Source organism: Lynx canadensis, chromosome C1, assembly GCF_007474595.2.
Source record: "Lynx canadensis isolate LIC74 chromosome C1, mLynCan4.pri.v2, whole genome shotgun sequence".
Taxonomy (NCBI): Eukaryota; Metazoa; Chordata; class Mammalia; order Carnivora; family Felidae; genus Lynx; species Lynx canadensis.
The window spans coordinates 153,219,380-153,354,815 of NC_044310.1; the positions used below are offsets into that span (position 1 = coordinate 153,219,380).

At 37.7% G+C, this 135,436-nt stretch overlaps 1 protein-coding gene across 2 annotated transcripts; it reads right to left on the bottom strand.

The window, feature by feature from the left end:
- Nucleotides 1–4,533: 4,533 nt before the first annotated feature.
- On the bottom strand, nt 4,534–120,991 carry GRB14 (growth factor receptor bound protein 14). Of its 2 annotated transcripts, XM_030327111.1 has the most exons (14): nt 120,753–120,991; nt 119,332–119,464; nt 47,222–47,378; nt 30,829–30,950; nt 28,817–28,891; nt 25,810–25,947; nt 20,516–20,626; nt 20,229–20,324; nt 13,643–13,723; nt 8,839–8,955; nt 8,677–8,749; nt 8,432–8,519; nt 6,149–6,242; nt 4,534–4,783 (listed from the first exon to the last, which is right to left on the bottom strand). In XM_030327111.1, the coding sequence occupies exons 1-14, from the start codon at nt 120,941–120,943 to the stop codon at nt 4,637–4,639; spliced, it is 1,623 nt and encodes a 540-aa protein (XP_030182971.1). In that variant the 5' UTR covers nt 120,944–120,991; the 3' UTR covers nt 4,534–4,636. The 2 variants fall into 2 exon arrangements, with proteins under 2 accessions (XP_030182971.1, XP_030182973.1); XM_030327113.1 differs by lacking the exons at nt 119,332–119,464; nt 120,753–120,991 and adding an exon at nt 66,363–66,568.
- Between the last annotated feature and the right edge of the window lie 14,445 nt (nt 120,992–135,436).

Consider the following 135,436-nt stretch of genomic DNA (forward strand, 5'->3'; position numbering starts at 1 on the left):
ATGCACCAATGACCTAGGAATCTTTTCATCTTCCTCCACTCAGCTGTGCATTAGCCCATTTCCTGTGCTGTCCAGGCAGGACCTCTAAAGCAAGTTCTCCATCTTCTATACTTCCCATCCTACCAATCACTTTCATTTGAGAGAAGAGAGATGGAATTTCACTTTATATTGTTCATCAGCCAAGTGGAAGAAAGCATGGGAATCTGTGAGTTCTGGTGCAGGCAGGGACAGCCCACAGAGTCCCTGTGGATGGACTGGTTACCCACACCCCCAATGTACTGTAACCATGGCTACTTCCATTAACAAAGTCTCACATGAAGGACTAAAACCAGCGCAGAGGCACAATGTATAATATATGCATAATGTGCCTTCTTGGCAGGAAGGACAATCAAGTGGTAGCATAGCAAAGGCACTCAGTGGTGGAAAGGACAATACTCCAGGGAGGTAGAATACCTAAAAGTACAATCACTAATGTAATAAAAAATATATATCAATATCTTAGATAGAATTGGATAGCTATGCACTTTACATGAATGATTTTATTTAACCGCCCCAACAATTTAAGAAGTGATGACAATAAGGGGCGCCTGGGTGGCTCAGTCAGTTGAACGTCTGACTTCAGCTCAAGTCATGATCTCGCCAGTTGACAAGTTCAAGCCTGGCGTTGGGCTCTGTGCTGACTGATGGCTCAGAGTCTGGAGCCTGCTTCAGATTCTATGTCTCCGTCTCTGCCCCTCCCCTGCTCATGCTCTCTGCCTCAAAAAATAAATAAACATTTAAATTTTTTTTAAAAAAAGTGGTGATTGGGGCGCCTGAGTGGCTCAGTTGGTTGAGCATCTGACTTCGGCTCAGGTCATGATCTCACAGCTCATGAGTTTGAGCCCCGCGTGGGGCTCTGTGCTGACAGCTCAGAGCCTGGAGCCTGCTTCGGATTCTGTGTCTCCCTCTCTCTCAGCCCCTAACCCACTCGCATTCTGTCTCTGTCTCTTTCAAAAATAAATAAACATTAAAAAATGTCTTTAAAAAGTGGTGATAATGATGATGGTGATCCCTTCTCTAGAAATGAAACTGATTTGACCAAGGCTACATAGCTACTATGAAAGGGGCTGGAATTCAAATCCAAAAAGTATGACTTCATGGCTATAATCTTAACTCTAGTTTCTAATGCCTTGTGTATTATGGGGGATTGAATTAAGAAGTGGTGATTGTTTGGGAGGAACTGAGTGGCTCAGTCAGTTAAGCATCTGACTCCTGGTTTCAGCTCAGGTCATGATCCCATGTTTGGTGGGATCTAGTCCTATGTCCAGCTCTGTGCTGACAGCACGTAGCCTGTTTGGGATTCTCTCTTTCTCTCTCCCTCTCCCCTTCTCTCTCTGCCCCTTCCTCGCTTGCTCTCTCAAAATAAACTTAAAAAAAAAGAAGTGGTGAATTTTTTATAATTATAAAGGAAATTGACTTGGAAAGGGCTAGCCACCTGATACTCCAACTGCAGAAGCAAATACTGACGCTGGTTAGAAATTCTCTTGGATGCCCTTTCTCAAGGTGGGGGATCTCTGCCATGAACTTTGGGGTGAGTATAGTTATGTGCTTAGCCAAGAGTCTTGCTTTTCTCTGGTTCACATCTACAATTTGTGGCCTGTGGTATATGTGATTAAAGACAACACAAACAGTGTCTGGGTTCCAAGCATGCCTAATGTCACAGACAGCAAAAATCTGGGAGCAGGTCAGGCAGGAGTTGATCCATCCCACAAGAGGCAGAGGCAGGTATGACAGTTTGGCTGAATGTTCAATAAATGTTACAACAACCCTGCATCTCAAGCAAATTATTCTATGCCTCCCCGGCGGGATGGGGGTGGGGGGTGGGTAACACCGACTGAGAATCACCCACTATGTTCTCTAGAGAATACGAGACAGAAAACTGGAGACCTTCCATGAGCAGAAGTCAACAAAGCCAGAAGACACAGCAGGCCATACTACAGCACCGTTTCCAACTGGGGTACATGTAAAACTGTAGCTATGTTTCTATAATTAGTTTGCTTTGAAATTCTGTTTTATTTTATGCATGAAAAGACATTCTGGGAAGGGGGGTCCATACGTTTCATCAGGCTGCTAGACAGATCCAAGGCATAGGAAATCTTAATAATGCTGGGCAACAGAGAGGACAGCTTTGTAAATAGAGGAGCCAGTTTGAACCACCAAGTTGTAACCATTACCAAGGACAAACTTTCCTTTTCAGAGAAGCCATAATCCAGGGAATAGTCTAATGTCATTATCATAATACAACTACCATGTAGAGTTGGCATTGCTGGTGATCAAAAGCCAGTGACCCCACAGGGACACTGATTAACTGATGTTGACCACCGTAATAAAGTTAACACAAAAATCTCCATCTAATATACTCAATCAGTCAGGGATTACACCATTATACAGGTGAAGCGAGTAGCTTTTCTGGGAAAGACTCCTAATAATTTTTATCTTGTTTCACTGGGTTTCCTGAATGCTTCACAATGATTACTTAGTTCTTCCATAAAAGAAAATAAAAACAACACAGTCTGCAGAGTTTCTTTCTAGGAGAGTAAGGCATACTCATTCCAACATATGAAAAGAAAAAAGAAGAAAATAGAGCTGATTTGTCCCAATCCTTATCCGAAATGGTGTAAGATAATAAAACTTGGCTGAATCAAATGAAAAATAATCCAAAGATAATTCACATTTCTCGTGGAAATCCATTTTAATACTGTACTAACTCTGAATGTGTCTGATATTTTTGGATTTAATTTCGTATTAGATTTACACACATGTACACACAAACATACACATTTAAAACCCTATTTATCAGAAGGAATCATGAAAGATAATGTCTACCTTTCCTCAGTAATTTTTCTGGACTCATGCTTTAAGATCAAAGTAAGCAATTACATACAACATCTGGGCTCCACAATAAATTTAGATTATGAATGAAGTCAGAGACACAAATAACAAAGACAAGCATAGATCGGTCAATTTCTGAGAGTCTAGTCTTTAAAATAGGACATTCTCTGAGACTGTAAATTTTAACTGGGTGCAAAATGAGAAAATGCATTTCAATTCAAAACACAAACTATTTTTATAAATTGGAAATAAGTCAGAAATACACAGGACTCTTCTGAAAGGTTGAAAGGGCCAGGGTGTTGACCTCTCACTCTTCCACGTAGAGATCCTGTGTGTCTTCTAAGCCCCGTGGACACCACCAGATGGCTATTTTATAACATCAGATTCATGTTCTAAGTTTCAGTGCTTTAAGAATTAGGTTTGCCTGGGCTGAAAGTAAACTGAGTATTTTCTATATTCCAGCATTTTTTTCAGTAATAATTGGCTTATTACCATTTCATAAATGTCTTCAGATGCTTTGTTGCCAAAAATATATAGCCTATATTTAAAACCAAAGTATGCATTTTTGAAATGTTTTAAAACAATCATCCTAACTTTCTTACAGTGTTGTTATAGGATCAGAGGAGATGGCACATTTTGAATGATTTTAACTTGGTGTTTTTCTTTTCTTTTCTTTTCATGAACAATGAATAGCCATCCACAAAAAGTGGGAAGAAAAGAATCACAGAATCCCAACAAAAACTTCCCAGATGGCCTCAGAGAGGCGATAAGGGAGGTAAGTGTTTCAAGTTTCCAAAGTCTTTGGTTTCCATAATGATGTTGCCAACTGAAAAGAGAGTAGACAGAGAATAGGACGAATTTGCCTATTAGGATCTTTATAGATTTTGAATCTTTGATCTCACCAGATTTGATGACAGGCCACAAAAGCATGTGCTAATTATATAAATCCTTTCCATATCCTGATCATTTTCTTTAAAAAGATAGCTCCAGTTAGTATTTAAGTGAATGAAATAAAACACAATCAATAATGTGCCACTAATAGGTACAATACCAGTGTTAAGTATTATAGGATAGTTAATGATTTAAAAACCTAATAAAAGTCATCCTGAAAAACCAACATACTTCAAAATAATTTTAAGCCAATACTTGAAAATATGATTTGATTTTAAGGTTACAATAAACTCAGAAAATATATAATTCAAAATACTTTTTTAGTTTTATTAACAAGTTGTGGGTAGTTTCTTTCAATTGATAGCTCAAGATTTTATCATTCTTCTGAAGTTACAAAAAAAAGTAGTGTAATTGAAATTCAGTCTGCAAATAATTCATTCTGAACCCTCTCAGTTTTTTCAACTTTGTGTTTAAGAATTCAAATGCTACTCTAATAAATGAGGACAGAAAGATGTTTAAAATATGCATATTTGACGAAAATACTATAGTTATATAAAATCACACAAGAACACACCAAATCATTTTTTCTGAGGTTTAATTTTAACTAATGAATTTTAGATGATAAATGTAATGTCAATTCAAATCTTTGCTTATCTGCAATGCACAGCTATTTTTTGTAACTTGTAGGTGAAATAGATTCTTTTCACCATGGCAATGTTTTCTCCCTTATTTATGGTCTTTCCTTGCCTTTTCTTTCTTTTTCTTTCTTTCTTTCTTTCTTTCTTTCTTTCTTTCTTTCTTTCTCTTTTATTTTTATTTTTTTGTGTCGTGAGTCCTTTTTCTTCAACAGTTTAACAAGTCACTTCTGGTTTGGCTAAAGAGCAATCCTAGCACAATAATGTTTCAACTTGCAAGGAAGAACGCCCTTATTGAGTTGATAGAACTCCACCAGCTGGATTAGGTCTGTAAATCTCGTGTGGCCATCATCCAGAGTGTGGAACAATTCACCATCGTCTTCCACCTACAGGAGGGAAAACAGCAGACTGGTAAGATGGGCAAAATACCCTCAAGGGCAATCATATTCTATTGCACACTGTGTCTTTTTATACTAAAATGGAAAAGTGGATGAAACTAAAGGTTAATGAAAAGAATGTTATGATGCGCTGACTTTCTGTTTGTAACTTCACTTGTATTTAAAAGAAATGTCATCTGATCCTAGGATCCAGAGCGTGGCTGCTCTACTTTCTACACCTCAAGTTCTCCTAACGTTCTATGGTTAGAATAGTACGACTATTGTGAATCAACAGTGAGAAGTCTGCACTATTCGGTGCAAAAGTAAACAAAGATTTTAATGCTCTCATCGACAGAAATTAATTTCCATACCTGAGTGTTGTCTACCTGACAGCTTCATCTATTCTCTAGAAGCAAATATTCATATAATTTCTACCAGTAAATTGATTCTGAAGCAATCAAACATTATGTGAATGGAATGACAGCTGCTTCTTCTCTTCCTCCTCCTCCTCCTCCTCCTCCTCCTCCTCCTCCTCCTCCTCCTCGTCCTCCTCCTCTGGCAGTGACGTTAAACATTAAATTAAAGAGGTCTTGTGACATTAAACAATTCATACTCACCCAAGGACAGTGAAGTTGGGAAGATACTTCATATGGAATTTGGATAATTCCAAAAAGAGGCCATTCAAAAGGAAATACTAGCAACTTAGCAATCTTAGGTAAAACGTTCCTGAAAGTAGACTGAATCTCTACTCCACACTACCTGTTTCCAACATATAGATCGCATGCATATACACATGCACGCGAGCACACACACACACACACACACACACACACACACACACACGGCATCAACAGAAGCAACAAAAATCCCAAAGTGAAGTGTGCTACTCAGAAGCAGAATTACAGAAAAATTTTAAATGTGCTCAGAATAGTTTAAATGTTCTCCAGTTCTGCAGCACCTGTGTACCTATCCATAATGATTAAAAGCAAAAATACAAAAACAAAACAACAACAATAACAAAAAAAGCCATGTTTGAGATAAGAAAGCAGAAAGGGTTTAAAAATAATGGTTTTTAAAGAACCACTGGTACAATTCAGAAAGAATCTCTAGTGGCCTTTTAACAATAGGTGGCATGGGGTCCATGCAATATTGGTAAATCATATTTCATGGAAAAAGGGAAATTTAATTTTTACAATTCCTGTATTTCTTATATTAATTCAGGCTCATAAAACCATTTCTGCCAAACTTAAGTCTAGTCAAAGCACAAGCTCCCTGGTTATATTTAATAAAAGATCCAAAGAAAACCAAAGTTTCCAAAAGCTTATGCATTAAGGTCATCTCTAATATACAAATGTGAAATCACAAATTACTTACTGGTATAATTTGAAAATGCTTTATTTTCTGTCCATGACTCATTGACAGTACGAAAGTTTTGGGGTTACTCTGACTATCCCGTACCAAGAAAACTCTAAGGAGAGAGAAGGAATTTCAATATGTTTCTACTTTACTCATGTATTTCATAAAAACAGAGCATGCAACAAACCTAGAAAATATATTTATAAATGTAGCCAGAGTTTTCCTTTACTGTGTATTCAATGATGGGATTATCCAACATGGTAAACAATCTGGTATAACATAATCTTGTACTATAAAACTGTCATCAGTGCTAATGTAATTCTAATAGGATAAATACACAGGGCATTTGTCAGATTTCTTGCTCACAATAAGCAATATAATGCTACGTTGGCATCAAAAGTTAGTACTACGTTCTTTTTCCATTGGAAGAACTGGGTATTCACACAACACCTTTGTGTAGAGAATGGGGCATTAGCATATTATTACTTTAACTTCTGGGTTATGTTAGTCCCTGAAAAGAGAAAATTATTTAGAAGGAAATCATTTTGAACCCCTCTCCAACATGGATCCCCCTTTTTCTTTTGATTCTGGTTCCTACTGTTACATACACAACAGAAAGTGAGAAATGCATATATTCTAGAAAATCAATCCTGAAATCATTTATTAAATGTTGAGCAAAATGTTTTGAGTAAAAGAAACACCCAAACAATGTATACTTCAATCATCAAGAATGCAGCAGAAAAGCCTCTATAATGTCGAGCTAGAAAAAACAAGGCATGGCCTAATGGCCTAAGAGCAAATGCTGCTAGGCGTGGATTCTTATTTACTGGTGATACTGTGCAAAACCAGCTTTGCGTTAATTGTTGGCAAACAGATTGTGCAAACAATCCCCACTGGTGACTCCAATACTAATCTCCCTGTGCCTGGGCAAAGAGGCAGCCAAATTTGAGCCATCACAGATGTCTGATGAGATTATCCATTCCATTTGTACTGTGTGAGATTCCGACATTACATCACTGGGAGATGGGACAAAAGGGAGTTTCACTGGTAAATCAAGCTGTGATTCTTTCTCCATTCCCGAGCGGATCACCGCTACCATCTAGTGGACTGCCTGGCATCATCACATCTTTCCAAAGGATGTACCCCACCCCCCATGTTTCATTAAAAATTTAAAAAATAAAATAAAATAAAGATAGTATCATTCTTTATGCATTGATTTCATAAAATTTATAAAGAACTAGGCTCCGAAAGTAGGGAAATTATAATCCTTCAAAACAGTTTAATGATTCTTTGTGAATTATTTCTTTTCTTGGTCTCATCGGATTGTAATTCTGCTGATTGCTCAAATTTATATCTAAAACGACTGTGCTCCACATAGAGAAGTATATTAAAATCTTCTCTTATTTAGAGTCTAGTGAAATGCTGACTTGCTATTAATAATCTTCCATGTGAAGATGCATTTTTATCCAAATGTCAGTATTAAATCACCTTGAAATCTTGTCATCATCTTAAGCCAACCCTTGAAGATAAAAGGCCCCATCAAGCACTTGTTTAAATTGATGCTGGTTTCATTTCTAGTCCAAACCTCAATACAACCCCCTTGATTTGTACTGCATTTGAAAAGAGAATTTTGCCAGCATTACAGGAAGTATTTGAAATACTCAGCGATCGGAGAAAAAGAAAATGCTTCAGAGTGTAAATATTTCATAATACAATTTACATTTCTCCTGTATCTTCCATGGTACCCCACCCAAAAATGACATGAGAAACACTTAAGAGAAACCCTCTTCTCATAGGTTTACACTACTTTAAGCTGTTAGAACTTGGAGAAAATAGGAATGTACATGGAGAGAAAAAAAATAAAACAAGCAGTCAAAATATACACAAAAGAGTTCATATACTCTGCGTCAAACTTAAAAACATATATAACATGTAAGATAATGTCATGACACAAATAATACTTTGGAATCCTATTACATGTTCAAATCAAAACGTTGACCCCTAAGAACAAGTTCAGTTTTAACTGAGATACTGGTGTTGGCACAAAATGGGTAATATTAGTGATCATTAGTTAACTGGCAGAGCATCCTATTCACTTATCTGTTTGTTGATGCACAGATATAAGCACGCATGACATAATAGGTTTTGTATAGATAACTGCTCAGATACAACGGTAACCACGCCTACAGAACAGAATCACTTCTGTTTTATGATATGCTGAAGTCAAAATTATGTGTATTAACTAAGTAATTACCAATTATAAGAGGGATCACAGTCACTACCATTCTAAATCAAACCTACCCATCCACAAGTCCTTGCTGAATAATCAATCGCTGTGCTTCATCTCTAGAAATTTTGTGGTGAAACCACGGCTGCGACCGGTGGATGGCTGAAGAAATACAATGGGGGGGGGGGGATACAGAGCTGTGTTTGAAATCCTCACAATTTAATTACATACACTTTCCACCACAGCCACTCAGTCCCCTCACCCATGTGCACGTCCACCCAGCCATTCATTCAGTCCCAGTGAACAGGCACAGACATACCCATGTTTGTGGCAGAGCTCTGGGAAGAGGCAGTAGGGCTACCATGAGTGGCCAGGCGTAAGCATCCTTTTTTCTGCACAAGGAAAGGGAAAACAGATTTCAACTTTTCGGGTAAGACAAACTCGAATCATAAATACTTTAAGAATGTGAAGTAATTTGTACCCTCCAAGCGAGTCCTTCTTCAACAGCAACTGAAAGGGCTTCCGTGGGATTTTCTATAACTCTGCTTTTCTGGCCTGAGAAGTCCATTGCTACTAGAGAATTCTCTGATATACTTCTCTGGGAAAAAACACATTTTTTTTAACATTAAGTTATCTTTGAAAGTTATCTTTCAGTGCTCTGCTGGCAATATGTTTCCACTCTAGAATGTGAATCCAAAGGTGGCTGGCAAGAAATTAAAAAGTTAAAAGTACATATTTAATATAAAATGGTGCTGTGAAGTATTTTGGTTAAATAAATTACATAGTTATTTGTTAAGATCACTGAATTAAATGTTGAGTAAAGAGATTAAAAGCTTTCAAAGTTAGCATGACTTTCTCTTAAAAGAACCTTCTCTCTTCCCATTCTCTGGCAAATTCTCTGGTAAAACCCTGTTTCTGGATATTTTCTTGAGAACACCAATTTAGAAAGGAGTAACTCTTCCTGTGGCTAAAAGACCCACCACTTCAGAACTAATCTCTGTTATGATTGGAGATTCGTCATTATCATTTAAATGTCAACCCTATCTGCTGATGAAGCAGCTGTTTTATAAGATTCACAGTGGACAAAGGTATCTGAGAAAGAAATAGTACTCATTTTATAATGGAACAAAATACAATATGTATCTTAAAAGTGTGTCACATCGAGGTTCATCTTACTTAGAAAATAAAATTTAGTGGAATAATGACTCCAGTAATTCCATATTAAAATTTTTATGATTTAATATATGAACATTTTCCATCTCGTGAGGATGAACACGGAAAAATGAGACCTGCAAAAATCAGTCTGACTAAAGAAGAACTGACGTACAAGGAAGACATCTCCAAACAAACATAATTTAAATGAACAATGAAGTCTTCCTCTGGCCATTGCTTTTTGTTTTCATATTCTCTGAAGGTGAAAATAAACTATCCCAAACGTGGATTTTAGTTTTACTCTTTGTTTGGTGAGGGCTCTACTCTGCAACCAGGTTTTAAACAAGTGTGCCATCCCAAGTCGGTCGTCCTAACACGAGACAATGATCAAGAGTCTCCGTCAGTTTGCTAAGAATTCAAACTCTCCCAAAGGGGACAAAACATTCAAGAACAGCATGGACAATGTTTAACACTGACTCCCCCTCGTTAACAGAGGAGCGAGACAAAAAATGGAGTTCTAATAGTAAAGGAAGAGCCGGTGTGCCTCTGGAGACTCGTGGCGTAAGGCCTTTTTCTAACTCCGCACATGCATCCGGCCCTTCCTAGCTTCATCTAAAAGACGGTAGTCAAATGTATGTATGCTTGCAAGAAAACCTGGTCCACACAAAACAATGGGGGGCTCACTTATCACCGCATCATACATCTCACTTCATTAGCATTTGCTATTTCCTCTTCCAACCCTGCTGTAGTGGTCCACAATCTTATTATGGTTCATCTTTATTTCTAGAGATCCGGCATGCAATCTTTCATTAGTTCCAGGAGCCTTTGTAACTGACAGCTGCTCTTTCCAGACAGATGCCGTCTCTGTAATCTCTATCTGCTGTCACACCTTACTTTGCCCTTCTCACCCCGTGATCTTCTGTGCCGGGCTGTAGACCAGTCGGATACACTTCTGCTTTGCTGACATTAATGAAAAGCCTCCACCTGCCCAAACCACAGAGTAACTAATCTCAATCATAATGATAGCTTTATCCTTACAATATCTCTACTTCATGTGCCAAGATGGGCTCTGTAATCACAAGGTCCTGATAACATAAAAATACTGTTAGGAAAGAAAAATAAACATAACCAGTTGTTCCTGTTCTTGTGTTTTTTTTTTCCTACAATACAATAGGATGAAATGTAAAACAAGATCCCATGTTCCATAATTACTTGACATTAGTAGGGAGTCTATAATACAAATAAATATTTTCATTTGCTACAATGACTACACTAGGGAAAACACAGGAATATAGCAAATGTGTTCTACTGAATAGCAGGTGGTGGATGAAAAATTAATAGTTTACCTTTGGTGGACAAAGAAATAGAAGTGAAGCAGATTCTGACTTGAACTCAAAAGGTCATTTTCAGCTCAATTTCTTTCATGTAAGAAAGCAATGTTGATAACATTCAGAATCAGTGTATTTCTCAAATATTTGTCCCTTTTTTCTAGCTCTTTCTTCTGGTGCAATAAACAGGGAAAGCCCTGAAAAAGGGTCCATGATTTTAATGACATACCTCTTTTTGCAAGAAAGAAGAGGCCTGGGTACACCCTGGATTATGCAGGCCACACTTTGAGATCGGATCCAGTCACTCCTAGTCAGCCTGAGACAGAAAATGTTTTTCAGGGAGTTTACGTAGGTGGCAACTAGTAGCCACACTCTCTGTCACCCCATTTGGAAGATGTTGATAAACCTGCAGCAGAGTCCTTAGCAAGAGAGCACAGAATTCCCTGATACCATTCTCTCCTCTGCTTCATACAGACTCATAGGGCATCAGAGATGCAACCAATTCCTGAAATTATGCAATTACCCCCCTTATTTTATACTGTAGGACACGAGTGACTCAAACAAGGTCACAAAGGCAGCTCAATGTAAATGCAGTGACAGATAGGCTCTTTCCAGGGTCATTTATGTACCACAGGGTGGAAGATAGAGGGAAGAAACTCACTTTTCAATGTCTAGCTCAGGGTCAAGAGTAAGGACTAATAAGGACTTGAGTAGACCAGTTTTCCCCATCTCATCTCTCCCATCAGGGCCATACTAACAGATCCTCCTTTAAATGAATCTTTGTGCTGAAAAGAACCAAATATATTTGGCTGCCTGAAATATCTGCTGATGATGCTCATTTCAAAGGCTGATAGGGGTGGCTATTATGTGCTATATACAGCTATGATGTTCATTACGGTAGGAGAAATTTTTTTCTTACTTCCCTTCTCAAAACGTATCCCTGGAGAAGTTAAGAATAGTGTTCCTTTAGCAATATAATTCAAGTATACTCGGTTTTCTGTGTTGCTCACTGAAGATAGTGCCTGGATGAAAACCAACAGAGGCAGGTGAGGGGCACTGACAGTCATTATAGAGGTCACTGATTCTTCCATGATAACCTAGAAAGGTGGGATTCTGTAGAGACTTCAAAGTAAACACAAATACCTCCCCAAACATCTCAGTTTCCTTTATGTAAGTTAAGAAGAACGGAGGTATAATTCTCAAGTGCTATTCTCTCTGATCTTGATAACTGCCATACAGGACAGATAGGTCCTCGCTACACAGGCCTCCTACAAAATCCCTGTCTCCAGCCAGATTCACTCAAGAAGCGTCTTTTCCTACACACTGTGTTGAAGAAGCAAAGTTATACTAACCAAGCTGTCGTGTAAATATGGATCAGCAACAGGCCCACTTTCAATGGACAGAGAGGCAAGAGTAACACCATGCTTATGACGCTAATGACCACGATGAGACTGGAAAACGCTTTGTTTATGATAATTTTTCCCTATGATTAACAGACACTAAGCAACCGCCTCCAAATGCATGGCTGCTATTAATGTGCTCATCCTAAAAACTTTAGATACTAAAAGAAATTTAGAAGGACTTAGAAAAGGAGTAAGATCATAAAATCCATTATTCTTTCTATGTATGTGGATTGAAAGATGAAGCTAAGCTGACAAACTATAAAAATACTCACCTAAAGCAACTGCTGTTATAAAAATTCATTACAGTCTTTAGTTTCTTATTTTAGGGCTTAAAAGTGATCTGATACAAAGATGAAAAGTTACTCTTCCATAACGAAAAGCAACGTAACCACAGATAGGAGTTTTTTTCCATATTAGTCTATCAGACTTAGTAATCAACATTATTTCATGCCTCATTCCTAGAATTGAGCATTTCATCTGCTACATTACATGTGGGGAAATGTGCCTTCCTTGGTCTCACAGTTATGAGGAGCAGATTTTTAACCTATGTGGAAATGCAGTATGTTAGCTGATTTGTAACACAGGCACATACACCCGAATTCCTAATATACTCAATATTAAGAAGCAAGAGCAAAAACAGTAGAACGTAAACTTTTAAGTTCAGAAATAAATTTCGTGTGTTAAGGCACAGTAAATTAAAATTCGGTTCTAAAGAAGGGAAAAGATGTGTCTGTGTGTATCTGCAAGTAAATATTCAAGTTGCATTTAGCATAAATCTGAGAAGTAGTGTTAGACTTTATGTAATGCAAGACCTACATTTTGGTTAGCAGTTTTTGGGTTTCCTGAAGAGCAGTTTGCTTTTCAAGGACGTAGACCTTAAAAATTTTGTTGTTAGAAAGCCAGAATGGCAAAAGAGCTCACCTGTGTGCACTTTAGCATTTAAAATTCCAAACTACTGGCAGCTTTATACTAGGCTGTGACAATTCCAGAATTAATATTAAAATAAATAAATAAACCCACAATGAAAATCAATAATTAAAGAAACATCTACAGTCTCAAGGAAAATATTCTATAAATCATATCAAAATGTAATCCTCCAATGTTGTAATGACACAGAATGACTCACATAACTCTTTCAATTTTCTTTAACATATAACATTATCTATTTTAATTGAATACTTTGTGATACTGGACTGCTGGGATTTGATCGCATAGGCTGCAATCATGTGAAATCCAAGAATAAATAATTCAATATAACATTATGTTAGATGGTGTCGTTACTTTACTTAACCAAAAGGACTTACGGTGTAAGTGTAGTGCAATGTACATCTATAATGCAATATAATTGCAAGTGAACAGAATGTAAATATAAAATATATAGATTAATAAATATGGTCCTTACCATGGGTGATATACTCTGAGAACTGCAGCCACTTCTACCTTGATATGGATGCATGTAATTCTGGTACAGCTGCATGCCATACTGCAGAACAAATAAATAAAAATGCATTCCCATCACTTTTACTACATGGGCAACTGATGAAAATTCAATACTTTAATTATAAATCATCAATATAAAAAATAAAAATTATAAGCTTTCCTTACAACAAATAGTAAAGCAATAACTTTGAAAGGTAAGCTTCTAGTGCCCTACAATGATACATTAAAAAGACAAGTGTTTTTTACTTGAACCCACCCTTAAAGTCTAGTTCAGCAGTATAAAAATCTGAAACGGACATTCTTACTCATTATTCTTAGCACCCTAGTGCCAAAAGCATTGGAGGAGTATATCACCTAATGATAAGAAAGCTCACTTGGGAAGGATGCCACTTTATGAAACAAGGACTCTGAAAACCTTACAGGCATCGTAAGCAAAACAGGGTAAAATTCACCATAACTCTTCAATGACTGATTGACAAATTATTATCATCTCTCTGGCAAATCCATAAACTTGGCTCTGTGTTAAAGATTCTTGACACTGTAGCATCCTCTAGTAACAAAACTCTTATCACATTGTTTCATTTCTGGCTCTAAATTCAGGGAAATCAAAATGGTGGGGAATCAGGCTGATCTCACGCAAACGGTCACAAAATACAATGTAAGTCGCAGAACCACAGCATCTTTATTTTCAGGAGGTAGCACTGTAAGACTCGGCTGCCAGGCTACACGATTAGATTAGAAAGTGGGTCTGGGCTGTAAGTAGAATACTAGTTTAAGAAACATTAAGAATGCTAGCTGCCATGACTCCTGGGTGGCTCAGCTGGTTAAGCACACAACTCTTGATTTTAGCCTGGGTCATGATCTCTGGGTTCGTGGGTGCAAGCCCCGCACTGGGCTCTGAGCTGACAGTGTGGAGCCTGCTTGGGATTCTCTGCCTCCCTCTCTCTCTGCCCCTCCCTCGCTTGCACGCTCTCTATCAAAAATAAATAAACTTAAAAAAAAAAAAAGAATTCTAACTCCCATGGTGTGCCTGGATGGCTCAGTAAGTCAAGCAGCTGACTCTTGACCTCGGGGTTCTGAGTTCAAGCCCATGTTGGGCTCTGCACTGAGTGTAAAGCCTAGTTAAGAAAAAAAAAAAGTATGCCAACTGCTAGAACCAAATTCATCTTGGAGGGTTCACCATCTGAAGCTAGAAGGTACTCCCCTAAGATTTACGCCACTTTCTTTAAAACAAAACAAAACAAAACAAAACAAAACAAAACAAAGCAAAACTACAATGGCACAGAGAGGCCTTTTCTTTTCTTTTCTCTGGCTACCCTCGACAATTCTCTCCATTTCACAGATTTGCGATGAACTTGAAAATAGGTCCTATATAAAAGATTGAGGAGACACCATGGAATCCAATCTCACCCTTAGGATGAATTCCATTTAAACATTCCAACAGAACTGTTTCTCTACTAAAGACTATTTCCGTAACAGCAATTCCAGCAAACTGGATATATTTGGTAATTAGGCAGAAATCAGAGGGCGGCTTGGAGAGTCTCTGTTTCCAAGATTTTGCTTTTAACATGAATACAAACCCACATTCATTTAAAATTCTCTATGATTATTTCTTTATCCAATTATTTCCCAACTTACAAAAATTATTTTTTAATTTACAGTTTGATTGACATTAATGGAACCTAATGAAATTTACTTTAAATCAACTCTAAACCTACCATAACTGTAAAAAGAAGACAGAGGAGCCTAATTCCTAGTCAAGTTCATTTTGGAGAATATACAATAACTTCTAACCAATATTTTCACAAGGTACACACATGCTGCTTGGTAAAAGCTTGGTAAAAGCCAGCTATCTACTAATAAGACTGTTTCCTTCAAAGATGTATTATCCCTGGTACCTGTAGTGTTAGGTAGTTGCTTCTGTGCTATTGGTCTTTAGTAGGCATTTAACTCTGGCCGAGGGATAGGGCATGAGTCACCTTAACATGTCCCTGTCCTACAAAGGGGCAGATAAGGGACCAAAATATGTTAGAAGCTGACAGAGTTCTAGTTGAAGGGAAGGGAAGAATATAACACATGTAACTAGGACACTGTACATGAGCAATTCTCAGATTTTCTATGAATCTATATTTAACTGGAACTTATCCAAAGAGAATAGGAGGATCTTCCTCTGACAACACATTAACAGTTTACATGTGTATATGAAAAAAAAGAAAGGAAAATAAAATTAGGAGGCCAAATTCTTGGAGGAGGCAGTATCTAGTAAGTAGCATGTAAGGAAAATCAGGGGCCCTTTCAGTCCGATCAGCACACAGACTCATGTCTCCCTGCGTTTCCAACAAAGTCCAATGATAATCTGGAAATACAACAGGCAACCAAAGGAGAAAAATCAAAAGACAACTTTAACACCAAGTGAGTCCAGGTGCACCAGCCAGGGGGATAAAACAGGTACCCACTGACGGCAAGCTGCCAGGGGAAACCAACTGACTCCCCTGTTAGAGCATTTCAAATTTGTGTTCTGGCAAGCCCTGCCTTCCTGTATCTGGATATGTTAAAACAGATCTGTTTACCAGATCTGTAAAACAGATCATATCACTTTCCCATTTGAAACTGTTAGGTGGTTTATCATTGCCTCCAGGATAAAGGTTCTCAGTGATGCCTGCCTCCCTCTCTGCCTCATCTGGAAAAGCTTTACCACAATTGAACACACACACACACACACACACACACACACACACACACACACGGGATACATATATAGTAGGCAGAATAATGGCCCCGATAGATGTCCACATTGTAATTCCTGGAGCCTGTGATTAGGTCAGGTTACCTGGCAAGGAAGAATTAATGCTGCAGATAAAATTAAGGGTGCCAATCAGCTGATGCTGAAATTAGGTGAGTATCTTGGATTATCCAGGTGGATCCAATATAATCATAAGGGCCCTTATAAGTGGAAGGGGAGGCACAAAAGAGAACTGAGTCATAGCATGAAAAAGTCTTGGCTCAATATTGCTGGTTTTAATGGTAGAGAAAGGGACCATGAGCCAAGGAATCTTGGCGGCCTCTAAAGTCGGGAAAGAGCACGAGAAATGGATTCTCTCTCAGTCTCTGGAAGAGAATGTAGGCTCTCAGATACCTTGTGTTTAGGACAATTAGACCCATTTCAGGCTTCCTGAATGACAGCGGTGTAGGATAATAAATGTGTGTTGTTTTAAGCCACTAAAGTGGTCATTTGTTATAGCACCCATAGAAACTAATACAATGGAGCATCTTTAAAGTGGACATTTGTGCCTTGAAAGATGGTTTAAAAAGAAATCAAATGAGAAGAAAAAGTGAAAAGGAGACAATCTTCCAGAAGCTAAGCACTCTGTATATGGAAGGATCAAAAAAAGCTTTTAATATATTTTATCAATTCTTAGACACACATTTCTTTTCAAATTTTAACATTCATAAATTTGCCTTAACTTAACTATGGCATCTTATATTCACTGTGGACCAAGTGACTTGCCATTGCCTGAAATGTTTGGTGAGATCAAAAAATCATTTGCATCAAACCTTGCAAGGGGGATGCCACTGGCTAGAAAGACAACCCCAGGGACCATGGCAGAGCACCTATCTGAGAAGTTATTCCTCCCTGAAGCTCCTGATGGCACAGAGCTAGAGAGTTTGTATGAAATATGGGTGTCCATGCTATGAGAAGAAATGATTCAGGAAAACCAGACTTAGAATTTGAAGTTTTATAGATAGCTCACACAATTTATTTCAGGTAGATAGATAGATAGATGTGTGTGTGTACACAAAATTGATAAAGGATGAAAATCTGCATCTATGAGTCTAAATAAATATAAAATAACTAAATGAAAATAAAAATCATAAGTGATATGAAAGCATATCATAATTTTACTGGCAGAATTCTACTTATGCAAAAAAAAAAAAAAAAGGTGTATCCTAGTAAAATCAGTTGCATGTTAGAAAGACTGCTTTAAGGAAGTGGGTAAAAAAAAAAAAAAAAAAGGAAGTGGGCTTACCATCTGCTCCTGACTTGGGTGTTTGACCTTGAGATCAAATTAGAAGGGAGGAAGCCTTGACTAACAAGGTTGGAAAGCATCTCCTCTACCAGCCTACCCTGATTTCCAGAGTTCTAAAGGAAGGAAAGAGAAAACCAGAGACCTCAAGGTACTTTCTCTACTGGGACTGTGATGAGTTAAAGGATTCCAAAGAATGCCAGCCTCTTCATCTATAAAAGGAGAAGACTGGATGAGGTTACTGGTTCTTAATCAGGCATACATCTGGAATTCACTCACTAAATCGGGATCCCCAAGGACGGGGCTGGGCCCATAGGACTTGAGAGTGCTTCTCAGATGATTCCAATGCATATCCCAAGTTTACTAATTACTACTTCTTTGTCTGGTTTGCAACACTCTTTAAAGTTCTTTTCTTTTTTACATTTTATGACAATGAGAACATAGAAGCAATTACTTACCATGAGGGTTTCAAAGAATCAAGACTCCTAAGCTTTGTTGAAACCAAAATCATGATAGTCATTTAACGGTTGACTATTGAAAAACAAGTCTCTTGTAATAAAGTAACTACGGCAGCTATCTGCCATAACAGCAAAAGGAAGCAAATTTCATAGTTAATCCAAAAGCTTCCTTTAAGCCATTTAAATGATGTTTCTTCCAATACCACTTCACATCCACTAGGATAATTATTTTTTTTTAAAGGAAAATAACAAGTGTTAATGAGGATATGAAGAAATTGGAATTTTCATATAGCGCAGGTGGTAAACGTTAGTCACTTTGGAAAACATTTTGGCAATTCTTCAAAAGGTTAAACAGAATTACCATATAACCAGCAATTCCACTTCCCGGTATATACCCTCAAAACTGAAAACAGGTATCCAAACAAATACATAAATACACATGTTCATAAGAGTACTATACACGATAATCAAAAGATGCAAACACCCAAGTATCCATTAATGGATAAATGAATAAACTGTCTTAACATATATCTATACATCTGTAAACACACACACACACACACACACACACACACACACTGGAATATTATTCAGCCATAAAAAGGGAATCAATTATGGACATGCTAGAAGGTGGATGAACTACAAAACAATATGCTAAATAAAAGAAGTCAGACACAAAAGATCAGATATTATATGATTCCATTTATATGAAATGTCCAAATAGGTAAATCCTATAGAGACAGACACAGGCATGGATGGTTGCCAGGGGCTGGGAGTCACTGCTTTATGGTTATGGAGTTTCCTTTTGAGGTGATAAAAAATTTTTGGAGCTAGACAGAGGTGGTGGTTGCACAACATTCTGAATGAACGAGATGCCATTGTATTGTTCATGTTGTTAATGTGTACACAGTTAGTAATATGTTCATAATGTTAGCATAGTTAATTAAAATAGTTAATTCATTTACTTTTATGTTATGTGAATTTCACCTCAATTACATAAAAGAATAAAAAAACATATACAATTTTATTTAAAAAGATAAAAGATAAAATTTAAAAAAGAATAAAAAGGGGCGCCTGGGTGGCGCAGTCGGTTAAGCGTCCAACTTCAGCCAGGTCACGATCTCGCGGTCTGTGAGTTCGAGCCCCGTGTCAGGCTCTGGGCTGATGGCTCGGAGCCTGGAGCCTGTTTCCGATTCTGTGTCTCCCTCTCTCTCTGCCCCTCCCCCATTCATGCTCTGTCTCTCTCTGTCCCAAAAATAAATAAAAAACGTTGAAAAAAAAATTAAAAAAAAAATAAATAAAAAAGAATAAAAAATAAAACTGTTTTCCAAAACTTGTAAGACAGCTAATAATTCTGATTCTGATTATTTTGCCCTTCTTCAAAAGGAAATGGTTGATAATTTTTATAATTATGAAGTTGTGTTAAATTTACTACCATACAAGTTTTTAAATTAAATATGTTTTCTATACATTCTAGAAGAAATCACTCTATGTCTCTCTTCCCCACATAACCTTTAGAACATTCTTACTCCTTTCAAAATGCTCACTAACAAACTATGCTTATTTAGGTTACAATTTCTACTTAGCACAAAGTGGATGTTTTCATAGTATACCTACAGTAAAATTTGCGTAATAATTTGAAGTAAACTATAAAACAATTTATACAACACTTAAATTAAATGTAAAACCATCACATTAAACATACTTCAGTGGGCACATTTTAAAATATATGTCACATTGGATTGTTGGCAATACGTTGAAAATGCATACTGAGTCATGTATAGAAGTTTTAATCGGTTACACTAGCTATCTATGTAATACTCTTTAAAAAATAAAATTCAGAGCATTTGTAAAAATGGAATACTTACTCCACACACAAAAGATAAATGCACTAGGCGATTCCACTCTACTCTGCAAATGTTTATCTTTTAGATAAAAAAAATAAAATACATACATTTGGGTACATGGACTCATAGTGAGTCTTCACATTTTGAAATACAGATGTTTTCACACTTTCATGGCACTCCCAGCATTTAATAGGAATTCACGCCTGCGACGAGATTACCTTAAGCAATCTAATCGCGGTCACCCAGCACGTCCTACTCTGCTCTTCTTCTGCACAGAGCATTTTCAGGTCTCGGGGCCCTCCCGCTTTGTTAGGCTAGAAGGCCACAGCACATTGTTTATCGTTAATGCATATCTTGAAGGTAACACCTGTTGAAATAAAAGCCACTAAAATTCTCCTATATATAAGAGAAAGCTGTCTCTTTTTAAAACAAATTAAAAGAAACTCAAGCTTACCTAAAAGGCTGAGGCTTGCTTTATTCATCTATCAAAATATTAAGCCTGTACCTTAAAGCAGAATCCATAGTTAGTCGGTGCTCCGTGTTTTTTTTTGCCGGCCAGTGACACATAAATATCACTATTGCCAAATTCGCTGAAAAACTGCAAATGCCGTGGTTCCTTTAAAAAAATATATACGTGAGTGTTGAAGTGAACACATATTTTGGCACACTCTCTTTGTGTTTCTATCATGTTGCATAATTTATACCTTGGCAAAAAATATTCCAAGTAATGTCACAGAAACAAAAGGGAAGAAAAATTAAGTTACTATATCCATAAAAGAACCAGAAGCTTGATACAATATTATTTGAGAAGTGGCCACTTGTTTGTAAGTTTAACTTCCAGTATACAGCAAAACATTTACCTTCCTATTTAAAGTTTTCTCTTTAGAGCCAAAGCATAAGAGACTCTTAAAAACTGAGAGCAAGCTGAGGGCTGATGGGGGTGGGAGGGAGAGGAGAGTAGGTGATGGGTACTGAAGAGGGCATCTTTTGGGATGAGCACTGGATGTTGTATGGAAACCAATTTGACAATAAATTTCATATATTAAAAAAAAATAATAAAGTTTTCTCTTTAACTACCATTTCAGGAATCTCAGGGAAAGAGGCAGCAAAGGATGGCTTTTGGAAATGTTTTCCTTGTCCAGGTTTCAAATAATGGTAGTTGAACAAAGGCAAGAAGCTTGGTTTGAGCTTCCACGGCAGTCAGAGAAGGAAGAGAAAGAGACAATGATTCTTGCTTTGTTTAGAAACCATCACCCCTCCTGTTTGCGTACTGCCCAGCACATCACAGTAAACAATGAAATAGGTGGCCTGACTACTTTTATGAAAAGAAGGAAGCCTGTACAGATGAGTTCAGGGAAATTACCTGGCAGTGGAATGTGTCTGATGTTCAAGGCAAAGTGGAAGGAATCATGAACAGCTATTTCTTCTCTGGGAAATCCATGAGATTTAAAGCTGGTCATGGGAAATCACTGGGTCATATTATTCTGTGACAGGTTAATAACTTGAAGAAGTGCTTAATTCTGGGGTTGAATGCATAATCTAAGCTGGCCAAAATGCATTTGTTCTTTAAAATCTTGCTACTAGTAGTGTGGTCCCAGACGAGCAGCATCAGCATCACCCGGGAGCTTATTAAAAATGTAAAATGTGTGGCCCCACCACAGACCTACTGAATCACAATCTGCATTTTAACAAGGCCTCAGGTTATTCACATGCACTGAAATTTGAGAGGCAATGCTCAAAACAAAGCAAAACAGAGAAGACAGAAAACCCAGAACATTCAGCAATTTGAGCAACCCATTCAGATCCAAATCCAAAATACTTCTAGTCATTTACCAGCAGGCTGTTGCATCCCTGATGATTGGTAGAGCGAGAGTGTCTGTGTATGCCACTGTTCCTCTGTGTGTCACTGTTAGGCATTTTGATCTAATGAATGACTACAGTTCCCAACTCCATGGGAGAATAAGGCAGAAAAGAAAACTGTTGAAAGAGACCCAGCCTCGCGCCCTTGGAACAAGGGGAGAGGAAGGAGAGAGATACTCTTACTGTCATGGCTTTTAAAACTATTTTTTGATAGAAACAAATGCTAGTAAAAATGTCTGATTTCTACGAAGAAAAGATAAAACCATCCCCCATCCACTGGTGCTGTAGAAGTCAACGTAGCTGAGTCATCTGGATGTAAGAAAAGGGCAGCTTGAGAAACCCTCGAAGGCTACAGAGGCATGATGGGTTTCATTTCTTGACAGATTTTTGCTCCATTACTGCAGACATATCAAGGTTTACAAATTGAGACCACAAGCCTGGGTTGGCCTGGTTAGCAAAGGCCACACGTGCATGTGTATACAAGGGGAGAGGTGAAGAGGGGCATACTTAGAGGTTTCCCTAAATAAAAGTCACAGGTACATCTCCGAGGCTTGTAGCGGTGCTGAACTAACTCCCACGCAGCCCAGATCTTCAGAAATTACAATAAATCAAGACCTTCTCACAGAAAAAGGATAGGAAATTGTATCTTTGCCAGGTAGAAATGTCGTTAGACATTAGATAACCTGCATAATTTATATTAAGGTCATAATCCTTGAGGTTACCTAATACCTTGAATTTCTTTTTTTGAGGGGAAATTTAAAATCATTTTCATGTATGGAACATGAGCTCATTAGACACAGGCCAGAGAGAAGAATATTATGTACTGATATACAGCAAAGTCAGACACTATGTTGAAAAGAGCTACAATATGGACTGAGAACAGATGTTTGATGCTTGTGATTTTGCCTGGCCAAGGGAAAGACCATCACAAGAAAAAAGGCATGGGTCCAGTAGAAGGAATCAGAGCTGTCTTTTATATAACGGTTGGGCAGGGAAAGGAGGGGAAGGCTAAAGTAAAAATATAATGGGCAGTTGATTTTAATGAGAAACCTGTTGAAGAAGTGAGAATTTAGAAATTAAAGAAACATTATCATATCTTCCAGTGAAGGTTCACTGGAAAAAGTATGATCAACATGATTACTGGATTTAGAAGCCACTTTTCTCTGATGTTAAAAGTAAAAAAATAAATAAATAAAAAAATAGGGGCACCTAGGTGGCTCAGTCGGTGTTCGACCCTGGCTCAGATCATGGTCTCACAGTTCATGGTTTCGAGCCCTGTGTCAGGCTCTGTGCTAACAGTGTGGAGCCTGCTTGGGATTCTCTCTCTCCCTCTGTCCCCGCCCCCCCATTCATGCTTTCTGCCTCTCTCAAATTAAATGAATAAAGTTAAAAAAAAAAAAAAAGATAACCAAGCATGTATTTGTTTAAAAAACATCTTCATATATAACTTCACACTTACAAACAAAGGATAAAAAAGCAACCCCACTAAAATTTAGACCAAAGAAAATCCTAAACCTTAATTACAGAAACAGGTAATTATTTATCCTGACGTTATTTATGGTAGAAAAATTTGAAAATTAGTTAAAATGTTCAAGAAAAATTAGTTTAATGCGTATGTATGACAGGATGCTAGGAGTCGAATGACATACACTTAAAAATAAAATACGTTTGTAAGAGAATGTATTACTAACTATTACTAAGTTAGTTGAGCCCCATTCCATCACTTAAACTTCAACGAAATACACACTCATATGCATGTACTCTTGCAAACAGCAACAAAGGAAAACCATATCTGAGGGAAAGCTCTCGAAAGTATGAAAGAATCAAGTATTACTCCTTGTGGCTCCGTATCTCCTGTTAGGACCACCACTGGTATATCTGGTCTCCCCATTAACTGTATTCTGGGCATTTCCATTTGAATGCTTCACCCTCAACACAATATATCTAGAGCTCAGATCATGATCTTACTTCTAAGATAATGTGATAGCAAACCTCCTATTCCTGTTTATTAAATCCTTGAGTGTTTCTTCATTTCCTTTTTTAAGAACGTTTAAAATGCTCCCTCTCCTTTCACATCAACAAGGTCAACAAGATCTAGCCACTTGCCATTGAATCTTGTATCCATCCCTTTTGCCACCCACACCCCCCTACCCCCACCCCAGCTCATCATAGGCCTAGGTTAGATCCCATCAGCTCCACTCTGCATTGCTGAGTGACTATCTAATTAGCATCTGTGTGTGCCTCTAGATAATCTCTCTTTCCCTGTGTCCCCCTCCACTCTCTGCTTCCTTAGCCCCCTCCCCTTCATTATTTTTTTCTCTCTCTCTCCCTCTCTCTGATTAAGCTCCCTATGGCCGTAGTAATCTTACAACTTGATTATCTCACTCTCCTGCTCAAAAATTTTCACTGGCTTCCTATAGTGAGTTGAATGATAGTCATCCCCCTCCCCCACAAAAGATATGCCTGTGCCCCCATCCCAAGAAACTGGGAATATAACCTGATTTAGAAAAAGGGTCTTTACAGATGTAATTAAGTTAAGGATCTCAAGATGAGACAATCTCAGATTATCTGGGTGGGCCCTAAATGCAGTGACAAGTGTCCTTATAAGACATGGAGAAAGAAGAGAAGGCCACGTGAGGAGAGAGTGAGGCCTCCACAAGCAAACGTGTGCCTGCAGCCACAAGTAGCCAAGACAGAAAATCCTACAGAAATTTAAAGAATCACATAATGAGAGAGAGAAATAAATAATAAATGAACATTTCCAGGATAAAAGGAAAATAGAAATTTGCAGACTGAATGCATATGGTGAGAATCAAGTAAGATACATCAGAATACATGCGAATGCACCTAGAAATATGGTCGGGGAAGTTACTGAACACCAATGATTATCACAATATTTGAAAAACAGCCAGAAAAAAAATGACAGATTACCAACAAAGAATCAACAATGTTGTTTGACAACAACAGATGCATTAGAACAGAATTAAAATAGTCGCCCATGAAAACTCTCAAAAGTAGTTTTACATGAAAGATAATCAATGCATCGCATAAAATGTCAGCACTCATAAAACAAGGCATAGTCAACACTGACTAGACTACACAGAAATACAGACAATGCAGCGCTGAGCACTGTGAAATTACATGTATGAGTGATGGTGCCTGTAGGAGCACACAAGTAGGTCTATGTGACTGCACAGGTATACACACACACGCACACAAAGGAACACATATATCCACCCTGATGGTAATGTACCTTCCTTTAGGAATCGACAATCTAGCTAAGGAGACAAAACCAACACAGACAAAGGAATTCAAGAGCAATTACAGAGTCAGCTGGGTGTTACTAACTGCATCAACAACAGAAGTTCAGAAGTGGGCAAGGTCAGCAGCATAACCTGTGGTGAAAAGAAAAGATGTGCACTACATTGGACCTCAAAATCTGCAACCAAGGATAAGGAAAAAGGGGGTGAATTTGGAGTAGAGAAGAAATGAGCACAGTATGTGGTACTGAAATAAGAGCATCCAGATTTCCATCACGGGGCCTATGTTGAAACTAGTGTGAAACAAAGCTGAATAGTCAGTTCTTAAATGGATTATGGCAGGGGTACCAGGGTGGCTGGGTCCGTGAAGTCTCCGACTCTTGATCTCAGCTCCAGTAATCATCTCACAGTTCGTGAGATCAAGACCTGCGTCAGGCTCCACGCTGACAGCAGGGAGCCTGCTCGGGATTCCCTCCCAGTCTCTCTCTGCCCCCTCCCCTGCTCATGTTGGGAGTCTCTCTCAGTAAGTAAGTAAATAAATAAATAAACATTTTTAAAGGATAGATAAATTGTAGCAAATATTTGGAATCTATAATTACCAACTCTTGATATAAGCAGTAAAAAAAATAAAACCCACTTTAACTTACAATTCATAACATATCATTGACATTTCAATTACCTTTGATGTCCCTTTTGTAGAAAAATATAAACCAGATCTTCTTAGAAGGAAGTAAATCTTTTTCCAGGACTTCTTTCCCTGTTCTTTTGCATGTAAGAAGCCATGGATTTCAGGATATGTGCTTGAACTCAGAAACATCTGGAAGAAAGTTAGACATTCTCATAGTATTTTTGAATCAATGATAGTGTAGCCTTATAGTAATCTTGTTAAGATTTCAAATATAACCATGTAAAATCTAACAGGGTCAATGCCACTTATACAAGCCATTATAGAAATGGCAATATAAATACAACGGAAAATAAATCAGTCTTTTGACAACCCAAGGCAAGTTCCAAATAAAAATATGTGCACAAAATATACATTCTAAGTGGTCAGTACTTAGCCAAACACCAAACTGGTAAGTTATTTAAGTGTCCATCTTGAAAAGCTAGATTTTGTCTAAGAGTTAAGTCCTGATACGTTTCTATGCTTTTCTATGCTCCTCCCTGAGAACATATCAGCTTCATCATAGTCAAAATAAAGACTCCAATCTTGACTTCAGTTATTCAGTTGTTAAGAAAGTTGGGCTGAGTTCACCTCCCTGATGAGGTAAAGCAGACAGTCTTTTCTTTGTCCACCAAGGTTCTCGATTGTGGATGGCTACGGCAGGTGTTTTCCAAAGAGAGCTGCAGCACCATCTCCCAGCCCACATGCTCTTCTGCAAAGTGATCTTGCCACTGACACATGAAGAGCTGGAGTCTGTTTCTCTACCTCCTTGAATCTGGGCACAGCTTCTGACTGCTTTGACCAATGGAATACAGCAGAAGTGATAGTCAGCTAGTTCCAGTTCTGGTCCTTAACTAGTCCTTCACTAGTTAACTCTTGGAAGCTAGCTGTCACATAAGAAATGTGACTACCCCGAGATGGCTCTGCTGTGTGAGACCCAATACAACTAGGAAAGCTCTTGAGGATGAGAACCCATGTGGACAGAGAAAGAGAGAGAGGGGAGAGAGAGAGAGAGAGAGAGAGAGGCAGGCAGGCCAAGAAGTACCAGGGACACACAGTGAACAGCTATCTTAGAAGGGGATCCTCAAACCTCCAGAGAGCCCATGTGCCTCAGAGATGACCCACCCAGCTAAACCCTTTCCACATTCCTGACCCGCAAAATTGTTGGCAAAATGTGAGTGGGCACTTAAGCCATTAAGGTTTGGAACAGTTTGTTACACAGTAATAATGAACTGAGACAGTAGGCATGTGCTGGTTGGGAAAGCGAGAATGAAAAGGAAGAGCTCTGTATGAGTGGCTGTGCTCTGCATCCTTAATAAGACAGTGGAAATGCATTAGCATCTCATTAAAAGAAGAAAACAGAAATCCCTATGAATAAACAAATGCAAAATGGAAAAACTGAAAGAGAAATTACTAGCTAAAATGATGTGACATATTTTAAAAGGCTACTCTGGGAAATGCTGAGAATAGATATGTATGTTTTTAAGTAAATTATTAAATTTTTTAATTTAATGAGCCACAGTTATTAATTAATTGACATGCAAAACAGGCAAGTAGGTTTTTTAGTTTGAGTGCTTTCCAAGTTATTAAACCAAACCAATTAAATTTTAAAAAGGGAGTCACAGAGGTCATACTAGAAAAAGAAGAAACGTTTTAAAAGTGGAAACATTGCCTCTGTGGAGAGAAAAGGTCAGAGGCATATGCAGGACTATCTGATTCCAAAGCTATGATTTTTCTTGTTTTTATAATTTCACATTAAAGTAATATAACTATATTATAGGAGAATTGGGGAAAGGAGGTGGAATAAAAACTCCAGCCCGCCACCCTGTATCCTAAGCCAGTAGTGAAGCACTGAGAGGGCCTGAGAGCGGCGGGGGGGGGGGGGGGGGGGGGGTCCTCAGGCATAGCTGCTGGGCCGCTGCCACTCATCCTAATATCCTGATGGGGTGTCTGTGAAACCCAGTAGCATATAAGAAGCTTTCAGGAAAATCTCTTGAGACTAATCACATTTTCTAAAATATTGTGAAGAGAGAAAATGAAATATAGCCTATTAAAAGCCCATAGAAAACAGATCTGTACCACCCATTACAGTTACCAGTATATTTAAATACCAATATACTTAAAGTAGTATCTATTATGGAAATATTAAAAGTTGTCTTCTTTAATGGTCAGAAAATATTGAGTGGGTCTGAGGATGCCTGAAGGCTTAGATCAAACAGTAACCATTATAAAAACATTGCTCAACATTAACCTGTTAACAATGGCAGAGCTTGTGATGTGAAATCTACTAATCTATGAAAAATAAAATAACTGAAATCATTCTTTTATTGTAATGAAAATATCTTTTAAAAATGATCTTGTAAAGCCACTTCCAGTTTGGCAGAAACGAGCCCAACAGATACAAAACTAAGGAGACTCTTAATTAAATAACTAGCATTCTTAATTCAGCTAAAACATTTCAGAATTCTGCTCAGGTATCCAACATGGTTATGACACGTCAGCATATGATATGTGTATATATATATATATATATATATATATATATATGTACGTATATATATATATATATTCTATATCTGTTTTTCTCCTTTCACTTAATTGCTGAATATTTTACCACAAATGGATTGAGAGCACTTATTATAAAAGTTAATACTAAATATCTGTCAGTAAAATGCCTACACTGTACTGAGGATTTTGATTTTTCAAAAAGACTAACATAATCTTTAAACACATCATAGAGCAAATTACTCTGCAAGTTTCCTTTCATGATACACATTCCTTTCACAATTGGCCAAAACTGGGAAGAAAAATGGGGTTAGGAGGCTTTCCTGATTTAGGGAATTCTTTATTCAGGTTTTGTTCTTTCCTTTCCTATTCTTTCTTTTCTTTTTAGTTTCACCTCCAGCAAAAATTAATCAGTCAAGGTATACCATTTCAAAATCTGGGCATGTATAAATATGGACCTTAAAGTTCCCCTTTATCATGCTGTTACTTAACATACTTCAATGGGAATATATTTTACCTGCAAAATCTGTGTGGGGGATATTTCACCATTGGTTTCAGTTGCAAAAGACACCATATGCTCTGGAAAAAAATACTGACAAAAAGATAGAGGTTACATTATCTCAAAAGCCATGCTAGAAAAGATTCAGTATGACCAATATAGTAAGCTAGAGCAAAAGTTCTCTAAGTCACTGTGTTGAAAATTCACCTGAAGTGTTTTGTTTTGTTTTGTTTTGTTTCTTTTTTAATGCCAGTGCCTGGACTCTACTTTCATGTATCTTAAGGGGAAGGTGTGGGTAGGGCCCAAAGATTAGCAAACACCCTCAGATAATGCAGATGCAGAGATCCACATACGTCAAGTTACCAAACACTGCTTTCACGATGGCAGCGTGCTTGCTCCCGTATCTCTTCCCTGAGTCCTACAGTCATTCTGGCTGGCAGGTGCTAGAGGATTCTCAACTCCATTTCACAAACTCAAGGCTCATAGAAGTAGACGGTATAACCCAGGTCATAGCCACATGTAGAGGAGCCAGGACTTACAATAGGGCCAGAGGCTAAAAGTCCAGTCCTTTCAACCTACTCTTTGTCCAACCTTGTTTAATCATAAAATTCACCTAGGACAGTTGTTTAAAATTGGAATTCCCAGGCTTCATTCCTGGGGTGTCTGATTCAGTAGGTCTGGGTAGGTCTTGGGTCCTATGCTTTCAATAAGCACTCTCTCCACCCCCAGGTAATTTTTATAATCAGACAAGTTTGGGAAAATATAGACCTCTATACTTCCTGGAAGGACAGGCCTTTACAACAGTTCTATTAACATTTGGTCTAATACTGTGTTCAATATTAGTTACGGCATTCCTGGCCTCTACCCGCTAACAGCCCTCCTGTCCCTCCACCCCAGTAGTGACAGGCAAAAATGTCTCCAGACATTGTCAAAACACCCCCAGTTGAGAACCACTGCTCTAGGTCTACAAAATGAGTGTACAGACCTGTTTAAATAATAATAATAATAATAATAATAATAATAATAATAACAACAACCATAATGATATATAACCCAAAACAAGCACTAAACCATATGCCTTTAACTATACTTTTAAATTCTTGCTTTTAACAAAGATTCACAACAAGAAAACAGTTTCCCTTCAAATTCTAATTCTATTTAATTTTTATTAGTACTCTTTTATTTTCTTTGTCAAAGATCACTCCATTATGTTTTTATTAATAGGTTCAAATAAAAGAGAACATAAGAGGTCTTTCAGGGTTTGAAAATATTCTATTATAGTATGTATCATATATTTTTCATAAAGGATCATTTCAATTCAATTATCCAAAACCTAGTGTAAAAATACGCTATAGCTGCAGAGACAAAAACAATTTAAAATAATGAGCCCAGGGGCTCTTTTGACTTCTGCAGATACCTAGTCTTCACTAGGAATGTGACACACATTTATTTTCTTTTAAAGAGCACTATAATGAAAGAAGTATTTATTGGATAATGCTCTGGTCTTTAGCTCATTTCTACTTAGCTCGGTAATTATTGCACTGAAAAAATATTTTGGAACAGCAAGATTCATGTCAATAATTTTTGGCTGAGCTATAGCACTCCAAACAATCATCAATCTGTTTTTACTTTAGAAATTTTCTTATTTAAATTTCCTACATTCTTTGAAAAGTGTTAAACTATAATATTTTGGAGCTGCTTGAAGATATCTAATAATTGATTTCCCAAATTAAATGTATATTTGTTTTCTTAAAAAGCAAGAAGAAGAAGAAATAGCTCCCCCAAACTACCTATCTGAACTTCTATGATCATACTGACTAATCATTGATAAAGTAAGAAAAAACATAATTATGATTTTAAAGGAACAGAATTCTGACCTACAATTTACCAAATAGGAAATTACATTTTATTTGTAGTTACCAAATAGGAAATTATACTTTATTCATAGTGATTCTTTTCTTCACAAAAAATAAAATAAAATTTAACAAATCCATTTATTTTCTCTAACTACTAATGGGGATTTCACTTACCATTGGGTTTTTAAAGAATTCATATTTGGCATAATTTTTTCTAAAGTATAGTTTATTTTCTTCTTCCATTCCCCAGTTAGATAGCACTTCCATCACCAGCTCGTGGTCTTCTATTGTTCTTTCTGTAAGGAATGTTTCAGTGAGTATGTCAACAGATAGATGCATGGATGGACAGATGAATGAATAGATAGACAGACAAATAGGCAGGTAGAAAGAAATGTGTGTGGACACATGTATCCATACAAATATATAAAATATATTATGTAGCTTTACTAAATACAGCAAATTTCAACTCAATTCTAGGATAGCCAGGTTGATAATATTTTCGGCAACTTTGAATTAGTAATGTTGATTTTTATACCAAAGCAGACTGTAACCTGAGGAGAAAAAATGACAGAATATCACAATGCACTTTTTGGTAATTCTCAATTCCTTTTATTGCCATGTAAATTATAATTAAGTTTGATAACAAATCTGCATTAAGAATTTAGGAGGTATTCTTTTTCTCCAGCTCATCGTGATGCCAAAATTAAAATATTTGCCTCAAGGTTGAACAATTCACCCTATTAAGAGACGAAAAATTTTGACAGGTTCAAAAATGCATTTGAGACACATAATCTGGATAGTTAAGAAAAATTAAAATAAATGCTTTAAAAGGAAAAAATTTAATGGAAGCACATACAATTTCACGAAACCTAATTTCTAGGGGCAATTTATGCTTTCAAAACTAATGTTTAGGCAACTATATTTTGTATTAACAATGAAGATAATTAGGTAGGGTGGGAAGGCACTTAGGAGGAAAGGTACTTAAATGAAATAGGCAGCGACAACTTTAAAGAGGTGAACATAACATACACAACTCGTATTTTAATAAGAAACCTGGTGTCTATAGCAGTGCTATTCAAAGAGCCCCAAACTGAAAACTACCCAATGCCTATCAGCCTGAGAATGAACGAATGAATAACTTGTGTAAATTTACACAGTGAAATACATACTACAACACACAACTGTATGGGTGAATTTCACAAACATGATATTAAATGAAAGAAGTCAGACACAAAGAATAGTACATAGTACATGACTACACTTACATGAAATTCGATACAGGCGAAATAAATCTGTGGTGTTAGAAATCAAGATAATAGGGATAGTGGGTGAGGGAGCAGGAGCATGACGGGAACCACTGGGTATGGGAAATACTATTTCTTGTTCTGGGTGTTGGATATCCAAGTTTATGTAACATTTGAGAGTTCATTGAGTTGTCCACATATGGCTTGTTCACTTTTCTTAAGGTATGTCATACCTCAATAACAGAAATAAAGAAACAACAATAAAGAAAAGTTACTGTGAAATTACTAATGTAAAACAGGAAGTGAAGAACAGCCAACTAAGGAATACAGAAACCCTCTGCTTTTTTTAGGTGCTTCTAGGACCTTTTTGGAAAGTATCGTGTCTCAGACATTCAACACTCAGTAGTGATCTGTGACCTACAACACCTGAACCCTTGAAAGTAAAGTCATACTTAAATGGAAGCTTATTCATCTGAAAGGAAATTCTCGTAAGAGCTCAATGAATATGGATGACTTCAAGTTAAGTGTGCATCAACACTCTGGGTTCTGTTCCTAACTCCAATGGCTCTTTTTCTGTCTCATTGACAAGCTTCCATGGTTCCTCCCTCCTAAGATGTCATCTTTGGCTCAAATTTTTTCTTTCCCTTTCTTAAACTAATTCACTCTCTTCTCTTCAGCCATCCCATCTGTCAAGTTCCTTGAGATGGAATCTCTGGCCACAGTTGCTTTCAGTTGTGCTCTAGTTCTAGCTGCTAGACTTTCCACCACCTCATACATAGTTTGTCTAAATCCAGAGTCAGTATAGTGATTCACCCAAAATATTAATTCCAGCAATGCCAATTCTGAGTATATAGCCAAAAGAAGCAAAAGCAGGGTGAGAACAGATATTTTTACACTAATGTTCACAGTAGCATCCTTCACAAGAGGTGGAAATACTCTACTGCCCACCAACAGATGAATGGATAAACACGTACTACAAACATACAATGGGATACTTAGCCTTAAAAAGGAATGACACATGCTACAACAGGGATGGACCTAAAAGATATTATATGTAAAATAAGAATACACAAGAACAGATACTGCATGATTCCATTTATAGAATGGTACAAATAGACAAATTCATAAAGATGGGAAGTAGAATGGTGGTGGCCAGGGACTAGGGAGCAAGGAGTTATTGTTTAATGGATTTGGAGTTTCACCATGAGAAGATAAAAATGTTCTGGAGAGGGACAGTGGCGATGGTTGCACAACAATATGAATGTACATAATGCCAATGAACTATGCTCTTAAAAATGGTAACTTTTATGTTATGTACATTTTATCAAAATGAAAAAATAAACTTGAAAACAAAGTCTTCTCCTTTTTTCTCTTTCAAACTGCTTTTTCCTAAATTCTCCTATCTCCATTGCGTCTTTATATCCACTCCCATGACCTCCACTTTTGCTATCCCCAGATACCAGAGATATTTCCCTCCAAGTGTCTTTCACACAACCAACAACCCCTCACTCATTCTCATGATAACAATCCCAATTTAGATCCTCACCTTTTCTTAACTAATCTCCAAACCTCTAGTTTCTTATTTTTGTAATCCAACCTGGACACTAATACTACAGCAAGCTTCATAAAACATATGTGTCAACGTGACCCTTGCTCAAAAAGCTTATCTACTTCCTACTTTCTATGGGATAAACCCATGGAGTCTAGCAGTTATACCATTCATTCATCCATCCATTTGGCAAATATTTCTTGAAGGCCTACCACGTGTCAGACATTCATCCTGGGGCTTGGAATTTTGTAGTGAATAAAACAGTCAAAAATCCCTGCCTCATGGAGTTTTCATTCTAATGAGAAGATACAGACTATAAATAAAATGCAACTCTTAAAAGGCAGGAATAAATACTACAAAGAAAAATAGAGCAGGGCATAGGAAAAGAGGAGGTCATAGGGGAAAGGAATTCATTTCAAGAGCTTGCCAGATAGATCTTGTTGAGAAGGTAATATTTGAACAAAGACCCAAAGGAGAAGGGGGCATGAGCCAAGCAGACACCTACAGGAAGAACAAGAACAAAGCCTTTGAGGCAAGAGCAACGTTCCATGTTTGAAGTATAGCAAGGAGGTTAATGCGGCTGAAGCTGAGTGAGCAAAGGGGCAAGTACTAGGAGAAGAGGTTAGAGAAGCAATGGTGATGAGCTAGAAGGAGGCCTAGGAAAGACCCTGCAGTTCATAGTGAAGCTCTGGCCTTTCCTTGGAGTTTGAGGAGAAGTCACTTTGAATAGAGAAATAATACGAACTGACTTATATTTTCATTGGATTGCATCGGCTGTGGAGGAGAGCTGATTTTAAAAGCTTCAAGGTGGGGACATCTAGGTGGCTTAGTCGGTTGAGCCGCCTGACTCTTGATTTTGGCTCAGGTCATGTCTCACAGTTGTGAGACTGAGCCCCACATAGGGCTCTGTGCTGACAGCACAGTGTATGGATCCTGCTTAGGATTCTCTCCCTCTCTCTCTCTCTCTCTCTCTCTCTCTCTCTCTCTCTGCCCTTCCCCCACTCACATGTGTGCTCTCTCTCACTCTATCTCTCAAAATAAATAAAAAACTTTAAAAAAAGACTTAAGGGTGGAAGCAGGAAGCACATTTAGTAGAATATTACAATTAATGAGGGGAGAGATGATACGGCTTGGATTAGAGTGGCAGCGGTGGAGATGTACAAAGCAGGCAGAACCTGGACATATTCTGAAGATAGAGCCAACAGGATTGGCTGACAAATCGGATAGGAAATGGAAAAGAGAGGGTAGTTAGGGGAGACACCAAGGTCCTCCACTCAAGCTCTTGGAAGGACTGTGTTGTTATCAATGAGTCTGAAAAACTATTAAGTGGGTTGGGAGAGTCAGCAGTCACTGAGATATCCCATGGGAAGCCACATCCCTAACAATCTCTCTATCCTTAATTTGGTCTCCTTCTCACACAAACCAGCTGATATTTTCAAGCTTATGAAACCCAGGTTCACATTAAAAATACTATTTGCTAAGCATGAGATCCGTATTTTTTGCAACTGCACAGGAAGAAAATTTCAATGTAGTCGGCAAAATGTTTGCTTGTTTGTTTTACCAACCTGTGTTTCTTTGTACCCATTGCTCTCTCTACCACTGAAGAAACATCATATGTTCTGACCTCAAGCTACACTATACAGAGAGGAAAAAAAAAAGAAAGAAACGCATTTCCTCTACTTTTGAACTTCACAACAGACCTTACCAATCTTTGACAAATATAAGTGCTTGGGGAGAATCATGTCTAGCCAATCCTTGATTGCTTCATACAAGGATCCACCTTCTATCTTCTGGGAAAGGAGCTGTAGTTAAGGTGTTGGTGAAGAAAATGACGGAGTAGAGACTGCGCTAGATAATAATAAGTGGATGGTATAGGTCCCAAGTGACCCTGTATCCTGTCCCCTTCCAGAATGAGAATGCTTTCAGGGTGATGAGTCGATGGTGATAAAACACCAGATAAGTTTAACAGTGGTATGTGGCTCAAACCAGAGGGTAGCCTTAGGAGACATCTCGTTTCCAATAGAAGCCCTACATCCAGCATGATGGAGAAGCCATAACTGAGGGCAACATCAGGGCAGATGAGTCCATGGCATCCCACTCTGAAGAAAGAGCATGGCAGTAGCACCACATCTCCAGCAGGTACAGGGAAGAGCTAAGACAAGAGTTCAGATTTAGGGGGCTGTATGGTTCAGTCAATAAGCTTGACAGGAACAGAACATGAACAGCGGGACAAGAGTTAGGCAAACACCTGTCCTGGGACTTAATGCCTCAGCAGAAGGTTGCAGAAGTGAAAGCAGGTCTGAATTTTCAACTGAGAATATTTTAATCCCGTATGTAACTCATTTACAGAACCTGAATTTATTATTAACACCAACAAGACTGAGAACAATCCACACAAAAAAATAAATACACAGAAGATTAAACTGTCTGCTGTGAAGAAGGCAGGAGGCTGAAAGTAAAAAAATTATTCAAATTATTGAAATAAAGGAAGTTACATTTTTTGTAAGTCTCCATCTGAGACCTTTCTCCTTGCCATATTTAATTCTTTTAATATTTTCAGTTCAGCATGCTGAACAATGGTTCCAAAGACATCTGGAACCTATAAATGTTGCCTTATATGGCAAAGTCTTTGCAGATGTCATTAACTTAAAAAGACTGAGAGGAAGAGATTACCCTGAATTATTGAGGTAGGCTCTAAATCCAGTCACAAGGATCTTTATGAGACAGCGACAGAAAGAGATATGACCAAAACAGAAGAGGAAAGGGCAATGTGACCACAGGGGCAGACTCAAGTGACACAGCCACAAGCCAAGAACAATGGCAACCACCAGAAGATGGACGAAGCAAGGAACGGATTCCCTCTAAAGACCCAGAAAGAGCCTGGCCCTGCCATCATCTTGATTTCAGCCCAGTGACATCAATTTTGGACTTCTCACCTCCAGAACTGTTACAGATTACATTTCTGTTGTTTGAAGCCACCAGGTCTGTGGTAAAGTAATATCACAGCTTCATGAGAGTTATATTTCCATTTTTCAGAACAGTGAACATCTCAGGATTTGAAGAGCAGCCAGGTGTCTGATCCCAAGTCAATGCTTTTCCTCTGCAAGTATTGCCTCTGCCTTCACTACAGCTCCCACTTGAGGGGCACCCCCTGCAGCCTCTGCTGGGCCTATTTATATCCTGTTCATTCTTTCCATATCAACTAATATCCTCTCTCATGTTCCTGCACCTCTCATGTTTCAGCTGCCTCAAATTCTTTTATTTTGAAATGTGTTCAATAAATATTTGCTAATTAAGTCAATAAAAAACTGCATTTTGAGTGTAAGGAGAAGGAAAATAACGGGTAATATTTCAAATCACATCAATCTTAACCTCACATGAAAGTAACATAAATCACTTGAATTTGGACTGCCCCAAAAGAAGAAATAAAACAAAAAAGGCAGAAAAGCCAAGCTGTATGTGAACAGCTATGACAAGTATGTAACGAAAAGCACTATCAAGTACTATTTGTGACCACCAACCAAGCAGTAGTCTACATGTAAACAAAGCCCAGAGTAACAATGTAGAAAGGAACAATAGAGTACAGTATTTGCAGAAAATTTCATGGAACCATAATACCAAACGCGTAAGTAATGCATTACTAGCATCAGGAAAACATTCTGGTAATCTTAAGAAGAAAAATTTCTTCAAATAAAGCTAGACTAACTAGAGTATGTGAGATAGGGCAAGACATACTTTGCATTCCTTCAAAGAGGATTTCTGGGTACTCTACTGAAAATTCAGAAAACACATAAGAAAGCAGACAAAGCCCAGAGGATCAGATGCAGCTATAGGTTCTCACCTCACACACTCCCCTGGTAATGGAGATAAAACTTGTCTAGTACACAACCTGGCTTTTCAAAATTAATAAGCATTTTCAATTTATATATTTGTATCCAAATTTGGATGCGCTGTCATATACCATCCTACAACCAAACCTCATTACGTTAAAGGATTAATGTTACAATAATCCAAATAACCCTAAAAGGCATAATTATCAGTTAATCACATCTTGCAGAAAATTCATGGTTTCTTTTTTTCAAGGCAGACACCTAACTAAATACAAATCTTAACAGGGAGGAGCTCAACATGAAGATACAAGATGCCTAGATGGATAACTTTGAAAGGAAAACAAAAAAGCTCATAAGGGGGGGGGGGTGAAAAGTTGCGGAAGACCGGCTTTGCTTTGCTTAGGTTAGGCCTGGGACATCATTACCAAGACCTGAGAACAGAGAAAACAAAACAAGTACTGGTCCAGAGGGCTTCTAACTAACTTTCCATTGACGCTTCCTCTTTAGCGCCATTCTAAAACCAAGTGGATTTTAACCAGAGGAATGATCCCACTGAATAACTTACAATGCACGTCTTAAATATCAAAAAGAAACAAATTAATTCTGCAACTAGAAGCTCTTTGCTGCAATACTTGAGAACAATTATATTAAGAACTGTCACCCAGAATGAATCCAGAGACTTTTTGGATTGTCTTGTGATAAATGACCCAGGTAACATTCTCATAAATTCATCATGACTCTTTCAAAGACCTTATTTTTAAAACTTCATAAATTCACCTAAAATACCGTATTAAAATATACTATTAAATCTTTATGGATACAAGTCTGCTTAGAAAACTTTTTAAAGTATTTTTCAGTCACTGGAAAGTGAATGACAGGGACTACATACCATTTCTGTGTAGGTAGAAAAATAGAAGAGAAGCCCTCTTAAATAGCTTCAAAACAGCATCCAAAAAAGAGAAAAAAGGGGGAAAAGTCTCCAAACACTAAAGAAAAGCTTTCTTGAAACTAAAACAAAAGCTTCATATCACTTTAAGTTTCATTTCTGTTTCTGATAGATCTGTGAAGTGTCACAGAAATACAATGAAACATTACCAAATAATAAGTACAGAAAATTCTGTTTCTATTTAATTTCAGAAACTTTTTCTTTAAAAACAAAAAGGAAGAAGAGAGGAAAGAAGTTTCTTCTGAAACTGTTGATTTCACTTCAAAGTCTTTTAAAAAAAACCTCAATCCTCCCAGAATGGAAAGTGTTCACCTGTGACCTTCTGCCTGGATTTCTTCGCTGAATCTACTGAAAGTACAGCGTGGGGCTCAAATAGAAACCTGATTCCCTACTCTTCTCATCACTTGATAAGAAAAGAAACAAAAGTGGCTTTTACCTCTAATTCGCCCAGAAAACAATTCTTTGTATACCTTTGTTACAGGAAACTCCAGGAGACAAATGATCCTTGTACTTCTCTGGGCTAGGTAGAAACTACATACATTTTGTCAATCTTATTTTCAGATAAAAATGAACAGCCTCTGACCAAGCAAAACAAAAACTGGAGAAGCAAAGAATTAAATAAGGCTCGATTCTGAAAGGTTCCTTAACCTAAGAAAACTACTTAATACCAGAGAGATCCCCTGGAAAAATTGCTACCACCATATTCAGCTCCCCAAGTACAATTATTAGGAAAATTATGACACTTAGTTTGATGGCTATAAAAGCCCTGAAGATTATTGTTCAACAAATTGAAGTAGTCTTCATATTAACTCAGACTCACCGATCACAACTTGTATTCATAGAAATCTTACTTTTCTGCAAAGCATTTGCATATACATTACCTCAAGCTGACTGGTAAATAACCGAAGAGTTTAGAAACTGCTTCCATAAATTCTAAGTTACGAAATACATCCTTTACAGACTTACAATAAATTTCCATCTGAGCATTGCATCTGATTTCTTTGGCTTCTTTTCCAAGTCTTTTCCTTCTATGTACGTTGTAATCCATCCTTTGAACTGCTTGATATAAGTACCTTATAGTTTAGTATGTTTTAGTTCAGAAACCATTTATTTGTCTTAAACCCTGGTTTACAAAGATGTATTCAGAGATTCATCTCTCATGGAACTACTGTCTAGTTTTCATAATATGACCACTATTAAGATATTTGCAGAAGGGGCGCCTGGGTGGCTCAACCAGTTAAGCGTCCAACTTTGGCTCAGGTCATGATCTCGTGGTCCGTGGGTTCAAGCCCCGTGTTGTACTCCATGCTGACAGCTCAGAGCCTGGAGCCTGCTTCAGATTCCATGTCTCACTCTCTCTCTACCCTTCTCCCACCCACACTCTGTCTCTCTTGCTCTCAAAAATAAATAAACATTAAAAAAAATTAAAAAAAAAAAGATAGTTGCAGAAAATGTTACAGCAGCTCAGAAGACGGGTAGTTGGCCCAACTTGGAGCTTCAGGAAGATGTCTTAAATCTTTTAAAATTTCTTAAGTTTTTAAAACTGTGTTTCTTTTTTTTTTATTCTAAAATAATACATTTCCACTATAGTAAATTTGAAAAGCATGGGCAGCTGACAATCACAATCCATTTTTAAGCTTACCAATCAGGAATTAGCACTTAACATTTCAGTATAATCCCTTCTTGTTTTTTCCCTGGGTCCATATGAATGTATGTATATGAAATTTAGGAGACACTGTGTGTGTGTGTGTGTGTGTGTATACATATATATATATATATATATATATATATATATACACATCCAGTCAGTCATCATTATGATTTTATATCTGCCCATATCAGTTTTCAAAGGGAGGACTCCAAAAACATGATCAAAAGCTGCATAACTTACATACTACGGATGTACTTTATTACATCCCTTGATTGCTATAACATTTTTCTAATTCATCGATATTGTAAATAACCCTGCTTGAACAGCCCTATACCTATTTCTTGGCCAAATTTGCTTGTTTTCCACACCCCAGTCCAGCATGTACTTGTGGGAACATCCCCTCCTGGGACACAATCCATCACGATCACTCCCAGTGTTTCTGGCACCACTCTGTTATTTTCAGGATTTGCAATTTCCTAAAGGATGTATAAGAAACAGTGGTGCCAGTAAGTACCCTAATTGTCTCAAGAACAGCAAGTATCCTAATTGGAACACAGAAGAGACAGACCTGTCTCCCTACCTGCTCTCAGAGGGAAGGGGCAACTCTACTTGATAAGGCTGAGCATGGGATGCCTCCTAATGCTTTTCTTTCTCTCTCTCAAACCATGGCACTACGTTAGCTGGCTGTCAGCTTGGACAACTGAGGGTTTTCATCTTGCTTTGTTTTCATAATATTTTTAGGAAATGGCTACCAGTTATACCTTACTATCATTTTTAACTAAAATTCCAAGTAAGCCTTGGAAGAGGCATAGCCAGGTAAAGATGGGTGAGAAAGAACTTGCTGAGAATCCTAACAGCACAAGCAAGGAAACCAAGGAGTGGAAACTGTAGTGTATGCGGGCGACTACAGAAACTTCTTTAATGTATAAACGTACAGGAAGAAGAGGAGGAGACACAAGGCTGGAGACAGGAGAGGTAGTCAGGTCATAGGTGTTACAAGCCCTGCAAAGGACCTTGGGCCCTAATGCATGAAGAATCAGGGCTGAATTCACAAGGATAACCTTGGTATGACCACAGGCAAAGGGACCTGTTATAAGGCTAATATAATACCTGAGGAGAGAGATGATAAGACCTGAATGCAGGCTAGGAGAACAGCGAGAAGGAAAAATCAGCTGGACCAGGAGGCAGATTTAGTTATAACTCTTCGCTGGTTCATCTTTTCTTTTCTTTTCTTTTCTTTTCTTTTCTTTTCTTTTCTTTTCTTTTCTTTTCTTTTCTTTTTCTTTTTCTTTTTTTGATGTTTATTTTTGAGAGAGAGAGCACAAACAGGGGAGTTGCAGAGAGAGGGAGGGAAAAGAGGATCTGAAGGTTCAGCGCAGACAGCCTCGAGCTGGATGCAGGGCTTGAACTCACGAACTGGCAGCAAGCTGGATGCGGGGCTCAAACTCATGAACTGCGAGATCATGACCTGAGCCAAAGTCAAATGCTCAACTGACTGAGCCACTCAGGCACCCCACTGGTTCATATTCTCTGCCTCCAGTCTTGGCGTGCCACCAGGACACCACGCCTCCTCAGAGCTCAGGTCAGTTTCAGCAGAGAAGGAAGCCTAGCGCCACATATCCTAAAAGCTTCACAATTATTGGTACTGGTGATAAGAGTGGTCACAATTCTGATGGCTGGTAGGTTACAAACAACGCTGAAAGTACAACCACATTTCAGCTCCAGACAACAGGAACAACATTTGTGCTTCTTTGGTAAAAAAGAAAAAAAAAAAAAAAGTAAAGGAACAGCTTCAAAGCAGGCGGCTGTGAAGCTCCTTTTTACCACTGTTGTGCACTGTTTCTGTCTTAAAGAGATCACGTGGGGACAGCTGCACACATAAAAATGGTTTCATTAAAAGCCTCCAGTCATTCATTTTGCTTATTAAAGCCACTCCACAATGATATTCACAATGGAACTCTCAGCTGTCCCCAGCAATGACACTAAAATACAATTAATTCTTCTTCCCGAGGAGTCCATAGGTATGCGCTTGAGGTATTGTGTTAATTGCCACTGCTTCATACCGTGGCTTCAATTAGGAATCAAAATGGGAGCAAGACAAACATGGATCCCATTAAGTTCCAGAGGACTTAAAACTGAAGTTTCTGCCCCCGCCCCACTCCCCCCTCAGTCCACTTAACACTGATTGTAAAAGCAAAGGGCTCCATCGGGGGAACCACAGTGACATCCAGTGGCTATGAAGTAAAACACACCAGTTACAAACCGTCAACACAGGAGAGAAGGGCAAACATTTGTAGATGTACTGATGTTTTAAATTCAATGTCTATAAAACTGTGTGCAACTAGAACCTCATCATAAGATGATCCAAAATCAGGAAAATCAGAGATTCATAACAAAATGAGGATGTTTAGCTGCCTTCAATGATTTACTCTGCCTATTAAAATTCTCAGCAACATACATTAATAATTATTGCCAGAGGATATGAACTATTGATAGTGTACCCAAAGTTCCAAAAGTCATGTTACCGTTTATGCTGTATACAAATTCAAGGAGAAGTCATTTCCAACATGATCCTCTTGCTCGGCCAGAAGAAATAACTGGCTGTGCTATAAAGTGAACAGGATAGATCGGTTTGCTCCCAATAACTTCAATACCACTTGGTAAGAAACATTTACCGAAAAATGTTCTGGAGGGTTCAAAATTTTAACTTGTACTCACATCACACATGAAAGAGACACAGAGTGAGACAGAGACAAATCAACCACAGAATCCCTGGACCGGTTGTCTACTGGGATGAGGAGAGACAAACTCATTTCAAGGGAAAACGCAAAGACTTTAAGAATGTAAAAGGACCTAGACTTGAGCAACATTTGACTCTGGGCAAGGTATCTCATCACTGAATCTTTGTATTCCTATATGTAAATGGAGCTTTAAAAAAAAACATATCTTGCAGGGTCACCATGAGGCTAAGTAATATGAACATCTATCAAGATTAATATTAAACCTCTCACTCTGTGCCTTGCACATATAAGATGCACATTAATAACAGCTATCACACACATGCATTTATATTAAAAAATACTAAAAAGATGGACGTTTCCTTTGCCACAGAAAATGCCACTCTGAAAACAGACTTTAGATTCCATATACATACTATACTTTGAATATCAAGTGCTCCTCCTTCTGACTTTAGTAATCTGTGGTGTGCTTTACTGGATCAGAAGCAACAACAATAGCACATTTATTTTAACAACATAAAATGTCTCTGAAACTTTCCTAAGCTTATCTTGGTCATTAACGTGAACTAAAGTACAGAAAACCCTTAACTCTCATCTATCCTACAAGTTACAACATTCTTGCCCATAATGCATCAGGGTCTCACCAATACTACACCTCATACGTGGGTAGACAATACCGTGAAGATGGTACAGTGGGGCATGAGCAACCAGCAGAAATTACATATGCGCCAGGATCAATCCAGAAAGCCACAGTTAATTTGATGTAGAAGCAAAATAAAGTGGCTTAGCCTCCAGAAGGTTGAATTCTGGCCTTCTTACCAGTATACAGCTGACCCTTGAACCATGTGGACGACAGGGGTGCAGATCTCCCCTTGTAGTAAAAAATCTGTATGAAACTTGACTACCCCAAAACTTAGTTACTAATAGCCTACTGCTGACTGGAAGACTTATTGGTAATATAAACAGTCCATGAATACTTTGAGGTTATATGTATTATATACTGTACTCTTACAATAAACTAGAGAAAAACGTTATCAAGAAAATTTATAAGGAAGAGAAAATAAATTTACAGTACTGGACCGTACTTATTAGAAAAAATCCACATATAAGTAGATTCGTGGACTTCAAATCCACGTTATTCAAGGGTCAACTGTACTTTCAAAACTAAATCAGGATCATATTTGCTCTCTGACTCCAAGACCTCCAGTCACTTTTTCTGTCACTCAATGGAAAAGTCAAGCCCCTCCGTGGCCTAAGAGACCCTACATGTGCTGGCTCTGTGGCTGCCCTACTGAAGTCCACTCCCTCACTCCCCACCTTATTCCAGAAGTGCTGGCCTCTGGCTGCTGCCTGAGCACAGTGCCACAAATATTCTCCTCCACATGATGTTATCAGGGACATCTTCCCTGATCCCTTTTTTTAAAGTGCGTCTCCTGGGGCACCTGGTGCCTCATTCCGTTAATGACTCTTGATTTCAGCTCAGGTCATGATCTCACGGTTTGCGGGTTCGAGCCCTGCATCGGATTCTGTACTGACAGTGTGGAGCCTGCTTAGGACTCTCTGTCTCCCTCTCTTTTTGCCCCTCTCCTGCTACTGCACACTTTCTCTCTCTCTTTCAAAGTAATAAAAATAAGAAACAAAATGCATCGCCCACTCACCCCCAGCATGCTCTTTCCTTCTTCCTGCCTTCCTTTTCTCCCAGTATAGGCTTTTCAAAAGTTCCAGCTTTTCAAAAGTTCGCATTACAACACTTTGCTTTTACAAAAGACCTACATTAGTACCTGTTTTTGCCAACCTGCAGAAATCCAAAGAGGATTTTCACTTTTACATAAAAAGGTGAAAAATGAAAATACCAATCAGCGTTTGCTTTGCAGCGAGCCCTTATAGAGGCAGCGTGCACCCTGGAGAGCAGCGACATGGCCCCGCCAAGCTCCTTCCAGGGAACTGCACTCAGCATCTCAGCATCAAGCCACCATAGCTTTGAACTTAGTCTGTGAGCATCTGGGCTTTATCTTGATTTATTCTGTGCATCTGTTGGCAAGATGCACCCTGAGACACCAGAAAATACTAAGAGAGATTATTTGTGGGGTCTGGGAATGCTCAAATATTGTTCCATATAAATTAATGGTAAATGCTTCTTTGCTTTATACAGTTTCAGCTTATGAAAGTTTTCAGTAAGAGCACTCTGCTTTTGGATATCAGGAGAAACCCATACTTATCATCATTTAAGGGGTTACAAATTTTAGTCATTTGCCTCTTATCTTTCTCTTCCCTCGAAAATGCAAACTCACAAGGGCAGTGGGTTTTTTCTTTTGTTTGTTCTTTTGTTTTTTTTTTTTTTTGTCTATCATGTTCATACTGCACCCCCACGATCTAAGGCTGGGTATAAAATAGTCAATAAATATCTGCTAAATTGTTTGAGGAAGGCAACAGGAAAAGGCAGGGAGAGTTCCTAGTTTTCGTGGAATCTGTAAAGTGAAATGAAAAAAAAAAGAAAAAGAAAAAGAAGAGGTATTTTTAAGCGCACACACGCATACACCCCCCCCACACACAAAAAGTCTACAAAAGTAAATGCACAGTATAATTACAGATTATGTTAAAATAGAGAAATTAGACAATAAATAAGTGAAGAAAATAGATATTCGTTAGCTACCATCTAATGTTTCAGTGTATCCTTACAGAAATAAAGCAGCTAATAAATAAATACAGATATGGAAGATGGTAAATCTAATATGCATCAGTATTTGGAGAGCATCATGCCTGCAGCTTTTCTACTATTTAAAGATATAATCTGAGTGAAAACCAAAAGGAGGAAAAAGAACACAAGAAGGCTGTGGAACCCCATTTCTTTCCCATAATCTTTGGCCTGATGCATGGTTGACAAAGCCATGAGACAATATTCTCACATCTTTGATTTTATTTCAGCATTTCCAGAAAATAGAGTAATGGAGAAACATATTTCTATTTGATGCCTAAAATCTTAAACTTAGTATGCAACTCAAATTAATTCTCAGCGTTCCACTTGAAGCCTCAACATTAAAAGACCTGTGCGTTTTATTCCTTAATATCACTTGCTGTGGTTTCAGTGATTTACAGAGTAGATTTTTATTATTGAGTTTCAAGCTATTTGTTAGGGATAAACTGCCGTGACTATAACCAAAAAAAAAAAAAAAAAGTTTTTTAAGTTGCTCCCAAAGAAAAAATTAATAGTATAGAATACTGTAATTTCATATGCTAATTAAGAGCATATGTAAACAAGATAAGTTTAGAATATGGCAGATGTCTATTGAGAGTCAACATCATACTTTAAGGAGATTAATGGTCATGAATAGAAGTTAAATTAGTCACAAATATCAACACAGAAAATATATGTTGAACTTTTTCTGCCCTGGGAAGGCAATGACAGCAAGTTGCCCTGGCCCATATAGCATACCTTCAGAATTCAGGTTTTCTGTGAATTTTACCTAAAATGGCAAAAAAAAAAAAAAAAAAGAATTTTGCAGATGTGATTAAGGGACCTTAAAACGAAGAGATTATCCTGGATTATCCAGGTAAACTCTAAATGGTACCATTTTTATAAGACAGAGGCGGAGGGTGATTTGACACAGACAGAGAAGGAAAATCCAGTGTGACCACGAAAGTAGGGACTGAAGTGACATGGCCATAGCCGAGGAATGCTTCCAGAAGCTGGAAGAGTGCGGGAACAGCTGGTCTTCTACAGCCTCCAAGAGAAGTGCATCCCTGCCGATGCCTTAAGTTCAACCCGACGATACTGATTTTAGACTTCTGGCCTCCAGAGCCACAAGAATAAAGTTTGGTTGTTGTAAGTCACTAGGTGTATAGCAATGTGTTAGAGCAGCCGCAGGAAACAAATATGGAATTCAAAGAATCGGATGGCATGAACATAACAAACCCCTTTCTTTTTCACTACTTATTAGGGGAACATGTTCTTTAACACTAATACCTGTAAAAATAAGAAAATGTGAAATAAAATTGTTGCCAAATTCTGTCTCACTCCAACAGAAGAATGAATATTCTTTTAACTTGTTTTAAAAAATGGAGGAGAAAGCCCTCTACATTTTACAACACAGAGCTGCATTTCCAATTTACAAAATATTTTTGAAGATTACTCTTTATGTTTATGACTTTAAAATGTAAAAGAGTTACTTAGTTCTTCTAGAAAAATTTAGGGTTTACACATCCATAAAGAGAAGCACCAGTGTAGAAATTTCCCGTGTCTTCACTACAACCAGTTCAAAAAGTAGTTCAGATAACAGCTTATTTTATTAACTTCTCAAAAAATGTTCACTGTGCTACCAACGATTATTATGGCATTTATCTTTCTATCAACTTGGACTCTGTGTTTTGGCTCCCAAATTTCCCTAAATCATTATTTAAACAAAGAAGTGTGCTAAATGTGTAATATTTCTACCCTTACTTTCATTTTGTGCTACATTCTTTGTGTCCCAACCAACAACACCAAAAATAAAGAAAAAGACTATTCATAATTCTCTTCTATTTTTCTACGTCTGAAGAAACTCTTTGCCATATGATTGAAGCTATAAGGAACAGAAAAGCAAGGATATGGACTACGGTTCTGTATCCTTACCTAGACCTATGTGAGGCAGATGCTCAAAAAGGGTCCAGCTGTGGTCATCAATGTAATGATTCTTCAGGATCAACAGCTGGCAAACATCTCGGGCAGTTATGTCACTGGGTACCTCTACAGCCCTGCTGGTTTCATCTTCACTGTATACTTTAATTACCTGTGTAGGTAGAAATAAGAAAATGAGCTAAAATAGTCTATTAAAAAATATCACTCTAATAAGTCGTCAAACTTATTGGCTGAGCTAATTACAAAGTCCTTATATGGATTCTTGTACATTTAATTTTCTAAAACACTGAAAAAATGTTGCCTATCCAAAACTTGTTCATAACATGTCAAATCACTATGTCTGACAACTTCTACTCTCTTCTCTTCAGTGTCTAAAGTAGAGGATGTTCAGTGACCATTTGCTGTCATTTCTCTACCACTCTGGTCTACTAAAAAGCTATATATCCCTTAACAATACTTAAAATTTTCCATTCCATATTTAAATCCTGTAATCCAAGTAACATGGGCTATTCATTCCCAGATATATACAGGTAGTAAAAGCAGTAAGTAAATCAGCCTTTATGGAAAGATGTCTCTATTTTCAGGTTCTTGAAACTTGGGCAAAGACTGGCTAGATGTGTACCAAATCATTTTTTCCCCCTTGCAATTAGTTGTATCCATGGGATTGAGTTTTAGTCAATGGAATGTAAGCACATTCAATGTTGCACTTTCAGGCCTCATCCATAAAAATCTCCCACATATTGTCCCCCATTGTTAGGCCACCCTCCCACTGAATGGAAATGACTACAAGGACCTAGAGGGAAGAAAAGCCATAGGACAAAAAGAGCCTTTATCCCACCATGACCACACGAAAGGTGTCCAACTAAGAACGTCCATATGGAACTTTGACATGAGCAAGAAATAAACTTTTATTGTGTTCACTTACTGTGAATTTGTATTTATATATCACAGCAGCTAATGTTACTCTAAATTATACAGAATTAGAGAGAATTTCATATACAACACTCCCCTTAACATTTCCCAAGTCGTGCTCTGTGTTAGAATTTCCATTATTAACTATGGTATGGTTGTATATTAATTAAATTAATTATAAGAAGATAAACACCTATGATAATGATATAGTAAGATCAACATTTACACACACAAGTGGGAAATGGTATGAAAATTCACTATAAGAAATACACTTGTTACAAAAATAGACATTTCAACATTTTTAGTAATTCAAACAAATGCAAATAAAAATGATTTATCAATTTTGTCCTACCAATTTTTTTTAATGTTTATTTATTTATTTTGAGAGAGAGCACATGCGCACAAGCAGGGGAGGGGCAGAGAGAGGAAAGAGAGAATCCCAAGCAGGATCTGCCCTGTCAACGCACAGCCCGATGCAGGGTTTGGTCTCACGAACTGTGAGATTATGACCTGAGCCAAAATCAAGAGTTTCATGCATAACCGACTGAGCCACTCAGGTGCCCTTGTCCTACCATTTTTTTTTTAATTGCACTTTATAACAGTGTGATGAAATACTTGCTCTCTTACAGTGATAGGAGTGATATAATTGGTAAAACTATTTTGTACACCTATTGGAAAGTATTCAAAAGCATTAAAAGGTCCATTCCGTTGACTCAGTAATTTCCCTTATGTAAACCATCTCAGTAAATCTGTCCTAAATGTGGAAAATGGCTTTAAGCATAGACATACCCAGCAAAGCGTTACATATAATTCTATTAATCTAAATATTCAACTATAAAAGAACGGTAAATGACAGTACTTTCATAGAATGGAATATTATATAATGTCTCACCATGTTATTCAAGGAAATGATATAGGAACTTTAAAAAATTCTTAGGTAAACGAAAATCATGACACCGAAGTATACTTTATGCATAGTACAGTGCAAATTTCCTTGGTAGACTGGCTACCAGGTACCTACCTGTCTTCTCTAACAATATTCTGGTTGCCTTTTAGAGCACACTCCCTCCCTCACCATCGGTCCTTGTGACCCCTGCAGCTCTCCTTCCAGCTCAGCCATGGAGACCTAGAGCTGCAGGGACAGGCTTACCAGAGCCAGCTGTTAAACACTCAGGAGCTGCAAGTCAGGCATCCAGCTTGAAATCAGCCGTGGTAGCAGCATGTATACAAAAACATGTCTTACCATACCGGTTCATACCACTGCCTCAGATCCGGATAGATAGTATCCAGACTGATCTACCAGCACCCAGAATCCCTCTGGCAACAGTTATTACTTCAGAGAAGGGCGTATGACCTCATCAGAGCCAGTCAGAGCCAATCTGGATATCTGTTCACATAACCGTAGAGTGGACCCTCTTTTCTATTGGGCAGACGTAGGATGAAGCTGTTATTGTTCACAAAGAGAAAGAGTGTGGGAAAATGAGGCCCACGTGGAGTAAGCCACACTAAGAGATGAAAATAATCTTGAGAATATCTCAGAGCCCCTGGAACAAGTGAATTTGATTTCTTTGTGTTTTTATATGTGCCGTGTCTACTGGTAACACCTACCTACTTTTCTCCCTTGCTGTAGCCATGGACCCCCTCCAGGTCAATCTCCATACTGCTGGCAGAAGTAACTTGCTTATTGCCAATCCAATCAGGTCGTTCTGCTACTAAGATTCTTCAGTGGCTCCTTGTTGTCCCAACTCAAGCAGCTCATCATATTTACTAAGACCCCTTACAAGGTGCACATCCTTTGCTAAGTGTTTTAATATAAGGCTGTCTGTCACAGACAGAGACTGTTGTTCATTTCAGAGAGCTTAAAGTCTAGTAGGGAAAGCAGTATTAAAAAAATAATAATTACCAACTAAAGCATAAAAGTATGGCATATTACTAATCATAAAATGGGGCTTAGGTTAGGGTGAGAGACCTGGAAGGTATCTGTGAAAAAGTGATAATGTAAGCCAAGACTTGAAGAGTGGGCTAGAGCCAGGCCAAGAGAAGGTGAGAGCATTTCAGCTAAGGGAACAGAAGTCCCTTGGGTAAGAAGGAATTTGGCAAGTTCTAAAGACTGAGAGGAGTCAGGGATGGCAGGAGCAGCAAAGAGGAAGGAAACTGAGGTGGTGGGTAGGATGGTGGTAATAGGGATATATGGTCCTAAGTTCAGAATTGACTTAAGAACCATCGAGCTTTTAAGTCAGAAACAAACCCATGGACACGGATACGCCTGGCGAGGGAGAAAAGGAAAAACAAAAGAAAAAGAGAATCTAGGACTGAACCCTGAGAAGTACCAATACTAATGGTGACTTAGAGGCAAGAAAGTCTGAAAGATAACATGAGGTAGAAAGGGACCCAGGAAAGTGGGAACACATGGAATAAAGCCCAAACTCTAGGATGCACACAACATGTACATTCTCCAGGAAACCAGCCTATATAACAGGTCATTCTACGATCCTAGCCAAATAGGTCAGGTACTTGTAAGCTGTTCTTTTTTAGTTGCATGTGAGGTACCCTCTAACTGGGATCAACACTCCAACCACCAACAACTTACCTTATTTGGCAAATTCCTACTTACTGTTTGGTCCCAGTTTCCATGGCACTTCCTCCAGAACGTCTTCCCTGACTGCCCAAGCCTTTGTAATTTATATTACTCTTTTACATACTCTTATTTTATAATTTTCTATTTGCAGGCCCTTCTCCTCAATTGTACTAATAAATTTCTTCAAGGAAAATCTCTGTTTATTTACCATTTGACATCATATTTCAGGTACCTGGCCCAAGGCAGCGTATGTATGGCTTAATAAAGATCTTCGGAACAAATGAACTTTGTACCCCTGAAGAGCCAAAGCGTTTTGACATAGTAAGTACTCAATACCTATTTATAAACTTTAATTTAAAAATATTTTGTCACAAAGTGTATGATTATTAAATCGTAATGCTCAGTAAATTCAAATTCTTCTCAATGATCCACAGATACACATGTTTTCTTACAAACAGTCCTAGGTAAGAATTGACTCAATATCGCTGTTTGTGGGCAGTTCTGAGTTTCGCAGTCATTGAGGTTGCTACATAAGGTCATATGAGAAAGGTCGTGAAAATACATCGCCAAGATCAGATGCAACTGTTTGACCTTTCACATCAATTCACTCGCTTTCTGGTTAACACATGTGGTTCACAAAGATCCCAAGATCTGCCTGTAATCTCCGTGTTTCCCCTGACTGCAAGCAGGGAGCCTAGTGTTCTTAAGGGCGTGTCCTGAGGACCTGTATCTGTGACAGACAACCGGTGGGATTCTAAGGGATGCTGTCCACTGCACCTCCACGTGCTCTGGCTGACGCTGACTGGGTCAGGCCCTGCTGCATGCTCCTGACAAAGACGACCACTCTTGAGAGGAAAAGAGGATCCAACCCTGTGACTGCTCCTTCATGTGCCACGATGATGAGCCACTGTCTCAGTTCCCTCAGAGGCCAGCTGGCAAATCTCACGTCAGGAGATGGGGGGCAAATGGGAATGACATGGAGGTCGCTGGGAAGGCTTCCCGACTACCCATGTTTTCTTACAGAAAACTCCCATCACCTGGGCTAACAGAAGTATGCCTCTTACTTTTCATGCTCTATTTTTTCTTATCTACTATATTTTTATATTAAAGGAAATAAATTAAAAAAAAAAAACACAACTAGAGACATTCTGAAGCCTAAGCCAAATTCAAGTAGTGGGCAAGAACTGAACAAGAGGCAAAGGAAAAGGCATCTAACCAATTAGGAAATGCCATTATTTTCTTCAGACTATATTACTGCAAATTTGAAAGAAACAGGTTGCCAAGAATGAAGACACATAAATTTAGAAGGGCTAGGCCAACTCAAATTTTTAGAATAGGTGCATGTACTCATTTTAAAATAAATAACACCCACTGGAAGAAAAGCTTGGTACTTTTGTTCGAGTTCCATTTTAAATTTGTATTTTTTACCTCTTATTTAATTGACATATATCCAAAGTACATATTTACCTAAGAATGATAAAATTATATTTTAATTGATATTCCACAGGAATAAATTCCTGTCATCTCTCAAATCTACTCAATAATTGTGAAAAATTCTTTATACCACAAAGGGGTGTCTTGGTTAAAAGTCTCACTTTATGAGTATTTATTTCTCCTTAAAATATACGAAAAAGGAAATGCTAATCTAATAAGCCTTAACTCTCTACTGGAGTTGAATATGCCTCTTGCCAAAAGTATTACTACACAAAACTGCCCTATGTAAGAAAAAAAGTCAAATCATCTGAAAACCTACATGACTAGTATGGATTAAAATTAAGTTAAAAACTTTTGTGATTAGGTAAAAACAAGTAGCAGGGCTGTTCTTAAGAATTATTAGAGCAACATAATGGCATCCTGTTTCCTCTACACACTGAGTGGTAACAAAGAAATTTTAAAATCATATAATTACGCTACTTAATAAAGGGATATTATAATTTCAAGTTCCGTGATCTAAATTCCCAGCTTGCTTTATAAAGTGAAAAACGGGGAGAAAAATATTATTCATACTAATTGATCATTTGAAATTACATAGCAGCAGGAAGAAATCCTGCCTGACACTAAAAAAGTATAAGAACTTTCTTTGTTGCATCAATGACCAGATAGATACTTGACTAGCAAGAGAGACATGCACTGATAAGGCCTGTCTATAACATCCCAGCAGCATAAACAGAGCGAGTGCCCAAGGACAGCCAACACGGTACACACAGGCTGTGTTTAGGAAGCCCTGCCCGGTCACTGTAATCCTGACAGTCAGAGCAACCTTGGCCTTTGGAGTGGTTTACAGTTTGAAAAACTTCTCTGGGAGCATATGGCAACTAGTGAAATAGTACCACATAGGAAAAGTAGCCCCCGCAGGGGATATGCTGAAATGTGGCTGAAGCAGATCTCTGTTTTGGCTGACATCCTCCTTATCAAGACAGTTCATACACTTTATACTTCAATTCCCCTGACTGCCCTCCATAAAAGTAAGTGGAGGCAAAAGATTAAAAAATTAACATAACCCATTTTCAAAGCGGTAGACACAACAACATTCAAATATACAGGGATGGCAAGAAATGGTTAACTTTTTAGAAGAAAGCTTGAGGCCCTTAAGGCCTCAAGACTAAAAGATATAAAATATTTAAAAATCAAACAACGGCCATTTCTGAAAAAATAAAGGGATCAAATTTGAAAGTCAATCCGATATGTATCACCTTGCCTCCAAAGCACACATGGTAATCATCTGCTACAATCACTGGAAATTCTGATTCTCAGAGCAGATTATTCATAAAGCCTTAGGAAAGCTCTAGGCAAGGCCCCAACGGGCAGCCGTTCTGCTCCTCCCTGCAGACCCCAGGAATGTGACGGTATGGTATAGATAGTCCTTTCTCAGCCCGGATTCATCCTGGAATATCTGAGACAAACTCAGGACTGCCATCTGATCATGCGGCAATGTTACAAAGCAGAAGGGAGCACCGGTGAGGAATTAATACAGGGTAGCTTTCCCCCATGTATCCTTGTTTTTTTTTTCAGAGGAGGGGGATGGAAGGTGGGATAATCACTCAGCAGGTAAAAAATAAGCATGGATTATGCATAAATACATGACCAAGAATCCACAGAATGAAGTGAGAAAAAATTTTTAAATAAAGAAAGAAAATAAGAAGAAAGAGCAAAAGAGGAAGAAAAAAAAAAGATCATTGGGGCATGGTTATCTCTTGTGCCAAAGTTTTTATTTTGGGAAAATTTAAATTTAACTTTTAAATTAACTACATTTAAATACTACATTTAATATTTAATTAGACACTGACTCTTATTAATTACTATTTAATTTACAATAACTTAAACATCACATTTAAATACTAAGACCTTACCATGAAGAAAGTATATAACTTCTAAAAACAAACATTAATTTATCCATTGTATCCACTAATTATCTATTTTGTTTACATATGGTTAATAGAAAGTAAGAAACAAGGCCCTTAGAGGTGTGACCTCAACTAGGTCCCAAGGAAAGTTTATTTTCTATAGCTCGTTAAAAGTTTATCATCCAAGTGCAATAGGATTATAAAGCTATCTTTTAATGTTTCCATTTTTTACTCTATTATTTTTAACAGATAGGCAATGTACCTAAATCATGAGAAATATTTTTATATCAAGGTCAGAGTGGCCCTGGATTTTTACATTCTTCTACATAAAGGAATGCAGTGTCCTAAGATAAGAGAAGACAGTCTCAGATATTTTGAATTAAGTAACTCACTGTGTTCCCTTGAAGGAAATGGAAAATAATATATTCATTATTACTTATTCCAAATCTCTAGCAAAATGGCATACTTTAAAAAACAAAAACTGTTCAAAAGGCCCTAACAGCTCAAGGAAAGCTACTGCTTCTTTATGGCCACTCTGTTTTATTTTTCTAATTGTCAAATATTTATTAAGAGCAAAAGAGTACATGGTTTAGAGAAGTCAGGTAGTAGGATGTCTTCCATTCTCTCCATTAAAAAAGATATTCAATAACACATTTTACTTGAGCATGAGCAGCACAGGTTCAATTAGTTATAAGATATTAACTCAAAATACGTATTGTCACCAATATCAGAATTACAGAAACTGACTGGCACAAACTTGTCTATTCCATACCCTTGTGGCTCCTTTCAGATCTACACCCTATAATCCTTTCCTTCTTCTCTAACTCCAAACATATTATTTTGTTTTTCTCAGTTTCTTGAAACAGCCGTGCTCCTTCCCGACACGGGGCCTTTGCATATGCTACTAGAGCTGCTTTGTACACTATCTCCCCACCTTCTACTTTCCATCCCTCACATGAGCCATTATTTCTGCGGGGAAGTTTCAATGACCCTCTCAGTTTAGGTCCAGGCCCTTCATGCCATGTATGCATGTGCACAACCACGTGATTACTATCCATCAACCTCCACTGCTCAGAATGCTGCATGACAGCAGGGATGATGTCACTGTTTTCTTCCCCTTGTGTCTCTAGCAATTAGAACAGTACCTGGCACACAGCTGATAATCAAAACTATTCTTATAGTGAAAAATGAAGCCATCATGCATAGCCCTGCAGGAGACAACATTAGGCATTCCAAAACAGTAGCTTTGAAACCTCATAGGGTTTGAAAACCTCCAGGGAAGAAAAAATACCCGGAGACCAAAGAGAAAACACAAGCAAAGCTTTCATGAAATCTGTGAACTGAATAAAGGTGGAGAAGGTGACTTCTCTGGCCCATTTCAATTCTGGTATTCTATGAGAATTCAAAAAAAAAAAAAAAAAGGTCAGAGGACCTCTGGGCAGGACAAATATTAAATTTTAGGAGTAAAGACACCAAGGACTGAAGAAGCAAAAAACACGCATGCAACAAGAGACAGACCGCTTTGCCAAGAGCAGAGGCACGAAGTTATGAGGAGCGGGTGAGGAAGCTCAAGTGTCAGGAGGCATGTTCGAGAAGGCTCTTCACCCAGCACTGCGGACCACAGGTTTCCATCGGTGCAAACCAGCAGGGAGCCCACCACGGAAGGGAGCAGTTTTCAGATCCACAAATGACAGAATGCCTTTTCCCAATGGTTGGAAATACAGAATTAAGTTTTAAATGAAAGTTCACAAGAACATGTGTACAAACTGGTAAGAGAATAATGGCAAACAACCACATGGTCACCTAACCATTTAGGAACCAGTTCAGCGACGAGTAACAGAACATCTACCCTACGAGGGTTTATTAACCAAACTGAGGCAGACGGTTCCGAGTTCCGTGAGGCAGATCCATCAAGTCACCAGTGACTGAGCCAGGCTCCTTCCCTGAGTCCACAGTCCTCTAGGTCACAAGCTGGATCACCCCCACACCATCTCTGTAAAAACTCTGAACTTGTCTACATTTGTATGCGATTTCATCTCAGTGGGGAAATCACAGGGCCTGAGTGGATAAACACTCAGAGTGGATAAACGAATTCAGAGTTAAAGGACCTGTGTTGCTGGGGTGCCTGTGTGGCTCAGTCAGTTAAGTGTGCCAACTCTTGATTTTGGCTCAGGTCACGATCTCACGGTTCCTGAGATCAAGATCTGAGTCAGGCTGTGCACTGACAGCATGGGGCCTGCTTGGGATTCTCTCTCTCCTCCTCCGTCTGCCCCTCACCTGCTTGTGCACACACACTCTCTCATTCTCAAAATAAATAAACTTTTTTAAAAAATGGCCTGTGTTACTGGAGATACATGTAGAACTTCCAGAAGTTCTGGATATAAATTCAAAATATACGGATGGAGATGTATGATGTATGAATTTGTTTCCCATCCAGCATCAAGCCAAAGGGGCCCGGCGTGGAAATGCCCCAACGTTGACATTGCAGGGGACTGAGCACTGCCACACCTGACAGATTAGAATAGTAACACTGTCACATCATGGCCTGGCCAGTCTCCCATCCAGGAGAAGAGACCCAGTGTGCAGGCCAAGGGGCACGCAGAAAGTCTCCCTGATACCCCTCTACCCTCTCTGAGACTCCAACTCTGTTCTTGACCCTTTCTGCCCTTCTTCTCAGGCCAAGATCTCTACAGGCTGCTCCTTCTCTTCTCCCTCATGGGTAGCCAGAAAGACTCAAGTGGGGGTTCAGTTTTGTGATTAAAAAACTGGAAGCCCTTTCAGTGTGCTCTGTTATGTGGCAGGGGGAAAAGGCAAAAGAAACAGCTCCAATTTCATTATAAAAGAAGGCAAACACTAAAAATAAAGTCTAAAGATGTCCTAAACCACGCACACACACATCTACATATGCATATATGCGTGTTATTTTAGGACCTAAATCCAATATGAATAAAGAGGGTCAAATCCCAAATCCCACACTAATGTTTCCAGTGACTTCATCAAAAGAGTGTTCTCTGAAGCCTCAGTGTTTTTAAAACTCATGTAATTCCTGTGAAGATGCCAGTGCTGACTAATTCGTCTTTGAAGTAAAAGAAAAACCTTCACAAGTGCTAATGCTTATTCATATTTAAAGCAGAAAACCACTGGTCATGCTTATGTTGGACACAATGTTATTCCAGTATCTCGTTTCAGGGTTTAAGCAATCATTTATTCCCAGAATACCCATAAGACATGTCTAGGCAAAAAAGTGAAAAAACAGTTTCACACAGTGAGAAGGACAAGTTGGGGAGGGGTGGAAAAAGTGTTAAGAAAAGGGAGGGGGAAACATGAAGAGTAGAAAGAAAATGTTTATTAGTGCCCAGAACACTGGACTTTTTATTGCAATTCTTGGGTTGTCTGGCATCAGTTGAAGCACTTTCAGGAAGTGCCTTATTTTACTAATTTTTAAAAGCACATCTCCTCACATTTAACTTGTCTGAAACTTGGATGTAACTTACCATCAGTGGTCTGTCATAGTTTCATTGGAAACATAGAACATAATGATGTTTCTTGTAACTTAAGGTGTCACAGGATCAATGAAATGTGCTATGCTGTCTTTCTGGGACATTTGGGAGATATTATTGTATAAACTTATAATAGCACACAAAATATCACTTTCTAGACTTAACACTCCCATGCTGTGTCAGCACTAGGAGCAAGTGATTTATAACCATTTTTGTAATTTTACCTTTCCTTCAATTTGCTAAATATTTATTTTATATCAGTGTAAAACATGTATAAAGCACATTTGTGTACAAGAAATACAGCCAGTGCTGCTTGAATCATAAAATATGAAAGGTCAAGAGGACTCTTGGACAACATCCACTGACGTCCTCTCATTTTACAAACAAAGAAGCCGAGACTGAAGAAGGTCTGACTTGCTTGGGATGCTAGCTGTTCCCCGGCACAGCCAGCCAGAGTCCCTTCTCTGGGCTCCGACCTGCCTCGGTTCTTGCCACTCTGCTCCTCCAACTTCCATGTGGCTGTAAGCCGCTGCTTCTACACGCCATCTCAGATGAAGTGCTAGATAACTAAAAACCACAATATAAAAATTCACGTATGTGCCAAAGCACCTTGCTTTTGGAATATCAAGACAGGTTGTTCCTTGTTTCACTTTTCTCCATATTAACTTGCCGGAAATCTGCATGCCCTGAAACAGCCAGCAGAGGGAGTCTTTACTTCTCAGCGTGTACAAATAGAGAAAATAACGATGTTTTGAAAATTACAACTTTAACATTCTTAACCCTGTGCAGGTACTATCATAATTACAAGCTTTTAAAATGTTTAAAGCTATTTTTAAATATTCTTAACAATTGGAATTTTTCAGATCAATCGTGTACATCCTAACTTCAATAAGGATTTTTTGGAATATATGTATACACACACACACACACACACACACACACACACACACTGTATATCAAGTCACCTCAGCAAGAATTCTTCCTGGAACTCAAGCTGGAGTTAGTCTGGTACTTAGAATGGTAATTTCAAAACATTTCTTTGAATCTTGATAGAACTACCCAAACTAATTTATCTTCTGAAACTATAAAATCCCTGGGGCGCCTGGGTGGCGCAGTCGGTTAAGCGTCCGACTTCAGCCAGGTCATGATCTCGCGGTCTGTGAGTTTGAGCCCCGCGTCAGGCTCTGGGCTGATGGCTCAGAGCCTGGAGCCTGTTTCCGATTCTGTGTCTCCCTCTCTCTCTGCCCCTCCCCCGTTCATGCTCTGTCTCTCTCTGTCCCAAAAATAAATAAACGTTGAAACTATAAAATCCCTGAAATTTTCACTAATATAACTGAATGTATACGTCTAACCGTACATGGCTGACTAGGAAGCGTTTATAATCACTTTCTAACAATGGTGTTTTTGCCAAAGACGATTTTTGAATTCCTCTTCTTTAGGAACAGTCTGAAGAGCAACTGTTTTTGATATCTTACAGGGGTAGAAAATCTTGACCCTACCCTCTCAGAGGGTTTAATATCTGAAATTACCAAAAGCCTTGCTTCTTTCTTCTGCCAAAAAGAGATTCTTATTTTCTAGACTTGGCTTCCGGTGCTGGGGAATAGTCAGGAGAGCCAGCCCTGAGACTGCCCCCAGGCAAGGGTCTGAGACTATTAATGAGCCTATTTTTAATCTGCCTTCCTTGCCAAATGTGGACCAGGCACTGTGGTTCACAGAACAATGTGGGTCATGGCCCTCATTCATATGGAGGTTCAGTCCAGGTGTTCATGGTGATGGTGGACTTTGCAGTCCGCTCTGTGATCAGATCCTCAACCACCAGGTTACGAGTTAGATTCCTCATACTAAAAATTGGCAAACTGCTGGCAAACTGATAGGGCTCAATTAATATAAGTGATTTTTACTGTAAATTTTTGAAAGCAAATAAGGCATTCAGTAAGTCTCAGAGGCTTCTCCAGAACTATTGAGCGCTGAGGAACTCTGACATAGGGTTTAGTCGCTACACCTTTAGGGCAAGATTGAGTACACAACCAGATAAAATGACAAGAGGAAGAAGAGAGATAGGCAGAAAGGTGAGACTGGTCCAACCAAAGGACTGCAAGAGAGGGCAGAGAGCTCTTAGTGGCAGATGGAAAAGGCCCCACCGCAAGTGAGCCCACGCGGCTGGGAGAGGTGGCCTCCTGCATGCACAGAGCTGGCCCGGAACTCAGTCCTGCCTGGTCACGGACCAGACGTGTGCTGTGGGCAGCACTTAACTCCTCCAAGCCTCACACTCCTCGTCCCAAACTGGAATTGTCCACTAATCCTGTAGGGTTCTTATGAGGACTAAAGAGAATGTGTAATCAGTGCTGGACACGTTAGAGCTGCTTTCATTTTATGGGTATGTGTTGAGGGCAGTGAGTACACAGAGTTGCCCACAGCAGCAAGCTGGAGCTGGATAAAGGTAATGACGATGCAGGGTGGACTCTGACTGGCTTTTCCCAAGGTATGAAACCAGGGGAAAAGGAAGTGAATGCAACAGGGTCGCGAATGTAGAGAAGGAAATGCCAATAACAGGTGAGTATTCAAACAGTCCAATTCTATTTTTTCAAACATCGTGTTTATTCAACTAACAGTAATTATATACCAATGTTGTACCTGCCCCATGTTGGGCACTTGAGTCCAGTGATGATCAAAAGTGACACCGCCTCTGCCATCATGTAGCTAACATTCCAGCAACATCACTTTTATCTACTGAGACAAATGTCTCTATATTAGGCACAATTTTACCGCTTTCAAATACATAACCCAGAAGTTCCTGCCTAATATTCCCCAGGACAGTGAAAAGAGAAATAATCGAACCTATCTAATTATATTTAAATCTATGGTCCCAGCTTAAAAGTAAAAATTGTCAGCATATAATAGTTGGATTATTATTTTTTTAATTCAGTTACAGCCCACCTAAAGTTACAGTAAAAGAGCTGAGGGAACCAGCATGTGAAACACACATTGCCTTCCTCTCCCTGGCTGTAATATATCAAGGACAACTACTTTTTGTTTGATTCATTTACTACAAGGATAACTACCTTAATAGGACAGGACACAAAACAATTTATGCTCATTGTAATAGCGAGATTTTAAACTGTTTATGAAACTAGTAAAACATGCCATTTCACAGATGGGGGTGGGGAAGAAACTCACATTTTTTCGAGCTTCTACTACGTGTCAAGTATTTCTAAATATTTATCCAACTGCTCTGTGAGGAAACATCCTCATCCCCAGGACAGAGAAAATGATCCTCAGAAAAGTTTCAAGGAAGGCACCCAAAGTCGCACCACTGGTCAGTGACAGAGCTGAGCTCGAACACAGAGCTGCCTGGCTCTAAAACACACCAACATTCTCTACTGTAGCTCACTTCCTAAAAACTCACTTCTCAGGAAAGGAAACATTTTGTGAAAACACAAAATCCATTTGTCTCTGTGGTACCCTTCCTAGGTGGATATGCAACAAAGGTACCCTGTATACAACAAAAAGGGCAGAAGAAAGGATGAGGTTTAGCAAGAATGAGAACTCCGTGTAGACAGAAATAATACTGTACTGGTTACCACTTTACAACCTTACCTTCCAACCAAGGAAGCCAGCCGTCTGTGGGTCTCCATTACCCTCCCCTGCTCAGGAAATCTACTCTCTCCCCCACTTACTATACCTTCTACTACCCCCATACAAGTAACAGAATACATTTGTTCAAAAAGCATAACCATAGAGACAGGCGCCTGGCTGGCTCAGTCAGTGGAGCATGAGACTCTTGATCTCGGGGTTGTAAGTTTGAGCCCCATGTAGGGTGTAGGGATTATTAAAAATAAAATCTTTAAAACAAACAAACAAAAAAGCAAAGCCATATTTTGTACCTGAAAACAATAAGAAAAATCCAAGGGAGAAATATTTATTGAATGTCTAATACGTTGGAGGCACTTGTGGTGGGGATGGCTAGCTGCCCACCAAGAATCACTGTTCCCCTCTCCCTTCCTGAAGAGTCCTGATTCTAACGAGAAGAACAGTGTGTGGAGCTCAAGGCCTCCACTTCTTGGCTCCCCCTGTATCCAGGACTGACCACATGACAGAATCTTGGCCAGTAAGATGAAGCAGAAGCTCCTGGTTACCTCAGGGTGGCAGTTAACATCTGACAGAGGAGGCCAGCACGCCCTTGGTGCTTCCCATTCTGTATGCCAGGAATGTGAGCAGGATGACTGGAGATTTGCATTCCTCTTTCCATAAAAGGAAAAGAGACCCACACTAAGGAAGATACAGCAGAAAGCAAGAAGAAGTTTGGTTGCCTGAGGACATTGTGGGGCTGCTACATTAGTTTTAGACTGAGTCTTCTGGTAAAGTGAAAGAAAAATAAATCTCCTCCCCGTTTAATGCACTGTCATTTCAGTTTTCTGGGTATGTGAAATAGAAATTCAGCTCGTAACTGACAAAGCACTTTATTTAAGGAGTCTCTTAAATTTTTAAAATCTAGTGGTAAGACAAAAATAAAAACAACAACAAATTTTGAAAACCAGATAGTACAAGACCTATACATTAACACACACACACACACACACACACACACACACACACACACACACGGTAACACAGAGAACACTAAAAGTCAACTCTAAATAGCCAGAAAGCAGAAGATACATAACTGTGGATGGCTAATGAGACTTCAGTATCATAAAAGATGATACTAAAATTGATGTCACATGGCAGTACATACTGGATTGCGAAGTAAGCAACAAAGGCATGTCCACTGATCCTGAATCAAGACACCACCAAGATAGATGTGCTGAGAAAGTCTTAAAAGCTTGAGCTGGGACACAGACAACAAACAGCCTTTGGGAAAGCAAACAGAATCCTGGAGTTGTCTATAGGCCACGGAGCACAAAACTGGGGGCAGAAGTACAGAAGGACAAACATCAAACACTGTTTGGAGCACAAGGAAGAAAGCCATGTACTGAGTGGAGGCTTCACAGGAAGCTGGGGAAGAAGCCACGGGGCACACAAGCCCTGAAGCTCAGTGAATGCTACACACATTTGGACTGATTCTGTATATATTTAAAAGTTTCTGGGCAAAATAGTGATATGATAATCTGTATTCTTTCACTTTTTACAAAACTATTTTTAGAAAGTCATAGCAATGATTCTAACTGTATGAGGAAGGAAATGAATATAACATAAACTATTCTCTTGTATAGACAGAGAATTGAATCTTTGGATAAATGGCGCTGCTCCATATTATACTCATGAATTTCAGATTTTCAAAAGGATTTGAATCTTAAGGAAAATATATTCAAGAAATTATCCCTTCTTTCTCTGAGACTTCAGAAGATGCTTTAGGATCTTGTGTGCTTACGAACATCTCATAATTGTGGTATGGATAAATAATGGAGAAATGCTTGTAAACATAATTCACAAAACTCTATAAATCTGATAGAGGCTTAGAACATGCCTACCCATAAAATCAGAAAATGGACATCTGGCCTTCTGATCTTGAAGGCTCTCTATAAAAAGAATAGGAATTTTATATTACACTTAATATATATTTTACAATGCTTGAGTCTTTTGTTAATTCTCTAGGACCTTAAAATAGTTTCTTGATGTACTGTACCAATCTAGAGCTCTGGGTATAAATGCTCATTCTCTCTCTCTCTCTCTCTCTCTCTCTCAGACACACACACACACACACACACACACACACACACTCTTTGCTGCTGACAATTGCTTTCTGAATAAAATGTTTTCTACACTAGAACATATGGGAGTTGGTGGAGGTGCAGAGGGAGATGAAAGGATTTGCCTAAGCTAATTCCAGACTAGAAGTTGAATGGCAATTATACACCCCATAAGGCAATTTCATTAACATATTAATTTCAGGAGGTAACACATATCTAGGAGAAACACACTGAAGTCACAAGACCTAGATTCTATTTCTAGCTTTGCCATTGACCTTCTGAGTGACCTTGCATAAGTCACTCAACACCCAAGAGACTCAGACTTCTCTCATCAGAAAAAAAAAAAAAAAAAAGATATAACCTAGTAGTTCCCTGAGAAAAATGCTATGAGGTAAAATATTCATTCAGAGCATTTGGTGAGGATGTAACCATTTCTGAGAGATATGATGAACCCTTCTTCACTAGAACCTTGGTGAACCAGAATCAAGGAAATAAGACCCTAATAGAATTGGAGGACACAAAAAATATCTTTCCTAAAATTCACTTGATAGAGAATCTACCAAAAATCCCTGTCCCTCAAAGATCAAAGTGTATTTGATCTTCTACAAAAAAAAAGAAAAAAAAAAAAAAAAAAAAGACCCATACTGTGTTACGGGCCATGTTTAAAGTTCAAGTTCCCAGCCACTCTCAGGAGAATCTTAAGGCCATTTAGATCACATACACAGACTGATAACAAAATTATCCCCTAGTGCTATTAAGCATTTTCAGAAATGCCCTCAGCCTTTCAAATGATTAGGATTCCAACTGGCAAATTATTTTTCAAGAGCCACTCATGCAGGATGAGCAAACTTTATGGCAAACTTACGCAAAAGGCACTTGCTGCCTTGTTAGGAAAACAAGAAGCTGCCCCCAAAACACTCTGAGAAATGCTGGTACCAATTTGTAAGATCACCTTAAATTTTGGTGCATATGGAAAATGACAAGTTAATTACAAGTATGGAATAATTTTCAATCTTGGAGAAAAAAAAGTCATGGTGCAACCAGAGCAGATGGATGTTTTCTAGTTATAAAAATGCCCAATTCCTAAAGTAAGAGATGTTAAGATTTTCGGGATAGTCTTCTAGATAAGGGGCCTTCTAGGGGTTAAAATGCCAGGACAAAGAAATAGCGTAAGTACCTTCAGCAAATGGTGATGTCCTAAATTACGTGGAAATTTAATACGTGTACTCGCTGGAAAGGAATAACATGGACTTGGGCACAATTACTTATGTGATTATTATAATAAAAACCTGACAAGCAGCTTATTATAAGAGACCAAGAGAAATCACAATGATGTGACCATCGGCAGCTCAGACTTAACACCAATTATAATCACAGCTTTCCAGAATATTCTTGTTCTGCTATTTACCAGTCAGTACTGGATTTTCTAGCCAAGTTTTATTCATACGAAGTGCCCTGGATTAAGTGCTCAAAGTCCTTGAAAATGACAGCATCTTTTTCTAATGTTTTAATACTCTAAAAAAAAAATAAATGGTTTAAATATTTTAACTATGAAAATACAAAATATATTATTTGATTCACAGAATTACAGACACAGGTAAGACTGCAGAAAGCTTTTAATGAAAATCCCTCAGCTATTATGTTACAGGTGAAGAAGTAATGACCGCGAGCTTAAGTGACTTGCCCAAGGTCACGCAGCTAGTAAACAGACAGCTCAGGTAGTATGCTTCCTACCACACCAGCATGTCATCCAAAAGAACATGATGGAAGCTTCTTGGTATATCAATTGGATCAAGAACTCAGACATAAGAACACACATTTGATACATATTAGTATACTCACATTCCAGTGAGTCAGGGAATCTATATATACAGTCACTATTAATGCTAAGTCTAAATCAAAATAAAGATTCAAGCTCAAAGCAAAGTATTTTCAATTAAATTTGCTCAAGATGAGAGAAAAAGACATGAAGAAAGATAAAGAACAAATGTTGGCAAAATCACCATATACAATTCCAATGCCAAATAAAATGTCCCTAGTGAATAAATGGTTGTGTAAGAAAATAAACTGAAAACCTAAAAATTAAAAACAATAAAAAAGATACTTTTCTTTTTTAAAAAAAAAACCTTAATTGTTACATTTGTCATATTTAAACAAATTAAACCATGACCTTTGACTTACGGAATACACTAATAGCTAACTAACAGTTAACTATTAAAAGTCAGGTACGGAAATAAACATTAGTTTCTAGCGTCACCAAAACCATTCAGAAAGCATATCGCCAAAAATGTGGGTTGGTGCTTTTGTTTTCTATACTGGAGATTTGATTCTTTAAGGATTTAAATGCATTGTTCTTATTTGGTGTATTCACCAGAAAAGTTTAGTATTATAAATACTACATCGCATGTTATACTTATCATTACCTTATAAAATACGATGCTGCAAGTAAGACATGGAAATAAACTTCACAAAAAAACAAAAGATACAATATTTTCATACACAGGATTGATTGCATTAATAATTAACAGAAACCTCTTTCACAAGGGAATATAATGGAAAGTTTTTCTTAAGCAAATAGGCAGCAACTCAATAGAAATTGGTAGAAACCAGAGGCTAATAAACCGGTGCCATATGGTTAAACAGTAAAACAATTATATAGTCCATTCAACAATGAAGATGGATGTATTATGAATTATAGGGAAACAAAGAAACTGCTTCTCAGTACACAAATATAAAACATAATAGCTAGCAGATTTTCTACTGAACTAAAGGCAAAGAGGCCTGAAGTTACAGAAGGAAAAAAAAAAAAAGCAAAAGCTTCAAATACTCTCTAAATCACAATGCCCTGAAATCGAGACCAAACTGCTTTTCCATGGAGTTTTTTTTTTGTTTTTTTGTTTTTTTTTTACCACAGAGACATTCTAGCACAGCATTTTCCCCCTTTTGTCTAATTTCAATAATATACCCTTTAATTACCTCTAGCCTCAATGAATGACAATCTCTCTCAGGATATGTAACTAAAGTTTCCAACATATTAATAAACACACGGTAGCAGAAAGAAAGAAAAACAGCAAAATGAAAAAAAAAAAAAAGGCAAAAGAAGTCACATACCCTTTTCTGTAGGACTATTGGCGTTATTGCAGGCAGAGTGACTCTTCTCGCACTCAGACTCATGCCTGCTCTTCGTAGAATGATCCCCTCTTGTAGATCATGGACGAAATGAAAGAAATCTTTTACAGTTACTACTTGGGAATCTCAGGGCTCAGTGCAAAGAAACTAGGAAAGTAATAAATGTCACTCTGCTTATGTGATTCCAATCTACCCAAAGCCAATTAAGGATGGCCGTGGGACAGGACAAGGCAGCAACCAATCAAAGCCGGGAAAACTCCGCCTTTGTCCTTGGAAACACATTCTGATACTTTTGTTTATGATATTTAAAGAACCAGATTAACAGGCATCTAGTTCACTTAACTTTTTTTTCCAAAACAGTGCAATTTAATGCCATCTTTGTTGACTAAGCAGTTATGTCTTTAGTTTACTAAAACATTTCAACATATGGCAGATAAGAAACTGTTTACATTGGTCTATTTAAAGAACTTAAATATGCAGATGAACTTAATTTACTTGTGCAACTCATAAATTTGATAAATGGGTCGATTGCTACATATTATATAAGGCACAAAAAATCCTGAGGTTAGAATTGGTCCCAAAGTATTAATTTACGTGTTATATAAAAGGTTATTAATATTCATTGATGCATTTCATTTCTTTAACAGCTAAAATTTTTGTATTATGGGCTTTTCAACTATCCTTGAGGTTACACACTTAAGTATTTCTGTTAAATATTACCGTAACAATCAACCTAGAAATAATGTTAAATTTAAAAAAGGCATTAAACCACAATATATGAATTGTAAATGCTTATCAGTTTTTAAAAAGCACAGACCTGTGTAACCTAGCATATTTCATTCAATTAAAAGTATTTAAGCAATAACCATTGCTCAATGCAAATTCAAAATTTTAACAGGCATTTGCCTTTTTTCTTAAAATAATTGAAAAGTAGAACATCTGGGGGGATTGGAGGAGCGTCAAAGTGAAATCATTGGTGGCTAACAAGAACGTTTTCAATGAAGTCTAAATGAAGATTAAAAGAAACACTCAAAATGATAAAAAGTATCACAGTATTGAAACTAATCAGAGCTACTGTAATTATAAGATCCCTGCTGTACTGATGACTTAACAAGCATCTACTTTGTGTTCTTCAACTGTGACACATGGAATAACCCACTGTATTCGGTACAAGGGAAACTCCTTGTAATTGCTAGATTACAAGGTGGCTGTTGTATAGTAACAAGGCAAAATGGAAGATTCTAGACATCTCAGACACAAACTTTCCATTTCATTATCTGGACTGCTACTAAGCAGGGTTCACTTTACTGCTTTATTTTGGGTGTGTTTTATATGCACAGTGATCTCCTGTTCCTAAAAAGAAAAAAAGACACTACAAACTCTAGGGTTCCCTACTTTGAATTTCAAAACCTACATAGATCCCTCACAATGGTAGCTAGGGAGGGAAATCCACTTAATATAAAAAGTCACAGGTGGATCTAATTTGGGGCATTCATTTGATCCTTATCCAATTAGGTTTATCGTGGCCTTTTAAAATAAAAAATATCATTAAAAATCTAGTAATACTAGGATGGGAGTTACCATTTGTAAAGTGAAAGATTCTGGTTTAACCTTGAGTCACTTTTTTGGCAGGCCAGCAATAACAGAGCCCACAGTAACTACGTAATGTCAAGATTATTATCTATAGTATTTGGCTTTTTCTTTCTCCTTTTCTCAATTTAGTCTTTGAATATTACAAAGATGTGTTATCTCTGGTCTCAAAAAAGGAGTTCCACCATCATCAAAGCAGTTCATGTCCCTAAATAATGAGGCAAAGTACCCACTATATGTTAGGCAGCGTGTTAGGTGGTAGGACTATATTGTTGAATAAGACACGGTCACCATCTCAAAGTGCAATAGAGATCATACATTTTTAAATTAAAAAAAAAAATCATACCCAGTACTGGGTTAGGTGAGTCTAATGGTGATGAGATGTCAAGTATCAAGGATGCGCCAAGGTAGAAGAAACTATATACATCATAGGTGAGATTACCACTTCAAGGAAGAAATGACATTTTCTTTGAAAAGTGATTGGGAGAAAAGAATACGTAGAACTTGATAGCTGATAGGGATACAAAGTGAGGTTCTCAAAGCAGAGTCTGCATTTTGAGGTCTAGGTGAGTGGGAAGTCAAAGATGCTGTTTCACTTGACACTATAGAGCTTTTTAAACACTAAAAAAATCCTTCAAGTCAAAATGATGCCCAGGATCTATATTTATTGCAGTGCAATATACCTGCCCTATAAGGGCTTAAAAAAACCCTTGACAGACAACTCGTGTGATAGGTCATCTCTTTGGAACACTAGAAAATTGAAGTTTAAAAAATTCCAGTGAAAACCATGAAGAGCAAAGTGTGGCATTTTGTGACTCTATGTTGCCAGAAAGGTCATTGTCTTTGAAAAATGAAACTTACATACACTTTTTCCTCGTCAATAGGCAAAAAGACTAATGAGATGACATTCACACTTAAGACAGGCAGAGTCTCCTTTTTCAATGATCCTTTCCAAGTGTTCATATTGACTGTGTTTTATCTTACTTCTTACTTATTATAGACACTGACTCAAAATTTAACTTTAGCCTATGCCTTTTTTACCATTATTATAAATGACTTTCACACTCACTAACCTTGTCACCTGACCCTTAGTTTTTTTCAGCTTCTGCAAAATGAGGATAAAAACCCATGGCCAACAATTTTAGAACTGCTGTGAGGGTCAAGAAAACCAAGCTTGTGTGGGCCTGGAAGAGACCGAGGCAGCTGCTGAAAATGCTTTGCTGTCACAGAGAAAGGGGCCTAAGATGCCCCTTTTCCTTAGACTGTGGCTCAGGTCCTTATTTCCAAAACTGAAATTTGATAAAACAGGATTTTGAGCTTAATACAGCAGGATCCACAATGAAATATATAGGACAGCACTGCACATTACTTTGGTTCTTGCTCAGTATTTTGATAGCAATAGAGTACATTTTGCCCCTCAAAAGATGCATATCAAGGTTTCAATTGTGGATTAAGAATACCAAAAAATAACTATTATTATGATTATTAATACAATATATGTGAGCACCTAATATGAACCAGGCACTGAGCTAGTTTTCATTGAATCCTTATAACAACTCTATGAGGTGGACACTAGCTAGTCAATAGATGAGGAAACAAAGGCCAGAAGAACAGATAGCTAAGAAATGGTTTCAGATATAAGTACATATTGCAAAAGAACCCGCCCAGGTTCACAAAGTGCGTAAGTCAATGAGCCACGGTGAAACACAGATCTGGCTTTCTCCAGGACACCCCACTATTCCACGCTACAATATTCTTTCCCACATTGTACTATATAATTTGATATAATATTAGCATAAAATATCACCATACAGTCCTTGTTTCTGATGTACCTAAGCATGTGTTATCTTTACTAAGTCAATAAATATGTGTGAAGGGCCTTACTAGGTGTAAAATACTATGCTATTTGCTGTGGGGAATTCAAAGTTGATAGCTCCTGATTCCTGCTTACCAAAGGAGCTGACCCATGACAACATGTAAACCATCAGTCAGAGTAGTGTACAAGGTAGGATCGGAGCAGAAGAGGATTCTATACAGGTACCAGCCAACCTCTAGGTTCCCAGCCTTTCCAACTTCTCCCACTCAACATAAACAAAGCTTCCTGTAGCTCCCAAAAGCACATTCTGTATGTCTACCTCTTTGTTCCTAACGTTTGCTCACTAAACCCCACCAATCTTTCAAGGCCCATGACGAGACATACCTCTTCAGAAAGTGTCACTGATCCTGTTCTTGTGAACATCTCTCTCTCTTTTTTTTTTTCCCCACTAGTTTACCTTAGAATTGACCGGTGGAGAAGAAGGGAGACACAATACACGCACATAAGTTACCTATTAAGGATTAGGAACTTTACATATGTTATTTTATTTTATTGTGACAACCTGGTAAAGCAAGTATTACTTAATCCTGTTTTACAGATTCCAACCATATCCATCTTTTCCATCCTCTCTCTTTACCTTTTGTCATACACTAATTGAGTCAAGCTACTATTTCTTATGTGTGTGCACTTTCCATCATTTAGAATGTGGGCTCCTGGGAGGTAAGAAAAGGTCTAATTTACCATCATGTTGACTTACCCAGTGGTTTTATACCAAAAAAATCAAATGCTATAAGACAGAAGAATGGCTCTTGATTAGTAAGTGCTACAAATACTTCTTTGGCCAAGAAATCAACCAATCACCTGCTTTACACAAAACATAACTTGCTCTGCCCCTTCGTCTTCCCCCTCTACATTGTGCTATCGTGCCTCCCATTCTGGGGCAGCTCATTGCCTCTCCAGGTTCATCATCTCCCACAAAATCTCAGATCAATACTCACCCCTCCAAGAAGTCATTCCCCCATCTAAATTATACTACTCCTTATTTTGTACGTTTAAAAAAACTTTTTTTAGTCTTTATTTCTGAGAGAGAGAGAGAGACGTTTATTCATTTTTGACACAGAGAGGGACAGAGAGACAGAGCATGAGTGGGGGAGGGGCAAAGAGAGAGAGAGAGACACAGAATCCGAAGCAAGCTCCAGGCTCTGAGCTGTCAGCACAGAGCCCAATGCCGGGGCTCAAACTCACGAACCACGAGATCATGACCTGAGCCGAAGTGGGATGCTTAACCAACTGAGCTACCCAGGCACCCCTGCACATTTTTAAAAATTAAACTTTTCTATTGCTCATGTCTTACTCTGCACAGACTAATCCATTGTTTTAATAACTAATAAATCCTTCCATAGGCCGTGGTTTTCTGCCTAATGAAAATACAGTCCTTAAGGGTGGGGCCCAGTCTCTTATTTCTTCTGCTGCTCCCAGAATACCTAGCAGAGTGCGTTCTGTACACAGTAGGCATTATGTTCAGTCACAATCAATGTGGAAAGACTAGTCGCTCCGGTTACATAGTGGACAAGCCTCCTTTCTCGTCTTAACAATTGCTAGCCTTATGATTTATTCTGAACAAAAGCACACAGTCTTCCTCACAGGAACATTTGGATATTCTTTTGCTACCTGACATAGTTCTACTAGTGGTCAGTAACGTAAACACTACATTTAACTGCTGTCCTAAGAACACCAATTTCAGATAAATCTTAAAATGTTTTATGATAGCAATTAATGGTCTAGATATTTAGACATAAACTCAGTACCTCAAGTTCTACCAGCTTATCCTACTCTACTAAAGGGCTTTGCTTCCCTGTGTATGTGACATGGCATCGGGCTTCTCACTTGATGAGGCTGATCTGATCTACCTCTATCCTATTTCTCCCTCTACTCTGACAGCTATTTCCTTCTATCAGGAATGGCTGGGATTTCTCACTGATTTAAAATCTGATAGAAAATTTCTTCTTTAAAAGAAATTACTGGATGAGTTATAAGCCCTAGTGATTATAAATATTACCAAACCAAGTTTCATTCAAAGCATTTTAAAAGTGCGTATGTATTCTATAACTGACATAGTTTCTAGGAGCACTATGCCTGCCTACTAAGGGACTACGGTCTACAGGAGGGCAGATGGACACTTAAAAATAATTTCAATAAAGTGTTAAGTTCTGTAAATGACTATAAATAAAGTGGTGGAACTATAAAAGTAAAAGAGCTTAACTTCACCATGAGACAGCAGACATGTTAACACTGAGTGAGAAAAAGATTCCAGAATGAAGGTAATTCCAGGTAAACAAAACATACACAAAGATGAATCTGGAGAAACATGGAGGGAAGAGCCAGATAAGAATGGTCATTCTATGTCACGTGGAAGAATCTGACTCTCATCCGCAAAGGTAGCAATATTTGTTAAGATGTGAATTTACCTCAGAGTAGAAGATGAAGTGTGCTATTTCTGAGAATCCTAACTAGAAGTTAGGAAAACAGTGAGACGGACCTAAGTGAGTTCAAGAGAGAAATGGAAATTACCAAATTAGAAAGGAGTCAAGATTTCAAAGATGACAAGGAGGTAAAAACAGCAGGATCAAGTGGCCAAATACATACAAAAGTCATTAATTGTTTCTTATATATGAGCTTACAATATAAGTTTTAATTAACAAAAGTATAGGCTATAAAAAAGATAAACATCCTGTCTATGCCCTTCGTATTTCATATATTTTAAGGTTTTCTGAAGAAAAATAGTCTTTGAAATTTTGGAGAGATAAGATCAAGAAAGAGCTGAAACAGAAAACCAGCACCTACCTCTCTTCATGCTCCCAAAACCTTAAATTGACAAGAAGAAGGAAGAGGAGCAAGAAAAAAAGAAGTATTTCCTTGGTAAGAAAAAAGAAATCCTATTTTTTTAAACGATTCTGGGATATAAGAAAGGTACTTCGGCCGTGCATTAAAAGAATTTCTAGAAGCAGGGTGCCTGGGTGGCTCAGTCAGGTAAGCATCCGACTTCAGCTCAGGTCATGATCTTGCAGTTTGTGAGTTCGAGCCCCGCGTCGGGCTCTGTGCTGACAGCTCAGAGCCTGGAGCCTGCTTCAGATTCTGTGTCTCCCTCTCTCTCTCTCTCTCTCTCTGTCTCTCAAAAATAAATATAATTTAAAAAAATTAAAAGAAAAAGAATTTCTAGAAGCTAGAAGGTCACTGGGATGAGAGTGATAAGAACACATGCAATTACAGCAGGAATTTATGTATCAGAGAAATAATGGTGAAGAAATTAAGTTTAGAGTGTATATATATATATTTTTTTAAATAGAAGTTTATTATAAATACTACGTAAATACTGAAAAGTAAAGGAGTGAAGAATCTGAGGCAACCAAAACGTCCCCAAAAAGAAAAAAAAAAAAAAGGAAACCTCTAAATGAGTAATTCCACATTAATAAACAGACAACCAAGGATTACTAAACATTTGAAGAAAATAGACAACAGGGAAAAATATGAAAATATGAACAAAAAAATAAACCCCTTCCCAAAATATCAGCAATAATTGAGAAGAAAATTAGAATTTTAAGTCTAATCGGACTCCTTAGATCAGGTGAAGATTCAAGGTGCTACAGCACTGATAAAATAGAATGCTGTGTTAACAGGAGAGATCAAAGAACCACAGACCATTCCTAGATATCATAAATAGTATGGAAATACAGTAACATATTAATATAATAAAACTAAAAACTATTAAGTGGCATGGAAGATAAAGTTGAGAGAGAGTCTCCTATAATGTAAAGTAAAGGTCAAAGAAAAGAGGAAAAAGGAAAAAACAAAACAAAACATCGAGGAACAACCCAGAAAGATAAACACAAATAAAATATGAGTCACAGAAAGAGTAAAAAAAAAGTGTAAGAAATAAGAAAAAGGCAGAAGTTCCCCGAGCTAATGAAAGTTATAAACAATTAAACTAAAAAGACCCACAGAAGGCTAAGTAATTTCAATGAAAAAGGAGTCACGTTAGATAAATAGTGGGAAATGGGACAATTCCAAAGAGAAAAGATAAAATTCCTAATGCTTCCTGAGAGAAGAATTCATATTTACCTGCAGTTGTGAATATCAGACTGGTATCAGAACATAATCCTATTTCTCATCAATATCCTCCATGAACATAAGCACAAAAATCCTCAAAAAAAATAATAAAAACCAGGGGCACCTATAATCAGTCAAGTGTGTGACTCCTGATCTTGGGGTTGTGAGTTCGAGCCCCATGGTGTGTGCAGAGATAACTTAAAAAACAAATAAAGACTTTTTTTTTTTAAAGGCAGAGAAAAAATAATAAAAACCAAAGGAAGTCAGAAATCCATCTCTGCAGGGAACATCATACCTCTGTAGCAGTGGAAATGATGATATTAAGAAAATTTCAGGGGCACCTGCGTGGCTCAGTCAGTTAAGCATCTGACTCTTGGTTTCAGCTCAGGTCATGATCTCCCAGTTTGTGAGTTTGAGTCTCATATTGGGCTCTGTGCTAACAGTGCAGAGCCTGCTTGGGATTTTCTCCCTCCCTCTCTCTCTGCCCCTCCCCCACTTGTGCATGTTCCCTCTCTCGCGCGCGCTCTCTCTCTCTCTCTCTCTCGCTCTCTCAAATTAAATAAACTTTAAAAAAATTATACTTTCCCATTTCCATTAACATAGAAGAATTAAAGACTGAAAAAAAAAATCAAACACAGAAATGAAAAAGGTTCTTAGTTTAGTACTTGGACCTTGACTTTCCTTCTCATAAACATGTTCCAAGAACCACCCATTCCTTGAAGATGAACAATATAATGGAACCACTGCTGAATCCATACAAGCATCCTAATAATGGAGAGAAAGGAGAAAAGGTACAGGAAAAACAAATGGCAGAAGACTGCTTGCAAGAAAAGTTCTGCCAAATTTCAGATAAAACTTGAGAGCATAAATTTAAACCAAGAGTAAAAAGGAATGAAGCAAAATCATGTATGTTCACCCACAAACCAGAAAATTAAAAGCAGCAGGGAATAAACACCACAACAATAAGAGGAGATGAAACATTGGCTGGCAGAGCTCAAGAGATTTAACTGCTATGTACTGAAATCTACAGTGAGATCAGAGGTAAGGTAAACAGATGACAGATACAAGAACAACCAAAGAGAGAAGAGAAACTGTTTTAAATTTAAGAAGCATTAGAAACAGAGATCTGAAGACAAGTTAAGGAGATCTCCACACCTATAACTAGAATCTCCATAGAAGAAAATCAAAATCATCGAAAGGAATACATTCATGAAGATAAAATATAAGAAATGTTTTTTTAATAAAACACCTATTGAAAGGGCGTACTTCCCCCAAGAAACACCTTTTAACAGTAAACAGTAAGATAACTTATCAAAGTTACTGGACTTCAAATGTAAAGAATCCTTGGACATCAAGACAAAAAAAGCTCTAGTAGCTGTAAGGGGGGTATCCACCAGGTGAGTATTTATCCACAACAGTCAACAACACGCTTAGGTGGACCCCACTGCCTCTGGTCACACCACTGGATAGAGTAATGCCTGTGAAATCCTTGAGCAGAGAAATATAAATGAGATTTTAAAATCTAGCCAAACTCATTCACTATAAAGGCAACAGCGAATGTTCAAAAGTTTTGAACATATGCAAACACATAAAATCGTGTTCCCATGGGATTTTGTTGAGGAATTTACTAGAAGATAAACTGTAGTTATCCAAGAGATGGCTGGAAAAATCAGAGTAAAAGGACTATAATAAATACCAAAACTACTTATGGGACTAAATCACTATGTCATTATGTTGCTATAATAAAATACAAGCAGTATAAGCCTTAACAATGCAGAAACCATAAAACAAACAAAAAAAAAGATGAAAGTCGAAGGAGGAAAAACATGGAATGTTACTCAGATCAAAAGATATTATTTAAAACTGATAAACCACAAAAGAATTTAAGTAAATTATTTTATAATGCTAAAATCAGCTGGTAGAAAAGGGAAGAGGAAGAGGAAAAATATTATTATCGCTCCTTACAGAGGATTAATAAATAAATCCTTAAATAAATAAGAGGATTAAGGTTTTTTATGTTGTTGCAGTCATGACAACAGAAACATAAACCTTTCTAATTAAAAGAACACAATGCTAAAAAGGCAGAACACATTGTGAATTCTTTTCCAAAAGCTGTAAGTTTTAAAATATAATATAAAATAAAATAACAGTATTCATACTAAACTTTTATGTTATCTCAGTATTTAATACAGCCAAACTTACTCACTGAAAGGAAAAAAAACACTGTGCATTTGAATTATTAAGCAGATTCCACTCTATTCTGTGGGAGAAAGATAGGTATAACTAACTGAGTTTGAAAACAAAAGAATGGGTGGAGAGAAAGGGGAAAAAAGGAGAGAAGAAGGGGTGGAGAAAGAACACAGAGAGGCAGATAGGGAGGGAAGGGAAGAAAGAACACAGTGGTCGATATCATGTAAGACTGAACCCAGGACAGCACTAAAAAAGCAATGAAGATGACTTCATAATGCTGAATTATGTGAATCACAATAAAATATGTTGATTATATCTAACTGTCATATAATACACACTTGTAAAGCATACAGTAAAGGAACTATAAGGAAAATCAGATAGAAACATTATTAACCAACCCTCTCAAACCATGAAGAACAAGCAGATTTTTTTTTTTTTTTTAAGTAGGCTCCATGCCCAACGTGGGGCTTGAACAGTCACATGCTCTACCGACTGAGCCAGCCAGGTGCCCCAAAGAACAAGCAGATTAAAAAGTAGCTATAAATATAAAAAATAGAAATAGGCTAATATAATTAATAATATAGATTTGACTGTCGCATATTGAATTCTCAGATTAAATCAGAGATTGTAACTTCTCTTTAAGAAAGTGATTTTAAAAATAAAAATTTGGTCACATTTTAGGTCACAGATAAAACCCCCCAAAATTTCTGATCACAATACAGCAACATGAAAATTACTACTAAATCTGGGATTAGGGAGCATCTAAAAATTTTAAGACTCTTCACATAACTAAGAAAAAACAGAAGTGGCAGAATATCTGTATAGTAGTAATAAGGAATACAATGGAAACACTATAAATCACATCTTATACTGCTAAAACGGTTCCCATATTGTAATTCACAGCCTTAAACAACATTTCTATTAATAAACAAGAATGAAAACAAATTCATTAGCATCCAAAAATTAGAATATATCATTAAATTAAACCTGAGCAAAGCAGAAGGAATAAACTAATAAAGACAAAGGGAGAAAGTAAACTGGTAGAACTAATAAACAAGATCTGTTCTTTGGGGACAAAAATAAAATAGATAGTTAGGGAAACAAATCTAGGAGATAAAATAAAGTACCAACATATAAAAGAAGAAATAATACCAGAGAAATAAAGAATTAAAAGAATATTGAGAAACTACTTTTTCCATTTTATGAAATGATTAATTCTCTAGGGCAGTATAATCTACATATATTGAATCCAAAAAAACCAGACAATTTGAAGACATCGGTTACCATAGAAGAAAGCTGTCAAAGAGCCACCATCCCAAAGGGTGGGCCAGTCCCAGACAGTTTTTTTCACAGATAAATTCCATGTAACCTTTAACAAAGAGATAATTTCCTATGCTAGTCAAACTGTTTCAGAGTAAAGAAAATGTGCAATTATAACCAAGGAAGTTAGAAGAACAAGATCAGTGAGGAGTGTCTTTTCATACCTCATATACCCGATATAATATAAAGCTGCAGTCATCCATTTCTTAAAAAGGCACTGACACATCCATGTGTATATGCAACAGCTGGTATTGAAAATCAATGGAGAAAGGGTAAGACATTCAAAAAAGATTGTGCGCATTTGAGTAAACTAAGGGTACAGGTTTCTTTCCCTAACCTGATATACTAAAATGGACTCCAAAATTAGAACACTAAGAGAAATTTCTAAAAATTAACTAATTCATAAACATGATGGAAGAAATAACCAAAAAAATGGTTTAATAATCTTGTGGTGGGAAAAGCCTTACTAAGTAAGACCTACAAGTCCTAAAAAAGGTTAATACATTTAACTCACAAATATTTGTAATGTTTATGGCATAAAAGACATACATAAAACTCAAGTGCAAGGCATAGACTGAGGGTATGTATGTGCAACATACTTAAGAGAGGACAAATATCCAGAATACACAAAGAGTTCCTAAAAATTAACTGAAAAACAAACCCTCAAATGAACTATGGGCAGAAATGGACACACAATTTAAACACACATAAACATATTATACCACTGAATATAAAAACTTGAAAAGATATTTCTACTAATAAGAGATATGTGTGTTAAAATAAGGCATTTTCAGTACTGGACAAAAATTTAAGATGGATAATGTCAAATAATACTGACACCAGTGTTAGGAAAAGAGTGGTACTCTGAAACACTAATGAAAGAATAAATGACAACAAACTTTTAAGGAAGGAAATTTGACAGCATCTATAAAAATCCTAAGAAGCCACAACCTTTGATATAAGTACTCTTTTTCTTGTTCTCTACCAACAAAGTAGCCTAAATATTCATAAAGGGATGTTTATAAATATATAAATGAAGGATGTTCACTCATCACTGTTTAGTAGAAAAAAATAGAAACAATTTATATATTGAAAATGGTAACATATTAATGAAATACATTGCATTGAGACTATGGAATTCTAGATAGCAACTGATAGTAGTAAGGTATGGATTAACAAAAAAGATTTTAAAATCATACTGTTGAATTTTTTAAATTACACAACAATAATGACCCTATTTGTGTAAAAACAAAGAAAATACCTAAAGTTTTATATACACCCACTAAGTATAAGAACGTAGAAAAAAAACTTAGAAGAATCCATGCCAAATTTTTAACAATGTGATCTCAAGGGAGGAAACTGAAATTAAGGAGAGATAGGATCATGAGTGGTTATTTTTAATGCATTTATTTTTATAATTTTATAATTATTTACTATTCCTGCAAAATTAAAACACAAAAAGCTATAAGGGGCGCCTGGATGGCTCAGTCGGTTGAGCGTCTGACTTTGGTTCAGGTCATGATCTCACAGTTCGTGGGTTCGAGCCCCGCATCAGGATCTGTGCTGACAGCTCAGAGCCTGTAGCCTGCTTGGGATTCTGTGTCTCCCTCTCTCTCTGCCCCTCCCCCGCTCATGCTCTGTCTTTCTCTGTCAAAAATAAATAAACATTAAAAAAAAAAAAAGCTATAAGATTCCTCAAGTTAAAGATCAAGTATTTAACAAAAGTAGAGTGCCATGAGCTCTGAACTGCTCAGATACTGCCAATGGCTCCTTAAGAATCTTTACAGTATTCTTTACTTTGGCAAGAATTTCTGGTATTGACATTTAATACATTCTATGGATATAATACCCATTTCTTTAAAATACATTTATTTAAGGGGTGCCTGGCTGGCTCCGTCAGAAGAACATTCGACTCTTGACCTCAGTGTCATGAGTTTGAGCCCCACTTTGGGTGGAGAGATTATTTAAATAAATATTTAAAATTTTTAAAAAATAGGGATGCCTGGGTGGCTCAGTCAGTTAAGCGGCCAACTTTGGCTCAGGTCTTGATCTCACAGCTCATGAGTTCGAGCCTAGCTTCAGGCTCTCTGCTGTCAGTGCAAAGCCTGCTTCAGATCCTCTGTCACCCCCTCTCTCTGACTCTCCCCAGCTCATGCTTGCCCTCTCTCAAAAGTAAACATTAAAAAAGTTTTTATTTAAAAAAATTAAAAATAAATTAAAAATAAAATAAATAAAATAAAACATACTGTATTTAAGAAATACATATTATTTATACAATCAGCAAATATTAAAATTGTCTATGAGATCATCTTGTATAACTTAGTTCCCAGGAATCCTTTCTAAACTCCTCTGGTAAAATGATCATTCAGCACAGCGTGAAAACCTCCAACTACAGAAAGATAATAACCACTGTGTGTTGAAATCTTTGTATCCCTGTACCCACTGGGTTCCCAGCAGGTTATTAGCTATTAGCTAAATGAAGAAGTGCTCTAGTTTTTTGGGTGGTACTCTCCTCTGGTACAGATCTTCAGGTACAGATCTCCTGTCTCTGTTTCTGCCTTGGAGCAAGTGAAACAAACTTGATTTTAAAGAGCAAACAGTGAACATCAGCCACAAAATATATTTCCACTACAGACACAGAACTACCAAAACTTGCACCTTCTAGCTACCTTCTAGCTTTCTCATTAAATTAGAAACTGGTCCCTTCTACCTTCTAAAGACTATCTCTTTGTCTCCTGTGACAGGCTGAATAATGTTCCTCACAGCCGAAACAGTCCATAATCTAATCCCTGGAAGCTGTGTATGTTATCTTACATGGTAAAAAGCATTTTGCAGAGGTGATTAAATTAACAAACTTGATAAGGGAAGATTATCCTGAATTATCCAGGTGGCCCCAAGGTATTCACCAGGGTCCTTATAAGAGGGAGGCAGGAGGGTCAGGACTAGGGAAGGCTATGCGTCAGCAGAAGCAGAGAGAAAGTGAATCAGATGTAAAAGCAGAAGAAGGGGTCAGAATGATGCAGGATCAAGAGCCCAGGAATGCAGGTGGCCTCTAGATGCTAGAAAAGGCCAGGAAATGGGGTCTCCAAAAAGAAAAAGGCCCTGCTGACACCCTGGCTTCATATTTCTGAAATTGTGTGCTGTTTGAAGCTACTAAATTTGTTGTAATTTGTTACAGCAAAGTAGGAAACTAATACATCCCTCTTTCCCTGCCAGCTTCTTAGGAGCCTTACTTGATACTCTCTTCTCTCTTTTAGTATTTAAGCTTTTCTCACCCAAAATTCCCCTCATTGGCTTTTAAACATATTGAAGCTCTCAGATTTAAAGACATAGGATGCTAAGGTTTCCCTCCAGCTAAAGCAGCTACCTTTTCTTTCTTTTACCAACAAAGTTCTCCAAATCTAATCTAAGGGCTCTACTCTGAAGGTCCTAACCCACCCTGTCACCAATGATCTCCTTGAAGCTAAGGAAAACGGACTTTTTTCATCCTCCATTCTATTTACCCTTCAGTAACATGTGGACAGTCTTGGCAAGCTTCTCCCTGTTGTCTCTCCTTCGGCCAGCTTATTCGAACCAAAACCTTCAATTACCACATTATAGGAAGATACTCACTAACTTCCATCTCTTGCTCAGATATCTCTGTGAAGCAGTATACCCATATACTTAATTGGCTGTGTAATATCCCCATTTGAATGACTCAAATGCACCTTGAACTCAGAAAATCCAAATCAAACTCATGATGTCACTGTCTACCACCCAAAGCTGATCCTCTTCTAGTATTTCCAGCTCAGTCAATGACATCACCATCAGCCATCTAGGTTCATAAGTCAGGAATTTGGTAGCAATTCTGACATGCCCCACTATTCACGTCCTATATCCATTTTTTTCACCAAGTCCTGCTAATTTTACTTCCTAAGTATCTTCAAAATCAATCTATTTATTTTTATCTCTGATAACACACTCTAGGAATGAAGTGGAAGCTTCTGATCTCCATGACCACATACCTCTCCTTCCAAATGGTCACTGGAATAGTTAATGGGAGAACAGAATTCTGAGTGCTTATAAAAAGATTCTCCTTCCTTAACAATTTCACCATGATTATCTGTCTGAGCCCCTCAAAATTAATATCTTTATGCCCTTTTCCCTGTTCATGTCAGTCACTCAAACCAGAACTCCTAGGTCATCCATTCTTGGGCCCCATATTCTCTACTTAGGATATGTACATCACCTCCTCTCATCTCATCACCCACATTTCCCCAATTACTAAAATCCTTTACCATTCCTCTGGATCTCACAGTTAATCAGGAACAAAATCCCATAAAATCCAACCACGTCTCTCAGTTTCTCCTTCTTCTAACTGCAACTGATTATCAGTGAAGATTATCAATGGCCCTGTTTCCATAAGTTCTTCTTGTTCCTCATTGCTCTTTTTTAGACACATCTCCCTTCCTCTTTTCTAAATTTGCCTACCTTTAAATCTTTTATCATTAAACTATACCACCCACTACTCCTCCTTATAGCAGTTATCTTTGGCCATCTAAGCTACTCTCACTAATGTATTGAGGTTATTCATCTGATCAGAGAATAGAGTGAATATTCTCAGGGAGAATGTGACTTCATCTAGAACTTGTTCAATTTTTCATACACAATGTCCAACATTTGATAAGAAGCCCACTGGCATCCAAAGTGACAGGGACAGGGTGGAAGAGGAGGGAAACAGACCATGAAAAAGATCTAGACATTGAAGTGACAAGATATGGACTTCAAAATAATTGCAACTAATGTTTTTAAGAAAATAGAAGACAAAAAATGGAGAATATATCAGAGAACTCAAATCTGCAAAACTGAATGAAATAAATATTGTGAAAAATTCTAAACATTTGTTTTAAAACACGGATATTTAAAAAATATTATTGAAAAGGACAATAATGGAATTAAAAACTCAAAATGGCCTTAAGAGCAGGTTGGATATAGCCAAAAAGATCAGTGAACTAGAATATCTCAGTAAAAATACTGACTGATACAGGAAGAGCAAAGTAGGAGGAAAAAAAGAGCTTTAGGTATGTATGAGGCAAGGAAAAAAGCTCATAATGGCTTCTAACAAAGAACCAGAAAAACAATATTTAAAGAACTTTCTTTACATGGTCAAAATACTCCAAAACTGGAGGGCATGGGTGGCTCAGTCAGTTAAGCATCTTGACATCAGCTCAGGTCATGATCTCTCAGTTCATGAGTTCAAGTCCCATGTCAGGCTCTGTGCTGACAGCTCAGAGCCTGAAGCCTCCTTCAGATTCTGTGTCTCCCTCTCTCTCTGCCCCTCCCCCGCTTGTGCACGCATGCTCGCGCGCTCTTTCTCTCTCTCTCTCTCTCTCTCTCTCTCTCAAAAATAAAAATAAACATTAAAAAAACAAAGAAAGCACTCCAAAACTGAGGAAAGCCATTAAGTCAGAGAATTAAGAAGCACTATGCATGTTAAGCAGACAAATATTTAAAAATAATAATTATGCTCAGCTAAAGACAAGGAAAAAATCTTAGAAGCAGCCTGAAGTGGGGAAATAACTTCGAAAATCCAATAATGAGACTTACAGCTTATTTCTTAACAAAAATAATAGAAGTCAGAAGACAATGAAAAGACATCTATGAAATGTTAATAGAATAATGCCAACCTAGAATTTTAAACACAGCAAAAATATCCTTCCAAATAAGGACATTTCTAGGCAAAAGAAATTGGAGATAATTTGTTACTGGAAGAATGGCACTAAAACAAATATTAAAGGGAATTCTTCAGGCAAAGGGAAATTGATTTCAGATGTTTTTTAATTGCAGAATGCAAGGAGCGCCTGAGCGGCTCACTTAGTTAAGTGTCTGACTTCAGCTCAGGTCATGATCTCTCAATTCATGAGTTCAAGTCCCATGTCAGGCTCTGTGCTGACAGCTCAGAGCCTGGAGCCTCCTTCAGATTCTGTGTCTCCCTCTCTCTCTGCTCCTTCCCCACTCATGCTCTGTCCCTCTCTGTCTCTCCAAAATAAATAAATGTTAAAAATTTTTTTTTAAATAATTGCAGAATGCAAGGAAGAACAATGGAAAAGTAAACATATTGGTAATTTAAAATGAATTCTGAATGAACATATCAATAAATTTAAAACATGTGCAGAATTAAAATATATGACAACATTAGCACAAAGGGTGCAAGGACAATATAGAGTTATGTGATCTGGGGCACCTGGCTGGCTCAGTCGAAAGGGCATGCAACTCATGATGTCAGTGTCATGAGCTCAAGTCCCAGCGTTAGGTGTGGAGATTACTTAAAAAAATAAAACTTAAAAAAAAAAATAGAGCTAAGTGGTCCAAGTAGCGGTGCCAGTACCACTTTTGTAAACCAAGGATACATGTTATAAAGTCAAGGGCAGTCACCAAAGGACCTGCAAAATAGTATAAAACTACAAAATAATAGAGTGAAATGTGAAATCATTAAATAATGCAAAAACACTGATTAGTCCAAAAGAAGGCAGAAAAGGAAAACTAAAAAACATAAAATAGGCGGGAAAAATGGTGAAAGGGTATACAATAACCATTTGAAGCAGTAAAACATTGTACTCATTTTTACATTAAAATTGAGATAATTTCTTCATCTAGTTTTCTAATTAGAAAAACAGTCTAGGTAAGTTGAATGAAGTAGAATTTTTCTTAGTTGAGAGTGTCTCCTTTACTAGTGCTGAAAATCATACTCCTTTTGTCTTCCTATAAATCTAACACAATTAGTTAATCTCCTTTGCACTTAGGCATCAAATCTAATTCTGTGTTAACATCCGGAGTTTAGAATGGATTACACTGGATTCAATTTATAAACTACAAAAGGTTTAACCCAATTTCAATTTCCATCATATTTTCATTATAAATAGCAAATTTTTATTTGGCCCAATAATACAAGAGTTTTATTCTACCTTTCTGATTGTGACAGAGATTCTCTGCAATGTGATAAAATAACATTTAGGCGACTGGCACTAATACTAATGTTGTGATGTCAGATTTAAAGTTAATCCTTAATTTCTTAGGGAATTTGTATCTACTCAAAAGCTTTGTTTAAAGAGTGAAACCACAGGGAGCTTCCCTCCTCTTGCTAGATCTGATGCTGCCTGATTCATGAGTTATTTAATAAAGCCAATTTGATCTTCAATCAATTAATCAATAATGAAAGGTGAAACCACAGAGTACTACATCTCTGGGTAATATTGAGATAACCTGTATTTGAACCCTCTTAATGATGGTATGACGTCAAGTAAGGTACTTAACTTCCCATGCTCAGTCTCCTTCTAGTGATAGTACATGGAAATATATGCATTATACATATTAGCTGCTAGTATCGTTGTATGTTGTTGTTAGCGTTATGTTGGAAGACTTAAGTTTTTGTCCACCGTCCTCTTTGTCCCTCGTCCTCTACCACTCTCAGAGCATCTATCCTTACCTGCAAAAGACATTTTTACAAAGTGGGCATTAAGTCTTTTTTTTCACTTATAAGGGGGAAAAAACATCAATGCAAACTTGAAAACACTCATTTCCTGAAAGAAACTAAAATATCTGTCCACTTGTCAAAGAAGTAAATCCTTTTTACTAGGAGTAAATCCCTACAATTTAAAAGTCTTTTTCAGGAGACTTAAGTATTGTTCTCTTAAGTATCATCATTATCGCAAAAATACGCAGGAATACATTGGCTTGCCACAATTCAATGTCACCCTGATGACTGAAGACACAAAAATAAAGCTTCTTCTTCCAAATATAAATCACACCACAAACTGCCATATAATGTCTTGCCCATTCCTCTTCTTCATATCCATCAAGAAATTTCTAGTGCCTTTATAAAAGCTACACCTTTCTTACAGGGAAAGTCACAACTTCAAGACCAAGATATTTCATGATCTTCAATTTCATGACTGGAAAAGAAGCAAAAGAAGGAATGAATGCATTTAAAAAAAATTTGTAATGTTTATTTATTTTTGAAAGACAGAGAGAGACAGAGCACAAGCGGGGTGGGGCAGAGAGAGAGGGGACACAGAATCCTAAGCAGGCTCCAGGCTCTGAGCTGTCAGCACAGATCCTGATGCGGGGCTCAACTCATGAACCGCGAGATCATGACCTGAGCCGAAGTCAGATGCTCAACAGACTGAGCCACCCAGGCGCCCTAGGAATGAAGGCATTTTACAAGAGACCCTTAACTCTAAGATTTATTACCATGGATCCCAAGTAACAAGTCAGTTTATTTTCAAACTATTTCTGCAGGCAAAACAGGTTAGATGGTATAAGAAATTTCATTAAAACGTGTAAAGTTTTCAGTCACAGCTGTATTATATTTGATTTTCATTTTTCTTCATTTAAACTCTTAAATGTATAGGACTAAAAGCTAAGTATTTCTCAAATATCTGACAGTATTCCTGTGTCATTAGCAAAGTGCTTATAGCTATTCATGAAAATCAAAAAGCAGTCGCAGAGACAACATAAAAGCTTCTAATCCAAATAGTCAACAAAGCACAATGTTGGTCCCTAGTCAGCTCCACTAAAATAAACAAAACGCTCCAAATTTACTTTGCTCCATGTAAAACGTTACAATGTAACACGACTGCAACGCATCCATTCACTTACTCATTCAACCCTATTTACTGGGCACAAATTACAAATGAAGCACTGTTAGACCTTAGCAGATCACACAGGAGTGTGACATAGTTCCTACCTAAAATCACTTCAATGCAGTATGTTAGATGCTATAAAGGATGCACAAGTCACGTGCTTTAGGCCACACAGAGAAGAACATGAGGTACAGAAACTGGAGGGAGCTTTGTCAAGGAAGAGGCTGTAGGTCTGGACCTTAAAAGAGGACTTCCCTGGAATAAACGGGTGGCAGGGAGAATTCACACTCAATAGGACAGCATGGGATAGATCTGGGAAACAGAGTGATATATTTTGATTAAACTAAAGGAATATGTACAGAATAGGAGGATGTAAGATTGGAAAGTTTCCCTGGAGCCAATCTTTTGGACAACTTGAATATTAAGTGTTAAAAGTCTGATGTTAATTTCATAGGCAATAGAATCCAATGAAGATTTTTAAGGCGTGTGACATGACCAAAGCTGTTCTTCTGGGAAGACTAATCTGTCAGCCATTCATCAGACGAACTCATATGGAAATACCATAGGTCCCCTATATTCTTTTATACACTTTTACCTTCTAACAGACTCTTGGTGTCGCCTTCCATTTAACATTCTAGCTCCATTTCCATATGTACTTTGACTCTTCTCTTTGTGCTGACCTCTGTATTTGCCATATAACACAGGCTACAGTATTCAAAGAAACCTTCAGAAATTAGCCAGTGCTACCTTGAGGAAGAACAGAGTCATGTCCAATAACCTTCATGCTAAAAACAGCCCAGACATCACTTAAGAGCCAGAAGTCTATATTTAGATTCAAATGCCTCGATCAAAATGATAAGCTTAGAGGAGCAAGCCATCTGAAGGAGAAAGAATAATTACCATATTGGGTACAGGCCTCCTGGGGATTATGATTTCCACTTTATAATAATGCAATTGATGATCAAAGATGTTAGAGGTTAACTCACTCAAAACCACAAGGCTGACATAATGCTTGGCAAAATTTGGACCCAGAAGGGGAAAACAGAAGAGAGAAAATAATGAAACACATAATGTTCTCTTAGCTGAATAAAAGACTGTAGGCTTGGGATTAAATGAGCCTACCGAGTATAGAGCAAAACAGTGTTTTCTGAAGATAATTTTAACATATTTTAATGAAATATCATAATCCCAACAATAAGAGAGAAACTGCAAAGCTTCCAGAGAGAAGATTAAGAAACCAATAAACAAATCAAAGCAAACAATCTTACTTACAAATAAACAGGAATCAGATTGGCAACAAGCTTTTTATCTTAAAAACGAGATGCTGAATGACAGTGGATTAATGCCCTCCAAGTTCTGAGAGCAAAATTATTTTGAACCTAGAAAGTTGTAACTAGCCAAATTATTAACATTGAGGGTTAAGAGAAGACATCCTCAATAATGGAGTCCCTTTCTCCCGTAATTATAGATAAACACCCTTTTTGTTCATTATCTCAGGTGCACTACTCTGTTCAAGACAGTTTTTACCCATAAAAAAGGGGGGGGGGGGCTTAGTGTTTAAAAAAGTTAGTTTACTGGAACACTGTATTCCCCGAACATGCTACTCCAATATTTTTATAGATGAGATATTTTTAATACTGGAACTGACATAATAATGTAATATTGTTTATATTACTAACTCTCATGTCACAAACTAACAAAAAACTTTACTGACAATAAAAAAAAAAAAAAAGGAAGGGGAACCTCTGGGTGGCTCAGTTGGTTAAACATCCAACTCCTGGTTTCAGCTCTGGTCACAACTTCACCGTTCATAGGTTCGAGCCCAGCTTGGACAGTCAATGAATTGAAACTCCAATAAATACTTTGAGGCAAAGATCTTTACTCATTTTTATTTTCCCTAGTTCGAAGTCTGCTAACCTTACAAATCAGAAACTGACAATTGGAATTATCTTCCAAAGCAAATTTTCATTCTAGATATCAGAACCATTATGAAGAATACTGCCCCTGACATGAACGTTTTCTCACAGAAGTAAAAATACTGCATCAGCTAGGGAGTGATGTGGGATCACCGCAGACAACATCGGAAGGAAGTGAGCACTCGACGGGTCTTTTCAAATACGGTGTCACGGCTACTTCTGCTATTAACCTCCAGTTCCAAAGACAGTCCCCAGCATTTGTTTACAACTTCACCCCTACTCATTCCGATCCTTCCACATTAGAACCTCAGTGGCAATCAAAATATTTCTTAAGCCAAATGAGATGGTCAACTTTCTCATCAATTGTTCACACAGAAATAAATCTATGTTTCCGGTCTTCACATATTCTCTAAAGGTAAGATTTAAACCTAGAGCCACTTTTAAAAAATATTATGCCACAAGGAGAACTGCTTTTATTATTTAAATGATCCACTTAACGGTTTTATAAAGATAAGAAAACTACTGACAATGCCCAGACAAGGGTGGGCAGGAAATGCAGAAATGTTGCCAACGTACCTCATCTTAACAGCAGCATCCTTATGTGCTCTCATTAGACTCTCCTGAGCAGATTGAGTAGAACTACTGAATTAAATAAAGGCCAAAGAATTTTTCTACTCAAATCAACAGACCATCTGGTCTGCTATGCTGTTTCTGCCAGTGGTCACAGCAGAAACTTTGAGAAAGCAAATGTGGACATCATTACAGAGTTGTATGTAGGCGGAAAGAGAAAAGCATTCTTCACTGTGATTGTGGGAGAATATGCATTTTGTGACTGCAAGTTCAAATATTTATGAGGAGTGACTATGTGATAATGATACTGATTTAGCAAATATACCAGAATATATAGACACAGCAAATGGGTGAGAGCCTTCAAAAGTGACAGTCTCAGAAGTTATTCAGGTAAACCTCACCATGTGGAGCTTCATTCCAAATTGTTTAAAATAAACCTTTTTTTTTTTTTTTCCAGCCACCTTTATCCATTGGACAGTTTATTAACAGACAAGAGACCATGATTTTCTGGCCTAAATGGGAGGAATTGCAAGCTATTTTAAGGAACATGGTTCTAAAAGTCAAAGCAGGAGTTTTGAAAATTCAGCTTGCTGCAGGGAAAGCTATTTTGAGAAAAAGACGGTTTGCTTAAACTTCTCATTAGACACCTTTATTAAAATTCCCAACTCAGATAAATCATTCCAAAAATTTCTTTTGGAGAGCATCCATTTAAAGGCACATATTAGCGGCATGACAAAATTGATGAGGCAGAAGTGTGTGTGGAATGAACACAGCACAGTATATAGAAATCTTTCCTGGAATCAATGCATACACTTACAGACATTTTACAGGAGCTGGAATAGACGACTGTACTCAAATGCTATTCATAACGATTTGTGGTTATTGTTGCTTTTGCTTTCACAATACTACCCTAGTAGGACATATTTAGTTCAAATTATCGCTATAACGATACCTTGCCCTTGGAAAAAATACTATCCTAGTTAAAATACTCTATTTGCAGTTCCGCAGAAAATGTGACAGAAAAAAGTTTTCAGACATCCTATATCCTTATTCTAACAATGCTCCTGTCCACAAGCAATTTTTATATTCTTCCTAGGAAATACCAAAATGTTCGGGTCCAGCAAGAAACTCAGAGCCTCATGAACTTCATATATTTGCTAGTGTGGGTCCTAGCATTGGCTTTAACAACTTTCTCAAAATCGGATAGTCACAAGGATGAAGATCAGTCACAACAGGAATGCTTAAAAGATGGTTATCGATTTCCAAGAACAAGCTAGTTGTTCCAAACTACCCAGCAGTAACACTACCACTAGAATCAATGTTGTCTCCCAGTAAACTGAATGAGACCCCACTCTTCCAGATGTATCAATTCTGGAATAAAATAAATGAACTGCATGACCTTAAACCACGCCAAATGAAGCTAAATCCAATAGTTTGGGCGGGGGGAGGGGAATGGAACTATTATTGCATTAACTATTATTGGATTATAATCTAGTGTAAATTGACATTTAATTTATGCTCTACATTCAGCACATGGCACCTTGACACTAGATGAATCCTATAAGACTAAACATGTGTCTTTTACAGCAGTTTCATGTAAACACACATACTTGGTTATGAAACTCCTTTGATTATGCTTTGTAGAAGTAATTTTGTTTTCTAAAAGTTCCGCAATTTCACAATCACATTCTTCACTATGTGAAAAGAAAGTATTAACTCCATTATTTGCTATTGAAAGTGCTCTAAAAACACAACTACACTGGTTCTATTCTAATCCACATTTGCAAAATGGCCTCTTGATTTATTCTGTGAACAGCTACATCATATATGTAATAAAATGGCAATGCTTGGCTGTAATCCTATATCAATTATGTAGTTTGTTAACCTAGTAAAATTATTTGGCCTAATGAATTTCTATCAGCGCTAAGAAATTGCTTTCAGCTCTAATATTAGGCTGATTAGAGATAATACACAGAAATGTCTGTGTATTTAATTGAGAGTTCCTCTCAAACTCAGCAGTTAATGAGATAAATTGGCACTTAAAAATACTCTTCCACATCCGTCTTCTGTGCAGAATACAGACTTTCTAAGACCAGGGATGGAAGAAAAGTGCACAGGGAAATTACACTAGCATTGGTATCTCACTGAGGTGACTTCCACTTCAGGAAGTAAGGGGTTTTGACTAAGGTATTGCACTGAAAGTATCTACAGAGCAACAACAGTCTTGGAATGTTTCAAGACTTAAGTAAATAAATAAGTAAAATAATTTCCCCTTCCCATCAACCCTGACATCAATAATAACAAGGGAGCCTTGGGCCCAGGCTGGTATCTTAACAGTACTAATATTCCTCAATAAAAGAAGGAATGAGAAAAGACTATCCTGCCCAGGTCCAACTGGGTCCTATACCGCCCACCCTGTCATTTTGCTAATTTTCAGAGCATTAGGATATATGAAGGCCTAGTGTCCTCAGTCCTCTGGCTATTGGTCTGAAGGCCAGAGGTTCCCAAAGGCCTCAGGTCAGTTTAATTCCCTGTCATTCCTCACTAATCCTCAGAAACTACTTCCTGATCCCACTGCCTTCTCCAAAGCAGTATCCATTATTCTGGGCAACTGAGCGGACATGCTTGATAAGCTTGGCCCAGAGCCTCTGTTTCATAGGCTACTGATCTCAGTGAGGCCTTTGGGACCCAATGCTGAACAAGCCAGCTCTGACTTGGAGGTCCTGCCTCTTGGACACCGCCAACCTGGAATCCAAGCAGGTGGCTGGCACCAGCCCCTAGACACACTGTGTTCATACAGCCCTCATCTTCACAGTCTGGCATTTGTGTGCATAGCAACCTGCTAACGATCTGAGAAATTAAAGGAAGAGTGGCACCTGCATTCAGGGACTCTGTGGAAAGATCAGAAAACATGAGTTCTATTCTCGCTTCTATTCCACTTGATAAATGATTATGGCCAAGTACTGGCAAGTAATTTAATTCACTTCGGTCTCAGTCTCTTTCTATATTTTTTGATGTTTATTTATTTTTGAGCAACAGAGAGACAGAGTGTGAGCGGGGCAGAGGCAGAGAAAGAGGGAGACACAGAATCTGAGGGAGGCTCCAGGCTCTGAGCTGTCAGCACCAAGCCCGATGCAGGGCTCGAGCTCATGGACCTCCAGATCATGACCTGAGCCGAAGTCAGATGCTTAACCAACTGAGCGACCCAGGCACCCCTCAGTCTCTACATTTGTAAAACAAGAAAACAAATCATTAATAGGGACCCTCTACTGCTAAAAGCTTATGATTTTAGATCAATCAATACACAGTATTTGATCAAAAATTTTTAAATTTTTTTTTTCAACGTTTATTTATTTTTGGGACAGAGAGAGACAGAGCATGAACGGGGGAGGGGCAGAGAGAGAGAGGGAGACACAGAATCGGAAACAGGCTCCAGGCTCTGAGCCATCAGCCCAGAGGGGTGATGCCCCAGCATCAGCGGGGCTCGAACTCACGGACCGCGAGATCGTGACCTGGCTGAAGTCGGACGCTTAACCGACTGCGCCACCCAGGCGCCCCTGATCAAAAATTTTTAAATTATGTTTAGATGCATTAAAAAGTTAGAAAAAGATGAGGTACCCAAGATGTCAGCAAGAGCTATTTCTAAGCAATGGGATTGTGCTTTTAGTTTTTGGTCAGTGGTTTTAACTCTATCTTTGGTACATAGTTTCTAGTTTTCCATAATATTCAATAGTTTGTTTAAATGTAAACACTTATTTAGAATTTAAAATATAAAATAAAATTGTATTATTTTCCAACTAAAAATTGATATGTATGATCAGTCAGGTAGGATTCTTCTAAATCACTAAACTTTTTTTGTATTGTTTTATGCTGTTTTAGCAAAGTTTTCTCATTTATATATACACAAAGCCTTTTGGAACTATTTATTGGCATGTAAATTAACTGAATTTGAAACAGAAAAGTCTTTGAGTAAATGTTTTTGTAGAACATAGTTATAGATGCTTGGAAAATGATTTCCTTGAAGGCAGCATCCTCATTTTGAATCACCGAATGCATATCCATTGCTGAATATACAGGAATAAACCAAAAGTCATAGAAACCTTTTAATAGTCTCAAGACTATCAAAAATTTCAAGATGTGTACAGATATGTAAACTCTTTTAGAAGTGGCAACATTTTCTGATGCAAACTTTACTATTCACTACAGATATTTTGGGAGGTGTATGGTAAGACTAACTCTCTTCTCTTTGCTTACTTTGCAAGTGCTTTGTATGTAGTTGAGCACTATACTCTATGAACTGTTTCTTCTATATGTGGAAATATTCCTTGGTTTATGAAAGTCAGCTTAAATACCCCACCTCTATTTTTCTATTCCTTTTTGCACTGTGCTGTCTCTCTCTCACTGCATATCAACTCTGCCTCCATACTCCTCCTTGATCTGTTATTCTCCAATCTTTTGTATTTCCTGGTGATAAGCCTTGAGTTTCATAAAAATGTCTTTGCAACTGTGTAAGAACCAATCCTAAATCATAAATTAATACAAATCCCTTTATGTTATATAGTTTGTACTTTAATGTACTTTCATGTAAAGATATCCAGAGAAACAGTTAAGCCAAAAACCAAAGTAAATAGAGTAAGTGTGTATGTGTATATACATATATATAACTATACAACTATATATAATGATTAATATTTACATAAATGAGTACAGAGGAATGTACAAAAAACATTGATAAAAGTGGATCTCTGTAGGGACTGGGGGAGACATCATGAGCCAATGAATCCAAGGATGGGGGCAAGATTTCTCAATGAGTAATGTTAATATAATGTGCAGTATATGTTATACTGAATAAATGAAAGAACAAATGTGTTTTCAATGTACTTAAAGTTTCAAGACTGTAGAACAATGCATTATCTCCTACTTGGCAAGCCTTCCCAAACAAGAACAATGAACACAAACACTATGGCCATGACAAAGAGACTAGGAAGCAAATCTAATCGTGAACTTAAATATGAAAACATAAATGTCTGAAAAAGTGGCAGATGACTTAGGAGTATGGAAGGAGGTCAAACCTGGAGGGCAAAAGCAAAGACAAGCAATCAAAAATGTCCTGCAAACTCTGAAATATTCAGCATTAGAAATATAAGCCATGTACATAGGATATGTTATTATTAGATATTTAAAAAAAAAAAAAAAGGTCATGGCCTACAAGTCTGTATAAAGGGTCTTTACACTCCCAAGTCCTCCCTCCAAGAGATGGAGTGGAAGAGACAGTAGGCAGGGGCAACATTGTCAGAGAACAGATCATAGAAGACCTTGTAAGCAATAGAAAAGAGCTCAGGCTCTATTTTATAGGCAGTGGACAGTCATTCAAGAATTAACGTAGAAGAGTGTCAAGTCCAGATTTAGGATTTTACAAAGAGTGCTCTAGTACCAACAAAAAGAAAAAAAGGATATGATCTTGGAGACCAGTTGATGGCATTTAGAGACTACTGAAATAGTGCAGAATAAGATCAGGAGTCTAGGAGCACCTGGGTGGCTTAGTCAGTTAAGCGTCTAAGTCTTGATTTCTGCTCAGGACATGATCTCACAGTTCATGGGATTGAGCCCTGAGTTGGGCTCCGTGCTGGCAGTGCAGAGCTGCTTGGTATTCTCTCTCTTTCTCTCTCTTTCTCTTCCCCTCCCTCTCAAAATAAATTATTTTTTGGGGCGCCTGGGTGGCGTCAGTCGGTTGAGCATCCGACTTCGGCTCAGGTCATGATCTCACAGTCTGTGAGTTCAAGCCCCGCATCGGGCTCTGTGCTGATGGCTCAGAGCCTGGAGCCTGCTTCCGATTCTGTGTCTCCTTCTCTCTCTGCCCCTTCCCTGCTCATGCTCTGTCTCTCTCTGTCTCAAAAATAAATAAAAACATTAAAAAAAAAACTATTTTTTTAAAAAAAATCATGAGTCTAATTAGAATAAGCTTAGTAGAAAATATAAACAAAGGCTGCATTCTCTGTTTGATACACCCACATAATAAACTTCCAACCTGGAGTACACAGTAGGTACTCCACTCCATGCACAATTGCAGATAAATTTTTGCAAACATGAGTGATTAAGCTGTGATAGAAAGACACAGCAACACTTTAATAAAATCTATAACATTAATAAGTCAAGTTTTAGGAAAACAAATTGAGTTACGCTTCATCTTTTGAAATACTGAATTTCCAATGAATTTGTACCCCAACAAAAGTCTGAAGAAGCCTGCACCTTATCATAAAGAACATAATTAACACCTCTCAAATGATTAAAATGTCAGCTTTCTTTAAGGGAAAAAAAAAAGACTAAGAATTAATGAAGATCCTTCATAAAAAGTTTCCTCATGTATAAGCTAAGTTTCTCTTAAAATTAACATTAGGGATTCTCTCAGTGCTGTGTTTTCCTTCTTGATTATTTAAGGAATTATTTAAAGTACATTTAGTCTAAGAAGATAAAAATAGCAAATAGTTTAGAATGGCTAGAGCAAAAAACTGATAAATACACAAAGATAACATTTGGTGGAATAATATGTTCTTCAAGTTGGGACTTTTTGGCATCTCCCTTTTACACTTCAAGTCAGGTTCAAGGAAACATAAAATACAAAATTATCTTGAACTTTTCAACACAATTTTTGTCTTATCCTGAGGAAAGGTGGAACTGTCACAGTGCAAATTATTCTGCTTGAGTAAAGAACTAGGGTTCACTTGTCATCAAAAAACACAGCTGAAAAAAAAAAAATGTTCCTAGCTCTCGTCTTTAATCCTTCAAATAAACTACAAACCTTGATTTACTTATCTTACTCTAAGGAATAGAAGTAATGTCAGATAGTCCCCTTATTATTAGTGAATTAACTACACCACGTTAATGGCTTTACATAGCTCCACTGTTTGAGGTATTGAAACAAAAGAGCCAAACAGAACATCAGTGAAAGTAAAAATATGGTGAAAAGAGAAAAACAAAGGCAAAATTTGACTTTAAAATATCATATATACTGGGGCACCTGGGTGGCTCAGTCAGTTAAGCATAACTTCGGCTCAGGTCATGATCTCACGGTTCAGTCGTGAGTTTGAGCCCCACGTCGGGCTCTGTGCTGGCAGCTCAGAGCCTGGAACCTGCTTGGATTCTGTGTCTCCCTCTCTCTCTCTTGCCCCTATCCCGCTCATGCTCTGTCTCTCTTTCTCTCAATAAATAAAATTTAAAATATCATATATACTTTCATTAAACACACGGGCTAGAAATGTGGATAACATGCATACACCCACAGGATTTAAAATAATCTTCATCAGTGCTTTTCACCCTCTTCCATAGCACAGGTAAATATAATCATAGAGAGAGATAATAACTATGATTGTGAACTTTAATTTTTATTCATTTACACAATAAATATTGCTAAGAATATCAAAATTATGTGAAAAGGGATTGTAGAGAAAAATTAGCTATAGTCCCTCTTACCAAGGGCTTATAATTCTAGGAGAAAACCCATAACTTGTCTTAATATATAAGCTGTAAAGGTGTTACTTACTTTCCCTAAATCTAAAAATAAACTAAAGGATTTAATTTAACTATACTAACAATTCTCAAGGCATAAAAGAAATTAGGTTGACTTTTAAGAGAAATAAGACAATGGGTGGAGAGGAAGGATGCAACGGTGGATGAGTAGATGGATGGAAGAAAGAAAGGACAGAAGGAGGAAAGAAGGAAGGAAGGAAAGAAGGGGAAAAGAGAAGGAGGAAGGGAGAGAGAGAGGGGCGGGTAAGAGGAGGGTGGGGAGAGAGGGGAAAGAGGTAAAGGAAAATGACAAGAGAAGAGAAAGCAAAAGAACAGAAAATTAAAGAAAATAGGAAAGTATAAAAAAATAGAGAGACTTTATTCTGTTGTCTATTGAGTTGAAGAATTGACACCTTGAAAGGAGGAAGTTACTGGAAAGGATGGAAATAAAAGCAAGTACATACCAGTCTCTAGGGTACTTGGAAGAAAGAGGGGAGGGAAATCACATAAGCGTACCTGAATTAAAAAATTTAACCAGCATCCTGAACCATGTTCCCTTTCTACTCCTCATCACCAAGTATAGCACACTCTCCAACTGCAAGCAGTCCCCATCACATTCTCTCCTTTATTGTTAGTCATAAGAGACATCTGCCACGAGCCGGTGCTAAGAGTAAGGTAAAGTGCTCACTCCCACTGCTCATAGAAAGAGTAGACCCGGTTCCTCTGCCAAAGACAAATAAAGGGGGAGACTGGACTGAGATTCACAGATAGCAAGCTGGAATTTGCAAACACTGTCACACAGAAAAATGATAAATAAGGTGATTATTTAAAAATTAGGCACATGATATATCAAAGTGAATTTTTTAAATCATGCTTCTATGGAAAAAATACATTCAGAAGAATAAACTGGACCACTTTCTTGCACCATACACAAAACAAATTTAAATGGATAAAATACCTAAATGTAAGACAGGAAACCACCAAAATCCTACAGGAGAAAACATGTAGCAACCTCTCTGACCTTGGCCACAGCAACTTCTTGCTAGCATGTCTCCAGAGGCAAGGGAAACAAATGCAAAAATGCACCCCATCAAGATAAAAAAAAACTTCTGTACTGCAAAGGAAACAATCAACCAAACCAAAAAGCAGCTGACAGAAATGGGAAAAGATATTTGCAAATGACATATCAAATAAAGGGTTAGTATACAAAATCTCTAAAGAACTTATCAAACTCAACACCAAAAATAATAATAATAATAATAATCCAGTAAAGAAATGGGCAGAAGACACAAATAGACTCTTTTCCAAAGAAGACATCCAGATGGCTCAACATCACTCATGGAAAGATGCTCAACATCACTCATCATCAGGGAGATACAAATTAAAACCACACTGAGATACCACTTCTCACCTGTCAGAATGGCTAACATGAACAACTCAGGCAACAACAGATGTTGGTAAGGATGCAGAGAAAGTGAAACCCTCTTACACTGTTGGTGGGAATGCAAATTGGTGTAGCCACTCTGGAAAACAGTATTGAGGTTCCTCAAAAAGTTAAAAATAGAAGTACCCTAGTACCCAGCAGTTGCACTACTAGGTATTTATTCAAAGGATACAAAAATTCTGATATAGAAGGGGCACATGCACCCCAATGTTTATAGCAGTACTATCGACAATAGCCAAAGTATGGGAAAGAGCCCAAATGTCCATCGACTGATTGAATGGATAAAGAAGATGTGGTGGTGTATATATATATAACACCACACATACATATATATATACACACACACACACATATACATATATATATGTATGTATATATGTATACACATACATACATATATATATATATACACATAACACATGGATATATATATACACATACAATGGAATACTACTCAGCGATGAAAAAGAGAATGAAATCTTGCCATTTGCAACAACATGGATGGAACCGGAGGGTATTATGCTAAGCAAAACAAGTGAGTCAGAGAAAAACAAATATCATATGATTTTCACTCATATGTGTGGATTTAAGAAACAAAACAAACATAGGGGAAGGGAAGGAAAAATAAAACAAGGTAAAACAAAAGGAGGCAAACCATAAAAGACTCTTAAATATAGAGAAAAAAACTAAAGGTTGCTGAGTGGAGGTGGGTGGGAGGATGGGTTAAATGGGTGCTAGGCATAAGGAGGGCCTTTTCAGGATGAATACTGGGTGTTATATGTAAGTGATGAATCACTAAATTCTACGCTTGAAACCAATACTACACTATATGTTAACTGACTTGAATCTACAAAAAAAACCCCCAAAAAACAAAACAAAAAACAAAACAAAACAAACAAAACAAAAAAAAAAACCACTTTACCATGACCCTAAAACAAAAAAACAAAAAAAATGCATTCAAAGTTTCCAAAATTACCAATGAATTTTTGAAATACAAAATGCATAAATATTGAAATTTCCTATATAGGAAATGAGCATTCATTATTTGTGCATGCTTATTTTTCTAGTATTATTACTATATTTGAATATTAAGTAAAACAGACATTTACTAGAATGTAACTTTTTATCATAGAAGTTAAGTAGTAAAGAATAATTAGACTGAGTATTTCTGAAATGAATACTGTTTTGGGGTCCTTTTAGAGGTTGTAAAACCTCTGTCATGGTAGCATTCTGTAGATGACCTCAGGGATGTATCGATAGGTCTTTACTGACCAGTTCGGAAGTGTAAAATTAATGATCTTATAGAGTCCTCCAGAGGCAAGAGCAACAAAGACAGATTAGAGGACTGTGACCATAACTGTCTGGATGACCTTGAAGTGAAAATGTCACTTCATCTCTCTGGAATGCAGTTTTTCCCTACCAAGGGGAATGGTTAAATAAGATATCCTCCAAGGTTCCTTCCAGTTGCCACCATCTGTTCTCTCTCGTTGCTCTGCCTTGTTCTGGCTATCCTATGGCTGCATAACACATTGCCCCAAACACAGTGACTTTAAACAATAGCCCTTTGTTATAGCTCATGCTTTTGTGAATCAGGAAGGCAGGGCTTAGCTAAGTAATTCTTCAGTTCTACACTGTGTCAAAGTATTCAGCTGGGGCTAGTCTGGAGGATCCAAGGTTACCTCACTCTCATGTGTAGCATCTTAGCAAGGATGGTTGTATAGATGGGCTTAGTTGAGACTACTGATCAGAGAGGCTACACATAGCTTCTCCAGCATGGTGGTCCCAATAAAGTCATACAAGGCTCATATAAGAAAGATCAGGTTTCCCAAAGAGAGTATTCTAAGAAACAGGTAATGGAAGCTGCCAGTCTCTTAAAATCTTGGACCAGAAACTGTCACAGTGTCACCTCCATTATATTATAAGTCAAATACTCAGACCCCTCCAAGATTCTAGAGGATGAGACAAGAATGTGAAGTGTAGCAAAGAATCTATAGCCATCTTTAATCCATCATAGTCTGTATCTACGAGTTGACACCAGCGGTGACACTCATTACTCTGTCCAAAGTTTCACAGTAGAAACTGAAGATAAAAAAAAAAAGAATAGTCTCTGCCTGCAAAAAAGATTACAATTTGACAAAAATAACGGCGAAGAAGACATTCCATTTCTGTTTAACATAATTCGAGTTGATTTATTCTATTGTTGCTAATAGAGCATTAATTGGTAAAAGAATGTATGGGAAAATGCCATATAAAACAGAATATCAAATTATAAACAAAAGTATCTATATATGCACTAAGTCTAGAAGGAAAGAGAAAAAGAATTTTAGGATATGGGACTCATTTCCAATTTTTAATCATATAATATGGACAGAATGACATATATCTTCCATTCTTAGGCAAAATATTACAGAATTCTATTCAACAAACAATCTGTAGGAGACATCTGTCAATTCTAGTTTTATAATCAACTAACCCTTCGGCATATCAGACTCTTAATTCCTACAACTAAAAATAAAAACCCAACCTATAAAAGATGGTAGCTAGAGCCACTGTTCAAATCATAATGTGAAAATGTGAAAAGAAACCAGAATTGTTTAAATACATAATTAAAATATTTTTCTTCATGTAATTAACTTATAAAAACTACCAATCACATGGCCCCTTCTAAAACAGATCATTTGTTTCAACAAATGATACTTCTCTAATAGTCTAAATGAAATAAATTTACGATGCAGAATAAAAAATGTGCAGAACAGAAAAATTCATATTAAAACAATCGGTCACAGGTTCTTTGGGTCATCTAAAGCATGCCCCCTCTGCTGTCTGTATTTAGAACTAACTACAGACAAGAATCTATTTCAACAGCGCCCCCGAGTGTGGTCGACTTGAACAACCACTTTTACAGTCATGGAGCCCTGACAATTCCCATTGCCATAGAGGTTCTTTATTAAACAACAAACACATCTTTTCTAAAACATTTTAAAAAAATTTTTTGTATAGTCGACATACAATGTTGCATTAGTTTCAGGTGTATAATACAGTGATTCAACATCTCTATCCATTCTGCTATGCATGCTACACCCCTTCCCTCTGGCAATCATCGATTTGTTCCATGTTTATAGGTCTGATTCTGCTTTTTGTTTGTTTATTCATTTATTTTGTGGGTTTTTTAAGATACTACTTTTGAGTAAAATCATATGGTATTTGTCTTTCTCAATCTGACTTATTTCACTTAGCATAATACCCTCTAGGTCCATCCATGTTGTCATAAATGGCAAGATCACATTTTCTTTTTATGGCTGCGTAATATTCTACTATATATGATATATACACCACATCTTCTGTGTCTATTCATCTATTGATGGACATTTAGGTTACTTCCGAATCTTGGCTATTGTAAATAATGCTGCAACAGACTTAAGGGTGCTTGTATCTTTTCAAAATAGAAATCCTCTATTTTTAAAGGTAATACGAGTTAAAATTCAAGCAAAAACTAAATCTAAACCCAATCCAGATCGACAGAAATAGACTCCCCAGGGGTGAGGCCCAGGAATCTGTACTTATATCAAATCATCTAGGTATGTGTCATTCCTGCTGAGGTTTGAGAATTGCCACCCTAAAGCATTTTATATAAAAAAACCTTTCTAAGGTTAAAGGGTAATCATATTGCTAAGTGAAGGATTGCTAACTTCTTTTTATTAAAAGGAATTTAATTCAATCTCAAAATATCTGAATCATTTTTTAATCTGTTCTTCAAACACCAGTAATCTGTGCACCAGTGTTTACAGCCCTGCATTTATTGTAATGATGGGCGTCTGACTTGCTGATGGTGACATATCTGGCAGGACAGTTTCACTTCCAAATCTCCGCAGGTGACCTGGCTTCTGTCCAAGGGGAAAAAAAGGTTGAGAAAATACTTTCCTCTCCACTTCATCTACTTTGTCCAATTGTTCACTAGGCCACAAGGCAGGTTTTTTACTAACCTAAATCTCAATTAAATCCCAGGCAAGTGTCTGTCAATGAAAATTAATTTAACACCCCAGAGTACAGCTAAGCTCTTTCAGTCAGAATATATCCTGATTTTCAAATGATCCAATTTCCCTGGTAGTTTCTAAAAATCATTCAAAATCCTACAAATTAAAAAATAATAATAGGGATTTCTGACATTTCCTGAAACAATAATAAAAAGGATTTTTGGTATTTCCTGAAAGCAATACACCAATACCACAAGAAAAACGCTGGAGGTAAAGGAAGATCAGAATATATTATGATTGAGACTCATGTGCAGTTTAAAACTTTTTTTTAAATTTTTTTATTGCTTATTATTTTTGAGAGAGAGAGAGACAGAAAGCAAGCAGGGAAGGGGCAGAGAGAGAGGGAGACACAGAATCGGAAGCAGGCTCCAGGCTCTGAGCACCCAGGACAGAGCCTGACGTGGGGCTCAAACCCACAGACTGTGAGATCATGACCTGGGCTGTAGTCAGCCGCCCAACCGACTGAGCCACCCAGGCGCCCCTCAAGTGCAGTTTAAAACACTCTTTATTACTGTCACAACTCATGTTTCACTGTATAAAAATCTGTGGTACACAAAGGGGGTATTTATATATACAGTTTTTACATAGAATTCTACCTATCAATTTGTGTTAGGTACTCAGGGCTAGAACTGAAATCTGAAAATTTGGGCTCAAGGGGCACCTGAGTCACTCAGTCGGTTGAGCACTGGACTTCGGCTCAGGTCATGATCTCATGGTTCATGGGTTCGAGCCCTGCATCGGGCTCTGTGCTATATCTCAGAGCCTGGAGCCTGCTTGAGATTCTGTGTCTCCCTCTCTCTCTGTTCCTCCCCTACTTGTGCTGTTTCTCTGTGTCTCTCTAAAATAAGTAAATAAATGTTTAAAAAAAATTTTTGAAACTGTGGGTTCAAGTCCTGTCTCTGTCATGCACCACAGTATGATTTAACTCTTGATCTCTGACCCTCTTTCCATCTTTAGAACTAAATAAAACTCACTCATATACTTACAGCAGCCATTTATAAAAGGATAAAAATTATAACATGTTTGAACGTACCTTGCGAACTGTATCATCACTGAAATAAAGGAAGTTTATATGCACCCTTAGAAACCAGTATAAGAGAAAAGAAGTTGGACTGCCTTACAACTGCATGGGCTTCCACAATCCAGGATACAGTCTTCACAGTTTTGATGAATTGTTTTTCTCAAAGAAGGAAATAGCATTCCTATATTTAAAGTTTGCGTGATTACCACAATTTTATATACCTGGAAATAAGCTAATCAAGTCCGAGCTAATGCTGAGTGAAAGGAACCTTTGGAACGACGTAGAATTAGTTAGGTTCCATCAAGCACATTGGTGACGCTATATAAGAGTTAGGTCTCAGCAATGCCTACCTCTAGAACTGTACCCTTTAATATTATTCATAGTATGGGCCTGGTCTATTAAAAAACATTCTTTTTTTTTTGTTGTTTTCAAATGTTTTTTAAAGTTAAAAAAAAAAAGAAAGAAGGAAGAGGAAGGAAGGAAGGAAGGAAGGAAGGAGGAAGGAAAAAAGGGTTTCCAGGATTCTGTATATCTCACCATCATAGGGCAGTCTGAGTTTAGATCCTGCCTCTGTCACTTCCCAGCTATGTAATTTTGATCAAATATTATCATATTTCTTAAACCTAAGTGTCCTCCACTTTAAGGTGGATATGATGATAGTGTCTACCTCACTGATATACTGGGAAAAGGGGATGTTATAAAACTTACTATCTTCTTAGCACAGCACCTGGTACATAGCAAGAGCTGAATAAATATTACTGATAATACTAATAATCACTAAGTTCTTACTACTTAAGTAAGCCTCCATACTGATAGGGCAAAGGAATTTCTAGAACTGAAGATATCTTGGTGTCTAAAGAATAACTGAGAAATGCCTCGTGATGCCCTGACAGACCAGATGGAGTAAGGCCGGAATGATAACATAAATTATACAGTTGAGGGGCGCCTGAGTGGCTCAGTCAGTTATGCATCCAACTTCGGCTCAGGTCATGATCTCATAGCTTGTGAGTTTGAGCCCCGTGTCAGGCTCTGTACCAACAGCTCAGAGCCTGGAGCCTGCTTCAGAATCTGTGTCTCCCTCTCTCTCTCTGCCCCTACCCTGCTCATGCTCTGTCTCTCTCTGTCTCTCAATAATAAACATTAAAAAAAAAAACTTTTTTTTTAATTATACAGTTGACCCTTGAACGATGCAGGCATTAAGGACACCAACCCTCCACACAGTCAAAAATCCATGTGCAACTTTTGACTCTCCTAAAACTTAACTACTGCTAGCCTACTGTTAACCAGAAGATTTATCTGTAACATAAACAGTTGATGAACACATATTTTATAGATGTATTATGTGCTATGAAGCTCACAATAAAGTAAGTTAGAGAAAAGAAAATGTTTTTAAGAAAATCATACGTAAAAGAAAATACATTTGGGGCGGCTGGGTGGCTCAGTCGGTTAAGCGTCCGACTTCAGCTCAGGTCACGATCTCGCGGTCCGTGAGTTCGAGCCCCGCATCGGGCTCTGGGCTGATGACTCAGAGCCTGGAGCCTGCTTCCGATTCTGTGTCTCCCTCTCTCCTCTGTCCCTCCCCCATTCATGCTCTGTCTCTCTCTGTCTCAAAAAAATAAATGTTAAAAAAATTTTTTTTTAAAAAAGAAAATACATTTGTAGTATTGTATTATATTTATCAAAAAAAAAAAAAATCCTGGGTGGCTCAGTCAGTTAAGCATCTGTCTTCAGCTCAGGTCATTCATGATCTCACAGTTTGTGAGTTTGAGCCCCATGTCGGGCTCTGTGTTGACAGCTCAGGGCCTGGAGCCTGCTTCAGATTCTGTGTCTCCCTCTCTCTCTGCCTCTCCCCTGCTCGTGCTCTGTCTCTCTCTCTCTCAAAAATAAAAATAAACATTAAAAAAAAAAATCCTTGGGTAAGTTGGACCCACACGGTTCAAACCCATGTTGTTCAAGAGTAGACTGTATATATACCAAACACAATGACTAGTACAAAGAAGACACTCAATAAATATTGGTTGAATGGTTTAGCAACATGTTAAGAAAACTCAAAGTATGACTAATCCACTAGTATACTTGAGGGCAGGTTAACGTGGCAAGTTTCATTGTTCATTCTCGAATGAAGATATTAATGTCATCTATTCCGATGTGATATGAAGCAAAGCTGAGAGGGACAATTACTGTAATAAAAGAACACAATTCGATAATATCTTGACATGTTGGGATAATGGATCAAAATTAAGAATTAAATAGGGAAAGGTAAAATCCTACAAAAAATAAAACAATTAAATTTTATTCTAACAAATTATATACAACTTTGGTTTACGTGTAGTTCATAAGAGGGCATTTGTATAGGGATTTTACTGATCACCAGCAAAATAAACTTATCATCATTAAAAATGCTCAAGGAGACTATATGAATGATCATCTATCAGATATTTTAGAAATGAATCCTACTTTGGGTAAAAGTGCCATCCGAACCATCTATTCATTCAAGTATTTACAGTGGACCTATGATGTGGCAGGCGCGATGCTGAGGTCTGGAAATGCGCTGATGTCCAAGGAGACTTGGCTCTTGCTGCCACTAGAGAAGCTTCCTGGAGAGCAGAACACTGATAAGTAAACAGACTGCTAATGCAACAGAACTGACCTGGGAGATTTTCTCAAAGCAGGGCACCTAACACAGAATAAAGTCAAGAGTTGTTTTTCCAAGAGGACTTTGTAACCATTCAGATGAGGAGAGGAATAGTGAGGGGACTAAGAACTAAGATTTTTGACTTCTAGTATGAGTAGACTATGCCACTCCCAATGAAGGAAGACAAAGAAGGAACATATTGAAGAGGAAAAGTATTAATTCAGTTTGGAATATGCAAAGTTTGAGATGTCGACAGACTGTATAACTTAAGATATCCAGCAGACAGTCCAGGATAAATAGTCTGGATTTATATGTATATATTGCAGTTGAGGCCATGGGAGGAGATGAGATTACCCAAGCAATAAAATGAAACTAAAAAGAAAACAAAAAGTTCTAGGTTAAAACCTGAAGGAAACCAACACTGAGATCCTACGACAGAGGCCTATAAAAGGTAGAAGTCAAGAAAATTTACAAGAAGTGAAGAGTAGTTAAAAATGCCCCAAACTGCTGGGATATCAAAAAAAGCACTAACGAAGGTCTTCAGAATAGGGTGGTCTTCAGAGACTTCAGTGAGAGCCACTTCCTGCCAAGCTGCCGGAAAGTACAATAGAAAACACACTCAAATGTTTAACAACCCAATCTCCTCAATATTCATGATACAGGTACCAATGAAATCAGAGAAGCTTTAGGGAGAAAGCAGTTTGGTTAGAGAAGTGCTGGGAAGGAAAAGACAGTTGATAACCAAACCTCCTGAGGATTACAAAAAGTCACTTCCCACAACAACTGAAAACAACATTAGTGTTTTTCAAATTTTTCCACCAGAACCACTGAAGGTGCAAAAGAAAGCAACTTGCACAGCCCTTGCCATCTCTGGGTAGGCAATGACGCTGAGGTATTAACTTTGATGTTAAAAATTCACATAAATTGTGCATTCTGCTCATAAAAACAGGAGGGTTGATTTTAATATAAGAATATTTCCCCCTATTTTCAATTAAAATGATCGTTCCAAAAAGGTGTTCCATGTTTATCATGCAACTTCCCATATGGCCCTCCCACAGTCCTCACACACCCCATATGCATACACGCATCATATACTCCCACTTTGAGAAATATGGAGGAGGTGCTTCATTCCACAAGAGTGACATCCTATGGAAATCTCTGCAGAAAGCATCTGCCAGAGACCAAGTCCCATGAACTGCTACAAGACCTGTAAACACTTCTTCCTTTCATTTTTCTTAAAAATACCCTCTTCAACCATCAAAGTATGTTTCAGACATCCTGGAATTTGATGGCTACAACAATGTTGAAGGGACTTGAATAATACATCCTCTTCATCTTCCTTAACTAATGAGTCATTTATCAAGTACCCTGTACATGGAGGTTGACCCAATGCCTTCAAATATTTAGTCACTTTTCTCTAAACCTTTCCCATATATTTCCCAAGGTGCAGACATGGTTTTGTAAAGAGGCCCTTATGCTTTTGGGACAAAGACAGGTTCAGCCTAAATGAGGTCATTAAAACAAAACATCAAGTTCCCAGTGCCCTGAGATTCCAAGCCAATGACCTACAGAGTGTTCCAGCTGATCTTAATTTCCCTGGCACAGCACAGTAAGAGTACTGTAATATGCAAATGTCTCTAAAGAGAAACTAGATACTGGCTCAAGTCTTGCCAATACACAGTTAAATAATACCAAAGTGCTCCTTTCATCTGAATACTGGGCTTCACACACATGTGTCACCCTTCCCAAGAATGAAAGTAATCTTCCACTATGAATGTGGGTTGATTGAAAAGCTTTTACTGGACTCAGCCCCATAAAGTATACGTGCTTTTTAACTGGCGCACATGGGCTGGTTGAGACTGAAAACGCTCACAAGGGGACCAAACAGACAAAGAACAGAACTTATTCTGAGCACGGGTAATCCAAATTTAGAATGTGCTAAGAGTGGTAAATCAATACTCAAACGTTTATCCTGATTCAGACCTTGTTAACATCTAACAATATCGGACCCCTCCCAGTTACAAAAGTTCACTTTTCTAAGTTTCCTTGCAAATTCTTTATCCATTATATTAAAGTATTAGTACGTTCCCAAATATTCCCTCACTCCTTCACTTAGTAATAACCACCTCTTCTGTGTCTTCCCCATTCATTAATTCATGAATTTATTCTTTGACCCAGCAAAATTTATTGAAGGCCTATTAAGTGCCAGGCATTGTTCTATCTGCTGGAGATGGAATACATAAAATGAAGTCTCTTACAGGGACTTGTTCTAGTGGGAAAAGACAGAGAATAAACACATATATGTGTGAACATATAAAATGCCAGATGCTAAGTTCCAGAGAGAAAAAGTAAGTTGGATAAGGAAGAAAAGACAGTACAGATGTGGTAGAAAGCAATGTCAATCTTTGAATTTCATCTGAGCTAAAAATTCATTCTTTTTTAATGTTTATTTTATTTTTGAGAGACAGACAGAGTGTGAGTGGGGGGGGGGCAGAGAGAGAGGGACACAGAATCCGAAACAGGCTCCACGTTCTTAGGTGTCAGCACAGAGCCCGACACGGGACTCAAACCCATGAACAGTGAGATCATGACCTGAGCCAAAGTCAGATGCTCAACCAACTGAGCCACCCTGGGGCCCCTAAAATTCATTTTTAATGATACATCATCCAATAAATCAATTAGGGCTTTTATAATGTAACTGAAAACAATGAATTGAAAACTATCAGACTTGAAAAAGATTCATTATTAATCAGATTCATTCCCTTTCTCAATTTCTAAATAGTTTATCAATCAATGAGATTACCCAAGATTAATGATATGTTACTTTCTCACTTAAATCGTTTAAAACTAATATACTCAGAAAAATTTGGGGGGCAAAGTGCTAATTTTATTACCCTTGGCCAATCAAACATAACAGTGAGGCTTTTGCATGATTTCTTTCCAGTTTTTTAAATAAAAATGCCCATTATCTTATAATGTGCTTTAAATACATTTTCATCAAAAGTTTAGGGCTGTAAATTTAGTTTATTCAATTTAAGGAAAATGTCAACCATATAATTGGAAAAGATAGTCGTCACTCTCAAATCAGTCAGCCAAATCAGACTTATATTCTATCAGATAAATCCACTTTATTTTCAACTCAAATAAAGGTATCAATATGCATTCTGAGAAAAAAATATTAAAAAAACACTGAAAATTAATTATAGATTATATCTTATAAAAGAAATAGCTGAATACAGTCAAAATTAAAATATAGAACTAAGAGCTCTAAGTGTATGAATAAAGTGCTAGAACATGGAATTCTCTGGTAATTGTGTTAAGTGACATTCTACTTTTTAGCTTGGGATGTAATTAAATAAAAAACAGGTATAAAATTAGCAATAACTCCATTAATTGTAATATTCATCGATAAATATTTCTTATGATTTTAATGAAAACAAATGATGTATATACACTAAAAAATTAGTCTAACAGCCAGTATATTTGTTATTAAAAGAAAGTGGAAATATTCAAGTATTTTATGATAGAGGCACCTGTGTGGCTCAGTTGGGTGAGGGACCAACTCTTGGTTTTGGTTCGTGATCTCTCACCATGGTGGGAATCAAGCGCAAAGCCTGCTTGGGATTCTCTCTCTCTCTCTCAAAATAAATAAACTTTTTAAAAAAAATCCTGAAAATAAAAAAGTGAAAATTGTTATCAGTCCCATCACACAATCATATAATCTGAATTCAGAACATTTCACCCACTAACCCCAATTCCTCATTTCCCACCATGTCTCTCCTTAACAGAAACTGATTTTTTTTTTAATTTTTTTTTCAAAGTTTATTTATTTTTGGGACAGAGAGAGACAGAGCATGAACGGGGGAGGGGCAGAGAGAGAGGGAGACACAGAATCGGAAACAGGCTCCAGGCTCTGAGCCATCAGCCCAGAGCCTGACGCGGGGCTCGAACTCACGGACCGCGAGATCGTGACCTGGCTGAAGTCGGACGCTTAACCGACTGCGCCACCCAGGCGCCCCAACAGAAACTGATTTAAGACACAAAAAGACAGGAGCTCTTTCTGATTTGTGGTGCTTTGATTAATCATTAAAGGAAGCTTTCCCTATGTGTGATGCCCTGGAGGTTTACATGCCCCAGGATAATACACCAGGTGAAAATGTTATTATGAACACAGGTGGGTTCTCAGAAAGGTAAGTTTTAAGAAGTACATATGGAAGATGAGGATCCAGTAACTAATTCTCTTAACTCTATGAGTTTGCACATCCCTTGGTAAATTTTATACATTCAAGGGGTACATGTCTCTGCATTTCTACATCATGAGCACTGGCCCGTCATCCACCAGTGATATAAATGTTAATAATTAAAACATCTGCTAATACCTACTACCCCTTGTTCTGACAGACTCATATTATAAGCCAAATTGGTATTTCCACTTAATTTTTCTAACGTGGGCATTTTTAACACACAGTAAGTGGAAGAAAGTATACTGCAATCCACCAAATACTTTTTACTTACAATCTCATTAAATAAGAATAATGTACCAAATCAGAAATATATCCATAAATTTTGTTACATATGACCAAAATTTCCTATGTGTAACTATTAATAGAATTAGAAAATTTTTTAAATTTGATGAAGAGAAGGAAGATAATCGATCACCACTACAATAAATACGTCAAATACAATTTGTTAAAATTTATTTGAACTATTTGTCTTTAATAATCCATTTACTCATTTGTTCTTTTAATGAAAGAACCCAAGAACTAGGAATGTAAGATATTCCATCTGGAAGGAAAAACAATAAATAATTAGACCAAATAGATAAATGCAACAATTCATATTATGTTAAGTAAAGCCAATGAAATGCACTGGAAAATGTGGTGGCGTGGTGGGGGAAAATAAAATAAAAAAACAGTGTGAAGGAACACTTTAGATAGTCCAGTCAAAAAGGCCTCCTTGATAAGTCATTTTATATTGAGACCTACCTAAAGAATAAAGAGGAGTCAGCTATGTAAAGAGCCAGGAAGAGAGGTTCCAAGCAGATAAAAACAGTAAGGCCAAAGACTCTGAGGTAGAATAAAAGATGCCATATTCACAAACAGGTAGGAAGGCCCCTGTGCCGTGGCCACAATATAATCAACAAAATGTAGAATGCAGATGAGATTTAAGAGGTAGACAGAAGTCAAATCATGTAGAATCCTGTAGGCCAAGGTACAAAATTGAATTTCATGCTAATCTATCACAAAGTTTTCAATCAGGCAGTGACATGATGTGATCTACATTTTTTTGAGAGAGAGAGAGAGAGAGAGAGAGAGAGAAAGAGAGCATGCAGAGGAGGGGGCAGAAGGGGTGGGGGAGTAGGAGAGGGAGAGAGAGACCTAAGCAAACTCCATACTCAGCGTGGAGCCTGACACGGGACTCAATTCTACAACCCTGGGATCATGACCTGAACCAAAATCAAGAGTCAGACGTTAACCAACTGAGCCACCCAGGTGCCCCAGTGTGATCCACATTTCTAAGAGATCACTTTTAACAAATGTATGAAGAATGTACCCAGATAGACTAAAATAGAAGCACAAAGGCCATTTATGAGCCCCCAGTATGTGAGAAGACAGTGGCTGAAGCTGGGATGGCAACAGTGAAGATGGAAAGAAGTTCATGGATTCAAGTATATTTTGGGAAATATGTAGCAGTACTTGACATAAGACCAGAAAGAGGTCTCCTTGATTTTGGCTTGAGCAACCAAATGGATTACTTGAGGGAGGAGCAAGAGGAACCTGGAGAAGGACTTAAAGGTTATGACCACCTCAACCCTTCAAGCCAAGCAGAACCAGGTACATTGGACCTATGCCACCCTCAAATGTTTCGCATCTCATTTCATATCCTTATTTCTAAGTTTCAATATAACTTCACCACCTAACTTGGAGCCTCTCAGATATGGCCCCTTCTGACTCTGTTTCTACTATTTGGAGCTTGACTTTGACGTGCAATTTCCAGTTTAGCTAGCCCCTCCTGCCCCTATCATTTCTATAAAGGTGGCTCCTGTGCTCCTTGTCCCATGACACCCAATGTGCTCTATATCACAGGAGGTGTGGTGACCATGTGGGAAGATCTGAACAAAGGCTGACGGGAAACTTCTGGGGCCAGTGGGACCAAAGGAACCTCCTAAGACTCCTGTATCTACTACAAGGAGTCATCCTGTACTTTAAGAGCCACCAGAATCATTTGCTCTAGGAATAGAATAAAAGGGTAGCATTCACAAAGCCCAGAAAGTATGGGCAATAGGCTTATATCACATCACTGAGCAGCAGCAGGATATTATTAAAAACTAGGTTTGCAGGTTTCTGGTCCAATATTTTTAATCATGTCATACTGTCTCCTATCCTTCCACAGAAACAATATTAAAAATGGCACCCAGGATGCTGTAAATGTACCATACTTTGGAACTATTATGGGTTAAAAATTGTTACTGACTCCCTAAAAACCTCACCACCACATGTAACATTACATCTACAGACAAATATATGTGAATAAACAGCCCACTTATAAATGAGCTTTTGGAATAGGTACATGCATTGGTAAACTAGTTAAGAATATTAAGCCTCCCAGGGCACCTGCCTGCTCAGTTGGTAGAGCATGCAACTCGTGATCTTGGGGTTTAAGTTTGAGCCCCACATTGGGTGTAGCGATTACTTCAAAATAAAATCTTTAAAAAAAAAGAATACTAATATTCCTATTTATGTTTATTTTCTCTGTGGCTTTGAAAAAATGCTAAATGAGTGGAGCCAAAGGGAAGGAAAAGAAGTAAAAGATGCTCTCCCTATATCAGTTCTCTTACTTCTCTCCTAAATTGATTCTGAAAGGCTCCCTTGCCTTGGTAAAGACTTGTGGCCATTTCCAGGTTCTCCACTGAGCTATCCCTTAAACGGAGTGCCAAAAGGACAATGCCCAAGTCTGCCTATCCCTGCTCAAATACACATCAGTGTATTCTTACACAATGGAATTTCTCACTTTTCTATATAAGCTGACATGTTTAAAAGCAACATCCACAAGACTGCAGAAAGCTTTTTTATATTAATTAAGATCCACATTTATATTGAACCATGAATGGCTCCAATTTTCCTTCTGTTGACAGAACATAATATATACCCCTAGGGAAAAATAAACCAGAAGCTGAGCTTTCAGAGAAGTGAAAAATAAGACCCATATTGCAGATAAAGGTTGGATTGCAAATGTACCCTGCAATTTCACCAAAAATTAGAGGCAACCTTCAAACTGGAAATAAAACCTTGACAAGCAGATCTGCTAGGAGATTTAAGTTTTAAAATAGGAAGAGACAGCTGTCTTCTGTTATAAATGAAAGTAACTAGCATGAAGTAGGGAGAATCCTGTGTCGGTAGCTCCTGTCATCAGAGGCTAAAATGCAAGCACAAGACAATGGCCAAGCAAGATAAGCATAACTCAAGGGTGGCATGAACTGAAACCACGGTCAAGTAAATATGCTTCAACTGAATTAAGTGAACTGAAGGAAAGAAGCAAACACTGTAAATTGTCTAGGTCAGTTAGCCAAATGAACTGGTAAATCACCATATATCATAAGGATATAGTAAGAATTTGATTTTGTGTCCACTGTTTTTTTGTTTGAGGTCTTGTTTTCCCTGGGGCACTAGCTGTCCACTGTTTTTCTCCCACCTTCATATGCCATACCCATTGAAGCTGGACTTCTTGCCCACAAAACTGTTCCCACAAACTGCTGAGCAGTGGTCCACGTTCTTGTGTCCCTTTGGCCACAGCTGACTGAATAAAGAGCTGGGCACACTGGGCTAACAACTTTCTCCAGATGTAGACTCCAGTCACTTACCAAGTGCTAAACCACAAATGGGAGGAAAGATTTATTCCAAAGAGATGGCCATTTGGGGCCATGTGCACTGATGTGCCATCAAGACAAGCAAGATTGCAGAGAAATGTGAGAGGAAATGGACATAGAAGAAGCAGAGGTTATGTGCTGTATTTGTGGAAGAACAGAAGAGAGAGAATGGAGAAAGTGTCTGCCTTGATTTTTGCTGACTTTCTACTCCCCGATTCTGATCTCTCATGAGATCAGTGAACTTTTGGCCTGCAGATACTATAACATAACCTTTCAGGCTAGTTCATGTGAGGCTGTTTCCTCCAAACAATCAATACCTGGATAAAATAACAACTAAAGTCCATTTGTAATATTCCTACTTTTTCTCAACTAAATGAAATTGTCCACAATTTTGAAAGGTCAGATTGCCCGACAGTCTGAAAGTGACAGGGAATAAGAATACCCGTGATTTTCCAAATATATGTCAAAGAGAAGAAAAAAAAAAGTCAAATCCTTATGTCCTTCACCAGGACATTATTATTCAGTGGGTTTTATAAAAGGCCTGAGTATCAACATTTTTAACAAGCATCCCTGCTGTTTCTGAGGAAGGTGGTCCAGTGACTACCCTTTGAGAAGCACTGCTCTAAAGCCTGCTTCAGATTTGCTACAAAGATCTGTGTACTTTCAAATTCCTCCCAAGAAAAATGATATTCATCAAGTGCCAACATTCAGAAGTAGCAAATTGCTGTTGGAAAGACATATTTGCTTGAAACCCTAATAGGAGCAAGTATTGTTTCTATTATTTTTTTCTGCATATAGAAGATATTTGCATTTCATTTCACATTAAATGGGATTTTGTAAAATGGCCTGGGGGTACCTAAATACGACTTATGATGCTGTTTCCATCTGAAAATGAATTTAAATTTCCAAAGAGCTAATTTAAGGACTTTTGAAATACAACCAGTTTATAATTTGGAGATTTCATGTGTCATTCCAACTGAGACAATTAGATTATGAATGGTTTTAAATGATACCAAGGAATTATTGTTATTTTTGTTAGCGAATAATGGCATTTTGATTATATAGAAAATGTACTTTTCAGAGATGCATACAAAACTAGGTGGGGATTCAATGAGAGGATGTTCAGGATTTATAACAAAGACGATAAAAAATTCAAAAAGAAATAGATGAAGTAAATGAAGCAAAATCTTTATAATTACTGAACGTGGAAAATGGGAATATGAGAGTATAACTTATTGTTCTCTACTTCCGTGAATATTGGAGAAATGAGTATAGAAGAGTGTGGTTAATGCAGCAGCCACACCAAGATTCCTACAGAACTATGCAAATTGGGTTAATTACTCGCATCACAAAGGAGTGACATCAGAGACCCTATAATTTGGGGAGAGATGAACTTGTCTTTTGATAGTCCCTGATATGAGAGAGAAAAAAGAAATCAAAGGCAGAACACATGGAAAAGTAATTTCTTAATTATTTGAAAGATATTTTTTGTTTTTCTCAGATGTACAAAAAGGCTTAACTCAATACAGAATAGATCAGAAACAGTTTGGTAAGGTGCAAAAACATTCACAACCAATATTCTTTTTGATCTCCCTTTATTTCAACTGTGGGATCATGGGCAAATCATTTCTGGTTTTTGCACTTTTAAAAAAATCATAAAATGTGGATATCAGACCACTTCTTGGCACTCTTCTGTGGACTGTAAACTACATACAAAAGCTGGTTATTAGTAATACCAATAAATCCTAGTTGGTGATAAGCCAATTATTTGATCATATCAAGTAAGACAGAGAAGAAAGCTAGAGGATAAAAACACAAAGAAATAGTTATAGTTGAAGAAGGAAAAAACAAAAATCTAGGTCCTTAAATGAGTATTAACCAATGGTACCATCACCCCTGCTCTGGTATTATGAGCGATTATAACCAACAACACTGGCATGTTTATTCCTTGTGCTACTCTTATGGTCCTCGACTTCTGCGGAAATTGTGCCTTCCTAAAAAAAGACCCTTTAAGGCCTCAAGAAATGCAATTGTTGGTCCTTGCTGTGTACTGTGAGCCACACAGCATTTCTTAGCCTCAATTTACTAATCTGTCCACTAGATGATCTCAAAGTTCTCTTCCAGCTCAAACATTCCATAACACAGTTTTTCATAGGTGTCTTTTTATCTTTAAAATCTTCAGATACTTTATGTTGAATAAGTTATACTAACTACAAAGTCCTGGGAAGCAATTAACCAGGCCTGCTACACAAGCTGAGTTTGAGCAGAAAAATTACCTGACAGTAGACAAACCCAAGACAAGAACTAATTTTTCTGTAAGGGCTAATGATCTCTTATTATTTCCCTTTCTACAAACAGTAAGTGCTAAGGGATGATTTCCTGGTAAATTTCAATCAGAAATAGAAGAGGGCGCCTGGGTGGCTCAGTCAGTTAAGCCTCTGACACTTGATTTAGGCCAAGGTCATGATCTCACGGTTCAGGGGATCCAGCTCCACGTCAGGCTCTGTACTGATAGCATGGAACTTGTTTGGGATTCTCACTCCCTCTCTCTCTGCCCCTCCCCCACTCATGTACACATGTGTGTGCGTGCATGCTCTCTCTCTCTCAAAATAAATAAATACACAGGGGCGCCTGGGTGGCTCAGTCGGTTGAGCGTCTGACTTCGGCTCAGGTCATGATCTCATAGCTCATGAGTTCAAGTCCCGCATCGGGCTCTGTGCTGACAGCTCAGAGCCTGGAGCCTGATTCAGATTCTGTGTCTGCCTCTCTCTCTCTGCCTCTCCCCCGCTCATGCTCACTCTCTCTCTCTCTCTCCCAAAAATAAATAAATGTTTAAAAAAATTAATAAATAAATAAGTATACATTAAAAAAATAAATAGAAGAAAAAGAGAAATTTAAACCATAAGTTAAGTCACTTTTAATATAAAGCTTAAATTACAAGTAATTTTTCTGGACTATGTATATAAAGGAATCTGCTTTATTGATAAACACAAGGAAATATGCCCAGGCAATATATCTGAACAGCATTATAAAAAGAAGCAGAGAGAATAAAGAATCCATATTCTATCTCATTCCAGCTCTTATTTTACAATAAAAATACTGAAAGCCTACAGTATTGTATACTTTGAGACATTTTATTATCAAACAGAGATAAAGCATATCCTATTTGGGCTTCAATACACTTTATCACTTATGCATTATGTAGGTGTCTCAAATTGTTAAAAAAAAGTATATATATATATATATATATGTGTGTGTGTGTACACACATATATATATATATATATATATATACACACACACACACACACATATATATGTGTATATATATAGTGTGTAAAATGATTTTTGACTCTGGTTTTGAAAGACCACATGAAATTTAACATTTCTAGTCTAGATTCTTTCAAACTTTCTGGTCAATTATTCGTAAGTAACAAGCGCAATCCTTCACTTTTTCTACAGGGAGAAAAGAATTGCTAAAATGACTGGCAAGGGTAAGCCAAACAAATGAAAGAGAAAATATTAAGAGAAGAGACCCAGGGCTCTTGCAATGTGTCAACCGTAAATAACAGTCAATGGAAACCTACCACATCCAGTCATTTACATCATCTCAAGTGAAGGTCAGAGATAATCGGGCCAGAAATACCATCTAGTAAAAGGGTAATCTGTGTCACAAAGATATTGAGCTTGGGGAATTACTGACATAGAGTCATCTGTTCCCAAAGCAACACTCAGTCCAAAGAACTGAGCATATACAAAGGAATAAAAACAAAGGATCCGTTCTAAATGCAAAGCGTAGGTGGAAAACATAAGAGAATGTAAAAAGAAACCTTCCTCTTCCCCAACTTTGGGACATCCTTCTCTTCAGAGAGATCCCAACCCTTGAGCAAAGGAAGAGATCAGCATGCTGGGCCCTTCTCAGGTGGGAACACCTCTCTGGGACTGGTCTCCAGGAGTCGGGCCAGAACGCTCTGTTCATGAAACAGCACAGCTGTCTGTGTGGGTGCAGTGCTCTCTCAGAAGGTCACTGTGGAAACAGGACACAAGGCCAGAGCAGGAAACCAGCCGGAGTCAATAGTAACATAGCACCCTTTTCCCATTTTGCGATTTGCTAAACCTGATCCAAAAAAATGTTGTCATTCACCAAGACAAGATGTCTTAGCCTACAATGATAACTGCATACACTTAGGGCACACCCTGACCTGACCCTAACACCTGTACCCATGCTCTCTTTTTTTTCTCCCTCTATTAATATATTTTCTCTTTATTCAAAACAAACCTTGCCCCATCGACATCTCTCAGACACAGGCATTCTCCCAGCATTAATTCTCAAAATTAAAGTGAGAGTAAGCCCAGACCTCTCCCTCTCTATTCCCCTTCTTCTGTTCAACTCCAAAGTCATAACCCAACCTCAAATCCAAGCCCCATCATGGTAAACACCCTTTGCATGACATTTTTGCTTAGCTCAGTCCCCCAGGGCCTAGATTGGTGCAAGAAACACAGAGGGCCCTCTATTAATAGGGAAATAACCTATCAAATTCCCTAGCTGACTATTATGTCACCATCGGGCGTTTCCTTTTCCCATTCTGGATCCCACAGGCAATCCAGAATCAATTTTTCCACCATCATGACACACGGTCAAATCTATCACCCATCTTCCCATCTTATATCCTGACCTGAAAGCCAAGCTCTTAAAAGGCCCAGATATTTCGGGGGGGGGGGCTGTTTTTCTCTTGGGCTCTGACTTTAAAACTCATCCTGATAATAAAGCTCTCGAGAATCTCCTCCTTGTTCATCTCCTCATCCAAAGTCACAGTCCCGCCCACTTAAGGACTTGCCTCCCCCATCAAAGTCTCTAATTGAGAACATACCTCTGCTCCGGGAATATTTACTCCCACTTTCTCCAGTCCTTTTCCAAAAAGCACATGCACCAATTAAACTTCAAACCGCCCCCATCAAAAAAAAATTATATATATATATATATATATATATATATATATATATATATATGCCTTGTTATACCAGGCTTCCATCAAAACCCAACAGTCCATGGAATGCTTCCCTACTGTCTCTATTATCGCTTTATGTTATCAAGAACTCATCTATTTCCTAGGGTATTTCCTTCACTCCTAAAACTGTAAACATACATTACTGAACCCATCACAGGAAGTAAAAGTCAGAAAAAAAGGTAAGAGAACAATAGATGCAGGGAAATGGTCAACTGTCTTTTCTCCACTTACTATCCGTCTCCTCACTGCAAACATCTGACTGTTTAAATTTATTGCTTCTATCCCCACAAGAACAAGGTACATTTTGCCTAGTGAAGCCTCTCTTTGTTTTGCTAATTCAAAATTGGGAGGGAGTATATTAAGAAGAGACGGGATTATTCTAGGAAGCATTGATTTTTTTTTTTTTTTCCAAATGTATAGTCATTAAGGATCTCTCTCCATAGTTGTTTGGTCCTGGAAATCTAATTTGCCTAAGTCAGTCTCAAACTAGAAACTGAAAAGGAAAGCAAAATCATATAAAATAAAGTCCATCTTCTGGGGCACCTGGGTGGTTCAATCGGTTAAGCGACTGACTAAGGTCCAGTGTCGTTCTTGGGTTCGAGCCCTGCGTAGGGCTCTGTGCTGACAGCTCAGAGCCTAGAGCCTGCTTTGGATTCTGCATCTCCTTCTCTCTCTGCCCCTCCCCTGCTCGTGCTCTGTATGTGTCTCTCTCTCTCAAAAATAAACAAACATTAAAATAAATAAGTAAATAAAAAAAAAAGTCCATCTTCTAATTATCACTAAGAAGTCATCATCTGCCTTCTGCACCCAGAAGCCTCCAAACTGAGGAATTCACTGGTTCACTGAGGAGTCCACAGATTCACTATCCCACTCTCCTTTAGTAAGTGAGGTTGCTTGGGTTGCAAATTGGAAGATTATGGAAGGTATTAAAGAAACCAATCTGTTTCTTACCCCAATACCATTGCCTTCCTCCAATTTATGACTAAAAATTGATAATCTATTACCATATATAACTCTCCCCAGCTACCCTGTAAATAATAACAGCTCCCAGACTCTGTACTTTATATATATATTCTCTCATTTAACCCATCCTAAAAGCTCAGTAGGTAACTTTTAACATGCCCATTATATAGCTGTGAAAACTAAGGCCTTAAAGGAAAATGATGCCAAAAACTTTGTCAGCCAATAGTCATTTAAAATAGACCATACTAATCCTTTGTTAATATTACAAATTACTGAATACCTTAAAAACTGTATGGATTTAGAGCTCCTAAGATTTTTGAATTAAAAATTTTTAAATGCATACCTGTTTTTTCCTTGAATTTGCTTTGGGAAACAGGCCTGCTGACAACACAGATGTAAATGGAGAACAGCATAGCTCAGGAAAAGGGTTTGGAATAGATGGCATTTCCAGAACATCAAGATCTTTCTTTTTTCTCCTACACCAAGAGAACATAGGATGTAATTTACATAAAGCGGAATGAATGTAAAACTTAATTGCTGACAGGATTAAGAAGTTAAGGCCAACATGTACCACTCTGTGATGACACTAATATTATATAAAATGTACAGCAAAGATCTGTGATGTACTTCCTGTGGGTCAAAATAAAATATGTTAATTGATATAAATGAATTTTCTATAGTATTCCTATCGTTTTTTTTTTTTTTGGCCTTAAAAAAAAAATTGCCAGGCATAGAAAGCCTATTTCCAGCACTTTTGATAATTTTCCTGAGGCTGAAATACTATATAATTATTGATGCAAAAACCATCCTGAGAAGTTAGACATTTTTATGCATCCATTAAATTGACCAACTCTACAAACATTTAGTGAATTCATCCCTATGCTATTTCACTAATCACTTTTGGAAGTTATGGTTTATTAATTATAGCTGTGGTTCATCTCACTTCAAATTTCATTCACAATGTTGCCCACACACAGTCTGTTGATTTTTCAAGTGCTTATAGATACTAAACCGCAAGGCAGTGTTTTTGAAGAGGTAAGTGAATAGAACTTGCTAGTATAAATGTACTCTAGTCCACTGCGGAGTAATTTTAACTTCAGTGAAGTTGAAGCACTTTGAAAATCTGGGGGGAGAAGTACCATTTAAATGTATGAATATAAAGGACTACAGATTTTTGTATTGTTGCAGTCTTTTTCTTTCCTGAAGTATGTGCAAAACTGTGAACTCTAAAGGCACTTAGTGCTGAATGCTATGGAGATTGGGAAACCTTTTAAAGCCTCTATTCTTTCCTGCTGAACAGCAAGACTGCTCAAATGTCAATCCGTGCTTTGCCTCTCCAGGGTCGCTGTAAGATTCTATGTGGGAGGTGAATTCATTTATGCTCCGATTTTTTAAACATATAAAATAAAAAGGATTAGGGGTTTGTTTGTTTGTTTGTTTGTTTGTTTGTTTTGTTTTGTTTTCAGTGCAGGGCCACGAAGAAAGGAAGTGGGGTGGCCAGCCTGGCCTCCTAGTTCACACCGATGGGCAGAGGTGAGAGAGACCAGGAGCTCTCAATGAAACGGTGATGCTATTTATAAGGCGCTGGGAGATCGCAATGTCCTGCCGAGCCGGTAGAAGCCAGCTTAAAGGGAATTGTCTTCAGAGACTTTCACAAACTTGGCCCAGCTCTGGGCACATGGCTCACCCCCTAGGACCGCCTCCTCAGCCCCTCGCCGGCTGCCAACCCAGGACACTCCCCCGCGCCCTCGGAGGGCTGCCTACCTGTCTGCAGCACAGCCGCGGGTCCCGTCCGGAGGGGGCAGGAGCGCCCGCGCTTGCAACCAGGGGGCAGGCGCCAGGTCGCGGGCGTCGCCCCTCCCCTGGGCAGCGCCGCACACCTGGGCGGTCAGCGGCGAGTCCCGGGCAGCCGCCCTACCCGCGGCGCTCTGCCCATCTTGCAGGGAAGTGGTCATTGTCGTCGGCCGGGGGTCTCGGGTGTCACGGGAGACCCGGCGCTGGGGGAGGAGGTAGGCCGGGCGGACGGGCAGGCGAGCGGGAGGAGGAGGGGAAGCTTCATGAGAGAGAGGCAAGGGGTACGGGGGGATAGAGACGACATGAGATAGGGAAGGGATGGATAAGGAAGAGAGGCCGAGCAGTACAGGTACGATGGAGGCGGGGGAGGGGAGGGTGAGGGGAGCGAGGGGGGGGACTGAGGGAGGAGAAGGCAGATTGGGTGGGGGAAGCAAGGAGGAGGCTGGAGAGGGAGCGGAGGGGGAGGGGATGGGGAGCAGGGAGCCGGGACGGCAACGCACCAGTCCGGGAAGCTCAGGGGCGATGGCGGAATGTGACCGAGGCCCGAACTCGGCACGCGGCTGCCGCGACGAGGACCGGCCGCCAACTCACCCAGTGGGCGCCCGATAGCGCGAGGCTGAGCCCAGGGGTCAGGGCGTCGGCCCGCGCCGCTGGAGGCGGGGACACCCCCCCCAATGTGAGGCCGGCGCCTCCCGCGGGGCTTGCCCGGCGGAGCGCAGGCGGGGCCGGGGTCTGGGAGGCGCTGACCCCCAGACCCTTCCTTTCTTCCTGCTCTGAGATCACCTAAGCTGTAGCTGGGCCGCCATGACAGGCCCCACCGTGCCAGGAGGCCAGGGGCCATGGGGCTAGGTTTGCCCCAGTCCTTCCCCCACGTGCCTGTCTTCCACTCCTGCAGCCCTAGACGGGGCGGGGGGAGAGGGGTGGCTGAGGGAGCAGAGAGTACAGTCGGCGCAGCAAAGGAAACTACTGAGGTGTTTGAGAATTCTTAGTAAGGCATGGATAATCTTGAGGGTGTCTTGGGAATTAGAAAAAATATTAATTTTCTTTTAATAAGAGCAGCCCTCGGTTTCTGAGTCTCCCCTCGGCCTTGTCCTAGTCCACCTTCGCGACAGCTTCACGAATTCGATGTTTACCCCATTTTACAGGTAAGGAAAGTGGGGCTCAATAGCTTGTGCAACATAACGCTAAAAATCGGTGCAGTTAAGCTTCCAACTCAGAAGATCCCTTCTCAAAAACCCAGACTATGCGAAATGGTACAGTAGTGCCCCCTTCTGTGATTTAGCTTTCCTTCCTTTCAGTTACCTGTGGCCAACCTCCCTCTAGAATAGATGACCATCCTTTTGTGATAGAGTCAGAAAGTAGCTTCCTCTCAACGCTCATTCACCTCGCTTCATCTCGTCAGGTAGGCATTTTAACATCTCACATCGTCACAGGAAGAAGGGTGAATACAGTACAATAAGATATTTTGAGAGAGGCTACATTTACATAACCTTTATTATAGTATATTGTTATAATCGTTCTATTTTATTATTAGTTATGATTGCTATTCTCTTACTGTGCCTAATTTATAAATTAAAATTTGTCATCAGTATGTATGTGTAGGAAAAAACATAGCATATACAGTGTATAATATATGCATATAATATGTATTATATAACATACATATATGTATATAATGTATAATACATATATTTATATTATAAATATAATACATTATATCACATACCTAATTAGTATAGGTGATTCATGGTGGTATTACCCATGGTTTCAGGTATCCACTGGAAGTCTTGAAACATATTTCTGACATTAAGGGTGGACTATTGTAATTACATTAGGCGCACCCTCTGAAATTCAGCAATCCTATTCTGAAATTCTGGGTGCTGCTCTATTTCTGTTCTTCCCGTATATTCCACCATCCCAGTGCACTGTTGAGGATTTCCAAATGTTTTACACACTCTTTGTTCTTTGACCAAATTAGGTAACATCTGTCCCTGGCATTTGTTTCACCAGGTTTTCTTAACCTCTACAACCCCTGCCCAGGGAAAGGCAAACACTGCCTCCTGAAGAAGTGGGCAAAACCCTCTCCTCCATACACACACACACACACACACACACACACACACACACACACACCATAACACCAACCACTGCTAACAGCCAGGGATCACTAACTCCCAGCTTGTGAGGAAACCCGGAGTACTCTGTGGAGGCAGGAAATCTTTGAGTCGAAGAGCTTATGGAATCCAAGTTCTTCATTTTTCTGATGTCAAAATTAAGACCCAATAAAGAGCAGTATTGATATTAGTCACAGAAGTGAGTGTGGTCTCCAAGATATTATATACAATGCAATAGCCATGCAAGAACAAAACGTTAATCTCCTGAGGGATAAAATTAATAATACTTAATCATGACGAAAGCTAATATGTATTGATGCTGTGTGCCAGGTAAAGCCCTAACTCACATCCAGTTCCCTCCTGAATATGGTCTGGATTCTATGTGTGGGTTTTAAAAGAGTTTCATGTAAAAGAAACAGATATATTGAGGACATTCCAGCAAAATAAAAAAGAGGTTATGGGGGCACCTGGGTGGCTCAGTGGGTTAAGCATCCGACTTCAGCTCTGGTCATGATCTCGCCGTTTGTGAGTTCAGATCAGGCTCTCATCTGCCAGCACAGAGTCCACTTTGGATCCTCTGTCTCCCTCTCTGCTCCTGTCCCACTCAGGCAGGTGCACGTGCTCTCTCTTTCTCAAAAATAAACCTGAAAAAAAATTTTTTTTTAAAGAGGTTATGTATTTGAAGATAACTTGAACTAAATACATTTAGGAGTACCTTGGTGGCTCAGTTAAGCGTTGGACTTTGGCTTGGGTCATGATCTCATGGTTAGTGGGCTCAAGCCCTGAGTTGGGCTCTGTGCTGACAGCTCAGAGCCCGGAACCTGCTTCAGATGCTGTGTCTCCTGGTCTCTCTCTGCCCCTCCCCCCACCCCCCGCGCTCGCGCGCGCACGCGCTCGCTCTCTCAAAAATAAACTTTTTTAAAAAAAATTTTAATGTTTATTTATTTTTGAGAGAGAGAAAGCACGCGGGCATGAGTGGGGGAGGGGCAGAGATCGAAGGAGACACAGAAGCTGAAGCAGGCTCCAGGCTCCAAGCTGTCAGCACAGAGCCGGACCAGGGGCTCAAACTCACAAACCGGGAAGTCGGACGCTCAACCGACTGAACCACCCAGGCGCCTCTAAATAAAGTTTTTAAAAAGCCATAATTTTTTTTTCTTTTTTTTCTCCTTCTCCTCTGTCTCCTCCTCATTCACCTCCTCTTCCTTCTTCATCATCATCATTATATTCATCCAAAACTCTTACAGGCAGCCATTTCTCCTCTAAAATGGTATACTTTGAGCATGTAACAGGAGGGTGAATCAGTGGTTGGAGTTTATTCCTGCCCTACTTTCAACAACTCTCTCTTTCTCTCTCTCTCTCTCTCTCTCACACACACACACACACACACACACACACACACAAGCAAACTGTCTTTTTTGTGAGAGAAAGGTTAGGTGGAAACTTTATACCTTTGGAATCACTAGAAATACTATTTCCCAATAGTGTATCCTGCTCTACTTCCCAGTATAAATGTTTAACCTTAAGGAAGAGTGTTCATTTGTTGGAATGAGATCTCAATTGTGTCTCCCCTCTCTGGGCATTTTCTCATTTAGTGAAAATCTTGGGAGTATCCATTTGCAGGTTTTATGCGCCTTCTCTAATCCCCATGGCAAAAATTATAATACCTGCAGTCATTAGGGGCAAGAACAAAAAGAACAAGTCTCTGAGGAATGCGAACCTAAATCATTGTGTCTCATAGGTTGGTATAAAATATTGAATTTACTCCTAGATACCTTGAGGCTCTGTACCAAGAAGTATTAGAATTAGCTCATTCACATTTTTGAAGCAAGCCAACAAAAGAACAAGTTTTTCTATCAAAGAGGTTTACAAAAAAAATGATTCTAAATAAAGAACTGTGCAATATAAAAGCAGAAAACTATCAGACCTAGTACAGCCTGAGAGAATACAGAGGCATTTTTTTTAATCAAAAGGGAAGTTTAAAGAGGAGATTTTGCTTCCCATAACTGACAAATATTTCTGAAACAAGAGGCAGGTATGTTGGTACCAAGATTTCTGAAACAGCAAAGCAGATACCTTGGTACCAAAAAGCAAATCCTCCCCTGAGTGGCTGCTGTCCTTTTTGACTTGAGCCTGTAAAATTGCAAAGGAAGCAGTTTGTCTCCTGAGCCCCTCCCTGACTGCGAGTTTTGTCTGTCCCTTTGCACCTCCCTTTCCTGTCTCTCCCTAAGGATCCTAGCCTTTCTACCCTTCAAGGAAAATGTGTCATCCTCGCTTTACTCTCTCCCTTATTCATCAAATCAAATTTCTGAGGCCTTTATGGCGGGAAAGATAACATACATACAGAAAAGAAGCTCAAAGACAAAATTGTATGATGACTGATCACAAGGCAAACACTAATGTCAGGTCATGAATTGCCTTGTCAGTTCTCTAAAAGCCCCTCCCTGCTATCAGATTTTCATGGTAATCAAGTCCTAGTTTAACCGTAAGTATCCACCCTAAGCACAATAAAGTAGGTTGTCTGTTTTTGACCTTTATATAAATGGAATCATATTGTATGACCCTTTCATGCTTGACTTGGTTCTCTTAAGGTATTATTCACAACGTTCTTTTTCAAGTAGCTGTGGCTCTTTCATTCTTCTGTGAAATTCTTCTATTTACATTCTTGCATGTAAATACCACAATTTAGTTATCCATTCCATACCTGATTCCATACTGATTAGCATTTGGACTATTTCCAGCTTTTGACTATTATTAATGCCGCTGCAATGGATCTTTTGTATCCATCTCTTGATGCACATGTGTATGCATTTCAGGATGGTATATATGCTGGAGTGTCATTGTGAGGTCATGGTATGTGTATGTTCGGCTTTAGTAGATACTGACAGTTTCTCAGATTAATTGTGCCAACTTCACCACCAGCAGCAATGCATAAATTTCCCCAGTTCTTCACATCCTTGAGGATTGGAATATGATTAGAATTTTCACAGTAGACATTCTAGTTGAGTATATAGCTGTAGGTCCTGGTGGAATTTGACCTTTCTTGATGAATGATGAGGTTGAGTACTTTTTCAGGTGATTATTTGCCATTTGGACATCCTCTGTTGATAAGTACCAATTCAAGTCTCCTGCCCATTTTTTTTAAGTTTTATTTATTTTATTTTATTTTTTTATTTTGAGATAGAGAGAGAGAGAGTACACACACCAGGAAGGGGCAGAGAGAGAGGGAGGAGAGAATTTCAAGCAGCCTCCAGTCCACACTGTCAGCACAGAGCCCAACTCGAGACTCAATCTCATGAATCGTGAGATCATGACCTGAGCTGAAATCAAGAGTCAGATGTTTAACTGACCGAGCCAGCCATCCAGTGCCCCACCCCTGCCCATTTTTATGTTGTTGTCTGTTTCTTATTCTTTTACAAAAGCTCTTCATATATTCTAGTTACCAGCTCTTTGTTACGTTTTGTAAGTGTATTCCTCCATTCTGTGTCTTATATCTTATACCTCTTAATGGTATCTTTTGACAAATTGAAGTTCTTAAGTATAATATAGCCAATTTTTATGATTATATGTTTATATCCTGTTAGAATTTTTCTGTGTATATTCCAGAAATTTATTGCTTTGCCTTTCACATTTAAATCTGTGATCCACCGAGACAGCTATTTTTATCCTAGGGTATGAAAGTGTGAAGGTGTAAAGATTGTTTTATTTTTTTCTGTATAAACAGGTAATTTTTACAGCTTCATTCATTGAAAGGATTATCTGGTCCTCACAAATTTCCAATGCCTCTTGTGTCATAATTTAATTGCCCACTTATCCATGGATCTTTTCTGGGCCCTCTCTTCTACTCCACTGATTTATTTGTCAATATTTATGCCAAAATCTCATTGCCTTAATTACTATAATTTACAAAACCTCTTAATTTGAAAGCAAGGAATTTTATTTTGCTTCTCAATTTATTAACTTTAGAATTATCTTTACAAGTTTTACAAAGAGCTACAGGGATTTTGATTGGATTGCAATAAAATCTGTAAATTGGTTTAGAGAGAAATACTATTTTTATGAGACTAACGTTCTCAAGCCATGAAATTTGTGTCTTTCCATTTGGTTATACCTTTAATTTGTTTCAATGATGTTTTGTTTTTCTGCATAGATACTTTGCACATAGTGTTAGACATGTTCTTAGATATTTGATATTTTTACTAATTTGGATGCCTTTTTTAAATTTAATTTTCTATGATTTGTTGTGATGAGAAAAACAACTGATTTCTGTGTATTGATCTTTTTATCCATACAATTACTTTCATGCATTAGTTTTAAAAATTTAATTGAAAACAGTTTTAGGTTTTCAATGTACATGACCATATATTATTTATGAATAATGACAATTTTATTTATATCTTTCTAATTTTCATATCTTTTATGTCTTTTTCTAGCCTTACCACATTGCTTAGGAATTTGAATACAATGTTGTATATGAGTGGTGATAGCATAGATTTTAGTTTTACTCTTGATCTCAAAGGAGTAGATATTACATAAAATATTGTCATACTTTTGTCATAGATATCCTTTATCAGATAAAGGAGGAAGGCTCCCTCATATTGGTTTTTGCTAAAAAATTTTTTATCAAGAGTGGATATTGAATATTATGAAACAGCTTTTCTGCATCTACTGTATTGATGGTTTTCCTCCTTGGAATAGAACCTCCTTGGTTCTATTAATTATGTTGATTTTTTAAATTATAAACTAAATTTACATTCATAGAATAAGCCCTATTCATTCTTGCTTACATATTTTTGATGTTTGCTGATATTTTGTTTACAGTTTTTGCAACTATGTTCATGAGTCAGGTTGGCCTGTACTTTTCTTTTCTCATGTTCTTATGAGGTGCGGGTATAGGGTTGTGATGACCTCAGAGATAGGAAATGCTTTTTGTTTTTCTTTCTTTATAAAGAGTGAATATAACATTGGTGTTATTTGTTCATTTATTATTGATATAATTTACTTGAAAGCCATGTGACCCTGTGGTTTCCTTTGTGGGAAAATTTTTAATAAATGACTCAACATCTTTAATATTTACAAGGCTATTCTGAATTCGTTTTACTTCTGGTGTTGATTTTGACAAGTAGTATTTTCTATGAATCTATCTTGTTCATCTAAATTTTCAAATATTATAGCAGAAAAATTGTTCATATTTTCCTTTTAACTTCCTAATACTTAGAAGATTTATTGTTTGGCCCTATTCCTTATTCCTAACATTGAATGTTTGTGCCTTCTCTTTGTTTTTTCCTTGTATATAGACTAGAATTTATCAATTTCAAAGCTTTTCAGGAATAATCTTATTGTTTGTTTGTGTTCTATAAAAAAACAATGTAGAATAAAAATAAGCAATATAAGCAATACAATTGTTTATTTCTATTTTTATCTTTCCTATGTTCATCCTTCTACTTTCTTTGGTTTTATTGGCTGTTCTTGTTTTTTTCTCTAAATTTTTGACATTGATGTGTATAGCTCATTGATGTTTAGCTTTTCATATTTTTTATATTCACATTTAAAGACATATTTCCTTCTAGGTATGCCGTAGTTGTATCTCTGAAACTTTACTCAGCTATATTTTCATTATTATTCAGTTCAAAATGTTTATATTTCCATTGTGGTAGAGATTTTTCTAGATATCTTTTTATTTTGTTTTTTTTTCTAATATAGTTTAATTACCTTGTCACAGAATATACTCTATACAATTTCAATCCTTTGAAATTTGTTGAAACTTGCTTTATGGCCCAGCATATGGTCAATATTTTGTGTATGATTGAGAAGGTGTTTTCTGCAGTTCTTGGATTTGTGTGTGTGTGTGTGTGTGTGTGTGTGTGTGTATACGTTATATATATGTGTTATATATGTATAACATATATATGTGTTATATATATGTATATATATACATGTATATATACATATATATGTATGTGTATATATATGTGTGTTATATATAACACATATATATAACATGTCAGCTCAAACATGTCAGCCATGTTGTTTAGGTTCTCTGTTTTTGTACTGATTTTTTATTTGTTTGTTCTGTCCTTTTCTGAGAGATGTTATACTACAATTTCCCAATTCTGATTGTGAATTTTTAAATTTATTTTTACTCTGTACGTGCTATTGTTGCTATGTTTTAAGTCTGTATTTTTAGAAGTTAGTTTTCATATGTTATTTTGCAAATTTAGAATGATTAGACCTTCTTGGTAAATCAAAGCAATTAATATTTTGAGATGGCCTCCTTCACCTCTAGTAACTTTTCTGCCTTCAAGTCTTCATCTGATGTTAATACAGTTTGGCTGATGCTTTATGGTACATCGTTTTCCCATACTTTGTGTCAACATTTTTTTAACTTCCATGTTTTAAAAGTGTCTTTTGTAAATAACGTATGATTAGGACTTTTTGTTCATTTGGTTTTTATCCAATCACATGGTCATTGCTCTTAATTGAAACATTTAAACATTTTGAGTTAAATCCCTATCCCATTGAGTGCTAGCTCCTTATCTAACCATTTCTGTGCCCCTTTACCCCTGTTCACTTATCTTGTTTTAGACTATTACATATTAGTTCATCTTTTCCCCTCTGTTTCTCCATCCCATCAGATCCACTTCCATCCTTTTCCACCTGCCCTGGGCTGTAGGAAGGTCAGTTTTATGGAAGACTTAAAGGTGCTTCCTTGCTTTCTGACTTCTGGTTGGTTTTGTTCAATGGAAGGCACCAGAAGATTTGTTCTCTTTTTTCCTTATCTACCAAGTTGCACAGTTGCTCTCCTGCATACAGTCTACTGCTTTTGAAGGTGTTACCTGACCCTCTTCACAGGATCATATGGAAATTTCAGGCTGGGAGAACTGTGCAAATGCTGATACTCTGGCTACTGCTACTGTTGTGAGTAACAAACCGTCCTTTGTCTCTGACCCAGGAATCTTGTGCCTTCAGCCAGCATCCTTGAAACTACAGTAGAATAATTTTTCAGCTTGCAAGTTGGTCAAGTAAAGTCTCAGACTCTTCACAGTTCTTGACACAGTGGGGTTCTGTGCTATCTCCTTTTGTTGTATTTTGTTTTGTTTAAACTTGTTCACATCTTTATAAGGTGCTCCTTTTATTAAACTCGCTTCAAATTACCCAGCTTGAGTATACTGTTTCCTGCTTTATTAAGTTGGAAGTAATGTACATTTTTGATATTCTTTTAGTGATTGTATCAGAGGTTACAACATATATCCTTCATTTACCAAAATATATTTATTTCATTTTGTAATCTTTCCAGATAATGTAAGGATCTTAGAACAATTTATCTCTATTTACCCTCCTCTCAACTTTTATGCCACTGTTTTGTATACAAATCTTTGCCTGTATTCATCTGCTTTGTGTCTACATAGGGCATCATTAACATTATTTGACACAGTCAATACTCATTTGTTTTTACTCATATATTTACCTTATTGTTGGGTCTGCATTCTATCTGAAATCATCAAACTATAACCTACAATTTCTTCTACTGATGAGTCCATTGGTGATTATCTGTTTTGTTTGTCTGAAAATGTTTTTACTTCACCTTCACTTTTCTACATATAACAACTATGTTGGAATACAGTTCATATACCATATAATTTACCACTTCAAAGTACAATTCAATGCCTTTTAATATATACAAAGATCTGTGCAACCAACATTACAGTCAAGTTGAGAACGTTTTTATCAACCCCAAAAAGAAACCCATACCCATTAGCAGTCACTCTGCATTTTACCCATGCATCCCAGGGAATCACTATTCTACTTTTTGTCTCTATAGATTTTTTACTCTGAACATTTCATATAAAAGGAATCATACCATATGTGGTCTTTTATGACTGGCTTCATTCACTTAGCATAAGTTTTCAGGGTTCATACATGTGGGAACAAGTATCAGTACTCCATTCCTTTTTAATTGAGGAATAATGTTCTATCATATGTAGGTACAATTTATTTATCCATTAATCAGTTGATTGATATTTGGATTTTTTCACTTTTTGACTATTGTGAATAGTGCCACAATGAATATTTGTGTACAAGTTTTTGTGTGGATGTATGTTTTCATTTCTCTTTGTAACTGCAGAGCCATATGATAACTCCACGTGTAGTCACTTGAGGAACTGCCAGAATATTTTCCAAACTGTCTGTACCACTTTACTTTCATACCAAGAATGTACAAGGGTTCCATTTTTTTCCCCCATTCTAACACTTGTTAATCATCAGTCTTTTCAGTATAGCCATTCCAATGGGCACCACATAAAGCTCATTATGGTTTGGGATTTGCATTTCCCAGAGGGCTAACAATGTTGAACATCCTTTCATGTGCCTACTACCTATTTGTATATCTTCATTGGTGATATGCCTATTCAGATCCTTTCCCCACTTTTGAATTGAATTATTCGTCTTTTTATTATCCAGTTATAAAAAAATTTTACATATTCTGCATACAAGTTTGTTATATTTATGATTTGCAAGTATTTTCTTCCATTTTGTGACTTTTCACTTTTTTGATGATGTCTTTGAATCACAAAGTTTTTAATTTTATTTTTTTCTTGTGATACATGTGCTTTTGGTGTCATATCTACGGAGACCAAGGTCACAAAGATGTATTCTTACATTTTCTTCTAAAAGTTATAGAGTTCTTGCCTTTATATTTAAGTCTATAATACATGTTACATATGACATGAGAAAGGAGTCCAACTTTATGATTTTACATTAGTATATCCAGTTGTTTCCAGCATTATTTATTGAAAAGACTAATTTTTTTCCTTGAACTGTCTTGGGATTTCTGTCAAAAATTAATTGATCATGAATATGAGGGCTTATTTCTGGACTTTCAGTTCTATTTCATTGTTCTACAAGTTTTTCTTATGCCACTACTACACGGTTTTCATTATTGTAGATTTGTAGTAAGTTTTGAAATTGGGAATTGTAAGTCCTCCAAACTTGTTCTTTTTCTTAAAGATTTTTTAAGCTATTCTGTGTCCCTTGAATTTCCTCTTGAATTTTAAAATCAGCTTGTCAGTTTCTACAAAGGAGACAGCTGAGGTCTTCATAGGGATTGCACTGAATCTCTGGTTCAATTTGGGGAGTATTATATTCTTAAAAAATAATATTAAGTCTTTCAGTCCATGAACGTGAGCTATCTTTCCATTTGTTTAGGTCTTCTTTGGTTTCTTACAACCATGTTTTATAGTTTTCCAATTATAAATGCTATATGACTTTTCTTGAATTTATTACTCAGCACTTTGTCTTTTTGTTGCTAAATGTAAATGGAATTATTTTCTTCATTTCATTTTTGGATTTTTCATTCCTAGTTTTTATAAATTAATTTATATAAATTAATTTTTGTATATTGATCTGGTATCCTGCAACCTCGTGAAACTCATTTATTAGTTCTAATAGTTTTGGGGTGTTTTCGTTGTTGTTCTTAGTGGGTTCCTTAGGATTTTCCGTATATAAGTTCATGTCATTTGCAAATACAGATAGCTTTAGTTCTTCATTTCCAATCTGAGTACCTTTTATTTTGTCTTTCTTCCTCTTTCCTCTCTTTTCTTTTCTTTCATTTCCTTTGCTCTTTTCTTTTCTTCCTCTTCCTCTTCCTCTCCTTTTCATTCCTCTTCTTCTTCCTCTTCCTCTTCTTCTGTTTTTTCTTTTATTTAATTGTTCTGACTAGAACTTCTAGTATAATGTTGAATAGAAGTAGTGAGGACAAATATTCTTGTCTTGTTTATCATCTTAAGTGGGAAATGTTCAGTCTTTTAGCCTTAAGTATGATGTTAGCTGTCGGTTGTCATAAGTGCCTTTTATCACTTGAAAAATTTCACTTCCAGTCCTAGTCTTTGAGTGTTTTTATTATGAAGAAGCATAGAATTTGTTTAATATTCTTTTCTGCTCACCTTCCTATTTAAAGTATGTCATGTTGGCTATAGAATTCTTGGTTGGCCTACTTTCTTACAGCACTTTGAATGTATCCTTCCATTGCTCCAGCTTAATTATTTATATTGAGAAATCAACTCAGTTGAATTGTCAGTTATTTTAAAAGTAATGTGACTTCTATCCACCCTCCCCATTACTCTTAAGATTTTCTTTTATTTTTGGTTTTCAGCAATTTCACTGTGATGTACTTAGACAAGGATTTTTTTTTTTATTTATTTCTCTTGCAATTTGTAAGTGGTCTTGAATTTGTAACATAATATTTTTTGTCAATTTGGAAACGTTTCCAGACATTCTCTCTTTAAAAAGTGCTTCTTCCCCTTTCTTGCTTTTCTCCCTTTCTGGTATTATAATTGTACATATCTTAGACCTTATCATTGTGCTGTCTTGATCTTTTATGTATTACCAACATTTTTATTTCCCTGTACTTTATTCTAAGTATTTTTTTTCCTGACAGCTGAGTCCAAGATATTAATGAACTCACCCATTCATACATAATTTTGGTTATTCTATTTTTAGTGTCTAAATACCCAATGAAATTCTCAATCTTGTCTTTTATCTCCTTGAAAATAATAGGTGTTATTTCGAATATGTGTTTGATAATGCCAATATTTGAAGCCCCTGTGTTTCCCTATTGTACGCTGTTTCTGTTATATTTTATTCATGCCTTATTGTCTCTTTGTGCACCTGGTTATTTACTTGTATTGCTTTCCTGACATTGATTTGCACAAGAACTTGTAGAAATAATTGAAGGCCTGGAATGATGCTAGTAGCTTCCTTTAGAAAGAATTATATTTGCTTCTTCCTGGATGCTGAAAGAACTAGCATTCTGGAGTTACCTCATCTGGAGATGACTCAAAGCTGAGCTCTAGGTCTCCTAAAGACTTACCTACTGTGATTCTCTATCACTGCTACAGTACATCTTCTTGGTGACTCATCCCATATCAAAGGGTGTTAGCCAAGACTCCTTTTTCCACTTCTATAGTGCCCTATTGTCTTAGCCCTCAAGAGAGCATAAAAAGTTGCTCAGCCTTTCCCCTATCCTCTACAATTGCTTCATTTGATGAAGCATCTTTATCAGTTCTTAGCCTATTAAAATAGGACTTTTGTAGCCACACACACATCCCCACTTAATGCTAGCTATACTAGCAAAGCAGTTCATAAATTGTGGGAAAGTCTTCATTATCTATCTGAATTAAAAGCCACACAGTTTTTCAGTTTTTCTTTTAGAAAAGAAAGTCTACCCCTGGGTGTAAGTTCTTTTAAGATAGAGGGTGCTACTATGGCCAGCTAGTGCTGGACTTTTTTCATAGGAAGACAATCTGTTGGAGACCCCATCATCTTCTGGTAAGTGGCCTTCTGCCACAAGTGGCTATTTTAAATAATCTTTGTACCTAATTAAAAATGAAGTTTCTAAGAACAATAATTGAGTTGACATGGAAAGCTACCTGTACTTCTTATGAACTTATTCATTCATCTCCTACCACAGCCTTCAGATGTTCAACCTGATTTATGTAAAAATTTTGGCATGCTTATAAGTGCCTATAATGTCCCAATTAAGTCCCATTACTAAAAATGTTTCAGCAAATTTGTGATATGCCTGCCTGTGTTGCTCTTGCTTTGCGGGAAGAAATTTGGAGCTCCAAAACTATCAGTCTGACACTTTTATGAGCCACATTCAGTATAATATCATTTTTTTTTTTCAAAATGGAAAAGAAAACCACAACAGTTCTCCAGGGAGCATACTTTATTCTCCAGGGTTGGAAGCATGACTTTTAGTGAATGCCTATCAGCACACCTGTGCATGTCTGTCTTTATTAAATCAAAAATGTGTACTCTCTAAGACTTCTGAGCTCCAGATGGCTCACAGAGATTCTGCCACCAATTTTTTAAATGCAAGTGTAAAGTGCAGCTATTTTATATTTCAATGTTTATTACTTTCAGTGGCTGGGTATAGTTCCTTTCTCATTGTTATTATTTTTTAAATGTAAACAAATTAGATGTCTCTAGTTTAAACATCAGTGCCAGTAAAGGCAAAGACTAGCCTTTGAAGGAATGTCTTAAATGAGCATCAGGATTAGAAGAAAGAAAGAAAGAAAGAAAGAAAGAAAGAAAGAAAGAAAGAAAGAAAGAAAGAAAGAAAGAAAGAAAAAAGAAGGAATGGAGAAAAAGGAGAAAAGGAGGAGGGAAAGAAGAAAGGGAGGGGCAACATAAAATATAAATGAAAATTGGGGCGCCTGGGTGGCTCAGTCGGTTGAGCGTCCGACTTCGGCTCAGGTCATGATCTTGCAGTTCGTGAGTTCAAGCCCCGCAACAGGCTCTGCGCTGACAGCTCAGAGCCTGTAGCCTGCTTCAGATTCTGTGTCCCCCTCTCTCTCCGTCCCACCCCTGCTTGTGCTCTGTCTCTCTCTGTCTTTCAAAAATGAATAAACATTTTAAAAATTAAAAAATATATATGTATATATGTATACACATATATGTATACATATATATATACATATATATATACATATATATATACACACACACACATATATATATATATATATATATATATATATATGA

Excerpts from the sequence above, each read along its gene's own strand:
- GRB14 (XM_030327111.1), bottom strand. The coding sequence starts at position 120,943 with ATGACCACTTCCCTGCAAGATGGGCAGAGCGCCGCGGGTAGGGCGGCT. Across the intron at positions 20,325-20,515 it reads ACTATGGATTCTGCTTTAAG|CCTAACAAAGCGGGAGGGCC; the intron begins GTACAGGCTTAA and ends GTGGCCTTCTAG. Across the intron at positions 8,956-13,642 it reads CTCAGAGTATATCACCCATG|AGAAGTATATCAGAGAATTC; the intron begins GTAAGGACCATA and ends GTTTTTTCCCAG.